The following is a 144179-nucleotide window of genomic DNA, read 5'->3' as shown; positions in this document are numbered from 1 at the left end:
AGGTCAAACTCAGGCTCGCTGTCAAGTATCAGCAGTCCATTTCCATGTTTACATTTGGTCAGCAGATGGCCTCAAGGCAGACCTAGAGAAAATAAAGACGGTAATGGACATGCCCACCACCATCAGATGCTAAAGCAGTGCAGTGGTCTGTGTGATTTGTTACATATCTCACTTGATTCTTGCCTGGACTGTCGGAGCTGTGTCAAAGCCATTGAGGAGACTGACAGACAAAGACCTTGTCTGGCAGTGGCTCCAAAAACATGACACAGTGCTACAAGAAATAAAGCACCTTGTCACATTGGTCCTGCAACACTATAACGTGTCCAAGCCAGTGACAATACAGAGCAAAGCTAGGCAACACGGTCTCAGGTGCAGCCTTAAAGCCGGATGGTTGGCAGTTGGGTATGCATCCAGGGCCAATTCTACATGGAGAACTACATACAAATTAGAAAAAATGTCTTACCATTATGTTTGCAGGCCAGCATTTGTACCATCACCTATATAGCAGTGCCAAAGTCACAGCAGAAACTGCCTATGGCCTGTTGATAGCCATTTTCAGTAAGCCTCTTCTACATGCACCAAAGTGCCTCTAGAACATGCTCTTAGCGCTACAGAATAACAGTCTTGAGGAGGTATTCAAGGCTGACCCAGAAACATACTCAAGTGACATGCTGAGCAGGGCTATGGTGCCTGATACACAAACAGTATCAGCACAGTGGACGCACACTGCCTGTGCACATCCTCCAGTACAACTCTCTCAATATGACTGCTTAGCATCAGAACCCACACAGAACAAGACATACAAATCCCACAGCATAAAACTGGCTTGAGTGCAAAGATGACAAGCTTGGACACCGAGCTTCTGTCATGCAAAGATGAGCTCAGTGTCCCGAATATCATACTGTTTAAGGGCCAGACGACCTTTATTCCAACGTTTCACCATCCAGAAATGTTCACCATTGCATTGCACCCAGTGTCATTGACCAGCTGTGCCACAGAAGACAAGTTTTGAAGTTTATATATGATCAGTGACCTTCCTTACCTCGTTACTGGAGATGCAGCGAGGACAAAACCACTGTCAGGAGATCACACAGGTGTGCGGAAATGTGGAACTTCTGTACAAAAAGTTGAGTCCCACCCGCACCTGGTCGAAGTGGATGGCTCCTTGTTCTGGAATTGCCGAATAGCTGAGCAATTAGCTTCCACCTCCACTGTGCAGCCATCTGTCTTATGCACCCAAAGTCCACTGCCCGCTGATGACTAAATTGAGTGCATGGACCAAAATTCATCAGAACTCCCAACTACCTCCAACTACCACCATCACACGCACACTTGAGTCTGCCCAGCCTTGCAAACCTCAGGGACACTGTGTCATCGCCAGAAGTGTGTCTATAATTCCCAGAACACTGGTGGAGTAACATTTCAGTCTAAAAAAAAAAAAAAGCAGCAAAACAAAACTCACAGATACGAGTTGATTGTTGGAGTTTTTGAGGAAGTGCGATTGAAGTTTAATCTTTGTATTTAGCCACATAACTTGTTTATACACAGAGAAAACAGTTCCACGGCACCAGCGACTGCTGAGGACTTTTACTATGACACAGGTAGATTCTGGCAGTTGCGGTGTAATTCATAGAGCCGCTGTGGTCCCCGTTTCACTCCTTCTCACGTTCTGCCTCTTTTCTCTGCTGTTGTGGTTTAGCTTTTGCTTCGTCAGGTCATACTAGCTCGATAACACAAGCTTGCAAAATGAGCAGATATTAACTGCAGAATTCCCTTTTAAAAAATGAAACCAAATAAAGTGTGAAATTTAATTAGACATAGGCCAATAACATAACCAGTGTCTGATTTAGTGGTCTTCGATGTGCTTTTGTGGGATACATGCAAGACTAGACGTGGTTAGCCTTAACATTTAGCTTTAGCATTATTCTGTCTTTATTAATGGCTGACTTGCTGTTAAACGCGTGTCCTTGTGCTCTGTATTAACAGCAGTTCTGTAACGTTACTGTCTGATTTCGTAGAAGCTGAACGCATTTAAAGGAACGATGCTGGGGCTTTATGTCCACACACTTTCTTTCAGAAACTACATTTCCTGTAATGTCTGTGTCTTTTAGCCCATCAATCAAGGTTAAAACAGGAAAATTCAAATCTTGTCTTTTCTCTGTAATTACAGTGGGGCACAGCAACATTTTACACTGTGCCTAGTGACAAACTGATATTTCTTATTTTGATTGTTGAAAAAAATTAACATTATTTAACTGATTTCTAGACAGTGTTTCAGGTCAAGGATGCACAAGTTTCCTGGCTCAAACACTTAAACTGGCAATTTAATGATAACTGTAATAATCTGCACCCCTGTTTTAACTCATTTTCCCTGGTGAAATGTTCTTGATCCTACTGGCAGATTACTGTACTTGTCAAGCATTATTTCTGTCAAGACCAGTTCTTTTTCACAAAGTATATTTGTATATTATATCCCTGCAACCCAGAAGGATAAGCAGCTTAGAAAATGTGTGTGTGTGAAGTATATATATATATATATATATATATACAGTTCACATTTTCCCACTATAGGGAACATTTAAATTACATTTTCCTGCTAATTTTTAGTAAACAGTTTCTATTTAATTTAGTTTCTATTTAATATGTTTAGTTTAATACATTGGAGGAATAAGCACAAAACATAAAATAACATTTTTGCCCAGGTCATAATTTATGTGTTTTTTTTTTCAATATGTTAAATTCAGAAAATAAATAGTAATTGTACATTAAGTGTACATTAAGAAGTGTGATATCTGCGGAGGATGTGTTAAATAATTTTCACTTAGAAAATCTACTGACTTGACAAGTTTTCACTTTTTGCTGTGCATATTTTGTTTATTTTTTTAATCTCTGAGAAGGAGAGGTAAAAAATGTCAAACATCTGTCTGCAAACATTCAACCAGGCAACTCAAGTGACTCTGTGATGCCAATTAATGTAACAGCCAGGTTTTTTTTTTAAAGGAAATAAAAAAAAAACAACGTGTAGAAATTAGATGTGGGAGTGTAAAACCAGTTTAAGCTCTTTTTTATTTTTTTTAGAAGTGCAAGTATAAACCAAGATCCACCTAGAGACCTTTAAAAGTGCATAACCGTACGCATTCAGTCTGCCACACATGTCGACAAGGTGGCAGACTTGTGAGAAAGAAGCACTGTTTTCCTTTTTTTTTAGGCCTAATTTTCCTCAGGAAACTTTAAAAACAAATTAAGGAAGGTAAAAAATTGTATTTGGTTTCCAACAGATTATTAGATACGCTTACACTAAGCAAATGTTACTGCTGCGGTCACAGCTCAACACACTGCACCCAGTATGCCTGCTGTGCCCAATAAGCTAATTTTATTATGAAAGTCAATGGTCCCATTTAAGGGAGTAAGCAAATTTTTCTTTTTACATGTTCCCATTTGTGAGTCATTAGCATACATTCATATTTTCTCATTCAGATAGTCACATTAAGGATGAATATCCAATATTTAAATGCATTTTTAACAGCTACTGATATTAGAAAAGAATACACAACTCAAAAGCCCTAACCCACTGCACCTGGAGCTAAATTATATTTTAATAAAAACATTATATTTCCCTTTTATTAGAATCAGAGACTTTGAGACAAGGGTTGATTACCATCTTTGCAATTCTCATAAATATTCCTTAGACATGTAAAGAAGATTTTTGTGAGATTGTGAGTGCTGAAACAAACTACAGCCCCCATGAAAGCTGTCAGATATGTTTAAGCATTAGCAGTCCTGGATAGGCAAAATGTACTAGTGCTAAATGTACTAGCAGAGTGTAAAAACACTGACTGTGAGAGAACTGCTAAGAAAACCACACCATGAAACCATAAAACAGGCACTGTCTTCATGTGCTTGTCGGATAGTCTACACTACACATCAGGAGAAAAAAAATAAAAATAAATATATATATATATATACACACATACACACACACTCACACACACACACACGTATACACACACAGGCAGGATCCTGTGTCATTGGGGTGTTACATCTCAGTACCTTTTGTCAGAGAAAATAACTGTACCATAATCCAATTAAAGTATATTTTCTAAGTCGTACTGATTCCACACACCCAGTCTCGTCTCCAGGCTTTTCATTTTACTGCTTCGTTTTAAAACATTAGGTTATGAGAAATATAGAAATATTTACACACACACATACATACACACATATATACAAAGAAGTTGTTCTTACCTGTGGAACTCAAACTCTATAAATCCTCCCTCAGTGTATGATACTACGGTTCATCTGTGCAGTCCTCAGTACCAAATTGTACTGTTCCACTGGACCACTGATTAACTGCAACTAACTCAGCACTGTCATGTATCATGGCTATAATATTGGCCAAATATTTCTATTCATAAATAGTCTCAATGTATGTTTTCAACTTGTGATTTTCACCAAGGTCTTTACATTGCAAATATTCACCAGCTGAAACATGAATGAAAATGAAACTGATCTCAACAGGGAAAGTGCCAGACTTAAATAAAAAGAGACGGTGAACTTGCTGGTAAAGTCACGAGTAGGAACTCCACCCAGTGCAGCAGCCAGAACAATCAGACAATCCAAAGGTTTTGTGCACAGTATTTGAGCCAAATGCTACTAATTATTCATGCAATGTTTGTCATTTTCATACCAGTGACTTCAAGTATGTTTTTGAAACATTAATTTGGCTTACAGTCTCAGGTTGTCATGTCTCTACCCAATCAGATAGACAGGAGCTGATCTGGTGTGAGCAGAAATAACTGCTGTCTGTTATAATGTCACTACTGCTCACTACATCTGTGAAGAACACCGAACCTTAGTCTAGCAAGGTAGCAGTAAGAAGCAAGTGACATTTTGTAAATTTCACATAGTGTGGCAACAGCAGCTGTAAACAAGTGCATTTGTTTGTATAATCCAGTATAAAAATAGTAGTTTATTGAGCTGCTCTCACCAATCAAGAAAACGCAAAAGTTTGTTGGATGTGAAATGTCCCACCTTTAATCTGAAATGGACATGGTTAGTGGTCTAGCCATTGGATTTGACTACCTGTCTGGTCATTTGTGTAGGTCAGCAGTCCGTGTAGTTTTTTCTAATGTAACTGTCCTGAACTCAGTCAAACTGATTGTTGGTCAATGTTCTGTAAACTGGGCATGTTAACTAAATGTATGAGTACCGTATCACTAGTACGTTCACCAATAGCCAGGAAATACAGCAGAGCAAGCTGACCCATCCAAACAGACATACATGTGCTTAGGCCATAAATTTATCTTGGTAATGGCTATCTGAACCCAAACAACTGATGGTTAGGATTTAGTGATATGACCATTTTATTGAACTGATGAAGACTAACTGAACTCTACTTGCAGAGATGTAATTAGGATGCCTTTGCGTTCAAGTGTAGTTGGAAACATAAAGCAGCCAATTTGTGAAATACAACCTGAACATCAGCAGGTTAACTGGTTTGATCTACTTGGGCATTTTTCTAAAATTTCCCTCATTTAAAAACACACAGAACCAAAGGTTAAAGAAAGCAAATGTGACTAATTTAAATGTACTTGAATATAGAAAAAATGAACAATTGTTGAAAGAACTGCTTACCCTGTCCTTAGGTCAGGGACGGATCATGGCCTTGCAAGGTCTCTGAGCACAAGAAGTTGTAAGACTCCCCAACCACTCATACAGTAGTACCTAAGCACAGAGGTAGCAGAAGTAAGTCCCTTACTTAAGTAAAGTACTACAGATAATGAAAAACTCAAGTAAAGCATAAAAGCTCATAAATGTACTTAAACCTGTGGGGCTTCACAGGTCTCTGAGGAAGCCTGTGCTAGTTTTCACCCTCCAAGTACTGGTGGTATGGTGTTATTGGGGGAGTCCTAACTAGCGGGTGAAATTGGATATGACCAAATTGGGGAGAAAATTGGTAAAAATCCAAAAGTAAAAAAGTATTTCTTTAAAAATCATTTCTAATGATAGATACTAGATTTTTTATTTCAAACAATTCCTTCAAGTAAGGCCAGGGCAGGAGTGGGACATGTTTTCAGACCAGGAGTTAGGCCTTATTCACACATACTGCGAGAGTCTTGCTTTTCATTTTGATGCCCATGTTAAGTGGTCAGCTTTCGCACACAGGTTCTCCGAGACACCACTGTTTATAGAATAGCCCCGGCGCCGTCATGCAGCAAGATACACTGAAATAAGCCAAGAAATCAGTGACAAACCGAAAACCGCGTTGAAACGTTGAAAATGCTATTTTTACCATTTTAAATTTTCTTTGTGATGCAATATTAGTTAAACATTCCGTGCTGCAGATTTGCTGGTTGGTCAACCGGGCTTGAACCTTTTGCCTAATCACAAGTCAGAACAAATATGCCGTACACTTTTGTAAATGATATCTTTGATGAACAGTGACTGATGTGATCATTTATCAGTCTGGAAGAAGGACTGACTATCATTTTCAAACGCTGTATGTGTGAAAGGCTGCGTCTACTGCGTTGCTCACACCACGCACAAGCAGTATGTGTGAAGGCCTTCCACACACACACACACACACACTCACACACACACGCACACACACACACACATACACACACACGCACACACACACACACACACTCACACACACACACACATACACACACACGCATGCACACACACACATACACACACACGCACACACACACACACACACACCCCAAATGCAGCACCTTCACTACGAAGCATGCTCGCTCAGCACAGATACAACTTCAGGAGACTAAACCAAGTTAAATTAAGAATAGAGACTTATACAACGTTAAACATACAAACTTAAAACCTCGATATTGCTGCGGCAGTTGTTTTGGGAGCACGTCATACGTATTAACATTTTACCATCACACACACAGAAACAAAAGGAAGGCTCAGCTCAAATGCTTACATCTCAAATGCAAAATGAACATTGTACTGTTGAAGATATGATGACAACAGTTGATCATTTATATCTTGAGACTCGTCCTTTACCAAATTTTGACTGAGTTCTTTTTAAATGCTCTTTCAATGAGCTCGCAATCATCAGATTCATCTACGTGGGGAAGGCCTCCGAAACGCAACTGATGTTAAAAAATATTTTTCCACATATTCCATACTATTACACTTTTCTACCAAAGAGGTCTAGAAAATCCCGCAAACGTATGTAGTGTAGCTTTAAGACAAGTAAAAGAGGTTTAGAAATAAGTTAAATCATCTTATCATATTCTCACAGTCTCATAACGAGAAAAATATAGGTATACTGAGATAGAGTTCCACTTGCCAAGATGTCATTTTCCAGAGTGAATAAGAAAATGCTAAGCTTTAGAGGCCTTTCTCACTGCCTCTTCAACACAGACATCTCCGTAAGTTTGCCACGAAGACGGAAGCCTATATCAGAAAGCCACAGTGAGTGGGTTGCCAACTAAAACTCACAATGTCTCACGAAGCTGGAAATGACATTCATCATGTCACCTCAGGCAGCTGTTTGGAGGTGTAACACTGCAAAGTCTTCAAATACTTTTTCACCTTCACCGAGACCCAATCAATTACATTCATGCACTTAAAATGATTTTGTATCTGAACTCACACACCAAGAAGTGACTTGTGCACTGATCTCCCCCCAAAGAAACTAAATTAAAAAGAGCGACAGGGGGTAGACAAAATAATACCAAACAATATATGGATATATAATAAAGGCTTGGTGTGCGTTTTGTCTTCAGAGCAGCCTCAGTCCTTCTTATGTTGATGTTTTGAACCATTTCTAGTGGGAAATTATTAGTGGGATGTTATTCAAGAGTAACAGACCCTCATGTATCATGTTGAACAATTGGGAGCAAGCAATGTGGGTTGAAGACTTTTTCTAAAGAAATTCAATCTGCATGTAGAAAAGGAAAGAACAAAGGGCAACACATCACAACACAGTTCTTCCTTCAGCTGCTCTAAGGTCCCAGTTTTGTGCTGATTACAGCAGGCACTGCACAGCACTAGTTGCAGCAGTTTCCAAATGGCAGGCCCATCATAAATATCATCGCAGTGAAACTAATGATGTGCAGTTTGGCGGAGGCCGAGTGAGGGACGCTTTCAGTTCAGTTCAGTGGACGTTTTTTAGGCAGTTGCTTCAGCATCAACCTAGAGGCCTGTCAGGCAGCTTTCAGCCCGTCTTCCTTCCCAGGGCAGCTTTTCCATGTTGTTATCATTTTGGACACTGTCTCTCTCGACACATTTTCATTTTTTTTTTTTTTTTTGCTGCTTCTTTGACTGGCTCACTGTTTGCTTCTGCTTCAATAGCATTATTTTCTCATTTAATAGCAATGATAGCCTCTTATCTCTAGCACTGAACTAAATTTGGACAGCAAACATGTCTTTGCTGATCAACTGTGTCTGGGGAAAGTTGAAAGTTTGCCTAACCATTCCTTTAATATGCTAGCTGTTTTTAGTTACAGTATGTCAAGCTGTGTGTGCTTGACATAAAGCTGTGAACAACTCAACAAGGTTTGAGGCCTGTGTGTGATCATTTAGGCATGAACATATATAAACCTCCATTATTTTTTAGTTGCATTAGCCCTGTAGCTCCAATGCAACAGTAAAGAAACAAACATCAGACACTAAACATGCATCATCTTTAGAGACACCCTTTTTTTCTTCAATGAATACAGCTAAGACAGCCGTCCTTACGTTCAGCACTGGCTAACTCTGTGGATCAAGTGTATCTGCAAGTCAATGGCCCATTTCAGTGACTTTGTGAAAACCTTCACGTCTCCATATGCCTCACTCTTCTCATCACTGCTTAGCCTGAACTCATGGCAGGCACCTGCTAGACTTCTCAAACTCAGCTCCTGAAGGCCCTCAGCACAGCACACTCCTCTGCCTTCCTAGTTCTGACATGCCCTGAACCTACTTTATATTTATGAGCCAAATCAGTTTTACTGAAACAGAGAACACACTAAATGCAGCGCTGTGACGTTTAAGAACCATGCATGTGTATGTGTGGTTTAATGTGCAATCCAGTGTCCACCAATCATCATTACAAGAACTGATCGTATTCAGGCGACGTCACAATTGCACTCCCACCATTTTGGTAGGCAACTTCAAGTTCATTTAGCTGTGCTGTGGCTGGGTGTAATGAGATAACAAAGCCATAAACAATCCAGCAAAGGCAGTAAAACAAGTTTTTTGAAGTTTATTAATCTCATTTTTACATCACATTAACCAGTGTGTTTGAGTGTATTGCCTTGATTTCATTTGATTTGTTCCTGTAGTGATAACAAATGAAAGCTAAAATAGAAATGCCTGAGCTTTCTCACTATATAATCATTTTTTCATTCCAAACCACATGCTAGCACACTATATAATATGCAAAAATAGTGCATGTATAATCAGAATTATAGTTATAATTATAATCAGAATGCTGATGCATTTGTTGAAGTAAATGAGTGCATTTATTAAGTTAAGCTGATGTTGGCTTTGTGTTTGCCAAGTTTCAAAATTTATTCTATGTTTAAGGCCTAAGTGTAACTGCAGCACCATTTAAGGTGGAACAGAAAATTCAACTGAAAAGCTGACAAATAGGAAGCTGACTTGAACTTGGCAGGGTTGCAGCTGCAGTAACAGTGATGAGACGAGCTCTATCAGACCACAATCAGAGTTACAGTTCGCCTACCAACATGGCCACGTGGTCTTCTTAGTGACATAATCGAATAATATGAATACACATGAACATAAAGCTAGAGTCTGTGCATATAAAGTCAGTGGGTTCAAGGCATAATATCATAAATGTATAACTTACATATACACTAAAATGACTCTTACATCATGACACCCAAGATAAATATCTATGCACAGTTATATTGATTAAACTGATGAATTGAGGACTGATGCTACAGCTACAACATAAATGTGTTACTCTTGCTCTCAAGGGCTGCAGTTGGCTTCTACTAGCAGCATTAGGCATAAACCTTCTGAGTGGCAGATGTCAATGCAAGGACCATAAATCAGTTTGTGTCTGTCCCTCCTGCACTAGCCACATGTGAAGCATTTTTGTCACATAGCCTTTGCTCACTCTTTTTCCCCCTCTCTCTCTGCTCACTGAGAGGGCATAAGTGCAAATCAAAACGATTAAGTGACAGAATAAATTTGCTTCTGGAAATACATCACCCACTTCCTCTCTACTTACTGCTAGGCAGGAGCATAGGCCCCTCAACGCACAAAAAAGAGGAAGAAAACCCTGGGACTAGGTGTTCCAATTGCATTGTACCTCATTTCAATTTATCTTTTGGAAGACATTCCAAACGGGACTCCTAAAGCTACTTCACACCAGACAAAACCATTGCTTTTAACAAAGATGTACACTTTCTATATGTGCCACCAGTCAGAGACTTAGTTGATTACATAGTGGATGACGTATGGCTTGAACTGTGCACACATTTACACACAGAAGGTTTAGGTTTAACAGACAATTGCCAACATTACAAGCCCAGTGGTATCACAACTTATTTCACCTTGCTGATTTTAGCTCATACACATTGAGTTTGTGAAAAGTTAATAAGCTGACATCAAACATAATGAACATTCTAATTCAGATGTCTCATAGTATTTAACATAAGAATGTATTACTTAAACGTATTGTATGCATTTTACCTCTGTCTCTCAGACAGCTAAAGCTAAAGTACTGTTTTTTCCTGAGCCTTCTTTTTTATATCTAATTTGGTTGTTTATTATTTATTTATGAGTGTTATATTTTGCAGTCTGCTGGCAGCAATTCTTCTCAACTCTTGAAACCAGGGATACTTGATTACCAGAATAGCTTAAAGCATCTCAAGAGCTATTCCAAATCTACTAACACTGCATGACTTCTATATAAGGCTGACGGGAGGTGAGATTAAAAGCAAAGGAGTTGCATTGTGGTGTTTTGTCAAAGTAAGCTCAGTGGAGCAGTGAAATGGACAGGTCAAGTGTTTATCAGGCAGCTGTCTCAGAGGATCTCTCTCTCTCTCTCTCTCTCTCTCTCTCTCTCTCTCTCTCTCTCTCTCTCTCATATGTGTAATGCTGGTCACAGGTTATGACCCTTGGCTTACTAACTGCCTCGTGCCAGTATGACATTTTTGTCCTGGACCACCGTGTCACACACATTAGGGTCTCTATGGGTCTTCTGAGGTCAGTATGTCATCTTTAAATCAATGAAATGTTGTCAGCTGGTGGAAGTGAATGCAGTGTCAGGGTTACAGTGAAAAGCTGGGTCAGACCACATCAGAACACACACAGACACACTCGTGTACAGGTAAACCTGTGAATGTACACACTGCCTTAACCCCTTTGTACAGGATTTTCTGTCCATTTTATTCACAGCATCGCCATGTTTGTGGAGAAGCGTGAATTGCTTTCACAGCAGGGAGTTACAATCCCTACAGCAAGGGTGGCAATACTTCTGTGCCTTGAGATTTACTTTTCCCAGTGGACAGGTCATTGTGATCTACCTTTAGAAAAAAGCTTTTTTAAGGCACCTTTGTGGCCTGTATTGATATTCAGCTTATTGTCAGCCAGGTTTGTGCAATCTGAACCACTTTTTTTCTTCTTGAGTTCACTTTGAGCTGGGAATTCATCATTGTAGTTTCTGTGTACAGTTTGGAAATGCCTCCGTACGTTCCCCTTCTTTGTAAGTGTGGTGGCTACAAATCGAGGAAATGCATGTGGAGTTTTACATTGTAAAAAATAATTTCTCCACCCGCTCTGCATGGAAGGGGTAAGTTGTCAGTTTCTGTCAGAGTCAGTGTAGGTTACAAAAAGAAAATGCAAAAACGGTGCTACACTAACTGGCAACCGATAAATCCAAAGTTACTAGATTAATAGAGAGGCAAACTCACAGCAGTGCTTTAGGTGGCTGTGGCATGGCCATGGTAATAAGTAGTACAAGCAGATAGTGATCACATTTAATGCTGGTCAGTCAAGTTTGTCTTACACGCAGGTGTTGAAATTTAGTAGCCTGTTTAAAAGAGGCGCAATATATCAACGTGCACTGTGCAATCTGCATATTGGGCACCCCTGCCCTACTGTTTCACCCCTCGTTGGTCATCAGCAGCTCAAATCTGAGTCACAATGTTTCACACAAGAGAGGCAACAAGGTCTTAGAGTTATGGAGAAAATGTAGTTATGTGAATCAGAAAAATCTGAATTTACATTCCGCTGATGAAATTCCACTAGCACTGCAGAAAGAGGCTACTGGAATATTCCAGTATCGACCAAATCTCTATCATCGCTGTCAAAAAAACCCCAAAACAAAACAGTATCTCCATTTTTTTGCAATTTTTACTCAGCAGCTGGTCTTTACATTGTTTTCTTTGGACTGATATGAGCACTGAGCGCTAATATGTTGCATCTGTTGTTAATTACCATGGGAAAGAAAATGAAAAACTCACTTATTATAGAAACCAATGAAGAGTTACCAGGCATATCTAATGCAAATTTGAAACTACAAGCATAATATTGTAACAGCTCTTAAGATAAAACAGACATGAGAGAATGTCTTACTGTTATAATGAAGTTTCATCTGACTTTTAAATATGAAGAAAATCAGTTGAAAATTTGATTACTTTCACTATTACTATGTAATTCTAGTATTGTTTGTGATCAGACAGGACCCTGTGGAAGCTCACAGCCACACCCATTTCAGCTCTGTTTCAGACAAACACTGCCAATAGAATGAGTTGTACTGAAGAGCTCGGTGACTTGCAACGCAGCACTGTCATTGGATGGCACATTTCAAACAATTCATTTAACCACATTTCTGCCCTGCTACAGCTGACGCAGTCATATGTAAGTGCAAGTGGCTGTGTCCTGGACAGAGGTAATACAATATACCTTGTTGCTACAAAACATAACTGTCTAAATATGAGTGTGCTGCTAAGGGCATGTTACTAAGGACTCGTCTGAGTAGGCAGAGATAGTTTGTCTGTAACTACTCTAGATGCCATTGGTTAGAACCACAAAGACGGTAACAACTACATATCAGTAGCCATTTTGGACGTTAGAGTCAGGTGCCCATATATTTTAGGCAAGTGTGAATGAGCCTTGTAGAGGGGTGTTCAAATGAATAAAACTTGTTTTGATATATTTATTTTAAATTGCATTTATTCTAATGTTTTATAATGTTTTTACAGGAAAACAAACTTGCAACAAAATTGCACACAGAGTATTCTATTCTATTTTCAGACCTGCTGTGTTCTTGTATTGTTTTGTTTTGTTTGTTATTGTTTTAAAAATGCAGTCCACAACAAAAACTAGCCTCTGAGCTAGTCATATTATTGACCAGATTCATAGAAAGAATATATAGTCAGTGGAACATAACAATGTCAGTAAGTATATTCATTCATTAATGGTAAGTGGAAAAAATTATTCCATATTCAGGTTGGTGATATTTGCAAAGATTGCTATGATCTATATGGGGCATCTATTAAGACAGTAAAGTATTTCATGTTTTTGAAGATCTTTTTGATTTCTTTTAAATTGCAGTTCCACATTTTCATGGCACTACTTATTTGCACTGGCTGTGTATGAAAAAACCACATACTGATTGTGCCCAAAATGATTAAGTAGTATGCAGCATGTGACCATCATTTTCCCTAGTATGCAAAGATACTCGGTGACCTCCTACCCCAGCAAAATGTTCCAGGACATGGGCGGAGCTATCTTAGTGATATTTTGCATCTCAAAATGCAACACGATCATTTCAGGAGGACATAACCACTGACGTAACTGCTTGGTTTGCTCTGAACAATTTAATATCCTGGGATTCAACCTTTTATAGATACATAAACAAAATGAAAAGAAATCATTTGTCCTGATGCTGCACTCAGTGTAACACTGAAGCCCCATCAGTTTCCTCTGCTAGTCTTGATTTAATAGCATTAACTTACTCTGACTCATGTGTGAGGTCACACTGCTATATTTTATTCTAAACTAGCTCATTTGACTACAACTGACAACTATGATTAATGAAAATTAAATGACTCACTTGTAGCAAAATGTAGGATCACATACGCATTTCTGAAAACGACACATATTTACCACTCTGATTCCAAAGCTGCCATTTTGTAAAGCTTATTTTTGGTTTTAGAGATAAGTAGGAAACAAAACCTTCCCCTCTGCCGTGGTCTCAGCAGCAAAACTCTTTATCTTTGCTAAAATATATACAAACGTGTTGCCAAAGACTTGACCTGAAAAAAAGCTGAAAGCTGGCTATCAAAGGGCTGAGAAAAGTGCTGTCAATGCAAATACTGGCAGGCTAGTCAGGCCCTTTTCCTGTGGTACTCTTCTACTTTGAGGAATTGTATACCATATACAGTATATACTAGTGCAGTATGCAGTATGGATTAGTAGTGTGCCATTTTGAATGTAGCCAGAGTTTTAGTCTAGCCTTATTTTGGCCACACCCCTGCATTTCAGAGCATGAAGTGAGACTGCATCTCCGTCCCTCATAGCCACATTGTGAGCAGGTAGATCCTATTGGTGTCCGAAAGTCTGTACATCAGGGTGTAACCTTAACAATTGTCGTGTTAATTAACAAGTTAATTAACTACTCTTTTATTTTTTAAATTCTTATTCTTATTTTGTTGTAAATAGTCTAGAGATTTAGCTTTCATTTTTATTATTTATAATGTTTATAATGTTTATACTGTTTCCTGTTTCTATTACTGAGTGCCTTACTTCTATTACTCTGCTGCTGTAATACTGTGGATTTCCCCACTGTGGGACTAATAAAGGATTATCTTATCTTATCTTATCTTCTCTTATCTTCTCTTGATAATGAATGCAGCCTTTGTTAAATGTAGATTAACTTTCAGTTACTACTGTTCTACTGACAATATACACTATATTACCAAAAGTATTCGCTTGTCTGCCTTCACACACATATGAAGAGTGACAACCCATTCTTAATCCATAGGGTTTAATATGATGTCGACCTACCCTTTGCAGCTATAACAGCTACAGCTCTACTGGGAAGGCTTTCCACAAGGTCTAGGAATGTATCTCTGGGAACATGGGAATATATTCTGACCATTCAGAAGTGCAATTGTGAGGTCAGACACTGATGTTGGTCGAGAAGGCCTGGATCTCAGTTTCCACTGTAATTCATCCCAAAGGTGCACTATTGGGTTGAGGTCAGGACATGCCCAAACTGTTCCCACAAAGTTGGGAGCATGAAATTGTCCAAAATCTCTTGGCTTCTGGAGTCCTTTTTACTGGAACTAAGGGGCCGAGCCCAACTCCTGAAAAACAACCCCACACCATAATCCCCCCTCCACCAAACTTGACACTTGGCACAATGCAGTCAGACAAGTACTGTTCTCCTGGCAACCATCAAGTCCAGACTCATCCATTGGCAGATGAGGAAGCGTGATTCGTCACTCCAGAGAACACATCTCCACTGCTTTAGAGTCCAGTGCTTTACACCACTGCATTCAACACTTTACTTTGCTCTTGGTGATGTAAGGCTTGGATGCAACTGCTTGGCCATTGAAATCCATTCCATAAAGCTCTCTACACACTGTTCCTGAGCTCATCTGAAGGCCACATGAAGTTAGGAGGTCTGTAGCGATTGACTCTGCAGAAAGCTGGTGACCTCTGCGCACTATGTGCCTCAGCATCCGCTGACCTCGCTCTGTCGTTTTACGTGGCCTATCACTTTGTGACTGAGTTGCTGTTGTTCCCATCTGGCTAACATTAAATTACAGCAAGCAAATGGACAAGTGTGTACATAATGAAACAGAAAGGCTTTTGAATGACTTTTTTTCATAGTTCAGACCACAATGGACTGCAGAATAAAGCCATCCCAAGCCATTCACAGTGTGCTAGCTAGTCGCAACCTAGGGTTACCACTCACTTGGTATTTTTCATCTTGGATTGTCTGGATTTTGATGGTCTGTTCAGAAAAATATGAATTCCATTCCTTAATGCAAAATCGTCCTGGAATCCAAGCCTTTCTCTGTGTTGGCTTTTTGTATGAAGTTTAAACCCTCTTCCTTTTATGCAATTTAACCATTTCTTTAAGATTTTGGACCACTCCCTATGCAGACACAACTCTTTGTGAAAAGTGAACCAGCGATGACATGTTTAGACACTAAGCAGCACTGAAATGCAATAAATGAGAATATTAGATTCTGTTGCTGAATTGACATCTATCTACCTTATACTGCATCAAGAGCATAGTTACAGGACTGAGGTGGCAACCTATTTGGGAAATGTTGAAGTTGAAGCTTACTAAGCTGACTATTTATAAAAATGGACAAATGCAGAAATTCAAGCTTCAAGCTGTAAGAGAGTGAGTGCTTATTTATGATAATGATAGTGATGCATTCCTCATTTCACACTCTGCATGTGTAATACAAGGAGTCATGATGTCTGCTTTATCTGTGTGTGCATGTGGATGCCAGAACTCAAACACATCTGATCAAACACTTGCTCTCCATTTAACTTTGATACCCCATAAATAACCATTCCATAATTTATCACATCTTACTGTACACTTCAGCTCCCACTCCATTTTCAAACATGAGGACTCGACAGCCACCTCATCAAGCGCTCCAAGTTTAGTCAGCACAAAGATTCACGTTTGAAGCCCAACCTCATTGCTTTTATTAGCGAGCTCATGAGCAGCCTTTTGTTCTGTTCCTGTTGTGCGATTGGGTTCAGCGCAGTGACAAATTCAGAACAGCTCAGCCACACTACCAGAAAGAGAGTGCTGGAAACGGAGAGAATGAGCAGGAAGTGCTGAAGGAAGACCAGTCAAGGCCAGGCTTTACTCAACACTGATGTGTTGCTCACTGGTCATGCTAGTTTGCTGAATTATTCTGTTGAATTTATTCTCTTTTTTCCCCAGGACCTTTCAACCTGTGGAGGTTCAGCACTGTGCCAAATAACTTTGCTTACCTCTTATTCTTAATTCTTGTCATTCCTTTTATCATTTGTTCAAAACAAACTCAGATTTGGCTTAAAGGGCCCATATTCTCTGATTTTCTTTTCCACTGAGGATTATTAAGTTATGAGGTTTGTGTGAGCTTATGTACCAAAAACAGTTTTTCAATATCTCTTCATCACTTAAAATTAAGGAAGGTTATTTTTGATCCTGTGACCTTGGCTGCCCTGTGTAGTGCCCAATTATAAAAGCAGACTAAAACACATCTCATAACACAAAAGGGAGGAGTTCATCATCTGTAGCCTGGATAAATGAATATATGTGAATGTGAAACAATTAATTCAAAAGGAGCTGCTTTTGCAGCTTAATTCAGATTCAGATTCAGACTCAGATTCCTTTATTGATCCCAGGGGGAAATTGCAGTTGTTACAGTTGCAGCCATTTATATAAAAAAAATAAACACTTTAATAATTTAAAACAATATAGAGAAATTTGCTGTCTGTACACGAGATTTAAGTACTTATGAATACAGTAAAGTGGCAGTGATTGTGATAATACATATAAAATAAATCTAGTATAAAGCAGTTCAACTATTTAAATGATTTAAATTAAGTTAGTATCCCTCTGAGTTATTGCACACACACTTGTTGTTATTGCACATATGAACAGTTTGGTATTGAGTTTTGTGAATCACACACTAAGGGAGGAGTTATGGAGTTTGATGGCCACAGGTAAGAATGACTTCCTGTGGCGATCTGTGGAGCATTTTGGTATGATGAGTCTTGCACTGAATGAGCTCCTGTGTCTCATCACCGTGTCATAGATTGGGTGGGAGCCATTGTCCATAATGGCCTGCAGCTTAAACAGCGTCCTCCTCTCCGACACTGCCGTCAGCAAGTCCAGCTACACACCCACAACATCACCGGCCTTGCGGATCAGTTTGTTGAGTCTGTTGGCATCTGCCACCCTCAGCCTGCTTCCCCAGCATGCAACAGCATAGAGGATAGCACTCGCCACCACAGACTCATAGAAGATCCTGAGCATAGTCCAGCAGATGTTGAAGGACCTCAGGCGCCTCAGAAAATAGAGACGACTTTGGCCCTTCCTGTAGAGGGTGTCAGTGTTCTTAGCCCAGTCCAGTTTATTGTCAATATACACACCCAGATATTTGTAATCATCCACAGTGTCCACACTGACTCCCCTGATGGACATAGGGGTCACCGGTGCCTTGTCCCTCCTCAGGTCCACCACCAGTTCCTTTGTCTTTGTCACACTGAGCTGCAGGTGGTTCCGCTTGCACCATGTGACAAAGTCCTTCACCGTTGCCCTGTACTCATCCTCAACTCCCTTGCTGATACATCCAACTATTGCAGAGTCATCAGAAAACTTCTGAAGGTGGCAAGTCTCTGTGCAGTAGTTGAAGTCCGTGGTGTAGAGGGTGAAGAGGAAGGGAGAGAGGACAGTTCCTTGTGGAACTTCAGTGCTGCTGACCACTCTGTCCAACACACAGTGCTGTGCTGCAGGCGTACATACTGTGGTCTGCCAGTCAAGTAGTCAACAATCCAGGACACAAGGGGGGCATCTACTTGCATCACTGTTAGCTTATCACCCAGAGGAGCAGGCCAGACGGTGTTAAATGCACTGGAGAAGTCAAAAAACATAATGTCCATAAATAGGCCATACAAGGCCAGGTCTTAGAGCATCCAGACCCTCACTGGTCCGGCAGGTTAGGCAGAGCCTACCAGAGACAACCAGAGAGGGATCCAACAATTTAATGTCTCATGAAAGTGGAACTCAAAGTAATAGGTGATTGTGCAAGCCTGCCATTAGCCCATTGATGTCACATAAGTTAGCATGGCCAAAAAGCTCCCCCAAATCTATTATACACCAACAATCAGGCACATAAAATAGAAACATGATTTCCACTTGAAAGGGTTGAAAAATAGTTCCAGTACTCAACAACAGCATTTCACTCGCTTGTTCATTTCGCTTGTGTTATTGATTACTCCAGATGTTAAAAGAGCATGCACTAGAAGGATTTAGGGGTGGGCTTTAGTGCCTCTTGTTATTGGCAGATTGTGTTGGAATCCAACACCAAAGGTTTAGCAAGTTGTTGATAAATGTGTATTCTCATTATCAGAACATGTCTCGGGACAAAAAAAAGATATGGATCCTCTAAAAATAATAAGCACCAGTGTAATTAATATTAAATAACTAAACTAAATATTAGATGCAGTTTGTTCTCTGGCTTGTGTGATGATGAATCTTATAGGGTAGGTACAGGGTAGAGTCACCAAGTATTGTACACATACAAGGACACATGTATGACCTGAACTGTTAACTGTTCAGGAACTAAAGATTCTTCATTCCTTCATTCATTCCCAAACTCTTCTCTTCTACACTTTCCCTGTGCTCCTTCTTCTCCAGTAAGAAATAAGAAATAAAAAATGTTGTCCGTGCTCTCCATGTGTGGATGGAACAAGTGTGCCATCTACTGAGAAAAAGAATGTTACAAACCAGAACAAACACACACACACACACACACACACACACACACACACACACACACACACACGCGCACACACACGCACGCACTGGCATGTATGGATAGTGAGGTGCCTGCACAGCAGCTTGAGTGAAGGATGAGAATCCTCTGATGTTGGAAGGCATATCGGCTACAGCATCTTCAAAGCAGAGACAAAGCACTCAGCGTACACTCACACACGCACACACATTCACTTTGTGGCATTGAGTGTCCTTGGTGGTCCGACTGACTGACAGACTACGGCGTAGGTCACCTAATGGAGCCCTGAGCTGAGCTGGAGCCAAGCACACACGGCAGAGTCATCTGTTCTGTCAAAAACAAGGGCTTCCCTCCTGGCCACATTAAGCAAATTAATGTGATAGACAGCTCTTTGTCTGTCTGTCTCTCTCTTGCTCTTTTACACTCACTCTCTCCATGGTAAGGGCTCCCTCTTCTCCCCCCAAGAGTTCGTTACGGAGGGTGGGCAGTAGAGAAACAGAGAACGGCGGGATGGAACGGAGGGTTTTAATAAGGAGGGGGAAGTTGAAGGAGAGTCACATGTTTTATTCATGCGTGCTCACATCCGCTGAGTTCGCACAAATCCAATAGAAACTCCTGTTGTTTGACAGATCAAGCCTAGCTCTTTGACACATATGGAAATGATTGAATTCCTCTTATAGAGTGGGGAGAAGGAAGAAAGGAAAGAGGAAAAGTGTGTGGAAAGGCAGAGTGGGAGCATGTGAGAAATAGAGAGAGAGAGAGAGAGAGAGAGAGAGATAGAACGAGAGAGAGAAAGAGAGAGAGAGAGAGAGAGAGAGTATTGACATACTGGGTGGAGGAGGAATCATGCAGAAATAAACAAAACAGGAAAAACTGTCTTGATCAACATCATTTTTCTGACTCACTTTCTTTTTTCTCCCTCTACTCACCTTTCCCCTGGCCTTCAAGCCCTTTCTCATCCCATTTATCTCTCTCTCTCAGTCCATCCATCTATCACCAATCCATATGAATCCTGAATATCAGAACATGTGGAATGTGACTTATTCAAACACACACAGTGCGAGAAACACAACAGCACACTGTTGTGTGTGGTAAATGAACCACACACCTATCAGAACATAGTTGCTTTACTGACAGATGTGCCCAGCTGTGGTTTTGAGCATGTATTCAATAAAGTAAACAATGGGTAATGTTCTATCCCCACATTTAGCATCAGTACTCTAAATAACATAGCATTATGCCAGCCTGGTGTTGGCCAGCTCAGTTGTCCTAACTTTTACCTGCTAAGCCTACTTACCTAAATAGCTAATACAGAACAAACTGTCCTCACCTCTAATGTCTAGCCCTCTGGCAGTTTCTCTCCAAATTTACTGAAAGGGTCGTAGAGATCTGCTTCTGCCTGATTGTCTGGGATGTAATAAATGCTGCCTACTCATACAGTATTCTGAGGACCTAAGGCAGCCAGTCATGTTCGAATTGAATGTTTATGTAATAGCTGGCTCTTGTTCCTCAGTTTGGTGGCTTTTTTGAAGGCAGCATAGATGTATCCTAGCCACATTAAAAGACTGTAAAAAAGATGCTAACACTAACAGCTAGCAATGAGGCGTCGTATCTTGGCAACAGCATGATGTATCTGCTTTCAAAGCGCGTCTTGGACGCAATTCGGTTGCAGGTACGTTCATCACAATGCTGACTTATGAGACAACAAGGCATTAAGGCAGTTGCCTTCAGCTTCGGACATAGTCTTAGGCAACACATCTGGACATACCTTTGCTGCACATTTGTGGTCCAAATCAGATTTCTGGTTCAAATCAAATAGTGACAAGTAAACAATGTATTTGATTATTTTTACAACCATGAGGTTAGTAAAGTGCCCACCACAAATCCAAACAGCTTTTTAGAGTTATTCATAATTGCTCACGAGGCCCCCAGTTGCTTGGGCCCTTGAGCACACACCCATAAAATCTATTAGAACCCAGCCCTGCTTCTGTCAGTTTCACTGAGCAGTCATATAGTTTAGTGTATATATTTAAAAATTTGAACATGTACACAAAAGCCTGCAGGAAAACTTCAAAACAAATAATAAGCAAAACACCATAAGTGAAACAGTGACATCTTTTTGGCCCCTTGACTGGTTGCCTGAGACACAGGCAGGAGTAACCTCCAACTACACTGAGTTAGAAAGACATACACCAAGTTCTTTTTAATAATTTAAATTTTAACATTTAATTTTTTAAATGTTCAAAGGTAGCTCGATTTTTAGCTGTTTCAGCGTTCTAAGTGTACAGCCAGCTTTAGGGTAGATTTTAGAGAACAGTTTTCAAGTACATTATTGTCCCACAGTCTAACACAAAGTACAAAAGGAGGAACCATTCAGCAATCATTGTGGATGCTGAGTTGAGTGGCTCTAAGTTGGCTCCAAGAATAAAGATCCATGACATAAAAAAGGCCATGAATAAGTCCAAGACAAAACATTTTTGGTTCAGTTCACTTGTAGTTCCAAAGTAACCTACAAGGCTGCAGCTATGACATTTACTAGCACAGGAACATCAGTTCATCATGTTCCATTTGTACAAAACTGTGCAGCAAGTTAATATTTTGTATTCAATCCTGCCAAAATCTGATTCTGTTAAGATTAAAACAAGGTATATAACTTTTAGTTAGGGTTGCCAACTGGCCTTGGGACTTAGCTGAAGCCGCCTGGAATTATTAAAAAAATGACATTTCTTTATACATTTAATTTCTCATGAAAATCTTGGGAACGCAATCAGAGTAAAATCAAGTTTGTGTTAAAAATTCATTGTGTTTGTGTTTGGCAAGGATACTTTATTTAAAAAAAGAAAAGAAAAGAAAATCCCACATGTAATAACCAATGATCACCCTCACCGCCATTCTAATGTGCTCATTATGTCAAATGGAGCTGGCAACCTCACTTATGGTATTGAGAAAATAATATTCTTTACATTTTGCCACATTTCTGTCAACGTTTGACATCAAAACAAATGGAACAAACGTCAGAAGTGCTTCTGTAAGTCCTTATATAACATAGAATTAATTACATAACTACTTTTAAATTGCATAGCAAAATGACAGTAATAACACTAGACCTCTAAATTAAACATGTCAGCTTTCCTCTGTGTTCATGCAGTATATTCGCTCTCAAAGGCCAAAGCAGCACAGGCAGCAGAGAGCCACTGGAGAGAGACTAAGCCAGTATGACATGGGGAAAGTAGAGCACTCACCTTCTATACTTTCACCTTTTCTGCTGCTGAAGGCGCATCAGAAAATGTGTGTGTGAGATTTGAGCATCAGCGGGCCTCTTCCTGAGGGTGCGTCTAAACAGGAAATGAGGAGGTAAGTAGGAAGAAAAGCCTCATTATTCTCATCAGCAGCACAGTCTGTCAGGAGCCAGTCCCCACACTCTTAACCTTAACACGCCTCAGCTGAACTGAGAAAACACACTCACACACACACACACACACACACACACACACACACACACACACACACACTAGTTAACTGGGTCTCTGGCTCTATTTTTTATTATCATTAGCCTCTCCATTTTTCATTCTCTTTGCAACTTTCATTATGTGTTTATCTCCAAGGGTTCTGAACTCTAGTGCTATGGAGCTACTGCTCTGATGGGCAAGAGCTCACAGTTCAACTAATCAGGGATTCAGCCGTTCACACAGTTAAAGCAGCTATTAAAGCAGGGAACCTATAAAACTGTATACACCAGTGAAAACCTAGAACAGATCCTCAACATGTAAACACATATCATGGAGAGTAATGGCTCCTTGTGGACTAGGTGTGAGCACAATTCATCATCTAATTGTTAGCAGCTAATTCACTAGTAAAGTACTCCTTAAAATATAGAGGAGAGTATCTTGCATTGCCTAGAACAAAACAAAACCCCCTATACATACCTGTATAACTGAATCCACGGCGTGGCAGTCTCACAAGGCTAACTTTTATATCGCCAGAGTCTTTTGTATGTTTTATCGCTACTTTAACATGAAGGCCAATTTGGCTGACATATAAACTGACCAGTCTTAGACTTTTTAGTTATTTAGCATAACATGTAAGTGAAGGCAATTTACGAACTGGTGCTACTACAAAAACAGACCCTGTAACAACAAAATCTGCTTGGAATGGCTTGTTATTGTAGACATAGCGCACTGCATGGTGTGTCAGTCATTTTGTTAAGCTGTTTGAATTTCCAATGATAAATGTTTCCAAACAAAAAAAAGAAGATAAATCTTTCCTTCTCTAGTCAATTCACTATGTCCCAAGTGTTATGCAGTGAATATTGAAGCTAACAAATGAGTGATTCTAAACCACGGTGTCAGCAAACACTTGTTTATTTGCCTATTACTTGGGAGACATGATGCTGTGAAATTCAAACTTTTTTCGGTCCTGAGGCTATAGACTTTAGTGCTCACCACTATTAAAAGAAGCACTGCTTTCGCACAAGTCATGGTGCATCATTTTCCAGCTGTTGTCGGCCACAGCCACGCCATACATAAGTAAGTCATTTCTCTCTCTAACACATTTTCTCACCCAACCCACATCTCTCACACTCCCCCTCCACACACACACACACACACACCCTGGGGTGGTTCCTAGCCCCACCTATCCAATCAGAGTCCATAAGAAAGTGAACCAAGTGCATTAAATGCTGGAGAACATATAACCTGAAATTAACATGCCAAAACATTTCTTGAACATGCTACATTATTACTTTGAAAGGCTGTTTGCTACTGGTGACTATCTAGCATTTAACACATTCTAAAGGAGCCAGCCAAAGTAGGTGAAAAAAAGAACATACTACAGTCTCAAAAATGGGATATGAACACATGAGCAAACACAGCACAGCATCACAGCAAGTTTTACAGCATACATTACTAGTAAGGATGTGGCTCTGAAATATCACATTCTGCGATCATTTTAGATCAGCTGAACAGAGAAACCAGTCACAGCTGGTATGAGAACTTCATGTCGAACAGTGTTCAGTCTCTGACTCACTTGCTTGCGTTAAATGGCCACGGTGTTCGGAACAGTGCTGCGTGTTTCTGTAGAACATCACTGCCATCTAGTGCTCCACCTGGAACTGCTTCATCACAGCCCTTTTCTATCTGTGTTACTCACTCTTTCTCTTTCAGCCTCTCAGCCTCTGCTTCCTGCTGTTATTAGGAACTGTCACTGTATTGAACTAATGAGGTATTAATGCAAGTTTCCTCACTTTTTCAAACTGTGAATAATTGAATAAAGGCAAAAAAACTGCTCACTTTAAGAGACTGTTAGAATGTGAAGACTTCTCAACTAATAGTGTTGGTCTGTGGATGTAGATTGGGCCTAGTTTTGGACTAAACTGCAGTGTCAATGTTACCATTAAAAACCAATTATGTCTAGTCTAGGCCTGTGAAACTGTTCCTTAGAGTACATTTGTAAGTGAGAAACATCAAGAATTAGGCTCAAGAATTAGTCCAGGATACACGCACACACACACACGCACACACACACACACACACACACACACACACACATATATATATATATATATATATATATATATATATATATGAAAAACATGTTACCCTTTACATTTTATTTAAATTTCATGATTAAAGGACTAAAAGAAATGACCTACAATGATGTGGAAAAAGTCAAGTTCCATTGACTTACATTAAAAGTATAGTAGGTTTTTTCCTTCTCCTGTAAAGATTTCTTTTTCCATGTTTATTTTATTGGATTTCATTTTATGTTGACTCCTGCAACAAAAGAAATACTTGCCAAAATATTAAAGATTCTAACAGTCCTTATGTCAACCTTATGCCAGCAAGACCTAAAAGAACTGAAAAGGACTGAAATTTGAAGCCAGTGTTACATCAGCCCCTCTGCACACAGCAAAGCCTGTGATCCTCAAAGAGCAGCACTTTGTTGGGTATCTTGTCTCTTTTCAGAACAAATACTTGAAGCACCGCAGTACAATGATAGAAACAAAATATCTCTTTATTGATGAGATTAGCATCCATTTTTATTAAGTTGTTGTACAGTATACAAAATCCACACTACAAATGTCCAAAAAAAAAAACTCTGATCTCTGACAACCATCATTTAATAAACATCATCGGTTAAGATATTTGGGGGTGAATGATGAAAATTCTATTCAATATTGGTCAGCTGAAGTGTTGCAGGTCATTTGGAAATACTGTGCATGGTTCAGGACTATTTCAAAGTGCTGAACTGTTGCACATCTGTGACTCTGAATTTACTTCAATTCAACTGAGATTTTTTTTTTACCTAACTTAAGGCTTCTGTAAAAGCTCTGTAATTCCAGTAACATTGCCGTTCACTGTAAAATGGGAAAATTACCATACAGTACATTGCTTGGTGTGTTGATTTCAGTTTGCATCATTATGCACTTAGACTGTTGTTTTCCTTCCACTCAGCATGGTTAAATCTGCTTCACAATTCTTTGTTTGATGTGTCTGAATACGGGATCTGCAAACACTAACAGCCCATGTACGGTGCTGTATGGAACTCCACATGTTGTCGGTTGTCTACTGGGCAACCTAGACGCTGCCCATTCCTGTTATAGTGCAGGCTTGTGCCTTTGCTGATGGAAAACTGCTTTTACCGCAAACAAAACACCGAGCCAGTTCCAGTCATTTCTCTCTGGCACTATGTTCCTGCCCAAAGCTTTATCATAGCTGGAGTGCAGTGAACCATTGTACTCTCTTCCACTGCCTTCCACTGCTTGTACAACCGGGATGATGAATAGATTTTTATCAAATGTGCAATATGCGTTCCAAAGGTTGAAGAAGATTTAGTTATGTCTTCTTCTTAATATAAATTTATCGGTCCTAATTACCACAAAGGTTTGAAACCATGTATATGCACTTCACTTTCAGTATGCTGTTTTATAACCCTTCACACTGCTGTCATCAAATCCTCCATTATCACTACTGACCCCATCAAATCAGTCATTATCAAACTCTTTTCTCTCCATTCCGCTCCTTATCAGATCACTGTGGCTCTCTTCTTAGCTAATCATATACACTCCTAAACAGCTGATGAAATCTGCCTAAATAATGACCCATTTAGCCAGAGGAATCTAAACTACAGTAAAAGTTTGTGTTATAATAAACACAATAAAAGTAGGTGAGATGGAAAAAATGCACTAAATTGATACAGATGTTCGTACCATAGAAGTAGATGATCAACGGTCATCCTGAAAATCTACTGGTACAAACAGTGTCTATCCTAATGTGACACACCCCATGTAGTCTCCCAAACCAGATGTCTAACTATCCTAAGACAGTCTGGTGTGTTTCATCACTCAGAATAGCCAAGAACTGCATACTTTTACAGGAAGGGGATATTTGACTGACATACATAACAATCAACCACAGACCACTGTCAGAATAGTCCTACAATAAAGACAGATCTGTGTGAAAAGTGCTAGCAAATCTGGATATCTCATTCACCTGCTTCAAATTAAACTTTCAAACATCTTTAAAAGACAGAAAGCTTATTTTTTAAAGGCAGCATCTGTATTTAGCTCTGAAAGGCACATTGCTTTCACAGTGTGCAGAGCAGGCAACTGTTTACTACTAGTGACTCTCCTCACCTTGTTCTTATTATGTGTTTTCCAGCGAGTGTCCAAGTCTATCTCATTTCTCAAGCTTGCAAAAGCACACTAGGTACACTCTAAGTGCAGCCATCCCCCAAGTCAACACGCTGGTGACATTCTAATAGTTCTAAAATATCAACAAAAACATTCAAACTGCAAGAACATCCGCAACCTGCTGATCCACAAAGACTAGATACAGAGTTTTCAAAGGCTTAATGAAGTTTGCTAAATTCGAACATCGCAGTGTGGACTTAGAATCCCACAGTTTGCAAAGTGTGGATCTTGGAAAAGGCTATTTGTGTCCCATCAGAAAAAATGACAGAAGTGCATAGACACTGAAGCCTGGATAGCCTTAGGGGCATTCAGACGACGCCATTCCAAAGTCTCTGAAGGCAAGCTTAACTTTTCTTTGTTGTCTTTGGAGCAGTGCACCGCTACCAGAAACGACTCCTCTAGACTGCACAACACGCTTCACAATTTAAATAATGTGTGTATGTTGGAAAACTGTCAGCTTTTCTGCTGAGTGCCAACATAATAATCATACGTCACCCATAGCTGATGGATTCCTTCTCTCTAGTTACTCCTGCAACATGGAGGACAAGCTAGTTTTGGCTGTTTTTCAACGCAAATACTACCACAATCTGAAGATAAAAAAGAACTTTCTGTTTATTATTATGTCAGTCCCAAAATGCAAATCAATCACCTCTGTCTTTTGCATTCTCTCAAATCAATGAGTGCATGTACCTGCACCTAATAATCTAAACGCTATAGGATTTCTGCAATTATCTGATTATTCAAGTAGAGATGTAAACAGCATACTCCAATTTCCTAGATCAGATCTAGGTCTGGCTTTTAGCCCAATAATAGGGCTTTTAGTACATGCACACCCTTACTCTGATTTCCTTCAGCTTTCCCAGTCTACACGTGCAAAAACAGACCTCTGTCTGTTCAGTGGCTGAGTTTTACGTCACATCATCTTTTTGTTCTCGTCTACTCGTTGACTGCAAAGCAGATCTGGAGTTTTCCATTATCTGAATACCCACGTGCATGTAAACATGATAAACAAATTACTGACAAAATCTGTTTTCCTGCAGTTATTGGATTATTAAGTGCATGCATGTCTCATGTTTTCCTACTTGCCAATCACATTTGTTAACCTGGTGCTGAACAAATGCAATCTGCTTCTTTTAAAGCACGAGACATGTTGCACCTCATGTTTAAAAAGTGTCACCTGGATGCCCCTTTAGCATACAATAAATATCAGATGGTCCACATGTGGACCGGCTCAGGCTGAGCTTACACCTGATTGTAGCTGACCAATTTCTTTGAAAGTTGGAAATGAACTCTGCAGGAAGATCTTTATAGGGAGGGTTGGTGATCACACCTACAGAGAAATATGTCCAAATCCTGTTCACTGAGTCTACTGAATATTTTAGTATTTTCTCTGCTCTCAACACACCTCACTCATCCTGAGCGAATTAAACGCTTACAAGCTCAAAATGGGGGCATTAGAGCCAGGAAAGGTAAAATGTGCAATGCAGAGTTACTGCAGGATCAGGATTGATTAACACTGCTCTAGAGCGTTAGGCTGAAACACTGTACAGTGTTGCTTCAGACAATGCTTTTCCTTCTTTCCACCGTTTCACTGTAAATGAGCGAAAGCTTGTTGAGTTATGCCTAATTCCCCGTGGAGTTTTTTTTAGACAGTAAGAACAGTTTAAAAGGCATAAACATGTGCAGACATTTTACTGTAGGCTACGGTGCCCACACACTGCTGTTATTTTTATATATGTTTAATACAGTTCAATTTTAGGATGAATCAGCCTCTCATGACACACAGTTTTAAAAAATCACAGTAAAATAAAACAAGTTTTGACAAAGTTTCATCAAAATGGCACACGTTTAGTGCCAAACTGTGTATTACAGTGAGTGAGGATGAGGATTGTGATCACAGTGATGGCCCTTGAAACAGAGCATTCAGTCCAACAAATAGGGTTTATAAAGGGGTTAAAATTTGCATATATATATATATATATACATATATACATATATATATATATATACACATATATACATATATATATATATATATATATATATATATATATATATATATATATATATATATATATATATATATATATAAAACCAGTCCTTCCACAGCTACACAATACAAATGCATGTCCTACAATTTAAAAAATTCTATCAGAACATTCTTATAATTAAAAAAACATACACAGAAAAATAAATATGCTAAGAAGCGTTCTAAATGCATCAAATCGTTTTGGCTCCATCGTCAACTTGTTGCTTTTCAACACATCTCAGCAACGTTCTAACTATCTTAACTTACTGTTATTCCGCAAGAAGCGGCCCTTCCCAAATAAGGAAAGCAGTAGTGCAACAATCTAGCAGAATTTCTTTTTTTTTTTTTGTTTTGGTAGCACTTTCATTTCAGCAGTCAGGATGTCCACAAAACACAGTCACTCTCAGGTAGTATAGATTCAGTTCTCCAAACATTTCTGTGATGCACTTTGCAGTAAAGCTGTAATCTCTTTATTAAAAAATATGACGGCCGCTCACAGTCGAAAGGATCTTTACTTTATTACTTCTTTAACCAGATAAATAGAAACAAAGTGCTCCGTCATGCTCATGACTGTGTTAATCAGATGTTATAACTCTGCTTGACAAAGTGCTACCTCAGTTTTTCCTTTTTTCTTTGTAACTTCAAGGAACTTAGTCAAGTACAGGAGTTCTGCGGTATCAGTAAACAGGAAGTGACAAAGCTGAAAGCCCACATTCAACCCTGTTTTCAGATTAAGAGGCTTGTTGGTTTCAACTCCAGAACACCAGAGCCAATCTGATCACTTCTTTACTACATGGTTTACACTGACACCAAACAGGGTGTAATGACTCATAGCTCATTATGACCTCAAAGACAAATGAAACAACTAAATGGGTGGGGTGCAGGTAAAGGCCACCAAACAGGGGAATCAGGTACAGTGGTGTCATTGGCAAATATTCACTTTCACCTGCTGGAACACTATGTAGGTTCACCTTACTAATGTTTAGTTTCTGAGTGCAAGACCACTACTGTCAGAGTTAACAGACCACTCTCAACCCAGCAGCAACACTGTTGTGGTCAGAAACAATGACGAATGGGGCAGACAGCAGCCAACATATTGTGCTTGAAAACAGCTGGGCTACAATCTGTAATAGTACACCTACACCTATACAGATCTAATAGTGTCCAGTCAAAAGAAAGTACAAAGTAAGGATTTCTAATAAAGTGGATGGTATGTGTACATTTTATAAACTGTGTTACTTTTATTTGTTTATTACTGACACAAACAGCTTTGCTCACACTACAGCACTGTAAACTTACACTGAACATTTTTCAAAGAAGGAAACTTTTAAAAGTTCCACAAACCACAAACAGTACTGTGCAAAAGGTTTAGACACCTCAGCAAAAAGTTTCAAATCATTATCTGGGTAGTAGGTAGGCCTGGGCGAAACCCTAACATAATTAGCAAGATATTTTCTAGTTTAAAAAAAAACTGATTACTGACTATATGGCCACCCCTGATGCAGCTTAGACCTACTTTCTATTCTCGGTTTATAAGGTAATACTGAGTAATCCAACATCTTTTGCACCTGATTTAATAGATCGCATTCATGTTTCATTATGGAGCCGTTATGTCTTTCCTTCTGGTGTAGATTCATTAGACTCTTTTTGGTGTACGTTAATGTTGATTTGCATGCTCATAGCGCCTCTCACTGGAGAAACTTCAGACGGCAACTTTTAAATGAGTAATGTTCAAAGCCATGCCATCGAGCGTTTTCCTTCATTATAGCTGGGACACTCAGGAATTCAGCTAAAGATGCCTTTGAAAAGCCATCTGGTCATTTATTTTCAGAATTTTCAGAATTTAACTGATCTAAACCACCAGGACACTTTAGCTGTACAGAGCATAGTGGAATTTCCTCAGATGACAAATCACATTCTGGGAAACTCACAGCTCAGACAATAAGGGATTTACTCTACTGCAGCCTAACAGCTTTATAAAGTCCAATAATAACAGTGTTTTAACAGTAAAAGTGAATAAAATATTGTGTACATATGTATTATTTAATATTATTTGATACTTTTTCTGATCTTGTTTTCTGGCGAGGAACTAGGATCAGAGGAACTTTCTCTATTTCTAAAAGTACCAGGTCTAGAGCTAGCTGCTACTGGGTAATAACCTGTCACCATATCCCCCTTTCGCCCAGGCCAAGGAGGTAGTCTGTATTTGCTTGTAAAAACACCATATAACATTACCATGAATTTGAAAAATAAATTAATGCAGGTTTTTTTTTCAGTTTTTAAAGAAGCCAGGTATTGGATGATGATTACGATTTACACTGGGACACCACAAGGAGAGATTTGGAAATAGTTAAGCAAGCAAACCGACATGCATAACATCTTTATTTATTATAATATTATTTGAACTTATTCTAATATTAATGCTTTCATCAGCAAATAAACACTCCCGGTCCAGACAAATAGCTTTTTGCATATCATTTTCAAAACTTTTGCACAGTACCGTATGTTTGGACAACTACTGTTTTACAGTAGATCTACAGTAGATTCAAGAAGATGAGTTTGACTGAAGTAGAATATTATATATCTGTTTGGGTGCTTCACTATGAGAGTCAACTTTGAAAGCACAACGTAGCAAGAAGTGAACAACCTTTTCTTCCCAGGTGAAGTGGGCATGTTTGTTAAAATGACAAATATGACTCTTAACCTTTGACCATTCTGGACTTTTGAATGATGATAACATGCCAGGCTTTGAGCGAACTAAAAAAAAGGCATCATATCCAACCCAGGATAGCACCTAGACGGAGCTACATTCCATTTTAATAAAAATTTAAAAAAGAAAAAGAAAAAGAAAAAAAAAAAACAGGACAGAACATTTTGGCTTCTGGTTGACAATCCGTTACACTGTTTAAATTCGTTTTAAGGCTTTTCATGTCTCCCTCTTCTTTTTCCCTTATTTTTTCTCTCTCCTTTTCCCTTCACAGCTTTTTGCTCTTCTTGAATATGTTCTTGATCTTGGTGCGCTTCTTCTCACCGTTGTCAGAGTCCGGAGAGGAGGGAGAGTGGAGGTGTTTGGCCTGCTTGCTGGCCTTCTCCTTCGTGTCTAGAGAGCTTATTGAGGGGTAACGTCCCTCTGGGGGTGTCCCGCCAGCAGGCAACTGGCCCAGGCTGTAAGACTTCTCCAGCATGCCGTTATAGGCTGCTGTCTTGGTGCCGGGATGAAAGGTCAAACTCTGGGATTCAGGGATAGCAGAGGAGCGAGTTAGGTCAGGGGAGCCCTTGCGGACAGAGATGGAGTCAGCGGAAGAGGAGCTGGGTGGAGGTGAGATGTCCGAGGTGACGGCCTGCGCCTCCTGGGCCAACAGGAGGAGCTCCTCACGAGAGATTTTGCGCGGTGGTGTATCTGCTCCCAGAGTGCCAGGGCTGGGGATCTGCTTCCTGCCTAGAGAAGAACTGAGCGAGTCCGAGTCTGAACACGTGTCCTGAGAGTCTCTGTGGGCCAGAATAAGAATAAACCATCTTTCATGTCAATAAATCCACATTAGATCCATCGTATGAGCTCTACTTTTATCTGCTCATGGTCTGTAATACAGGAATGGCTCTATTTGTTCAACAGCACACTGCACTTCAAACATTTTCTTCTCAGAGGATAAAATGCACAAGGCATGGCATCCTTCTCCAAAACTGTCACTCTGTCATACTGAGCTTTCCTCAAAATAAAGCTAGTCTACAATTTTGCAAAGCATGCTTATTTGTATTAAAACATTTTGAAAAGTCACAAGCTGTCTCTAAACTTTCAGCAGGTAGTGTCTTTATAGGGATGCCTACAGGATGATTATACAAATGGCTCTATATCCCCATTTGTTTATAACTAGTGGCAAAAGGAAAAACAACAAACAAGTGTGGGGAAAAAAGGTGAAATCATTCTGTACCCTTTTCTGTCCGCAGTAAAGAAGATGTGTTCATCGTCTGCCTCTGATCTATAGACACCTGGCGCAGAGGCCATGGAGAGCAGGTCGGGGTCGGGCGAGAGCAGTGAGGGCTGCTGGGACAGGAGGCTCCGTCTAGAGCGGCACAGACTGCTGCTGCGTGTCAGAGATGGACGGATCATTGGGGCTGCAAGGGAAAGAGAGAGACTTTGAAAATGCTGGAATAGTCAAGTTTAAATACTTTACATAATGCTTGTAATATAATGTTAAATCATGCTTGTTAAATCTGCAGAAGTCTTGATTTATCATTGTTTCACTATACTATTGTTGGGAATTATTTTATTTCCAAGATTTCTGGAAATAAATTTCTTCTTTTAGTTGTTATTCATTGGTAAGCATGTTAATTTAGTAATTAAGTTATAGCAAGTTGTTTTTTACGGCACCTCCTAGGGACAGGAACTGTTATGTATGACTGCCTTGGTGGTGGAGAGATTTAAATTATAAAGCTCTGGATCCAAAAACTGGTCTTTAGATTGCATGAAGATTGGCAGAGATGGACAGAACACTCTTTGAATGAATCAGATTTTCTGCAAACCCTGGTCTCACTATTTAAATAAAATTATGTACTCAGTTAACTACCTAATAAATTACATTTACATTTGATTTACATTTTGTATCAACAGACTCAGGTATATATATTTATATATATGCATGCTGCTTAAATCAATGAGCTAGGAGTTATAATAATGAACAATATAATAATTAATATAAAATCACATGCTTCACTGGCAATAACAGAAAGAAACTAACAGTAAAATTTGATTTTAACAACAATAACACTAAAAGTAACCACACTGAACAGTACATATAGAAACAGTATACATATTTAGTATTTCATATCCACAAGTAATATTTTCTAGGTTAGCTCCTAACATCAGCCTGGCCATAGCTACACAATGAAGTGCTCACAGTTGAACTGTGTGACAATGGGTGGTGTGTCCTCGTCCAGATCATCCACTCCTCCTGCGATGGGGTAGGGGGGAAGGGAGACGCGGGGCATCACCACCCAGCTGTGGTCTGAGTACAGAGAGGCGGTCAGGCTGGGAAGGCCTGAGTTCTGCACTACAGGGAAACCACACAGCTTCTCAATCTGCTGCCAGCGGTGTAGACGCTCGCGCAGACACGCCGTCACCTCCGACAAGGCCTTTCTGTACACGCACAGCAAAACGAGAGGAAGAGATGTCATAGAACAACCTTTTTTGGCTCTATAACAATTATTCAATGGAGAACTTTTAAGACCTGTTTTAGCAGATGAGAAGTGTGAGTGTGAAGAACCTTTTTAAAGTTTAAAGAAACTCCACATAACATAAAAGTTCTATTCACATTAAAGGTTTTTCAGAGAAAAATACAATCAAGCCAAGAAAAATGTAAGAACCTTTATTTGAAAGTGTTTGTGCATGCATGCTTACTTGGCTTCAAGTATTTTATGGTCAACCTCATCCAGCGATGAACTGTGAGCTACATGGAGCGTACCGAGGACAGAACCTCGCTTCTTTTTTATCTTTTCTGCCTGAAATACACACACAAAAACATATTCTTGACATTTATGCTTTAAATTATGTCAGACTTCCCAAGTGCTTCCCAACTGGCATCCAATTATTTCAAACTCAAATTGCATACACTATAGAAACAATGTCTTCAAAAGCATTACAATAAATCTTATCTCTGAATAATATGAAGATAACAGATATACTGGATAATGGAATGTAAGCAGATTTGTGGTATAGAAATTTTGAGAGTGTTCTATGTCTGCGTCTTATAACAGCACTTGCTAATTGCTGTGTATAATTGCTTGATGACTCAATCCAAATGCAAATTACAAAAGGCAAAAACAAACTATGTGATTAAAAAGTAATTTACTCGCATCATTAAAAGGCTAAATTAGTACAAGCAAAAAAAATAAATCTGCTTAGTTTTGTTGGTGCATGCATGTGTTAGATCTATATATTTCTTGATGAATAATGTCCTTGGACTAAACTGAAAAACGGCTAAATTCTGCACTAAAAATGTGTGTGACCCAGATAGATACCTATCAGCAGAGAGTTCTTGCTGAACTTTTATCCATTTACAACACAAACAAATCTAAATTACAGAGAAAAAATAATTTAACAGTATAAAATGGCCAAATATCTCAGCGCTAAGCTTTATTACTGCATTCATTTTGATTCTTCGCAAACAGCCCATTTAGTCTGGGCACTGTCTGAAGGGGAAAAAGAAAACCTTTAAAAGGGAAACTTTTGTGAGATTGCCTTGAGCTGCTCACCTCTTCTTTGGCGATGGTGAGCTGTAGCTCAGCGTTCTGCTTTTTAATGTTGTAGTACTGGACCTCCACCTCGTGCGTGAGCTGCAGCCACATCTGTAAAGCTTCGGGCACTGACCACTCCGACTGCAACTCCTTCTCTGCTCGCTTTAAAGCCATACGCACCTACCAATACACAAAAACACATAATTACAACTTCATTCCAAATAAAACCACATCAGCATCCAGCCCAATAGGTTAGTTAAGCCTCCTGTGTCCTTGATGGTATACCAGCCTATTCTTACATTTACTTTAATTATTTCTCACTTGTAGCTCTTTGAAATGGAAAAATTCAGATTCCAACTCCTCTCACTCGCAAGGGTTCTTATTATAGAGGAAGCTCTCGAGGGGAACTTGAGCTTTACTCTTTGGTATTGCTTTTGTTAGGCTGCTCTCACACCAGCTTGTTTGGGCCGAATATTGTGTTTTCAGTTTGGCCCAAACCAAAATAGCAAGTGTGAAACATGCCTTGGACACAGACCATGGATAAGTTTATTAGTGTCATTTTTGGATGGTTGGGACTTTCAGACCAATTACAGGAAGTTGGGACAGGCTACTGTCAGCCATTAAACAATAGAAGAAGAATTAGAACCAGGAAAGGAGTAAAAATCAGATGTAATTTGGTCTGGACAGGTCTTAAAAAAGTGCATAAAAATGCTAAAACATTTGCCTTATATTCTGAGAGGACGAGAGAGGAAGATATTTTTTTTTCTCCATTGAACGTAAAAGGCTTCCCACCAAACTGCTAACACACCAATGTCATACCATGCTCCTCTACAAACCAAACAAACTACAGCCCATGTAGGTGATCATGATAGGGTGTAGGTGTGTCATGCAAACTTCTTTAGTGTACAGTGAATTTAGTGCTCGCTTAATTGCAATATGAAACCAAAACTAACTCGGATCAAATGCACATAATGTAACAAAAACATGAACCTTGATTCAGATTTTTGTCCAGACTTTCAGGTGTGAAATCACCCTTAGTTTGTTATTTGTTGATTTATCCATAGTTCTTCTGTGTGCACTAGCCAGCGCTGTAGGTATTGCTTTAAAAGCCATTTCAAAGCTGCATTTGAATGAGAGGGCTACAAGTAGGGCTCGGCGATAAAACGATAACGATAATTATCACGATATAACTTTTCCTCGATAGAGAGATGAAACATAAAACAGCGATAAAAAGATTTCGATATAATACTTCACTCTCACACTTCCATGTTCAGCGAAAGCCCTGGTGGGGTTTTCTACTGCAAGGAAAGCGGCACTACTCTGCTGTTGCCAGGAGAGGGCGCACTTCTGAGTTTTTACATACATACGCTCACAGGCAAATGTCATCTTCACATCATCGTTATCACAACAAAAAGCAAGACAAGAGAAATTCATAATAGACCTCAGGAGTAATGCATTCTGAATGTACTAAAACTCTACATTCCGTATTGCAATATACAATATTCCTCGTGTCCACAAACAAGAGCAACTAGTTACACTGGCGCTGATATATTTAGAGAGTAACCTGTGCAGATCTGTGTAACACCAGAATAACAACTTTTGTACCTGCACCAGTTCCTCCTCAGCATATTTCAACCGACTGAGTTCACACTCCGCTCCCTCCCGCAGCTCTCGCAGTCTGTGAGCTTCTTTCTTTGCCCCATTAATCTCATCTCGCATCTTTTGCTCCAGGTTCTGCTTCTCAACTGCAACCGTGCGGTTCTCCTCTTGCGCCTTCTCCAGTCTATAACAAGCATACACAGAACAGAGCTAGAACCAACTCTGCAGTATTGCAACTAACAGAACTAACTGTGTTCATTATCAGTATCTCAGTAATCTCAGTATGTATTTGTGTTAACACAGTGTCATCAAGACTATACAGCTTACAATTTTCCAACATATTACTTCTATTAATTGTCACGATCGGCTCCTCCCAGTCCTGTCCATGTGCTTTTGTTTTGGTTTTGGTCTAGTCCATGTGCTTTTGTTTTCATTGAGTTCTTCCCAGTCCTGCCCGCGTGTTTTCAAACTCTGCCCTTGATTACTTTCACCTGTGTCTTGTTAACCTGTATTTAAGCCCTGTGTTTTCCCCTGTGAGTTTGCTGATCTTTGTATTATCTTGTAGTGTATTCTCATGTAGTGTATTTTCCTGTGATGTTCTGTTTGTTCCAGCCTCTGTGTTGTTTCCAGTCTGTGTTTAGTTATATTATGTCTGCTCTACGTTCACTCCATTTTGGTTCATTGACCCTGGACTGTCTTGACCCGGAGTATGGATTTGCCCATAATAAATCTCGCTTATCTCAGCATATGCGTCTGCCTCATCATCGCTTCAAGGCGTTACATTAATACCCTGTAAGTCTTTTGCTACAGCAAAATAAAGTCATTGTAATGGCCATTTCTCCTGCTGGCTCTCTCTGTACCTGCTCTGCAGCTCCATCAGGCTCTGTTCAGCACTCTGAAGACTCTCCAGGTCCTTCATCATTTGAGAGATGTGGACTTTGGAGGATTTATTCTGCACGTAGGCAAACCAGCATCCTCCCACACCAATGATGATAGACACCATCAGGACAAAGTCCTTCAGCCAGTTATGCTGCGGTCCTGCAGGCAGAGAAAGATACGCTTTATGTATTTCATTTTACAGTTCTTGTTAATGCATGAACTAAAACCACACTAAATCAATAAGCTAAACCGATACAGCACAACTAGACAATCACAGTCATGCAAAATAGCAATCAATAGATCAGAAATATTCATTTTAAGAGATTTTCTTTATCAGTAATTTTGGTAGGTCTTTCTTTTGAGAGTCCTCTATGGATGCGTTGTACATGCTCACCCTGTCTTCCACTAGCATTCAACTATATAACTATTACCTATTCTGATAACCCCTTTCTGTAGGCCTCAAAGTGGCCATATTGGCGGTGGAATGGAAATTGACTTTTTCTATATTTTTATGAATATAATCAAATTAAATAGTTCAATCCAAACTATAATTAAAACATAATTAAAATATTTTTGAATGTCTAATTATTACAAATATTAAAGTTCAAGACAGAACCGAGGGACTTCCAAAACAGGCTGAAATAGCACTTTATGGCTACTGGGAAAAGGAGCTCATTCTAATTTGTAAGAAACTGTGAAGTCTTATCATTTCAAAATTGAACGTGTACACCTGTGGCACACACCTCACACATACAGCGGTATGCAAAGGTTTGCGCGCCACTGGTCATCCTCTACAGAGAACACACTCCTACACATTTTAATGCACAATAACAAAATAGGAAATCATCAAAACATGTCATTTAACCAGGGGTGCACACTCACAACTAGGCCCACAAGCACTTACGTAGTGGCGGTCCAAAGAGCACAGCATCCAGCGCTTTTAGATTTAATTTCTGTTTATGTCGTTGATCTAATATCTTTAATTGCGACGACATAAACGACGGTTCATTAGCTGCAATTCTGTAGCAGAGAGTGAGTCAGAAAGAAAACATAAGTGAATGAGAGAGAGAGAGAGAGAGAGAGAGAGAGAGAGAGAGAGAGAGGACATTTTAAAATGAAATCACAGTCATGGATCCAAGCAAGTTTAAATAGAAAGTACAAAATGGCTGAAAGACTATATGTGCACTGCCCATACAGCATAACTGAGAGGGAAAGGTGATCTACAGTTGTGACATCATTTCATGAGTCAGCAAGTGGAGGCTGGAGTGAGGAAACCTGATCTTCTAAACTCAGCTTCACCTCTTTCTTCACAGGCACCACCTGTATCAACACAGGACTACCACAGGGGGGCAGTGCAGGTCTAACAATAACTTAGTCATTTACCCCATAATCAGTTCCCTTTGATTTGTAGTTCATGTAACAGCCTTTTGTTTAATTAGATACATTTTTCCATGATATTGGTTCACTGTAAAGTGATGTGCATGTTATGAACGTTTATAGGCCAAGCACTTGTGCTTACCGAGGTAGCGTATTGCCATCAACCCTGAACTCTCTGAAGTTTGTCTCATACTGCGGAAGCTCTACGGATTCCTTCAGCCACTGTACTGCATCATCCATTGTCCAGTTATGGACTGAGACAGAAAGAAAAAGAAAATCGAGGGAAAATGTGGAAAAGAAAAAGATGAAAAAAAATTTAAGGAAAATTTGGAAATCTCATCTAGTACAATAAATGTGTCAATGGATTTGGTATACATCAGGAACCTCAAACGAAGAATATATGTGTGTGTGTGTGTGTGTGTGTGTGTGTGTGTGTGTGTGTGTGTGTGTGTGTGTGAGAGAGAATTATAAAAAACACAGAAAATAACACTTAATTCCAAATGTTAAATAATTATTTGCAAAAGTGAGCATATATTATGGATATGTTAAATATAAGCCCTTACTCAGACTCTGACCTAGTGTCTTGTCAGGTTGTGTTACACAACGCAGGCCAAAGTTGTCATCCCTGATTAGCTATTCTGGAGTTTCACGAGAGACTTTGGCATACTGAACAATGATAATTGTTTATTCTCTCAGTCTGAAAACATAGGGAGTGTTTGTCCTTCTCACCTTCAGATGTTTTCCAGCCTTTCCACAGCTCCTCCACAGTGATGTGCTGGTCCTCTCGGTGTAGGTTGCTGTGTTTGTTTGTCTGCTGCTGCTTCATGTCCTCTATGATGAACTGAAAAAGCACAAGACACCATCTAATCAGACATATGTGCTATGGGTGTAAAAATGCATCGGTGCATTATGATGCATCGTTGAGTTTGTGATTTAGCTGCTAGTTATGTGCTCACTTTTTTGCCAAAATAAAATTTTCAGGTATTCTCAAAGTGTCAGAATGTCCTTAATGAAATCTATGCAGTATTCTCTCAATATTCTCCTAAATTCTCCTAAAATGCTGAATTTGTCCGAATCCTTTGTGGAGGTAAAAAATTCAATACGTTTTTATTGCCTATATTCAACATAGTATTTATTAGTGTACTTTTAAAGATAATTCTTAATTGTACCAACATAATTGAATCATATCATGGTGAAATTTAAGCTCCAATTATTTTCTAAGGAAATGGAGCAGAAACAAATCATTGTGAGACTTTTACTCATATTGCCAATGAAAGGGTAAAACCACACATAGATGTGCCATTGGGGAGCCCAGAATTTGATTGATTACAGTAGCGTGAAAAAATCAGGCACCTGCCTTAAAATGACATGTTGCGGATCTGGCAAAAAAAGTTAGCACGTCCTTCCCAGAGAACACACTTCTGTACATTTTAATGCACAATTATTGTATAATTGCTGAATTTAACATACTGAAAAAAAACTGGCTTGTGCAAAAGTTATGGCACATTTTACATTTTATGTCCTTCAGCAAAAACACAGGAAATCTGCACTAAAATTTGTGGACAAATGCAATATTTCAGTGTGATCTATGTAGAGAATGTGTTAACTTATCAATTAGAAAATCAACCCATAATTTGACTGAAGGGTGTTCAAAAGATGATTATGTGTAAACTGGCAAATCTCAACACAAATCATAGCATGAGAATAACAAAGCTATAGCAGGAAAAAGTAAGAAAAACATAAGAAAATTAAGAGTAAATAAACCAAAAAGAATTAGAGATAAGAAACCAAGACTGCAAAGAATAATGGGTGGCTCCACCTCCAGTGCTAAAGTACACATATTACACTGTGAGTTTCTGCTGTTTGAGTTTGAGAACTGGAACCATTGAGAACCAACAATCATAGCAGTAAAGCACTAAAACTATGGGAGATTAAAATAATATTAAATGAATTAATATGAATATGAAATCAATAATAATGGATATGATATAAAATCAATAATCATCATCAATTATCAGTTGTCACGATTTGTAGCTTCCTTTAATTGGTATCAGAAACAAAGCTTTCATACTAGCGAGGCCTTAGTTCCTACATGCTTGCCAGTGTCAGAATGTCCTTAATGAAATCTATACAGTATACTCTCAGATTCTGAAACTGCATCTAAAATGCTTAATTTGTGTGTATCCTGCATGCAGAAGAGCAAGTACTCTTGATAAGCCTGATTCTGTAATGTAATACAACAGCTATGATGTTTTTTAAATATATTAAAACAGAACAATATATAATGCTTCATCCACATCAGAAACTCAAACCTCTATTAGCATGCCCAACACTTTGCATTTCCACCCAAAAGCAATATAAAACCATAAAACTGTTCATGCAGGTCGGATAAGGAAGAAAGTAGCTGTCATATGACAGTCCACAGTGTTTGTCTACTGGGAAAGGATGTAAATTAGCACCACAAACTTTGCTGCACTCTGTGTGTGTTTTAGAGCATCAAACATGTACGGGTGATTAAATACATACATTCACAGTTTCTTGCGCACAAAACAGATGTGTTTAACCACCATCTCAGCATGCACTGAGACACACAAAAGCTCTGTGGATGAGCTGGCTTCACATGAACATCACTAACAAGCACACACACTCACATTCACAGAATCACACAAAGAGGTGCTTGTTCTACATGCATTGCAGATGTTTTTGAGATTCTGACTGTTTCCATTTTCTGGCAGAACAATGGGATTTTAACATGAGCCATGGCTTCGGATGGTTTGGTCTGCATGTGTGCATGGAGTTTACTCTGGCTGAAATTTGTTTGCTAGAAATCAACCTGCAGATGTGCCTGTTGTCTGTCTGCACACTGACATGTCTGTCTGTCTGCAAATGACAGTAAACATCATTTTATGTCCTCTTGTCTGCGCCTTTGCAGCTATAAACATGTTCTTGTATAGCTTAACCCTATGTTACCCAAAGTCTCAACTCAAAGTTTTGGCTTTGTCTCATTTCACTCGTTAACCTTATGGAACCAAACGTCTCACTGGCAACCCGCTCTGAGAATTTGGCAATGGCGCCCATTGACCGACATAGTAGACTTTGACACAGTAGAAATGGTTAAATTTTTGGGGTGACATCAAAGGGTTAAATTCTAAAAAGGGTTAACTGGACAGAAAGAATGTCCACATAAGGCAGAAAAATTCATCAGCTTGTGGAATGAGAGTTTTCTGTGTATATTCTTAAGTGTATTTCCATTTACACATGAATTTTCAGCTTTGTCAGATCATCTTCTTTACATACGAAACCAAATACCCCAACATGTTATTAAATGATAACAGTACATTTAAAAAGCAGAAATAGCCATTTTTCAACCTCAGGACTGAAGTGTTGGGCTCTGTAAAAATGACATAACTCAGTAACCTGGTTGCCTTAAAATTTTGAGTTCACTGAACTTGTAACAGTAATAGTTCTAATAGTTAACAGAACAGTTATTGTTCATTAACTATTATAAAGTATTTGTAATTATTCATTTTTCAGTACTTTTACTAAAGTAATATGTACGGTATGTAGTTACGCTGAGGAGGAACTCAAGTATGTACCCACATACAGGTCTTGAAGTTTAAAGGGTTTAAGCTTGATTTGCTTATGAAGGAAGAGATATTTTCAAAGATATGTAGGTTTACTTGGAACCCTGACACCCACACAGACACAGACACACACACACACACACACACACACTGAGGAATGTGCTGTGGTATGAAAGATGACACCAAGTAGGACTGGCAGTAGAAGAGCAAAATGCTTCTATGTCCTAGGAGGCCACTTCTTAAGAGTCAATTACAAAGGCAAGGAGTTATACACACACAGTGGACACACACACACACACACACACACACACACACACACACACACACACACACACACTCACAGACAAACACACACTGGTATGTGGGAGTGATGGTAGAATGTCTTGTAAAGTCACTTGCTGGCAAATTCAAATAGCCAAAGACTGCACCTGCTGTGCCCAGCAAGCATCCATAACAACTCACTTCAGAAAATAACACTAATCTCACCTCACACATGCACACAAAAGCACAACAGTGCACTACATGTACAGTTAGGCAGAAAAAAATACTCTGTCTGACATTAAAATTCTACAATACATACAAAACAGAAAGGAAGGCTCGGGACAGGTTTGGGTTATCTAACAAGAAAATTTGAATGTTTATTTTAAGGAATCCACCTACGTAATTTCACACACTCTCATAACGCTACGGTCTACAACTGCATTCAGAACAGCTCCGGATTTTGTGGCATGGGTGACTGCAGCCCTGAATAAACCAGGGATGATGAGAGAGCTGTATTGGTTGGTGAAAGTTCACAGTGGATCTTTGCTGTCGCTTGTTAGGTTCACCCAAAATGTGTAAAGCACATCTGCAGTAGCAGCATTAGCGAGAGGAACTAGTGCAGTGGGCCTAACAGTTGATCCGAAGAGGGTGGATTCTGTTCCTTGCTTGGTACAATCGGCAGTAACACAAAAATGTACCAATATTAAGTACTGTTAATGCATTACAGATGTGTAAATAAATATAATGTATAATAAACATTATACACACAGTGAGGAAAATAAGTATTTGAACACCCTGTTACTTTGCAAGCTCTCCCACTTAGAAATCATGGAGGGGTCTGAAATCTTCATCTGAGGTGCATGTCCTCTGTGAGAGACATAATCTAAAAAAAAAAAAAAAAATCCAGAAATCACAATGTACGATTTTTTAAATTATTTATTTGTGTGTTACTGCTGCAAATGAGTATTTGAACACCTGTCAATCAGCAAAAATTCTGTCCCTCAAAGACCTGTTAGTCCGCCTCTAAAAAGTCCACCTCCACTCCACTTATTATTCTAAATTAGAAGCACCTGTTTGAGGTCGTTAGCTGCATAAAGACACCTGTCCACCCCACACAATCAGTAAGACTCCAACTACTAACATGGCTAAGACCAAAGAGCTGTCCAAAGACACCAGAGTGTGAAGCATGGGGGTGGAAGCATCATGCTTTGGTGGTGTTTTTCTGCTCATGGGACAGGACAACTGCACTGTATTAAGGAGAGGATGACCGGGGCCATGTATTGCGAGATTTTGCGGATCAACCTCCTTCCCTCAGTTAGAGCATTGAAGATGGGTCGTGGCTGGGTCTTCCAACATGACAATGACCCAAAGCACACAGCCAGGATAACCAAGGAGTGGCTCCGTAAGAAGCATATCAAGGTTCTGTAGTGGCCTAGCCAGTCTCCAGACCTAAACCCTATAGAAAATCTTTGGAGGGAGCTCAAACTCCGTGTTTCTCAGTGACAGCCCAGAAACCTGGCTGATCTGGAGAAGATCTGTGTGGAGGAATGGGCCAAAATCCCTGCTGCAGTGTGTGCAAACCTGGTGAAAAACTACAGGAAAAATTTGACCTGTAATTGCAAACAAAGGCTACTGTACTAAATATTAACATTGATTTTCACAGGTGTTCAAATACTTATTTGCAGCAGCAACACACAAATAAATTATTTAAAAAATCATACATTGTGATTTCCGGATTTTTTTTTAGATTATGTCTCTCACAGTGGGCATGCACCTAAGATGAAGATTTCAGACCCCTCCATGATTTCTAAGTGGGAGAACTTGCAAAGTCGCAGTGTGTTCAACTTATTTTCCTCACTGTACACACACACACACACACACACACACACACACACACACACACACACACACACATAAAATACTGTGAGAAAGTTTTAGGCATCTAAGCAAAGTTAATAAAGTCATATTCATAATAAAGTCAGAATAAAGTCATATTCATAATTCAAATAAACATAAAAACAATAAAAAGTAACAAGAATTTCTTGGGTCCATGTTTTTCCTTGACACATTCACAGCCACCACAGAGACTTGTTAATATCATCACACACACATATGTATATATATATATATATATATGAGAGAGAGAGATAAAAAATAATTGTTATTAATTAATATTCTATCATTTTTTTTATTCTATAATGTTTATTCAAATATTAACACTTTTCTGAGCAAATAAACACATAGATTTTGAAAATGTGTCTAAGATTTTCACACAGCATTGTGTATATATATATATATAAAACGTATAATAAAGTATACGTGATAACACACTCCCCCTCGTGTTCTATTGCTTAAGTAAAGTGGCAGTTTATCCCAGCAAGACATTTTCTGTTAAACAATTCATGTGCTTTGTAACAAGTGCTGTAAAACTGTATTTCTGATAATCCATCTCAGTTACTTAGTAAATGAGCTCAGGGCAGGTCTGGGCATCAAATGTAGCAGTCAGGGCTAGTCGGGCCAGTTTAGACAGTTAAGCTGCACTTATGATGCTCTCTGATAATAAACTAGTTTCAGTGCTTTGCCTGCTTAAACCTTAAACAGTGCACTCTAAAATGAAAGCTAAGCTAAGCAGAGGGCAACCAGAGGGCAAGCAGAGGAGGGGTTCTCACAGTAGGAGTACCCTGTGTCACTTTTCAGAAAGGCCAGGAGGCTTCTCCCTTGCTGGTGTGTGTGTGTGTGTGTGTGTGTGTGTATGTGTATGTGTGTGTGTGTGTGTGTGTGTGTGTGTGTGTGTGTGTGTGTGTGTGTGTGTGTGTGTGTGTGTGTGTGTGGCTAAGCAAAGTGAGAATATTACAGCTCCATCATCAAACACACACATGCAGTTGTGGCGTCCAATAATTCATTAAGCTATGCTTACTAGCTGCCCCTCAATACATTTGAGAATGCATATTCAAGACCTGGAAAATATCAAAGCACCAGCCAAACACCATGTTCCCTAAGCCTCAGTATGATGATATCATTCTGTTTGCACATCATATCATGTCAACTGGCCATACGCGTCCTGTCAAAAGTTTAGGGACACCATGCCTTTTCTGAGTAATGCTCGCTTTTCACTGTTCCTTTTTAAAAACTGCCTGAAAATATTTGTTAATATAAAATTACTTACTAATACTTTGGGTTTATTAAAACTCAGCTTCATCTTCATCAAAGAGTCCTCCTAGGTATAAAGAGTAGATTTTGTGCATATATAGATTTGACAGTTTTCTTTAAATGGTATTAAAAAGGCTACCATACAGGCACATTTTTGTCTCCCAAGATATAAAAAATATAAATGTACATTCAAATGTGCAACAGTGGTCCTATGAAAGGGGCATAATAACTTTTTACACAACAATAAAATAAAAAGTCTGGAGTCCATAAAATGGAGTCAATACACCTTAAAAAGCAGTACGATCAGCAAACTATAAATGCGATACAATTACATTCTCTAGCTAAAGGTGCTAATTACATACACTTACGGGCACCACACTGGTGGCAAACTATTACTAAAAGCAAATACTGAACATTTTTTGCCCCAAAGGTCTTTCAAACAGCTGAACATTTTGGGTGCTGTCATCACAACAAGGAGATAAAATGTGGGGTATTGCATAATTTCCTAAAGTAGTCCTTCCTCCGTTGTTTCTTCAGTTTTGCTTGTTTTTGGAAAGACAAATGGGAAGATCTAAACAGTTTTCTATTTAATGTACAAAGAAACATGGTTATTTATCAAAAATAGAAAGCTCTAAGACTCAAATGCTCTTCTGTAATATATCCACACCTGCAGTAGTCACTGCTCTTTTAATGTTAAAAGATGTCTTCACACAGACTCAATCATCTACACTTGTGCATAGCAATGCCCTTCCTCCATTAGGTTTTCATGACCCTGTTAGTAGCGTTTTGTGTTTTAAAACTTATATTGTTTTTGTCTGTGTTATTATTGTCACCAATGACTGAGAGAAAGGCATAACTTAAATAAAACTAGACATCACCAAAAGTTTGATGGACAGAATTGGGCGACCCTGTGTAGTTAAAAGATTCCTTCCATTATGCAAGTTTGAACCAACATGTTTGGCATAAGGAGAAAAACACTTCCTGTGATCGTGTTAATGAAGATGTTTCAGGCTGCGTTCACCAGAACTTTGCTGTATCTATACAAAAACACACCTCTTGCCATTTGTTTTAATGAGAATGAGGCACTGCTTGACAGCAGATGCCAATACACAGCAATGCCTGAAAGTTATGCTTCATTGTCTGACGGATCCCTGTATCAGCCAGTTGGATGTGGTGTGGGGCAGGGCTTCAGCTATCGATTTTAAATGGAGGAAACACCAAACTAGCTGATTCACTCTAATATTCATTTCTACAGATATAGCAGGGAAGTAGCTGGTTTGATTAAAACTCATACGCGTCGTTTTTGCTTGCTTTTATGAAAAAGCAACTGCCAGTTTTTGCCTATGGCCATTTCAGAATTTTGAAAAATCTAAAACAAAGAAAAGTTATAACAAGGAAAAGGAAGAGGAAACGTTCACGGTTCTGCATTATTTCCAGATCACTACTCAAAAATTTAAGCAAATTTGCGACACAGACTACGCTGAGGCCTTTGTGCCAAAAGGTCATCTTTTTTGGTCTTATCTGCTCCAGTGAAGCTCACGTTCTCACAAATCTCAGGAGCATTTGATCTAATCAACAGAGGCTTTTGCACAAACATGTGGAGCCTGTGGCAGCTCGAGACTTGCTGTCATTAAAGCAAAAGAATCACATATTTAAATTCTGTAATTTACAAGAAATCCTAAAAGTCTCATTGAAAGATGTTCATGTTCAAATATTCTACTTTCTACTCAAATTGTTAGACTGATAACAGAATTTGTAATGAAAATCTTTCTATTTAATTCTACAAGAACGGAAACTAGAAGCACTTTCACTAGTAGTCTCTGACTTATGGACCCCACACACACCCAAAACAGACCAGCAATGCATGCTAATGCGTTTTTTTGACTGTACAAAAAGAGTCTTGTGAACATGGCCTTAACTTGCAAGCCTACAGGGAAAGTCCAAACTCATAACTCTTGTACTACATGGTTGGACTGTCCATGTCAAAACCTCTGGCATCTTCTACGCATTCCACCTCTCTACTCGTTTGCTCTTACAGGTGCCACTACAGCGTAATTACAGAGAAAGGTAGAGACAAAAGTGTGAGAACTTCCGTGTTCTGTGATAGAGGAGTGTTTTGATGCGCGAGTTTCAGAGAGACACCAAAACAAGCTTGTGGGTGTTAGCTGCTTGAAGCGGCTGTCTGACCTCCACACTCTCATTCACTTCGATGCCACCATCGTTGTCATCATCCAGCTGCTTGTGAATGTGCCGCAGTGCCTCGAGGCTGAAACGGTCCGCTTCGTTCATGCAGGGAGGAATCACCGTCAGACAAGGGTCTGAAATAATAAGAGAGAGAGAGAGAGAGAGAGAGAGAGAGAGAGAGAGAGAAGGGTACAGTTATAAAAAGCTTAGCTTCAAAGTCATGTATTAGGTACTGAGTACCTGTCTACACTTAAAGAACACTGAAAGTGCCTGTGTGTGTATGTATGTGTGTGTGTGTGTGTGTGTGTGTGTGTGTGTGTGTGTGTGTGTGAGAGAGAGAGAGAGAGAGAGAGAGAGAGAGAGAGAGAGAGAGAGTGTGTTTGAAGTTGGATCCTTTCACAGCCATGAGCTTTGACAGGTCTTGACACGCCTATTGAGTTGCAGACTGTTGATATGGCAAATGGCGCTGGAATTTGATTGGATGACAGCCTGGTCTTATTTAAGAGGAAAGGATGTGAAGGAACCTAACCACATTTAACGTGATATAACGTGATATAAGTGGAAAAGACACCTGACTGGGTGTAATTATCTATCAGATTGTGAAGATCCAAAAAAAAATACATTTTTCAACATAGAAATAAGTGCTTTCAGCTCTGACGATCTACAGTGACAATCAGTTGATTTTTTTTTGTACACAAATAACAAGGCAAATTGTTGTAAATGAAATGAAAATGAGACATAAATGCACTTATTCAAAAGAGCAGGCCTATGGAATAAGACAGTAGACTCAACATTAGAGGGTGATGACAAAGCTACATTTCAAACTGAGAAGCAAGGCAGCATGTAAAAAAGCAGATGTATGTTGTGTAAATAACTCCTTAATTTTGCATAGTGCCTTGCGTGTGATTCCCTCTTACATAACAAGTTTTGCATAGTAGAAGCCCTCCAAGCTCATTTCCATGGGACTCTATTTACATAACAATCACTTAGACTAAAACAAAGGTAGAGCACAACATGACACATTCGAAAAGCCAGGCTTGTGCAGTGAGCAGGTCAGAAGTTTGGAAGTGTTTAAATCTGAAGTGATAAGGTGCTACAATCAAAAAGGAAAGCGCATGAAGTTGAAGTAGTGAAATCTTAATATCACTCCCAACATCAAACACTAAATCTGAAGTTTGAAAGTGTCTGAACTTGAAGATGTAAAGTCAGCATAAATCTATAAATCTAAAGTGTTGAAATGTGAAATCATGAGATGTTTAAATGTGAAGTTATAAAGTTAAAGTAATAAGTATAACAGGCCAGCATTATATCTAAAGTGACATATGAAGGGAGCATGAATAATTCTGTAAACCTAAAGCATATAATGGTAGAAAAGAGCATTCAAAGTTTTATACAGCCTAATGAACTGTATAATTACTTCACTGGCTGAATGCTGTGCAAGACACCCGTGAATGTATACTCAGCCAGGCAGAACAGATGAACCTGCTATTTTGTCCAGTGTCTGTTATCTGAGCAAGTCAGCAGTAGAGAGAACCATGGAACAGGAAGTGACACACATGGGAAGAAATGTCAAACAAAACCAAGCACCAAAAACAGAGAGAGGAAAATAAAAGGGCTAAAATTAGAACAGAGGCTACTATAAATAGAAACACACTTCTGGCTGACAGGATGTGGTGGGCCTACGCTGAACAACGGAATGAATCTGTCACACAAATGAATCTGTGTGAAAACAATTCCTGGCCGTCCAATCCACCAGAGAAAGGGCTAATCTGAGCCTCCGACTACAACAGAAAATCATTATAACAAGGCACTGTTTTATCAATCCATCCATCCAACCATCCGTTCACCATAAAAATGTGAGTAAAAGTAGAGTTTTTGAAATATTTACATGAATTTTAGAATTTCTTAGTATGAGGTGCTGCTATACATCCCCCTTCGCTTTAAGCTGGCATGGATTCCACAAAAGCCTCTCATGAGTAGATCAAATTCACCTGTGAGTCATCTCAACACAAGCTTTAATTAAAAAGTAGGATCTTTTTGGCCTTACCTTGACCAATCACCAATTTGCTTACATTTGAATAATGACCTAAAATAGTACAGAAGAGAGAGAGAGAGAGAGAGAGAGAGAGACCCCAAGTCTGAGAAAGATGGATGGGTAGAGAAGACAAACTAAACATAAACAGAGAGATGTACTGCCCAAGAAATGATGGTAAGACAGGTAAGACAGGTTTCGAGGACTCTGTCCATCAACAGCCCTTAAGACACAAATCCATCTCAGCTGTGACATGGAGTCATGGCAGACTGGGGTAAAGATCAGCACTTCTGCTACACAGCACAGCAGACAGTTCTAAACACCATTAAGAGGCAGTCAGCATCCATTCAGTAACAAGTGTCATTTACACACGTTCTCAAAAAATGAAGAGGTGCTTCTTAACACTTGACCCTACCTACTCAATCTCACACTGATAAAGCTGCAGTGCTAAGGCTGGGAGCAGGAGAAGCAGACCACATCAGCAGACCGCACCTGAAGATCAGTACGGGGTAATGTGCTTCAAATGGGCTGGTGGAATGGGGAACTTGGGCACGTTATAATGTCAGAGGTAAACTGTTATTTAGAAAGTGTTTGTGGTGACATCTGCTTAGCGTAACTAAAATGCTGCAAGATAAAGTTGCTAGTGGTTATTTTAGACTCTTAAACTGCATGAGGCTTTGTATGGACACTTCAACTCATATAACTACATTAACATACATACTAGTTTCACAGTAGTTTACCATATCACTTCCAGTAGTTTAAGTGATTTAAGCACAAAAACCAGAGGCTATATAGCACCAGAGCTAATCATTTCAGTCCACATGGTTTACCTGTAATTGCCCCAAGCTCCTAAGAACATGTCAATCTCAAGTATGTTTAACCTCTCAAACTGCAGGCTTCCTATTTATTATTTTTAGTTATTATGCTTAATATTAGTAGTTACTATTCAGTAACTACTATGAAACTAATGTGCAGGCTATGAACAGTACTGTGCCAAAGTCAGATACCACTGTTTAATTTAATTTACAGGCAAAATGGCCATTAAGTAATTTTTTTTTAGTGTTGGATAAAACAAAACACATATTTAACAGAAAATTACAGAGAAGCCTCAACAACTAAATATAATATTTTTTCCACCCCTTGCCTTTATTACAGCTTTTATTCTTTTCAGAAGACTTGCTTTCAGTGTTTCAAAGAAATCTCCTACACCTCTACACTTCAGTCGTAGAAGCTGGTTGCATTTTTTGCGTCTCATGATTCAAGTAGTGCCAATCACAAATTAAGTCTCATCTCAAATATCAATGTTGTAGTGCAGTGGTTCCCAACCCTGGTCCTGGAGGACCCTCAGCCCTGCAAATTTTGTGATTTCCTGCAAAAACACACTGTCCACTTTACAACTGGAAGGACAGAAGGGCTTAATTGGCAGCAGAGAACACAAAAGCAAAGAGTGAATAAATTAAACACTGACAGAGTTGATACATTTTGTGTAATTCGCTCATTTTAAATGTTTTCATGACACTGAAAAATGACTAACTTGTACTTAATGGTCTTTTTTTGGTGGAAATTAAATTAAAAAAGGTGTGGTTTCAAACATGTTAACATTTGAGGTGTGGGCTTGCATACGGGCTTTTACAGTTTAAGGGGTAAGCTAGTTTCCAGTTTTTGTTATAGTAGGATTAGGCAAAAAAATCCTGATTAAGTATCATAATCTAGCCGCTCTGTTTTTCAGCATGACTGTACCTTATTATCTGAGTTAAAGCAGGATCATCACTCAGCAATGATTAGTGCAAAACACACACAAACACCCCCTCACTCACAGAGCAACATTCATAGCAACACCTCAAAGAGGCACAGTGCATTTGTAGGATGCCGGTCACACAGTTCTAAGAGCTCAGGTTTCAGCCTCTTATCTTCCTCAAGTTCACAGTCATGGGGCTCCAGAGATGCTACACCAAACCATTTAAGCTAAATTAAGCTCAATGTAGATAAAGTATTTACCGTATGGCATGTCTACTTCAGCTGCCCCGTAATATGACAGACCCAGGCCTGAGCTATCACACACACACACACACACAGCAGACTTTATTAATTTGTAATGATATAAGTTTTATATAAGTTATTCATCTGAGAGCATATTGTTCAGTAACTAGTATAAAAAATAAAGCTCAAAAAAATAAAGGGAACACTTAAACAACACAATATAACTCCAAGTAAATCAAACTTCTGTGAAATCAAACTGTCCACTTAGGAAGCAACACTGATTGACAATCAATTTCACAGCTGTTGTGCAAATGGAATAGACAACAGGTGGAAATTATTGGCAATTAGCAAGACACACTCAGTAAAGGAGTGGTTCTGCAGGTGGGGACCACAGACCACTTCAGTACCTTTCTGCTTTCTGGCTGATGTTTTGGTCACTTTTGAATGCTGGTGGTTCTTTCACACTCGTGGTAGCATGAGACGGACTCTACAACCCACACAAGTGGCTCAGGTAGTGCAGCTCATCCAGGATGGCACATCAATGCAAGCTGTGGAAAGAAGGTTTGCTGTGTCTGTCAGCGTAGTGTCCAGAGGCTGGAGGCGCTACCAGGAGACAGGCCAGTACACCAGGAGACATGGAGGAGGCCGTAGGAGGGCAACAACCCAGCAGCAGGACCGCTACCTCCACCTTTGTGCAAGGAGGAACAGGAGGAGCACTGCCAGAGCCCTGCAAAATGACCTCCAGCAGGCCACAAATGTGCATGTGTCTGCACAAACGGTTAGAAACCGACTCCATGAGAATGGTATGAGGGCCTGACGTCCACAGATGGGGGTTGTGCTCACAGCCCAACACCGTGCAGGACGCTTGGCATTTGCCAGAGAACACCAGGACTGGCAAATTCGCCACTGGTGCCCTGTGCTCTTCACAGATGAAAGCAGGTTCACACTGAGCACATGTGACAGACTTGACAGAGTCTGGAGACGCTGTGGAGAGCGATCTGCTGCCTGCAACATCCTTCAGCATGACCGGTTTGGCAGTGGGTCAGTAATGGTGTGGGGTGGCATTTCTTTGGAGGGTCGCACAGCCCTCCATGTGCTCGCCAGAGGTAGCCTGACTGCCATTAGGTACCGAGATGAGATCCTCAGACCCCTTGTGAGACCATATGCTGGTGTGGTTGGCCCTGGATTCCTCCTCATGCAGGACAATGCTAGACCTCATGTGGCTGGAGTGTGTCAGCAGTTCCTGCAAGATGAAGGCATTGAAGCTATGGACTGGCCCGCCCGTTCCCCAGACCTGAATCCGATTGAACGCATTTGGGACATCATGTCTCGCTCCATCCACCAACACCACGTTGCACCACAGACTGTCCAGGAGTTGGCGGATGCTTTAGTCCAGGTCTGGGAGGAGATCCCTCAGGAGACCATCCGCCACCTCATCAGGAGCATGCCCAGGCATTGTAGGGAGGTCATACAGGCACGTGGAGGCCACACACAATACTGAGCCTCATTTTGACTTTTATTAAGGACATTACATCAAAGTTGGATCAGCCTGTCGTGTGTTTTTCCACTTTAATTTTGTGTGTGACTTCAAATCCAGGCCTCCATTGGTTAATAAATTTGATTTCCATTGATGATTTTTGTGTGATTTTGTTGTCAGCACATTCAACTTTGTACAGAACAAAGTATTCAATGAGAATATTTCATTAATTCGAGAATATTTCATTCATTTGAGTGTTCCCTTTATTTTTTTGAGCAGTGTATAAGGTTTGTAATTAGGAAAGTGAGCAACCGGTAGGTCTTTAGTAGCAATATTCCCCCATCTGATTCAAGCCCTTTAATACTGAGTATAAGCTGATACAAGTTCTCAGATAATAAAGCAATACAGTCCACATTGCACATCAAAGTTAATAAAACCAATTAGGTTTACATGAGATACTCCGAACAGCCTATTAATGCTCCAGTAAATGACTTCATTGGGCCTCGTTTACCAGTTGATTTTAAGAAAAAGACATTCTTAAAACCCACTTACACAATTTTCACAAAGATTTTGAAGTTCACCAGTGTTTTCTTCTCTGGGATTTGTTCTTAGGTAAGAACAGATTCTATATACACTCAACCACACAAAGCTGTGAACAATTCTGCGGTTTAAGATCATGTCTTGAATCTGATGTAGACATTTTCTTAGGACTTTTTCACAAGAACAAATTCAAGAAATAAAATTAGTAAGATATTGGTGAATGAGCCCTGTTGTTGCATTGAGTTTAATATGAGACAATTTGACAAATCTGATGCCTTGAGTACCATTTAAGTTTTTTATGTTTTGATATAATGTATTTTTTATGTTTTGACTTTAAATTGCTCAAAATCTGCAAAATAGCCCGCATTATACTCTCAGCTTTGAAAGCACGGTTAATGCTTTACTGCTAGTGCTGGTCTATTAAACACAGCTGGTAAAGCAGAATGTTACTGCTACGATTTCGTTTTTACACCAGTCACAACTAGCGGCACAACAACCGGCAAATACACACTCAAACATAATAAATGCATGTTAACATGCAATGAGACAAAGTAGGCTTGACACAACTGCATTAAAACATGCCTGTATCAGATCAGGACATCCCTATTGCTTAGAGTTTAAGGGGTTAATCTGATCTAGTCACTTACATTTATTATAAGCCCTTTTAGTCCAACACATCACAAAGTTAAGAAGGAATAGGAAAAAGTGTGATTGCGTCTGTGGAATTTCTACTACTTGCATAATAGCTGTTAAACTCTCTTCACCTCCTTTTCTCTCTGCCTCCAAAAAAGGCGCACTGTTGGACTCTGTCAGCGGGGCACCTCTAATCCATTGCTTATAATACAGCATAACTAAATGAAAAAAATTGACCAAAACTGATTTTAAAACCTGACAGGAACCATGAAGCAGAAGCCCAAACTTCCAGAAAAGGAGAAGGAGCTAGCTTAGCGAGGACAGAAAGAATGTGGGGATCAGAGATGAACATGAGCTGCCTGCCACTGACTGCCAAAGAACTGAGACAGAAAAACACAAAGCAAAAAGGGAAACCATGTCCTAATTAGACAGGAGACAGTAAAGGTGCTCTACAGCTCAAAGGAAGGAGAGAGAGAGAGAGAAAGAGAAAGAGAGAGAGAAAACATGTAACTAAAAATGTAAAACGGGGAATGAAAACTGTCCATCATTAAAAAGGTGCGCTGGCATACCCTACATTTCATAGATTTCCTGTTTACTACTTCCTCCTGCTTATAATGCTTGAAACATGAAGGTGAAGCATGCAAAATCACCATACTTCCTCTACCACAGAGGTCCTCTGTTTCAAGTTCAACAGTGTTTTCATTCCCTCATCAACTTGCTCCTGCCACTTTCCCATTGGGGGAATCCTCAAGGCCATTTTAGAGACCATTCCAGTACTTTATTAGCTTAAGTGAAATTCATTAGCTGAACCTTTAGAGGGCCGGAGTGAATAAGTGTAGACTTCAGGAGTGGAACTTGCCCAGAAATCATTTATGTAGCAAACTACTACCATCAATTACACAAGACTGATGATATAACTTTGTAACTCTACTCAGCTAGTTTGCTAGTTAACAAGTAAAGAACTACTAAGCTAGTAGAAGTAAAAAGAAGGGCCAAGCAGCACAAAGTTATTTGCAGGTACTCTTCAAAAATATTGACCTAGACAGTGGGGAGAGTGCATTTCTATGAAACTCATAATGCCCTCCTCCTCCTGTCCTGAAATGGCCAGAAGGCATGGGCTAAGTGCTTCTGAATCGTGAGGCAAGAGGGAACATTTAAAACACTACTGAAATGGTAGCAAAGATTAAAGTGAGAGATGCACCCAGTATTAACCCAGCTTAAACTTTTTCTCTACAGTAACTTGAACTTTCTTTTCCGGAAATGGCTAATACGTCCTCCTCCTTCTTCTTCCTTCTTCACTAACGCAGCATCAGCTCAAACTTTAACCTTAACCACTAAAAGTGAAAGAACGAAACTGGTCTCAGATCAGAAAAAAACATCCAGCCCCAACGACACCAGAGAAAGGATGATCGTGCATAACTGCTTCCTCAGTCTGGTTGAGCTTGAGGATATTCTCCACATGGTCTAAATAAACAAGGTCATTCCTCTCAGAGTGTTGCTTATGAGAGACAAATCACCCTGCAGCCATGTCAGACCTCTCATAATTCTAATATTAATAATAATAATCTCTTAATTACAGCATGCTGGGCCGGATCTCTCAGAGAGTTACTCCTGCAAAGCACTCATTTCTTTTGACCAAAACAGAATTTTCAGCCTACTTTTTACAGTAAACATCTTCCCCCAAAAACTACATTGCTTTTACTGTTTTTATTCCAATACTAAGTAAACAGTTCTACCACATTAAAAAGCAGGCAACATTATGAATGGCACCAAAACAAATCTTATCAAACTGAATTATGGTTAAATTTCATACATTTCATGACTGTCACCTAAAGAATAAAAGCCAAATTGTTGTGAGGTTAGAGATGAACACCCCACTGGAAGTACACTCAGTGTGCCTGCTATGAGTAGATTCCATCTAACAAGCCTTAAAGAACTTGTCTTACTCGTCTTGCTGAAATTAAAGCAAAACAAAAATCTCAAACATGCAATCCTTCCCAGTAACCACTGTAGCTGTTTTGTTTAAAGCCCTGGTGGGACCTTTCACAACCTATTAAAAACACTTCCCATTAGTCACATCACCTACTGACCCAAACTGTGTGACCCATTTAGCCCTACTAGCCCCCTCGTCTCCCCAGTCCACCAGCAGGAACAATGCGCAGAGGTCAATAACATTAACAAAGTCACTGTAATGATAAATGACTTTTCATTTCTGCTTTTTTCACGTTTCTTTTAAAAGTCAGCTTAGTAAGTGCATTTCTACAGACTGATGGAATTGTATGGAGCCGTTTCTGACACTGCCTAGACTTTAGCTCTGATTAGCAAGATAATACATATCAGTTTTCAGTCTGTGCACTAAAGTACACCATAGGCCTGAGAGGTCTTTATGCTTCGTATCTGAATCTACTCCATGTGTAACTATTCTCTGACATCCCCACCATCCTCAAAGAAATAACCAACTGTAAAATAATACTCCATGGACTAGGCCTGCACAACATGGACAACGTGCAATTATAACGTATTCTTTAATGATCAGGAAGTCTCTAAAGTTGTTTGTAGAACATTTTGAACCAGTCCTGTGAGGGCATGAGGGCAACATATTGGACATCAAAGATGCTAATGTGTGATTACAGAAGCACCGATGTTGATCAACAAGATGGTGTTGGCATGTTTAGAGATGTTGTACTACATATGAAAAGAGAAACAGGCCAGGCCATCAAAACAACACTCAACAAGAATGCTATAGACTGCTGAAGCCTTACAGTAACACCTCACACTGGCTTGAAAGATGTGCCATTAACACCCACTGTGTGCCAAACCATAAAAAGTAAGTGTGAACATTAGCATAAATACTGGCACATTATTGAAAAGAGATGCCAATACCTGAGCACAGTATAAGCATTTCTTCATATGGCTGAACTTAAAGGACTCAAATCCTCCACTTGTAATTGACATGAAAAATTAACTTGTAAAAATGACTATATAATATATATATATATATATATATATATATATATATATATATATATTTCCCTGAAGTCACTTTTACACAACCATTTTCAAACTTCTCTTTATCACTTAGAATTCAACGAGTTGTTTTTGCTATAGTGCCTTTGAGGTTGATTTGTAAATAACCTCTGTTTTGATTGGCTGGCATTTTCACAAGTAAAAAAAATCACATAAAAAAATCTGAGCTGAAACGTTTGCAGCACTTCAATATTCTGAGATGTAGAAATAAAAGTGGACTTCATCCCATCCTCTTGGATGAACATTTTCAATGGTTGCAATGATGCATTTGCTTCCAAAAAGCCAGAAACAGCACAGCATTTTTCCTCTGCATCCTCTAGTCCAACACAGTCTACTCTACTGCATCAACACTCCTTATCACTTCAATGTTAATGAGCAGGCTAATCAGCTGTCAGCAGAATGGGAAGTCATCTGTAAAGGTGATCAATAGTGCAATATCACAACCACAATGAACTCAAAATAAGCTGTAAATAAGGAAAATTTAATTGTCCATAATACGGGCCTTTAAAAGGGCAGGAGGCCTGATGTTACCATAGGCAGACAAAGCAAGTCAGATAAACCCATCCCGGAGCATTGGATCTTCGCAGTAGAACATCTAATGGCCTGCTTAATGACGTGTGTATCTCCTCCACAGACTGGCTGAATTTCCTGTTAGAACTCTTGACTTCCTGGCACTCAGGAAACCTCCTGTGTGGTCTGCCACCACATCTACAGCAGGACTGCCTCAGGCAATTACTTTGGCCTACGGGCCAACCATATCACAGACTGCTTTAGAATACATGCAGGAATATTTAGTTGATATATTTTTACAATACAAGGAGGTTCTTTACCCATTAAAATGATTCTTCCACTTAAATATCTCATTTGCAAAAATGGTTCTTCAAAGAACCTTTCACTGAACGGTTCTTGGGGGGAACTAGAAATGGTTATTCCATGGTACCTTCATTTTAAGTTAAGGTAGCATTAGAATTGTATGTTATCTGGGACGTCCCTTCCTAAATCTCCTGCCCCTCCCCCACTAAACTGTCCTAAACGATAGAGGAAGTAGATAAGTGAACAGATCTCAATAGACCTACACAAACTTGGACTAGATAGTTACTTTAGCTCTTCTGAGCTTTATCCTTCATCAGTCATGCAGCATATCAGAACCCCCTCTTCTGCCCAGAGAAAAACAAGGTTAGCTAAGATTACCAGTTCACGGTTACTGCTGTGCTGCTGTCGCCTTTCTAATTAATGACAAGCATCTGCACACTTGTCATCAATGAAAATGGCATGTGAGTGCTATTGTCCTTGTCCTTTGACCTTCTGTAATCAGTGACAATGGACCAGTAAAATTAAGCGATACACCAAACAGTAATTAGTTTGACAGAGCCAGATAGCAGGAAGCACACAGAGGTCATCTTTTAAAAGCTACAGACAGGAGACAGAAGTAAGTCCACTGAGAGCACACCTGTCTCTCCGGACATACAGAAATATTAGCAGCATACCAGTGGATTAGCCTTGTGTCACAGCTTACAGTAAAGACACCCACTTCATCTAGACTTATTACCAGTAAAAATGACTTCAGTGGGGCTCCTATTTATTAATAGCTAAGACGATCATACTGCCTGTTTGTGATTCATAAACTGGGTAACATTTCAGTGTAGTGCAGTGTTCATAAGGCTATGTGACACCTACACGAGTCATTCATGGCTACTGACACAGTGTAGGCTACAGACCCACATAAACATTTATTAACACTAATTCCAGTAGGCGTCAGCCATCATAAAAGATGCACTGACACATCATCTAAGCCAGATTTCTGTCTATTGGGTTGTGTCATTACACGTTCGGGGATACATAGACCTTTTTTACAACCTCAAGGTATGAGTGCCAAGTCAGGTTGGTTGAACAAAAGTGAACATGCTCAGTGGACCTCAGGTACAGTGAGTTTTACTGTATCATTAAGATACGCCACATCACCAGCATTATGTCACTGTAAGCTATGCTAGGCTATAAAGTCTGCTGTTATAATATGCTGTGTAGTTTCACCCAAAACGTGTCCCAACACACCTCCATGTAAGACAAAAACAATGTCACTCAACATGGGTGTTTCACCAACTAGATGCGTTACATCAGTGTTTCCCCACCCGGTTCTCAGAGCCCCACCACAGACGGTTCACAATTTTACTTCATTCTTATATGTTGTGAGTGAAGTTGGATGGGGGTAACTTGACATAAAAGTCGACAAAGCAGCTTTTATGATAGACACCGCCTATTAGAATAAGCCTTTATAAATATTTCTGTAGATTTATGTTGTTGTAATAAGCTTATTTGAGTGTCGTGTAGCCTAATGAACACTGGCCGATGGTAAAGCGTTAACAAAAATGGTGCAATACCAACACCAAACTCTGAATACTGAAGCTTTGACCACAATGTGGATCTGATATTTTTTTGAAGCTACCAAGCCTTGAAATAAGCTATTTTTAACTTAAACATATTTAAAAGGCTCAAATAGCTCAAACAAATACTTTACTACCCCACAGGAAGACATGCATTATTATTATTAACACTATGACCTCAAACAAATACCTTACTACCCCACAATTTTATTGTTGCTACTACTTTACAACTTATATAGATTTCAACTAAATAGCAGAAAGTTGTTAAAAAAGGAGAAATGTTAGATGTGTCCAGACTCACCATCAGAGCTCTAGATGATTCCATAATGATTCAAGGTGCTGTATTACATGAGAATTAAGTGATAAAATTAATAGGCCTTATATCTGAAACATGGTGATCAAATCTCACACAAGATGCTATGAATAAGTGCCACTTAACTGATTCCAGCTGCCAAAAGTAACCAGCTATACATCAGTTCTGAGGCGCATTTAAGGATTTTAACATTAACATTCTATCATCCAAAACGTCTTGCAAGCAAAGTATGTGTAAAGGATCCACAGACCGCAGTTGTAAAGCTGGCAAACAGCAGTCCATGCTCACTTGGGGAAGAACTTAACTTCTAAGACACGTTTTCCAGTGGTATGTCTCCTGCACCCAACTGAGGACGTGGCTCCGCAAGACTAGTGTGACCTCTCACTGAGACAAGAGCATTGACACTTTGCATTCAGTGTTGACATTTTTCTGTCTGAATCATTTTCAAATAGGCAGTACAGAAAAAGCAAAAAGGATGCCTGATGCAGAATGGGGCCTCAGGCAACCCCAACAGAGCTGCGGGAAAATCTGTTTTGATTCCTCACCCTTTTTAAGAGAGACGTAGCACACGAAAAGACCACGATTGGCCTGACTTCAATAATACATTTCTTTTCCTAACCGATAGGTTCAATGGGTTTCACAGTGACAGAAGCGATTATTCCATCTCTCTCTTGTGCTCTCTCTCTCTCTTTAGTTATGCAAGGCCTCAAAGAGTGGGGTGCTTAGCCTTGCTATGTGAGACACCCAGAGCAAGAAAGAGAAATTCACACCCGTCGGCCTTCCTCAGCTTTTGCACTCTCTCTCCCTCTCTCTCTCTCTATGAGGGAAAGTCCCTGAAATAAGATGTTACAGCTATTCCCCTCATCTAAAATATCCCCTCCGTCAGTCTCACATGTGAATGGTATCCAAGCCCCCTTCAGCTTTTCACTTGAAAGACTGAAGTCATAAGCATAGAAGTCAAAATGGTGGCCCATGACAGAGCAATGCAGAGTTTAGATGACTTAACTCAGACATGCGGTTTCCCACACCAGGGTCACTGGAAAAGTCCAGAGGTTTTTCCTGAATTGCTGAATAATTAAATGGTTACGATGTAAACAAAGTTATTCAGAGTGGTCTGATATGAAATGCACATTCTAGTAAAACTGCTCAGTCAGAAAAGTTCACAGTGATGATAACTCATTCATGGTGGAGAGGTACATGTAGGGTTTTAAGGTAAATACAACCCAACTTCACCACCATTTTGTCTTTATCAACATTACATATAAAAAATCAGAAGACATCTGTAGGTTCACTGCTTATTTTGGATTGCACATAAAATGGCGGCATTTGAGTCACAGCTTTTGTGACCTCTGGTTTCCATCTGGCATTCCCCATTAAGTCTATGCCTAGACAGGAATTTTTATTAAATTTCTAAACAGCATTTTAGTCCAAGACTTCTTATGTGTCAATGAAACTGGCCTTTAGGGTCCTAAAAATTCAGACTATTGTACTATCTTGTACTAAATCAACGCATAAATTTCATCTTATGTAATTTTCTGGAAGCTGATGTTATTACTAGGACACCATTACCCAGTTTCCAGTACGCAGTTCAAGCACAGTCATCAGAGATGCAAATTAGAGAGACAAAGAGCAACACATCCATATGCAGAGTTTTTACATATGTCAAGAGATTAACATAGCTAGACTTGTTATGACAAACTATTGTAAGAAGACCTTAAGGTTTGATCTAAACAGTGCTGGAAATGTAACCCAGTATAAATCACAAACCACATAACTTAAAAAAACAATATTGTTGTTACCAAGATTAGTTAAAAGGTGTAACTGAATTACTTTTGGACTACTTTCAATTTAATTGCCTTACTTCAATTCATAATCAGCCAGTTGAAGTCACTGAGACCCAATAATCACATTCCCTCTTCTCACATCTAAAAATCTAATTATGTATGTTTTTAAAATCCCTGCTCTAATTATAAACACTTGTTTGTTTTTTTAGATTATGTAATCTACATTACGTGTAGTCAGTATCATGACTGCAGCTATGAAAAAGCTGTGAAAAGCTGTACTGGTGCATCACCAACAAACAGCACAGCAAACAAGATGGGTTAATGGGTTAAATGCATTTAAGGTTGCAATGTAGAAAGTCATCCCTGGATAAGTGATACTACAGTGGAAATGAGGAATATAGAGAAACCTTTTAAGCTTTGTGTTTCTCCCTCTTAGAAAAACACTTCTTACAAGAATCAATGTGAGACAATAGGTAAGCAGAAAGATACAACAAGCACCAGAAAGCAGTCTTCTGACACCCTCAACATGAGCACCTTCACTTCTGCTTCCTGTGTTTAGAAAACTCACCGCTTGTCTACCTTCATATGCACAATCTGCTAAAGATTACCACACATTTACTGCCTACATTTCAAGCTCTTGTCCAAAAAACGGACAGAATGTTGTGTGCATATGCGTCCCACTGAAGGGCATGTGCACCCAGGCCCACAGCTGGATAAATGCAGAGTGTGATTTCCTCTGTGGTGGGTCTTAGCACCCTAAATCCTCTCCCTCTTTTAGCCTCGTCACCTTCCCATCCCTGTGAAGGAAGTCAAAGCTGTGGCATCTCAAAACAAGGCCAGGAGCAAATGATCATATACTGCTCTGCTACAGTCTTTGGAGTTCAGCACTGTCAAGCTCCTGTCCACAACGACCACTCATACACACGCTAATTCCTCTCATTTTCATGCTTCGTTTTCATTTTCACAACCTGACTTTTCACTGCCTTTTACACAAATGGTAATATTTTGTTCCTTGGCAAGATGAGTTAAGCAAGTAGCTCGAGTACCAAAGCAGCATAGTGATTCTACGACTGGATCAACACCTTACAGCAAGGCCACATGTAACAGACCACAAAGGAGTCCTTCAGTTCTTCTAATAAGCCAAAATCCACAATAGAAAGTACAGTACAGCTGAGGGCAGTGACCTAAATTTCCATGGGGAGCAATTTTCTGCGTGACTGGAGCAACCAGTTGGACAAAGTCTTTCAGCGGATGGATTTCAGATTACAGAGCGGAGGGATTACCCTCTATCCTCTAGAGATGTTCTCATGGAGGAAAAAAAATGTGTATTAGAGAGACAAGCAAGAGAGAATCAATATTTAGGATTCATGTTGTTGAAGACTGTGGGTTTATACGAACTCAGCCAATTTGGCTTAATAGGTCTTATTTAGCTATCAGATAAAGTCCTAGGAAGACTACATTCCATATACTTCCAAATAATTCCCTAACAAAGCTTTGAACAGATTTATTCTACTACATCGGAATGAGGTCTGTTTGACAGATGTAACTGGATGACTGACAAGTAACCCAATGAAGATGTTTCAAAAGCAATATTCGCTGTGTTGGAAAGGCAAATTGACAGAGAACTAGAGAGGAATAAATCAATTTTAAACAGTTTCCTAAATGATTTTAAATAATAGGTACACACTGTACTTCATTTACTGTTAAAACACAGTATTATTTCAAAGGGTGAGTTTTTCACTGTCTCTGCTGCAGGATTCCCACAGCATTCTCAGCATTATATGTACAGCTGAAGTTTTCCAATGGATGAGTTGTAAAAAGAAAATAAAGACTTCATGGTTTCCCACTGGCATCTATAGCAGAATTCCAGAGCACCCCCATTATTATGACAGTAAACAATATGTCAATATGTAAAGCTTGTGAACGTGCCTGTGGAACTCACTTATGTAGTTTAGCAGTATCCTTTAAAAAGAAGAAATACCCGCAAACCCATGCATGTTTACTTAATCCCAACATTCAAATCAGACGTGAGTACTATTTATTACTAAAAGGTGTTGAGTAGGGATGTGCAGGGGCTCTAGATTTACCGTTTGAGCTGCCAGTATTCAAATACTGAAATCACTGTTCAGGTACTCGTTCTATTTCATCACAGGAAGGCAGAGAAAATATACAGACCAACAACTCGACAAAACATTTTTATCTTTTAACAGAATTTTACAGCTTTGCTTGAGTGCCTAAATGTGAGTGCGCTGTTAAGGACACAACTAAGGAGGAAGATGTAATGTGGCTTTATTGCTAACTAGTCTAGCTACTCTAGCTGATGTTAGCTAGGCCCAAAAACATTGCACATCGTCCACCGAGGGGAAAAGACCTTGTGTAAGACGACAAGTCCCCATCAGCATCCAGTGTTGTACCAGCTAACTGTAGTTTTAGCTCATTTCTGAAGAGGCCTCGGTTACTAATCCAACAAGAAAACTATCAACTATCCTTTGTTTTTACATTTTACTTTTTTTTTTTTTGCTTCTTACCAGAAGTGACATCACATAAAAGATTAAGCCTTCAGATCTGGTTTAATTAAGCCTCCAGGTCTATTTTAATTTTGGCTGAGTTATCCTTTTTTAGGATGCTGCTGTTCCTGGAACTAGGAGCTTTGTTGATTTCTATTATTTAATATTTTACATGTTTCTTTTTTACTTTTTTAACCACAATGCTCATTTAGGTCTGAATTTACCAGTTCAGTGTGCACCACTGTAATAAAAGTAACCCATTGTTTTAGGTATTCCTAGCAATCACTACAAAGACTGACATTCATATCAAACCACTAAATCTTCTTGTACATCAGAGGTGTCTGTTAATAGATTTTTATGGATACCAGTAAGTTAGTTATTGTTAATGTTGGCTGATCTTATTGGCCAACCGTTATACTGGCTGATCTCTAATTGGTATCATTTACTAGATCTGAAATAATCCATTCATCACGTTAAAATGTCTAATCATTTTGTAAGCAGCGGAAAAATTAAGTGTCAAGTTGCTTGAATGGATTCTAAAACAACTTTCCCAAACTAAAAGAGAGCCGCACTGTTATGAGAACTTAATCTAAACAGATGTAATTATCAGATTAGAAAGTTATCATTGGCTCCTGTCTAACTGCCTATTCTCAGCCCTCTGGAGCGCCTCTGAGGATTCCATCCATAACAGTCAGTCTGGGTCACCACAGAGAAGTCTAGCAGACGTGTGTGTGCATGTGTGTCTGTTCTGAACCTCAGGGGTAAAACTGATTACCCGAAGGCAAAATATTATCTGAAAGCCAAGTTGCAGTCTTGCTGTGACGGAACTACTTTGCTATGAGGAACATTCTGGAGCCAGTGACCACGTCACCCGCAGAATGGACACCGTACGTGATTCCGCTGACCCTGATCCCAATACGGGCAGACAAACACACCGCTGTACACGGTCACATCTTACTGGAAAACATTACTGCTGTCTATAAAAATACCCCCACTCTGCCCAGGATCCTAAAGGGCTCTGTACCATCACAAACCCCCTAACATGAGCAGTCATCCCTCAACTGTCCCTACCAAACACACAATGCATGAGCTGACATCAGACAGGGATTGACAGAGAGCTCTAGCTCACTGCTCCAGTTATGCAACACTGAAATCTAATTACATTACGGAAACTGTGCCTAATGCAGAGTATAGAGAACAGGCTGAACAGATTCAGAGTTAATCAAAGTAAAATAATGAAAAGAGACAAAAAACATTGGAAATGGACAGAAATCATTGTTTCAAACTACTGGATTAAATATCAGCAGATTTCAAAGGGTAGAAAAGCCAAGTGTGGCAGTGGTGAGGTGTGTATTACAGCTGGGATTCTGGAGTCTCATCTATGCTTTTTACTGTTTCAATTACTGCAACATATATACAGTGCTGTGTAAACCATTCATTTAATTTCCAGTCAAAATGACCTTTAAGCACACCAGAAAATTACACAGAAGCCTCAACAACCACATATAATATCATATTTTTCAGTATTAGGTGTGTCCACATTTTGCCTTTATTACAGCTTCCATTCTTTTCAGTAGACTTGTTTGAAGTTTCCACACCTCCAAAGTTCAGTCACATCATACGTTCACACCAGCAGGCGACAAAGCCACAGGCGTCCAGTCAGTCATTTCCTATGGGAGCACGCGATTTGTAGCCGCGATTTAGCGAAATCCTTCCTAGCGAGGAGAGCGAAAAATGACAAATCAAGTTGAAATTTTTGCTAATTTTTAAAAACTTTCGCAAATGAACTAGGATGCACCTAAACGACAGTCTAACATAGACCTGCTCTCTGAATGTGTTTTTATTCTTAATAGTATCACTCAAAATATAGTATATATATGTACACACACAGTTTGTTTCTTTTTTCAGTAACAGCTACTTGACAGCTACACATCCATTCAGACTCATAGTGTTGAATCTCTCACAGCAGAGGAATGGACAGAAACACCTTAGGTTTTTTATAGATCTGAAGTAAGAGTGGAGCTAGATTTTCTCCTTTCTCTCAAAGATAAAGGCTTTAAGTGCTGTTTATCTGATGACAACTGTTTTGGTGGGATTCCAGGTCTTGCACAGCTGTTCTATTTTCTCCATTTCTTTTAATCATTTTGTGAACTCCACTTTTGGAGACTCACACTTTTGAAAGTGAAACTACTTATTTTATTTAGACTTTTTTCTTCTTTATGCAAGTGTATTATATTATACATTGTAAGCATCACTGTAAGTACTAATTATTCCATCTTTAATTCTGAATGTGGGGTTAATACAGAAACAACAAAAAGTTGAATGATTGTGTCTAATTAATTTTGCCACTTTCCCCCATTTTGGCAAAAGCAATTAAGAAAACAATATATCGATTTTTTGCTCCTCTTTGTTGGCTGCTTTTTAGGAGATTCTGGTGTCTACACAATTTGAAATCTACTTTTTATCGAGATTTTTCTCACTGCTAACTGCCAGTACATTAGCTCCAGACCAGCATTAACAACACAAGCTCATACAGATGAAACTAAGAATTTAAAATATCATCATGTCTACATCTTGTCGATAACACCATGCGTTTATCATGAATGTGTTCCAGAATCCCTTCAACATTAACCATATATTCTTCAGCTATGTTTTAATAGATTTCTCAGGTTACAGATGACATGAATATAATGATTCATTTAAATATACAGTAATTAAAAGAATGCTAAATAACCTGTTCTTAAAAGAGCAGGAGAACACTGCCTTCGCTTAACTTCTATACACTTCATGAAACCATTTCGAGTCATCGTGTTTGTCAAACACTACACTAGTGTCAGGCACATGATACTGGTCTCTTGGCCAAAGCAATGAAACTGCCAGCATGCAAATGGGTGCTCCAGTCTCCCTAACTTTAGTGAAGAGTCAACAAACACCATGGACAGACCAAATGTTTACTTTCCTGTTTAAATAGCCTCTCTTGTTTCTGCAAAGGCTCCTTCGACCAGGAAACTCATATCTCCAGTCTGCATGTCTCTTCAATAAACAGATCAAACATCATTACCAACAATAATGTTTTATAGACGTTCAGTAACGTAAAAGATATTAGAACCACATGCAGTGTAAAGTGCTGCAAATGGATCATCTAATGTTTCATTACCGTATGAACCTCATGATTGTATTTTACATAATGTGCCACACATTTTCAATGGCAGACAGTCCTGGACTGCAGGCAGGCCAGTCTAGCACCTGTGCTGGAAACGTGCAGGTTCCGGCTTGGCGCTGTCATGTAGAAATAAACATGGGTGTCCCTAAAAAAGACGTTGTCTGAAAGGCGGAATTTGTTGCGTCAAATTCTTTCATTGTTAGTGATGCTTTCACAGATGTGAGGGTTACCAATGCCATGAGCACTAAAACAGCCCCATACCATGAAAAACTCTGGCCTTTGCACATTACACTGATCAGTGTCTGGTTGGTCCTTGTCTTCATTGGCTTCCCCAACATGACATCCATTATTTCCACAGTCTGAAAGGTTGACTCATCAGACCACAATACCAATATGTCTCCACTGTACATCAATCCATTTCCAATAAGCTTGAGCCCAAAGTCGGCTATGCTTCTGGACTTTGTTGGCCTATTTCTGCTGCATATAGTGCAATCTTAAGTTGTATTTTGTCAAAGTATTGCAGAACCCATGTGGTCAGATCCATCACGTAAGTGACGATTTTTTTCAAAATGCAGTGTCGGCCCGAGAAACCAAAGGTGTTTTGTGGTTTTTAGCCTTGGCCTTCACACACAGAGATTTCTGCTGATGCCCTGAATCTTATGATGATATTCATGGAAGCTCCTTTTATATCCAAGCAGGATTGTATTACCTATTTAAGATGTTTTCTGCACATTTTACACCATTGCTAGTCTTAAATTGCCCAGTGAAGCTGATAAGGTAAACTGAAATATCATGTATTTGTACTGTTTTCACTTAAAAACAGGTCAAAGTGAATTTACAAATCACTGCCCTCTATTTTTATTTGCATTTCACATACTGTATAGCCCAGTGCCCAGTATCTAGATGTAGATACCACTGCTGTGAGATTTGCAATTTTGTCATGCAAACTAGCTTCTTGGGAAGAGAAAACATTTGCTCCCAGAGCACTGAGCTTCCATTACTTGGAGATGTTTGGAAAGATTTTCTGTGCTCCCTGCTAGTTTTAGAGGTAGACTGGCCTAAGACATGCATAGTTAGCAGAAGATTTTAAATACACTGAATCTACACAATCAACTCAAAAGTGATAAACAGCGTAAATCTCTGCAATTAAAAAATAGCATTAAAAGACTGTCTAGACTAATGAACCTTAAGTTCAACTTAATTATTTCCTAATTAATATTAGTATGAATGTAAAAGGTGCTGTAACATAGTCAGACAAGCTATGTCCTCTCAAAACATTAGTTGTAATTAAGTTAAGAAATGCAACCCTGTCTTAACAGTCCTCTCACCCAACAATCTGGCGTAAGAAATGATCATGTATCCAGACGCTTTGTGGACATCATAAGACAGAGGAATACTTACACACCACTGTCATTGGTGAGCTCAGTAAGCAAGAAAGCAACTTAGTGATTAATTCATTAAACTGCAGCTGCAGAATTAATGGGGACAATTAGCCAGTTAGAACTGTCATACATGCAGTGCTGAGCGTCATCATCCAACTAGAACTACATGAGTTTCAGACTGCAGACCAATCAGATGGCCTGCTGAAATTAGGTCTGTGATTACATAACCTGGTCAAGGAGCTCCACTGTCTATCTGAATTGATTCAAGAAATGCACAAAACCCGACCTCCGCTGCATCCATGCGTTAACTTATCAATGAGACGCTGTTGCTTCTTAAACTGCAGAGCTCTGCTTAAAAGGACATAGCTGAAATGCCCTGCAGGCTAAATATACAAAGTAATTAAAACATGAAAGTGATCACGTTCACAGGGTCACTGAGAAACGCCTGGGCCACTCTTAAGTACAGCACTTCTTGGAATCGCCAATTATAACCAGGGTCCAGCAGATATGAAAATTGTCATATCAGTGATGCAAAAATACACAAATGTATGATCGTATTCAAAGTGGAAAGAAAACTGCAAAAATACAATTTTAGTTTAATTTTAAACATAAAGAAAGAAGCTTGATGTATTGCCTTTCTTGTCTATATTCCTCTGCAATTTAAGTCGGGATAGCAAAGTGTTTGAGTAGATTGAACATGATAGCCTACTTTTAGAAGTTCACTGGAGCCACTTTCTGCAGGGAATATTTCCCTGTATCTCTGTACTCAGGTTAATTAGGATACTTTTGGTTGTCTGTGCGTGAAATGTTGTGACTGTGTTGAGATGCAAGGGGTGAAAAGAGAGAAATACTGGTATGGGGGGGGTGTAAATATTGTCATATTTGAATTTTAAAGATAATTCTGAATTGTACCAAAACAAATAGAGGTAGCACCAATCCAATATCAGATATTGATGTGCTGGATATTGGTGGAAAAAAAAGAATGAATCTGATCCAGTCCTGTAACAAATCTAGCCTGAGAGGAAATGCTGAATCTGTTTCGGTAGCAGTCAAGGTTCAAATAACAGTATGGAAGAGAAAAAGTGCTATCATGCCATCTCTAAAATGAATCTAATCAGTGTGAACCCAAGTGAAATTTGAGACTTCATGGAGCACTGAATGGTTTCATAAAGAACTGCAACTGAACTGGTGAAGGCAGAGATTTACACTCCTGGTTAAGTGAGAATGTGTCTGGACTGGGGAGTAAACAGTGCATTTTGAAAAACATGTTAAACGTGAAGTTCTACAAAGTGAGAAAAATGTAGTTTTCCATGCTATGGGCCCTATAACACGGTGCAGTTTAACTAAAAAATCATAATAAAGGGCAGTAGACAGGAGTGATATATTTACTCCTAATTGACAGACATGCTAGAAATATACTGGCCTTCCTCCAAGTGTGAAGGCCACACACAATCAACCTTTCACTCCAAACAGTCACTATGATAGTCATCAGCACAGGAAATTCCTCCATTATTGAGTTTGAAATAGGGAGCCCTTTAATGACCAAGACCCCTCATACATACAGACATACAAACACACACAAGAATTTCTCTTCTGGTTCTCACACACTCCAAATATGCCTCCAATATGACTCCAAAAAGCACAAGCAAACACTCTCAGTTGTTTACAATCAGTAAGTCTGAGTTTTCTCTCTCTCCATCTCTTTGTCAATTGTGTACTCACACACAGTGGCACTCTGCATAGCGGACGGTGACCTTTGCAAAGGGCTGGATGGGAAGTAGGTCATTTGGTCAGCTCCAGCCGCCCAACAGAGAAAAAACAACACATTCTCCCTCTCTCTCTCTCTCTCTAATATACTGACCCAGAGCATACTGAAATTTTACTATATCACACTAACAAAAGTACTCTCCCTATAAAAGTCCATCACTCCTGGAGGAAGTGTAAAAAATGCATCACTCCATCATGATTTGTCAACTCTAAAGCATCAATCAATATTCTAATCAATAATAATGATTGTATAAAAAGTGACTGCTCATTTGTGGCCAAAATAAAATTCTCAGGCTATTTTCAATTGTACAAATGCAAACAGAAAGCACTGTGTATTGGTTTCCATTGTCCATATGTGCACTAGACTTTCACAGTACTTCATTTATTTAATTTCCAGCCTGTAAGTACAAGTTATTCATTTACCAGGCGATACTTTTGAATAGATTAGACATAAAAGAGTCCACGTGCATAAGGAAGGGAAAAGTCAAAGGAAAATAAGTGTAGAAACAGGAGTTTTCAAAATGGAAAAGATACTGAGAAAATGGGACTCCCAACAATCATGTATGACCTGGTAGACCACCAAAACTGTCTCCATCATATAAACAGTAGTTAGAGTTTTAGAGAGAGAGGAGAAAATCAAGCTCCACTCTTGCTTCAGATCTGGAAAAAATCCAAAGGTGTTTCTGCCCATCCTTCCGCTGTGAGAAGACATGGCAACACTATAAGTCTGAATGGATGGGTCACCGTCAAGAAGCTGTTACTGAGAAAAAAGCTGAAAAAAGAGGAAAATTAACTAAATAAATAAAGAAACTGATGGAGTTCTCAGAACAATAGACTGACCGCTTTTAGTATTTCCATGGAGAGAGTCCAGATCTCAACATCACTTTGGTGTAATCAAAGCAAATCAAATAATCTGAAATTAAATGATGCATCTTATCAATTTCTAATGAATCGTAATTAAAACAAATCATGAGATCAGAGATTTATCCCTGTATCTCCCTGACTTTCTCTCAAAGCCATAAAAGTGCTGCGTGCCACCATCTTAAGCCTGAGGTATTTGCATAACTAAAGACACATATCTCTCCATTATCCTTTCTAACGTACTGAGCTCATACTGGAGCCTTAAGCACACAGACAGTGTAAACGACTGAGTAAATACATGGTTAATAGCACAGGGCAGCCTGCTAAGCACAGGATTATGCAACAACCCTGCCATTTAGAGGCACCCACTTCTAACCAAAACCCTTGCGGCCAGATTTGAACTGAGCCGTAATGCTGAGACATCAGCATTGTTGTTCTGGAGGCACCTCCTTAGAAAGAAATCACCCAGGGACTTTAATCAGACACACTGTGCTTTCTTTTAGCAATAAAGGCTTGACTCTACTTGACTCTACATGTTCATGACAATAAAGCCAGAATGAGTGCCAACTCAGCAGTCACACCTCAATACTTCTGCTTCATCTGGGCCTCTAACGCGGAGAAAGAGGTGGCAATGGTAGCCCAGCAAATATTTACCTAGACTTTCTAGACAGCGTGCCAACCAGCTCTGAAAAACGTTCCTTGCACGTTCTCACATTCATTTCTTGAATACATTCATTCTCCTTTTCTCCTAAATCTGCATGGGCGGTTTAGTTCTCGAACAGATTACCAACACTGAAGATTAGTCTTTTATTTTTAATTGGCCAAGTGTGGTATACATGGTGCCTTCCAGAATGATTGGCACCTTTGATAAGCCAAGTAAATAAAGTCTTTAACACAATGGCTTAAAATATAAGCAAAAAGTAACCTTTATGTAGTACTCTAACCTTTATGTAGAACGCTGTGTGCCCTCCCTTTGCCTAATTTAGTTCAGCAATTTCTGTCTCAAAATTAAATGACGGTGAGTAGCCTGCATGTCAGCTTTTATTTACGTTTCTAATGAAACAGGAAGTGTTCGCCACTTATGAGCTCAGACTAGAGATAAGCAATTATCATAATAAGCAACAAGCTATTCTGAGCATACTGTGGATATCTTCAGTACTTAAAGAACACTGACAAACTGCATGCTTCATTCCACAGAGAGCATAACTAGTCCTGTTTAACTGGAGGCAGTGCAGGGTGTGAGTTTTTGCCAGTTTTGAATGTGGCACTTCTAATGCATTGTGTGTGTGGGTCAAAATATATTTTGCACTGTGAAAATCTCCTTAATTATCGTGATATAATACGCTTGAGACATTTTCAGTGTAAGATCAAGGTAAACAACAAAAACATATATTAGAGACTTTTTGCTCAACTTTATCAAGAGTGCCAATGTACTTGTAAGGCAATGTAAGTTTTCTGCCACAGGCTGCCAAAAGACATGCCTAAAGATGATACATAAAGTTCCCTTAAACCTCAAGCTTGTTTTTAATCTAATTACACAGTAACTACTGTGTATTATTCAGTTACTACTATGAAACCAATATGCAGGTTATGTCTTTAGCACTGTCAAAGTTAATGTATCAATAACACGGTAAGACTTACAACAGTAAATTATTAACACCACTAATGTTTACAATTTGTAACATTTTTTGAGTTATTACCTTTTAAAGCTTTTAAACTACATATAAAGCAATACTTTCAGCACTTTCAACAGACTGTAAAAGGTTACAGTTAACCTTGAGAGCAACCAGTGTAACAACAATCCACAGCACTGTGTGAAGAAGAGCCAAAGTGAAAGAGTTACAATCTTCTTCAGGATTTGGAACCATTAACATGAACTAAACATATAGAATTCACACTTATTAGTGGGAACATGCAGCCACAAGCTCTCTTAGTCGGTCAAGAATCACTTTCACATGAAACAATAGAGAATCCCTTTGGACAGAAGTATATTCAGCCTGTATGGCAAGTGTTAAAGCGTCGCTAGCATTGGTGGCTAATGTTACAGTACCACCAAAGTTTAGACTTTTTCATCATTTCCTATTAAAACACACCTCGCGCTCAAAAGCCCCTCTTGACAACTGACACAGCGTTTAATTGATAGGAGTGCCACGCTGACAGTGAAAATGCACTTGCAAACAGGATTGCAAATACAATCACTTGACATTTAATATATCAAAGTAATACTAATGAGACAATGAATATGAAATGCAAAAAAATACTTTTTCATATGAACTTTGCAGTTGAATTAGCATTTTCAAATTGCATTTGAAAAGTCTTAAATATGCTGTTATATATAGCGCTTTTAAACAGAATTAATTCCGTTCCCTATTAATTCCATTTCATTACTTATGTGGTAAGGATTTAACCTTTTAAACTCCTTGAGACCACCAGTGGTTCCAAAACACACTCCGTCATATTCTTTATATATTACATATTTCATAAGCTACAACCAAAAGGTGGGTGTCATATGAGAGCCGTAACTGTAAATTCAGACGGACAAACCAAAATATACCCTGGAGAATAAGGGCTTAAAGTGTGGACCCACATACAGCCACCTGCAGAGCAAAATCCACTGTTCATCAGCCATGCAGATGTTTACTCTGACTTATGTTTCCCCTCATATTAACACAAAATCAAACGGCTGTGACTGGCTCTTTCCAAGACAGCATTTATGGTGGACTTTCTCTAGAACATTTCTGGCTGACGTTAATAGATTGCTGCACCTCAATCATGGTACATAAATCATACAGAACCACTTTTACTAGTGTGTATGTAAGACTGAGAGGAATGACGAGTCATATATAAAGTCAGTACATATCATTTCACGAGTCACCGATAAGCATTTATCATCATAGCTTGTTCTGTTTTCTATCCAAAAGCAGCTTTGGCAGTAGATTGGTCAAGTGCACTCTATTGTAGTCTTATGGACAGTGATGAATAATCTTGTGCTTGAAGTCCATTAGCATCCACATGTGTGCTTATGTCTAACAATCTGGATAGTTTGGATTCATATTTGACCACTGATGGGGACTGTGCATTTGGCAGGCTAGAAGGGTTTACAGCTGGAGAGACACCAATCTGTCATGTCAGCCTGATCCAGGCCAGACGCCTGTGCACCAGAAATTATACACCGTCATTAAATCCTGGCCTGCGATTGAGAAAACAGCTGTTGGGGGCTTGATCTTGCCATGGCGGACTAGCAGAATCTGTGCCACATACGTTCCGCCACATATAAGTTGAATCTCAATTACCCGTAAAGCTTATTCACACCCTTACAGCATGTAATAATAGTCTTATGATACAGTGAGTCTAACTATTATTCTGTAGGCTGTCTATGTGCTTCGAAGTTAACTACAAATGCTTTGTTTAGAAGTGTCATTATTCAGGAGTCTATCCATTTTTTAACAATTAATCAAGTCATCAGGTTTAAAGAAAAGCCAGAGAGTAAATATGGACTTAAATGAAGGACAATTATACAAATGCCTTTAAAAGATTCCGATCAATGCAGCTAATAAAAAACTGATTTAAAATATCCAAATAAATGGGTGTGTTAATCAGGCTCTACTTCTGCCTATATATAAGATCATTTAACATACCACGTAAACCACCAACAACCTTGCTTTCATTTCGGAACTCAAAAGGATGAGATTTTCTTTTTTGCCTTTTATTTTTTTAAATATGCATTGACAACATATTCTATATTACAGGTTCCTTCTGGGCTTTGGTGACAGGAGTGTCAGGTTGCAGCGCCTCCAGAGAAATTTGGGGTTAAGTGTTTTGCACAAGCATAAACGCAGTGCTCAGAGCCGACACAGAACTTGCAGCCCTTGAGCATCAAGTTTACCCCCCCCATGTGACCTGACTGGACATAACAAATTCCATAACTGAATCAGCTGGAACAGGTTTCAGATACCAATCAGCAGATTTCTGGCGAATAAAACAACAACAGAGACACACCAAGGGGTGAAGTCTTCCTTTCCCACCCATGGAGTGCTACCAGTCACTTATACCAATATTTACTCAACTCCACGGTGAAGCCGTATCAGATCCAGCTGTCAGAGGAGAACTCCTGCAAGCTGGGACTGAAACTATGGAGAGCCCCTATCTCCCCACTGTGGCAGGCAGACATAAGGTATAATGATCTTGTACTTGTCCAGCTGAGGAATGTGGCAGCAAGTGTTCTCTATAGTGGTGATACAACAGATTCCCCCTACTTTCTTGTTTAGTTGAGGCTAAAGACTGAAGGTTGGAGCTTCTCTCCTCAACCTCTTGCCTCTTTAGGGTGTAACTAGGGCATCGTCAAGCACTGGGAGACGAAAAGTGATGATAAAAGCAACAGTTGACCACTTGGTGAGGGTGGAAAGTGCTAGACAAAGCAGCAAAACATATGAAAAAACATGACCAGCAATGGAGTAATTCTTGCCTAACATTGGTGCCCAGTGTTAGTGTTACAGCTACTCTACATGTCAAAGTGTAGACACCTGTAAATACAATGTCACGCCACAAATCAATGGCATGAATAAGGAGTCTGTTCATTCTTTTGCTGCAGTAATAGTCTCTACTGTTCTGAGAAGGCTTTACACTAGATGTCTGAACATTGCTGTAAGGATCTGGTTGCATTACGCCACGACAGCATTAGTGACATCATATACTGATGTTGGACAACCACTCAAAGTCATCCTAAAGACATTTGATGGTGCTTCATTCACTCCAGAGAACAAAACGCCACTGCTCCGCATCCCAGTGCTGGGTCTTCATAGTCTTCTAGCACTGGACAGCAGGTCTGGTGACCTTAGACTCACTGAAGTCTTCTGCAGAGGTTCCCATCCTATGTGCTTTTCTATGAACATTACTCAAGCTTGTGTCAGGCCTGCTCCTGTCAGCATTGTATGCACCTTAAAGTAGAAAAGATTAACAATGTTGTGTTTCAGAGAAGACAGGGGCCTTACCTGTGGCTGGTGAGACAGCGGCAGAGTCCAAAGCCCCAGAGGTGGTCAGCTCCAGTCCCAGCAGGACAGCCAGGAGAAGGCCGCGCAGCAGCACAGCCAGCCCAGAGTAACTCATTGTGGGCCAAAGCTTTCAGTTCCTCCCACGGCAGGGGAGGAGGAGGAGGACAAACAGAGGGAAAAATATGAGTGGCGCTGAATTTCTGGTGCAAATGCTAACGTGGCCGCACAGAAACGCCGGCGTGAACGTGTCGAATCACCAGAAAGCAACGCCACACAGAAGAGTTAGAAAACGCACCGTGTTCAGAAAACCACTCGATATGTTCGCGTAAAAAGAGGGAGACAGCAGGCCGACGGGAATTTGTTCTGACTACAAAAATATATCTGATCTGAGTTTTCGGACACCTGTCTCCAATGTCCGGGACATCAGAAGACCATTTAAAACCTAAACTCCGTCCCAAATCGTAGTACACACGACTCGAGCTGCACGGAGCCGGGTGGCTTGAGAGCCGCTGCTCACCAAGTTAACTTCCAAAGACGACGAAAAAAAGTGCCAACTGTCGAGGAGGAATCCCCAACATCACTCCCAGCCGAGGAGGGACACACACACACCAGCCCCTTCCTGATATGTAGGAAAAGAGACGTAGGCAGGTTCCGTACCCACAGCAGCGCCTCTCTAAAGTGCCATAGTCCTAGTCCGGTCCGTCGGAGTGAGAGAGGGGCTACGAGACAAAACAGCGTCTGTACTTCTTCCACACGGAGCGGCCAAACATCAGCTGTAGTCCCTTCAGCATAGCGAGCACAGCACGGAGGGATGAGGAGGAACGAAGATCCGCCTCCAGGAATCACCCTGTCAGAGCCCGTCCTTCGATCCCAGCCGCGTCCGAGACACAGAGAGAGAGAGAGAGAGAGAGAGAGAGAGAGAGAGAGAGAGAGAGAGAGAGAGAGAGAGAGAGAGAGTCCAGATCAGAAAAGGAGGCTTATTTTCGGTCACACCAACTCGTTGATCCAGCAGGGGGTCAGCGGCGTCTGAGAGCTCCTCTGTGTGCGTGCCGGGCTCTTCTTCTCCCGGACAGCCTCCTCACCGCCACTCGGTCGAGGCAGAAGTGAAACCGAGGGGGCGGAAGTCCGTATCTAAATCGTTCAGCATGAGCGCTGCAAAACACATGATTCAGTCAGGCTCACCCATGCAGGCTCACACGGGCAGATGATGGTGACTCTCGCGTGTCATTCACTTTATTATTGATATTTTCTCTCTCCGGCACCGCGAGCCTGTCTGTGCAGTCCTCTGACTCAAACCCGAAAACTGGATCAGCTGCAGGCTGCGATGGAGCGGAGGGAGAGAGAGAGAGAGAGAGAGAGAGAGAGAGAGAGAGAGCAACACTGTCGGTATGTGGAAGACACGACACAGGTTGTGGTGGGGCGGGAATCCTCCCGGCTCACGGTGACGTATACAACCGCCAGTCTCTCTCTCTCTCTCTGTGTGTCTCTCTCTCTGTGTGTGTGTCTGTCTCTTTGTCTCTCTCTCTCTCTCTCTCTCTCTCTCTCTCTCTCTCTGTGTCTCTCTCTGTCTCTCTCTCTCTCTCTGTGTGTGTGTCTCTCTCTCTCTCTGTGTGTCTCTCTCTCTCTCTCTCTCTCTCTCTCTCTCTATTGTCCCACACTTCCTCGTTCTGTCGCCTCTCTCTCCACTGCGCTGCTGCTCTCTCGCCCTGCACGCGGAGGTAGACCCGGCGGAGCTTAACTAAACGCTGCTCTCTCCGTCATGGTGAGAGACAGAAAGACCATCGGGGGACACGAGAAGGTAAAAGGGGGAAACCTCCATCGTGTCCTCCTCAACACAGCGCCGCTCTCGAGCTTTCCTCCTCTGTGCTGATTGGCCACGCTGTCCCAACATGGCAGGATCTGATTGGCTGCTGTGTCCGCCGTGTGCGCGTTTAAAAGGCAGAGCGCGGGAGCGTCCTGGAGCCGGCAAATGGCTCCCTACTCCCTACACAGGCCACTGCTTTGGGGATGGTGCAGTCGAGTAACATTTCATATTTTGACTAGACTGTAAATGTTGGTGTGCTCATATTTCACCAGAACTGATTCCTATCGCTAACGAGGCTAACTGCTTTAGCTTAGCTAGTGAACTCAGATGGCCATATATGACTTTGTCCTGTTTTAGCTGACCGAATATACAGCACAATGGAAATAGGTCATGATCCCGTAGTGTAACGAGTTCGTTCCTACCTCTTCGTGCTGCTGCTGCTTTCGTGCTTTCTCTTTCTGCACTCCTTGGTGCCTTTAGAAAATGTCTAACTCAATGTCTATATAAAAAAACAGCAATAACTAAGGAATACAAGAGTACGATACTTGGCTGGCCTATCTTAGTAATCCCAAAACAAAGTGAAGCCGAAGACGGAAGATTTTTTGCTGGCTTCTTAGTTCATTTTTCCATTCCAACCTAAATGGTGCAGTGTTGAAGGTCAGGCCCCTGCTTCATTTCATTTGTAGCTGCTAGTATCTAACAAGTGTTACCTGAGGTCACAGCACAGTTTGAAATGAGTCACAGTTTGGTTAATATCTATACCATTAACTAGTCTAAAGTGTTGTTAAACCACATAAATAAAACTGTCTTTGCCTTCTTGGGGCCAGTGATGCTCCCAGATGTTGATGTAGAGTCGATTAGAAAATCTTGATTCTTTGACACTAAAATTTCTGGGAATTGGGATTTAAGGAGTCGATGTATATTTCATTCCTATTTTCCTTCGAAAAATCATTCAAGGTACTGCCCAATAGCTCGGACATCATCATGCAACCATAGTGTTGTAGTAGTTAGCTGTAGATTCGGCTGACATCTTAAGAAGCTTCCTTTGTTACTCATCCAACACAAAAACTCTGATCTTCCTTGGCTTTTTTTAAAATTAGAAAATATGTTCAAATGTATTCCTCAGCTTGCTGCTAAATTTTTATACTGATTTTTAGCCTCTTAAAAACAGCAATATCACCTAAAAAGAGTAATCCTCTGGCCATATGTTAATTTTGGCTGAATTTCAAAATTAGTCGGAATGCATATTAAACTCTTAATCCATGCAAATTGTTCAACCCCACTTTAAAAGACATTTTTAAAAATGTCAAAAACATTAAAAATCCAAAAAAAACATTTAAGCATTATTTTCATAGGTTCAAATTTAGAGGTCAGGGTTTGAGACAGCCACCTCCCAACAGAAAGTACCCTATCAATTATGAATTTGTATATATTTAACTTATTATTCTCTCAATTAATGACATGGGTTGTAAATATCATAACATAATCACTGTAAATATCTACAGTCTGAATACTGTCTTTAAAAACAATAATGTAGCTAGCAGTTGCAAAATAATAGAGTGTAACTGGCAAATGGTACTCAGACAAGAATAGATTTGGGGACCACCAGTGAGAAAAATATCTTTTCACAGATTTTTTAAAGGAATGTAATAAAGAAACTATTATTACAGTATTTAAAGAATACGTTTCACTACATGCACTGACAACATCCTAAAAAACAAATTCAACAAGTAGCTAGATTTTGGCCCTCCACCCACCAAAAGCATTACACTTTACCCAAACAAGGCAAAACATTTGGGCAATTGGGGGGGGCAACCAAACTACCAGCACCCAAACTTTAGCCTACTGGTCAGTGTGCTTTACGCTTCAAGGCCCTGTCTAGAGGGAGAATGATGCCGAACTTTTCTGTTTAAAGTTTTTTTTCTTCTGTTTGATTTAAGGTGGGTGGGACTAAAATTGGTATTGGTGATGTTAAATCTGCCAGTCAGCGTTACTCGCATTCCTCTCCCTCAGTGAAAGACATATAGTGAGCTGCTTGGTTGAAGCCATAGTTTCATGACGTAGGCCGTGCACTATATAGAAATCAGGGAGCTACGTAGGATTCAGTCTTCACATTACTTGTCTAATGCCACTTCAGTTTTTGTGATTTGGTATATATTCCGTTTTTCAATTATTGTAATAAAGTCACAGTGTTTAGAAACATAGGCCACTGTGATAAATCTGTGGTCAGCCAATGCGGCTACTGGAAAATCTGTCAAGGCCCTTTCTAATGACCTGATTAAGATGGCTCACACCATCATACTCAGCTGGATGAGCTGGAGCATGCCGCAGATGTTAGGCAAATACACAAAAGCGCTATGCAGGAAACATGATAGTGTCATCTACATGAAATCTTTCATCGAGGAACAGTGCTGGAGTGATGAGTGGTGGCACTGTGATCCTGAAGTACACCCTTTTGGCCAGCAGGGGCACCTCCCTTTGGTAAGAGTCCCAAAGCCCTGGTGAAAAGGATGAGGGGGTGGTGATCACCATTTCCCCTGCGATAAGCAGGACAGGCTGTGGGAAGCTGGGTAAACAGGTGGCAGATGGAGTGAGACTGAGTCTCAGGGTGAGGCACAGGGAGTGAGAAGCAGGGCGGAAAACTGGCGAGTCGCATAATTTGATATGAGCTAGCAGGAGCGGCAGGCGGCCAGCCAAGCAGCAGGGGGTGCATAGACGGGCTTAGCATATGTCAAAGGAGAGGAGGGGGCAGTTTGCTGCGAACTACCTGTGAGTTAATGATGGTGATAGTGAAAGAGTTCCAGTGTGCAGTCACACAGTGCAGTAGCCCCTGTCTACAGAGAACCTAAAAACAGTTTATACAGTCATCTCATTAACATGCAAGAGATTAGGGCTGCAACAAAATCCAGCCAATCTAGAAAAGTGGGCACCAGCACCTGTTAAGACCCAACCAATATAAAAATGTAATGACCTGTACCAAGTTAAAAATTCAGAAAACCAATAATACAGGCTGATGTATTTTAACATGAAGAAAAATGAAGAAAAACAGATAAAGTAAAAACAGCATAGACCAGCGTAGCCAATTACCAGCAAAACCAGCCTATGTTGTGTCGTGGATGCTGGTAACCATCACCAGACCACTGTAAACCAATGCACTTTATTACTGACCAATATGTCACCTCTTAACCGTGAATCATTAAATTTGATTTAAATGGCCAGGGTGCCCATAAATGGCCAGGGCCCACCACTGGGCCCAACGTTTTACTATACACTTCTATAACCTAAGAATAACTCAGCTTGCTGGCATTGTAGTATGTGTAGTTACTGAATAATAAACATGAGCATGTCATAAGCTTTAGATTTTTGGGGGCTAGTTTATATGAAATGTTTTGCCCCATAATGCTTTACAGACCACTTTCAAGAATTTTCTTTCATGAGATATGCAGGGAGGAGTGGGCTTACAAGGAATATCAAAGCTATGTTATAATTAATACCTCCTTTATTAGAGAAGTAAAATGCATTTTCCACCTGTCAACTGTTGTTCTTTTCAAAACTCATATAGTAAGGCATATGCAGCATTTAGAATAAAACTCTTCATATGTTCATATCTCAGCTGATATTTAATGATGCATCAGTCAGCCCTGTTAGCTGTATTATCAGGCAGCAACAAAGACAAACCAATCAGTGAGCTTTTACATTTCTTTTTAATGAATAAACTCCTGTGCATCTAATTCAAATCTCAAATCTGCAGAAGAAATGCCATAAATAATACTAGAGGAACATCGTATATGAATGGCATGTTAATGAACATATTTATATGGCAAAAAACATGGTGTAAAAAATAAATAATAAATGGGACACATTAGGGTATTTCCTGTAATGTGAAAATCTGTGATGTGTGGGGGAATAAGCTCTTTTCAAGGGAGCTGACATGGAATGACCTATTATTATGTCCATTTGTGCCCTACACCTCAAGGTGACACACACCTTACATAATAACATCATATAAAGTTGAGTTTGTTAGAATTTACATAACATTTTTTACATAGAGACTTGTGGTCTTTTTCCTTACATAATCTACATCACAAATCCTCAAATCAATCAAAAACAAAATGATTGCATGTAAAACTACAATAATGGATATTAAAAGAGTGGAAAGGTTGTTTGCGCTGAGGCACATATAATCTTTTTAAGCCCTAAAATGTCACATGATCAGTCACAAAGTGACACAGTTCAGCTTTTAACTGTACTTAATTACTGCAACTAAGGGATGTTAAAGTACATGCATTTCACTCCCAAATGCTTTAAGACTGCACTGTGTATTATAGCATTCGTTTTCCATTTAGCTTTGGATATTAATACTACATTGCTGGATAAGGCATAACTTTGTAGGGTATATTTAAAAAGAAAACAATATTTAAGCATATCAGTTATAAATACTGAATTGGCAAAAGTAGCATTTTCGTCATATACATGTATCTGAGTTCAAGTAGTTTTCTACTGTACTTATTACTAATACTTATGTGTGCAATTTGATACAATCCACATATCTAAAGAATCTTATTAAATGCAGTAAAAGCGCCTAATATGGTACTTGTTGGCCTATCAACATGAATCCTGATTTAAAAATAAAGTCAGCTTCTGTGTTAGTAGAGTGCAGATTGTTGTTTCTGTTCTGTTATGTTTTCAGTAAATTTATCCTGTTACATTTGAAAGGTTCACTGCAAATGACTCTGTTGGCATGGGTATAGCTTGGCAGACCACACTGAGGCAGCACCCACATGCACATGACTTAGGCAAATAGGAAAATCTGCAGGAGAGGCATGACCTTTAGGGTTGAGAGGTCAGCAAGGACGGCCTGTGAGAAAAAAAGAATCACAACAGAACACATTTTTTTAGAAGAATTTTGAAAGGCATTGAAGGCATTTTCTCAATATACAAAAGGGATTATGATTAAAGATGGTACAATAGCACATTTTCTTTTCCAGTACTAATACTGAAACCTTGAGTATTGGCTAATACTGATACCTGTTCAATGTACTGTTCTTTAAACACCATTAACCTTTAGAAAGTGCTATTTTTAACTAAAGTGCTTCTAAGAATTTATTTGTAAATAATGGTGGAAAATAAGTATTTGGTCACCTACAAACAAGCAAAATTTCTGGCTGTCACAGACCTGTAACAACTTCTTTGAGGTGCTTCTGTCCTCCACTCATTACCTGTATTAATGGCACCTGTTTGACCTCGTTATCTGTATAAAAGACACCTGCCCACAACCTCAAACAGTCACACTCCAAACTCCACTATGGTGAAGATCAAACAGCTGTCGAAGGACACCAGAAACAAGATTGTAGACCTGCACCAGGCTGGGAAGACTGAATCTGCAATAGGCAAGCAGCTTGGTGTGAAGAAATCTACTGTGGGAGCACTAATCAGAAAATGGAAGACATACAAGACCACTGCTAATCTCCCTCGATCAGGGGCTCCACGCAAGATCTCAGCCGTGGGGTCAAAATGATCACAAGAACGGTGAGCAGAAATCCGAGAAACACACGGGGGGACCTAGTGAATGACCTGCAGAAAGCTGGGACCAACGTTACAAAGGCTACTGTCAGTAACACACTACGCCGCCAGGGACTCAGATCTTGCAGTGCCAGACGTGTCCCCCTGCTTAAGCCAGTACATGTCTGAGCGCGTCTGACGTTTGCTAGAGAGCATTTGGGAGTGTTGGGAGAATGTCATATGGTCAGATGAAACCAAAGTAGAACTGTTTGGTACAAACTCAACTCGTCGTGTTTGGAGGAGAGTGAATGCTGAGTTGCATCCAAAGAACACCATACCAACTGTGAAGCATGGGGGTGGCAACATCATGCTTTGGGGCTGTTTCTCTGCAAAGGGACCAGGACGACTGGTCCGTGTACATGAAAGAATGAATGGGGCCATGTACTGTGAGATTTTGAGTGCAAACCTCCTTCCTTTGGCAAGGACATTGAAGATGAAACGTGGCTGGGTCTTTCAGCATGACAATGATCCCAAGCACACTGCCAGGGCAACAAAGGAGTGGCTTCGTAAGAAGCATTTCAAGGTCCTGGAGGGGCCTAGCCAGTCTCCAGATCTCAACCCTATAAAAAACCTTTGGAGGGAGTTGAACGTCCGTGTTGCCCGCTGACAGCCCCAAAACATCACTGCTCTAGAGGAGATCTGCATGGAGGAATGGGCCAACATACCAGCAACGATGTGTGCAAACCTTGTAAAGACTTACAGAAAACGTTTGACCTCTGTCATTGCCAACAAAGGATATATAACAAAGTATTGAGATGAACTTTTGTTATTGACCAAATACTTATTTTCCACCATTATTTGCAAATAAATTCTTTAAAAATCAGACAATGTGATTTTCTGAATTTTCTTCCTCATTTTGTCTCTCATAGTTGAGGTCTACCTATGATGTCAATTACAGGCCTCTCTCATCTTTTTAAGTGGGAGAACTTGCACAATTGGTGACTGACTAAATACTTTTTTCCCCCACTATGTGTGTGTGTGTGTGTGTGTGTGTGTGTGTGTGTATATATATATATATATATATATATATATATATATAATATATAAAACTCTATATTTAATTGAAAATAGTATAAACACAATTTTATTGTTTTTTGAAAAATCTATGGCCATTTGTAATTGGGCAACATGTTTCAAAAAAAGTTGGGATGGGGGGATGTTTACCACTGTGTTTCAACACCACTTATATGGAGTTTTCCTCAAATTCCCTGAATCTTTTAATGACATTATGTACTGTAGATGATGAAATCTGTAGATTATGTATGTAGATGAAATCCCCAATGTAGTTGCTATTTTACATTGAGAAACGTTATTCTTGAATTGCTGCACTACTTGCCTGCGAAGAAGAGGTAAACTTCTCTGGGTGCTCTTTTTATACTCAGTCATGTTACAGACTTGATGCCACTGAACCTAAGATGTAAGATGTTACACCAGGTGTTTTTTTTTTTAGTTTTAAATATTGTTGTTGTGACAGCAGCCATTACTGCCTAGCATGCATAAAACACAATATTTGAGAATGAAAACAATCCTAATGTTTGATGTGTTTTTAAAGGGTTGTGGTTTAGGATAGAGCAGTTTTCAAACTGTGCATATGTGTGGCACTGTGTGTATCACATAATTTGATCTGGTCTGTCACTGCAGATCTTAATGATGTGTTTATTGTGGAAGCCAATATTATGATAATGATAAAAACAAGATTTATTGTGCAGCCTTAATTAGTGATGTTGCTAAGCACATATCATAGAAAAAGTGTAAAACAAAAACTCTAAGTCCCTACAAGAAGAATCTTCACACTTCTTCTATAGGTGCTCTTCATAAAATGGGGTCTGGCAGACACTCTGCTGCAACACCTATCTTCAGCGAGAGGCCAAGAGTTTGGTTGGCACTCTGACTGGAGCCAGATGCCCTGCAGATGCAGCAGTCAAAGGAGTTGGAAAGGTGGTCTGGAATCAAGCGTTCTCAAGCTTTGGCCTTTTGGGACTGGAGGCAAGTAAATTTAGGGGCTCCTATCATGTTTGCAAGCCTCTAAAGTTTCAGGCCTGGGCCCTGGGTGCTAAAAATACATTGTGTTATGATATGTTCTCCAGTAGGACCATGTGGTATATGAGCAAGCAGATACTGTCCAACAGCATCTTCCCTTCGCCCCAGGGCCCAGGCCCGTGCGTCACTGCGGATTACGGCCCGGGGCCACTGCCAGTAGCTCAGATTAACTTTTACTACAGCTGTCAATCAGACCATTGCAACCAATGATGCAGCCCTTAAAATGCTTTTAGATATTTAGGTGACATGCTTGTAAGTTAAAAATGATAATACATTATTTGATAATATTTTATAGTCATTGATTTATATTATGAAATAATTTACTATAGCTATTGCAGGGTTATTAACATCGGAAATATATGTCTTCTAAATAAGTATTCTTGATAAAATATTCAACCAAAGGCTGTAATATACATGTTCATGCAGAGAAACAAGTTCTTGCTCTTACATATCAACACTGTCAGAACAAAATCTCAGATCTCCAAAAACTATGCAGAAGAAAGGAGAATGTTCCTCATTTTTAATGTAAGTCGATGAAGTAAGATTTTATGGACTGTTTATATTGGTCTATTAATCATAAACAGCAAAGGGCAGCCAGCAGTTACACATGAAATAATAAAAAAACAGAAATAAACAAACAGAAAAAGAAAAGAGGTTTTAGTCTGACAGTGATGATATGCACACTGACCTCATCAAATTTGGTTTTGAACGTGCAGTGGCCAAGGGGAGGGAGGTCTGCTTTTAAAAGTGGCCAAGCCAGCGATTCTGAAACATGTGCCTTGGGAAGACTAGGTTACTGGCGCTGGCAGTGAGTCAATGTGCTATTTCAGTTACCTATAGTCCTATCTCTCTCTCTCTCTCTCTCTCTCTCTCTCTCTCTCTCTCACACACACACACACACACACACACACACACACACACACACACACTCTCACGCTCACATGTAACACACCTCAGCTGAAGCCAGTGATGTCACCTCCATCAGATTTTCAGCTCGGAAGGCGAAGACGGCGGCCGCCAGGACTAAGAGAAGGAGGAAGAGAGACAAACAGCCTATCAAATAATAGGGTCCAAACATCAGCATGTCACACATTTTAGATTCCCTTCAGTGTAAAGCATGGAATGTTGAGAAAAAGCCCCATTCAACCTAATGAATTCTTCTTCTTCTTTCGGCTGCTCCCTTTAGGGGTCGCCACAGCTGATCATCTGCCTCCATCCTGCCCTATCCACTGCCTCCTCTACTTTCACACCAACCATCTCCATGTCCACCTTCACTACATCCATAAACCTTCTCTGAGGTCTACCTCTTCTCCTTCTCCTTCCAGCTCCATCTCCAACATTCTTTGCCCAATATATCCACTATTCCTCCTCAACACATGTCAAAACCATCTCAACCTGGCCTCTCTGGCTTTATCTCCAAACTGCTCCACCTTCACTGTCCCTCTGATCTGCTCATTTCTAATCTTGTCCATCCTTGTCACTCCCAACGAAAATCTCAGCATCTTCATCTACGCCACCTCCAACTCAGCCTCCTGTCTTTTAGACAGAGCCACAGTCTCCAAACCATACATCATAGCAGGACACACTACTGTCTTGTAAACCTTCCCTTTCACTCTTGCTGCTATCCTTCTGTCACACATCAGCCCTGACACCCGTCTCCACCCACTCCATCCTGCCTGCACCCTTTTCTTCACCTCTTTTCTACACTGTCCATTGCTCTGGATGGTTGACCCAAGATATCTGAAGTCATCCACCTTTACGACCTCTACTCCTTGCATCTTCACCTTTCCACCTGCCTCACTCTCATTCACACACATGTATTCCATCTTGTCTCTACTGACCTTCATTCCTCTCCTCTCCAGTGCAAACCTCCACCTCTCCAGATTCTCTTCCACCTGCTCTCTACTCTCACCACAGATTACAATGTCATTCAACCTAATGAATTACTGATCATTATTTAATTGATAATGAAACCCAGTCTAAGATGCGTGCTACAAATTCTTATTCAGTTGAATGGAATTTTTGACAACTTTCTGAAAGCTTGTCCAAAATTACAGTCACTATAAGAATTTTTTTTTTCAATAACAAAGACATCAAATCTATAAAACAGTCCATATGGAAATAATCCAGTCAGAAATATTGGTTTCCTACATCTTTAGACCTCACCTCTTGTCACAAGTCTTTAAAGTGTCTTAGAAAAAAAAACATTCAAATATTTGTGCCCAAACATATGACTGGTAATGTGCTTCAACTGAAACTTTCAAATGAAAACTATTAATTCTTTTCAGAAAATGCACAGAACATGCCCACTATAAACTGACAAAAGTTCTTTGCGTACAACTGGACAGATGAACCCACCTGCAACTATTTCTAAGGAATCGTAACCGAGGACACGGTCCCATAGCAACAACAGCTGATCAGTGGAAAGGTACCCTGAGAAAGCCCGAACCATCCACTTGAAGGCGATCCGCAATCTGAGTCACACACAAACACACAAAGGCAGTTTTTAAAGTTCTCTTTAAAAATGATCAAAATCCTATTTAAAGACAGACTCATTTCCACTAAAAAGGGATCTACAAGGCAGTTTAATAAGCTGTGAGATTTGTAAGTGCATAGCATGAACGCTAGGTGGAGCCATCTGAGTACTGCATGGTTGCATGCAGTGTATTTTAAGGGCCTAATATAAATCTCAAGTAGAACACTAAGGCAGACACCCAGTTCCATATTTGTCTTTGACGTATGAAAATATATTATAATATAATACACAATAATATACAATATATAAATATCGAAGGTATGGGACATGCTAAGTCAGGGGTGCCCAAATGTTTTGACTTGGGTAGCAAAAGTGCAATGTCTGTAGTGGGCTGATATCTCAAATGCTATATATGTGTTTGTAACAATTTTGGATAATAGACAACATATTTTATTTCACTAATGTGAAGGTGGTATCAATCATAATATAGTACTGATATTTCTTGTATGTATAAAGCCCACTCTCAACAGTCATAATCACAATAAAATAATATTGCTACAAATGAATAAGGTAGTTAGATTTTAAATTAAGTTTGTTTTTATAATACATCACATTACTAAAACACTTCAAAAATACACATTTAAAAGCAATAAGTTATGAATAGTACAAAATGCTTTCAAATTTCAAAGTGGGTTTTTTTTTTTGGGTCAATCAAAACAATGGGTCGACATTTGCCTGCTAGCAACTCTTTGAGCAGCCCTGTGTTAAGTGAATGACTGGCATAACACATTATATCAGTAGCACAATGATTCAGACTTACGGTTGAGCTCCGATCTTTTGTAAATGATAAAAGAGCTGAGGAAGATGGCTTTGCAGTAACCTCTCAAACTGCAAACAAAGAGAAACTATACCCTGCAAAACACACACACACAAACTCAGTAAGATCTTAAAGCCCACACTTGCCACCCACATACACAGACATATTGTTATATGTACTTACTGAGGGTGAGGAGGATATGGAGTGCAATCTGAAGAAGTAGCGCACATACATCTCCCTGAATACACTATACAGCTTAGATGGCTCATTGTACAAGAAACACAGAGGAGCCACTGCAGGAAGAAAGACAAACATAGGTTAGTTTAATGCTCATTAACTCAACTCTACATCCACAACAATCAAATCACAAACGCACACTCACCATACATTGAGAAGCCATGGAAGGGGACAACACCTAACAAAAGACAAGAAGACATTTATTGTAAAAGAACTGTCATTTTTGAAACATTTGCTACACTAAATACAGTTATATATTTCAATTACATTCAAATGACAGGAAGATAGCAAAAACAACAATAATAAGTAATAAATAAGTAAAACTTATTTGATATTTCATGTTTTTTGGGAACAGCAAAAAGTTATCAAATGAGATAAGTTTTGATAAGTTTTGTACCTCAAGATTTGGTCAGCCCTTTTCACATTTGAGGCATTATTAATTATACAGTATTATCGCTTTACAGTTTTCTTAGACACTTAAAATCAATCACATTCATCATTCTGGACACATTTAAACTTGCAAATCTTTTACAGCTTCCTAAAAATAAATTGATATTTGTAGTAGCTGTACAGTAGTAGAAACACTTTATACATGTACCTGCAATAAAACTGGTTTCATATTATTGAAAAACAGTGATCACAAATGTCTGAAAAGTAATGTATACAGAGCAGTAACATCTTATCAAATATAAATCTGCAATATTTCTTTAGAAATTCTCAGCTTGACTGAATGAGCTATGAGTGAGAATAAATCATAATTAATACATAATTATAAAACTGATATCCATGGCAATAATAGAGATTTCAATAGCATCGAATAGTATTACAGCAGTCAAAGAGATCTACACAGGTGACTGGATGTTTGAAGTAACTGATTAACTGACCATACCGTTTGGAGGGTAGACTACAGCAAACTCCTCTGTACCAGTCTTGCCTAAAATAAAGAGAATATTTGACCTACTCAATGAGTAAATGACACACAAAAAACACCACCCTTTAGTTACTTCATTTCCAGTCTAAGTACAGGGATAAGTTATTCATTTCACAGTGTCAGAAAAAAGCAGAAAATACATATTTAACAGAACAGACGCCTGAACAACTAAATATTACATTAGAATTTTCAGTATTTAGCCAGTCTCTCCTTGTTCTTTTTAAGAGACCTGCTTTCAGTTTTGCAAAGAAATCTGCATGGATATTTTCCACACTTCTCACAACCCAAATAATATAAACAACATCACTGATGTTGAGTTCCGGACTCTGGAGTGGGGTGGTCAGTCTACTGTTCTGAGAACAGCAGTGTTTTTTTTTTTTGTTTGTTTGATTTGTACATTTTCTTCTTTTCCAGGAGCTCCTTAATCTTGTATTCATTTTTTGTGCATATCAGCTTTGATGCTGATGAACCATTACAACCTAGGGTTGTAAACGTGGTTTAAAATGTCTTTTCTGGACTAATAAACTTATAAAACATTAATCCAAGTCAAATGTCGAGTTCTGGTGTTTTAGTGCAAATGTTATTTTTTTTGACAATTTACTTTTCTCTGAAGCTACACATCCTTTCAGACCCATAGTGAAAGGATGGACAGAAACCCTTAACAGAAAACAGTTCTGGTGGTCTGTTGCATGGTTGTTACGAGTTCCATTTTCCCCTTTTTTATTCAAGTGGATTATTTTATATCTAATCTCTTCACAAATATCTCCTAAAAAGGAATAACTTGTATTTAATCACCTAATCTCACATTTTTGAACAGTACTGTACACACACACACACACATACACTCATGAATGTTTTACCCTGAATGTAGGATTTAGGAGGGGTGGCACTATTGTAGCTGAAATGCTCCAAAACAGCAGTGTCTCGAGAGAAGCACAGCAGGACCTGTTATGAAACAAAATCAGCACACACAAACACATAAACACACACACAGCAAATCCTTCCTGACTACAGAATTCTATTTTTAATCATTTTCATTACATCAATGGCAAATTGCTATGGTGCAATTACCTTTGAAGAGTGCAGCCCTTAAGATCACATACCCACCCTGCAGTAACAGCTGCCATTCTATCACTTAGCGAAAATTCTACTAATAGTATTTGCAGACAGAATTAATGTAGGGGGAACAGAAATCCTCATTTGACATATTAGAGGGCTTTTCTTTTTGATCACTGTTAGTACAAAAAAGAAAAACAAATTTTATATATAGATATTAAAATTTCTTTTTTTACATAATTTGAAAAACCCAGTTTTTATGACCAAAACTGAACGGCCAACAGAAAACAAAATGATTCAAAATAAATAAAACCTTATTACATTAACTTGCAATGAAACTTGAAATTTAAACATACAAAACAAAGTGTTTTGGTTTTATTTTGCTCTGTTTCTTTTGGCAATACAAAGGTTTGATCCGACAGTTATGATGCCTCCTCTATTTTTCATGCTTTCCATGTTTTTATAAAACACTGATTAAATCCATGATTTAAAACAGGTTTACTGTTACACAACACATCAACAAAATTCTTTATCTGCTCAGCAACTTTGTACAAAACCAATATTTATGTTCAGCCTGCTGCAGTTAATCATTTCACACCTGTGGTCTGTGATAAGTCTCCATAGAGATGACATAATTAGCTCCTGTGAACTCTGCTAACTTTCAGTTCTGTTCACTTCTTAACTTTTTTTTTTAAGTTAACAAAAGCATGCTGTGAATTTTATTATTTCTTACTCGTTGCTCACTAATACAAAAGCCAGAAGTGCAGATTCTAACTGATACCACAAATGATATCACATTGCGTTTGTAAGAAGAGGAGATATTTTATGATGATTTGAATTGGATGAAAAGCTGTTGTGCATACAGTCTTATTTTGTAGAATGTAAGTGTAATTCTTTACATAACTATATTTGTGCAATCACATTTGAATAGAACAGAAAAACAGCACAGCTTTCGACTTCTAAGGGTTAAAGTTCACAAAAACATAAAAACAAACATGGGCTTAGAGAATGAATAAGATAAAGCTGGGCTGAGATGGCACCTGTCCCAGCCATAGCAGCTGATGCAAGGTGAGACCAGATACTACAAACCACAACTGGTACTACATTAAGCTACCAGATATATCTTTCAGTTTGGCCATGTAACAAAATGCAGTAAGCATTTTAGCACTGCTGTCTGTGCTTTGTCCTTTGAGACAGTATGACTGAATTAAATATATGTAGCTAAATATGGGTCAGACATTGTAGCCCACAAAAACATGCATCTAACTGTAAACACAGAATGTCTGAAAATGGTAATATTTGGATTATTCATTATTTATACCTGAAAGAATACTATCATTAAGGTCATCATATCTTATGCTGGCTAGCCTAACATGTTTAGGTTTGTATGGATCCTGTCAAAAGTTTAGCTTGCAATGCTGTGTGAACAAAGATCTATAAGTGTTGTATCTCCAAGATACTCTATGTAAATTCCAACCACAGAGAAAAAAATAAATGGCGTGTGTGAGTTAATGCCATAGAATCACCGTGAGTGCCAAGTAAAATTTTGTAAACCTTATAAAAGGCACACACAGTCATCAGGTGTGAACTGATGAAACTTGATGAAGAAAAGGACTAAATAAGACACATAGTGTGCATCCAGTCAGCACTCACCTGATACAGAAAGTCTTCAAACACAAAGTAATAGTCGTCATTACTCGCAGTCAACTTCACATCCTGAAGCAAATGAAAAAGAAGCATAAATGTCTCTTATAAGAACTGCAATTATCAATCATCCAACATGACTGCCAAATCCAATCAAAATCTAATCTAACTAAGCCACACATGCTATCCACAGACAAGCAAACACATACACTGGTATTCAAGGCATATCACAGACAGAAAACTCATGCAGTCTGGGCCAGTGGAAATGATCCCGCAGATTTCATTCAACTGAGCTGGTTTCACTAACAGTTTATATTTCTTTCGCCCAGATATAATCTGCGTTCATATGCTAAATGAACCAAGAAAACATGACCTTGGAACAAGATGACTTTAGGATTTGGATGGAACACTAAACCTAATTAAGTAAACATTAAGATATCAATCAAATAGCCACAAAATCTATTTTTATTGAATAAACTGCACTTCTTAAACAATAGCATTCTCAAATGTGTGTGTGTGTGTCTCTCTCTGTCCACCTTATAAATTAGATTGTCCACCAGCAGGTCATGGTGTATAACTGCAGCCTTCAGTTGCTCATAATGCATGATGTCCTGCAAAAAAAGGAAAAATCTTGTAAGTGGATCTAACTCGAATGATGTAATAGCAAATCTTCATTCCCAAACTACAGTTAAAGCTAGGAGTTTAGATTCCTAGTGTTCAAAAAACAATGAAAGCTCAAAAACAAGAGGAGCTAAAATAATTACATATGCGTTACTGACCAACACCTTAGCTTTTTAAAAGACTCCCTCCTTGTCAAATTTAATTATCAGCCAGATTGCAACTCCTATCTATTATTTGCAAACCTTAAATACTCTAATATTTTTAAGCCACCTAAATATATAGTAGTGTGCAAAATTCAGAGACCACTCTTTCGTATTTTAATTTCTAGTCCAAACTGCAATTAGGTAATTTATTGTCAGTATTTCAGTGTTAGGAAAAAAGCAGAAAACATTACAAAATTACACAGAAAATTACACAGAAGCCTAAACAACATATTATATTTCACAGCATTCAGTGTGTCCATTCCTTGCATTTATAATAGCTTTAGTTTTTTTTAGAGACTTGTCAAAGAAATCTGCAGGCATATTTTCCCACATCTCTAAAGTTCAGTCTTAGAAGTTGGTTGCATTTTCTGATTCTCAGAGTCCGAGTAATCCCAACTGCAAATTAAGACGTCAGTCTCGATGCTCTAGTGCAAATGTTCTTCTTTTGTGTCTATTTCCTTTTCTCAGTAACAGCTTCTTGACAGCTATACATACTAATGATCATTAAGTAGAAGTTATGTTTCAGAATCAGTAAAAAAAATCAGGGAATATATTTAACATATTTAAAATTATGCAAAAGCCTCCAACACTATGTAAAATAGCAAATCTATCAGTATTTCATTTGTCCTCTCTGTATGATTGCACACTCTACTGCCACTTTAACTCTTTCATCCTTCCAGTCTTAAAACCATTGAGTTACAGCTGCTTCCTGGCCTGCAAATTTTCTTCTCACGTGTATCTAAAAAGGCTAAAAAAGATATTTCTGAGGAGATTAGATATTTCACATGCATTAGAAAGGAGAAATCACGAAAAACACAAGTGTCCAAGACTAGAAAAAGATAAACAGAATTTAAAGATTTCATCTTTAAAAAAGGAGAAAATTAAGCTCCACTCTTACTTCAGATCTGAAAAAAAGTGTTTCTGTCCATTCTTCCACTGTGAGAAGACAGCTCAACACAGATTGAGTCTGAAAGTATGTGTAGAACACTGAAACAGGACATCTGAAATGTGGAGTTAGGTTTTATAGACAGATGAATCAAAATTTGTAATTAGGATTAACTGGATCATTAGTACAAAGTGAAACCAACTTCTAAGACTGAACTTTGGAGGTATGGAAAAATATCCCTGAGGATTTTTTTGAAAAAAGAAAAGCAAGTCTCCTGAAATTATTAATTTTTTTTTTGTTAAGCATGTATGTTTTTCTTCTGAAGCTGAAAAACAAATAAATGTTGACAAGAAAATAAATAAATGAAAGAGTGGTCTCTAACTTTTGCACAACCTGAATAGGTAGATATATTATCCTGGGTAAAGCATAAAAATAAAGACAAGCAGAGAGATGGAAGTAAATTGAACCTTTCTTGACCTACTTTGGCAGGAAGTGAAGGAGAAAGGTGAAGGTGAAAAAAAATGCAGGAAAGATGTGGAAAACGTCAGGACAATTCATCCATATCCAGACCTTTAGCGTAAAGACATTTTTTTTTACAAAATGATGAAGTGCCTGTTTTATGTCAGAACAGAAAGATTCACCTGAAAAGTCTTAAAAGAAACCACTGAGCTGGAAAGCATTTAATGGTTCTAAGGGTTTGTCAAATATAGGACTTGTCACCTGTGACATGAAACACACTGACAGGAAACTAAGCTACAGCAGGTCAGGCAAGGGTAACAGTCACCATCATTAACAGGAAATCTGTCAGATCACTGCACACTTGAATATCAGAACTGATATGCCTGAATTTTAACAGCAACACTCAAGATCCAAAGCTATTAGAATTATCTCACTAGAGTTTGCAATGAATCCAACCTAACGTAGAGTCAAGCTTACATGGTTTGCCCGAAAGCTCAAACCTATGAATAGAAAATGGCATGAAAAACATTGCATCACTGGTGGAAAGGGTAAGACAGTTTGCATTGACATGTTTAAAAGGCATTACTTTTAATCATTTTTAAGACTGGTCCTCTGCTGGTCACCTCCTGAAGTAGTACTGCAGAGATTACTGTATCCTCTGGACTTCCTGACATTGCAGGAATCACTGCCACTTTTTTTCAGTTGGTCTGGTCACTGTCTTCAAGACAGCAGCTCTATGTGTGGTTACATAATTGTTCCATCTAAAACATTAACAAAACCACTGATTTCTCGTCATTGTTTTCGCCATGCCATCTGTTCCTGATCTAAGGCAGTGTCACACATGAGAAGGATTAGCCAACTCAATGAAAACATGATGGCTTTTAACATGCATTTACCCTTCTGTCACTGCAGCTCAAAAGTACACTCTCAAGATGCCATTCCACTGCTGAAGATCAATTTTAAAGATGACTAGCAATCTTTCTGGTGGCAGCAAGCTGGCTAAGGGTGGCCTGATTTACACAAACGCAAGGGGAGGTTGTGTCAGCATCCCGCCACACAAGCAGTTCATAACTAACCTGGTATTTATGTTGGCACCTGCAGTACTGACGGTAAATTTAGCGAGCCAGAATAAACATTACATCTAGTTAAAAAGTTATGCAGCATATGCTTGCTTCTGAAATCAAGACATCGATACAAAACATATGGGAGTGTTCAAGCGATGCTCCTGTGTACAGATACAGTATACTGAAAAAGTGTCCTGATTTTTTCTATTTTATGTGTGTCCCACTTAACTGACAGAGACAACCTGAGTAAACAAAACACGCAGTTTTTCACACACAGGAGGTAAAAATGTATCCAACACCAACTGGCCATGTGTGAATCAGTGATTGCCCACTTAGTTAATAAATCAACCAATTAATCAAATTTAGTTGATAACTGGGATCAATTCAACTAGACACATCCTTGCTTGATTACTGCCAGTCTATACTTGACTTATACTTGACCTATAATTTTGACTCTATATTTGACTTAAATAGAACCTTTCCAGTCATCTGAAGTAGGCTAAAAGGTCTCGAGAAGCAGCACATTATACTGCAATCAAAATAAACTTGGTAAGAGATGAGCACAACTGAGTTATACAGCAAGACAATGATTCGAAGCACAAGAGCAAGTCCACCTCTGAATGGCTCCTGACTTGAACCCCATTGAAATGGCAGAACCTTAAATGGGCAGTTCATGCTTGAAGGCCCTCCAGTGTGGCTGAATTGAAGCAATTCTGAAAAGAAGTCTGGGCCAAAATTCCTCTACAGGGATGTGAAAGACTGATCAACTAAATGCCACAACAGCACTGAGATATCACATGATTAATGGAGAAGAGCACATTGAACGGCAGAAGTAGCCACTATTTGCCTCAGCCACGAGGGGTTAAAAAAAGTATCCAAGTGGATCCAACATCCTCATGAAACTGGTTGAGAGAATGCAAAAAGTGTGCAAAGCTGCACTGAGGCAGATTACAAGAACTACAAGAATTCATTTTTTTAATTCATTATATAACTTTAACGTTTAAAATGTAGAAAAAAAACCTTTATAATTAATGTGTTTTGAATGGCACTGTTTCTCCATCTCATTACATTTGCAAAGATACACAACCTCTACCTCTAAGTACAAATGGACACCAGTAGAATGAAGTATGCTTGTATGCACACGTTACCTCAGGTTCATTAGTAGCGTTGAGGATTAGAGCCCATAGCTGAGCTCTTAGGCCAGTGGGACACCCCTGCCTGCTGTACTGCTGAGCTGCCGCACTGTCCTGCTCGCTCACCACTAACACACACACACACACACACACACACACAGAAAAAGATTCACTGTATACACTTTCAAGAGGTGCTCTAGACCTACAAAGCTAATCCATACACTTCAGTTTCATAGACTACAAACTCCAGGTGCAGAAAAGAGGGTTAAAAAGCATTAAAGCGTAAACACTGAGCCCCTCTCTCCATCTAGGCTGTTAATATGATGTGCATGTGTGGCAGCACTACTCTCTGAAGCATTTGATGAGAGGCCCAAAGGTTTGTTCATATTTCTCTTGTGCATTTAATGAATGAGTGTATAAAAAGAGAGACAGAGAGAGAGCTATCTGGGTGTATGTGTGAGTGCCTGTGTGTGTGCATGCATGTATCTTACAAAGAGGATCATGAAAAAGGAGGATTGTGTTCCCTCTTAACTAAATTCCAACTGTGTTATGTACAGTTAAAATGGAATGATTAAACAAATATTCTCAGAATGATACAGTGATCTAGCAGTTAAACAGTCATTCTGCAATAAAGAGAGGGGTTTACATTAAGCTGTTTCTTTTTTACCTTTGTTCCCGATACGAATGTGTTCGCTTTCAAACAAATCTGTGTGAAGATGCAAAAAGGGCAAAGACAGAGTGAGAGAGAGCACATGAGAGAGAGGGAGAGAGAGAGAGAGAGAGAGAGCACATGAGAGAGAGGGAGAGAGAGAGAGAGAGAGAGAGCACATGAGAGAGAGGGAGAGAGAGAGAGAGAGAGAGAGAGAGAGAGCACATGAGAGAGAGAGAGAGAGAGAGAGAGAGAGAGAGAGCACATGAGAGAGAGAGAGAGGGGGAAAAACACATTTTGCCAATTTAATCCAGAAGAATCCAGACGGCTTGCTCACTTGGCACAGCACATAGACTGGACACTAAAAGGGGCTGTAGCAGACCTTATTTTGATGTTTAAAAATGCATGTCTTGATTTACTAAACGCAGCAGTGCTAATAGGTCCAAATATGCAACTGCTGCTCTTTCATGTGTTTGCCTTATTGCATATGGTTCCTGTCCAAAGAAAACCGTGTATCTGCATTTTTTTAATTTTAATTTTTCTACATCATTTAAACACATCAGCAGTTCTTTACATTGTGGGAAAATGTCTTGATGAAAAATCATCTAAAATCATTTAGAATAAAACCTCTTTCACATTAACTTTAAGGTAAGAGTGTTTTTGCCTTCTCCTGAAAAGCTGCTAGTTTGGAGATACATGTTTTTCTTCAGACAGCAACCAAAAGCATTTATGGAAGTTTCCCCCTCAAAGTGCAAAATAGAAAGAAAAAAGCAGAGTGATATTCAAACATTTATTTATTTTATATAAATATAAAAAAATTAAATGTGAATTATTATTATTAAACTTATGGTAAAACGATAAAAATCAATCCAGAAAAACAGTGTTTTAAACTGTTATTTTACGAATGCTTTGGGTACATTTTAAGAGCAGGTTTTATTTAGGTTCCCTAAATAATGATTTTGCACATACAGGTTTAAAGCACATATAGAAACTCTTTAGACTGTTCATTGTTAATTTTCTGCATTACTAAAGCTACCTTGTCCCCATTGTGTAAGCAACCTTTGATACACTTCACATAGCTAAGAAGACATGCTCACGTCAAGTTCAAAATCATACAGTTCCTAAATAATGAGGAAGTGATATTAAACAGGGATTGTACAATTTTACACAATTTCCAAATGCACTCGGCACAGAACCTGAGTTCAGCTCTTTCTACTAGCCGAAAATGAACATGTTTTAAAACAGGTTCTAGTTTATTAATAAGTTAAGAGTTTAATAAATAAATAAATCAATTGATTAATAGTTAATTATATTCCTTAATAGCTAACTTTTTATGCTGACATAACGATGAACTTTCCTCTCAAAGTAATGTTCAGAGAACTATTTGGAGGGGATTCGTTTTACATGGAGAGATGGGGAAATGCAGTTTTTACTGGTGTTTTGTAGTGGTTTTAGTCCTGTCCAAATGCACCATGTTTGTTATTTTTATATATTGTGCACTCTCATGTCAGGAAAGATAACTGCACCTTTTGCCTTCTATAAAACGAACCCTAAAATAAACTCAGGTTATATTAATACTGTGCAAATCCACATGTCAGTAAAACACTGAAGAAAAGGAATTTCTTAAGTGTAAAGGCAATCAAAAAAGTATTTACCTCTGTGGCTTAAATCAAGCCGATCTGCCCTGTCCTACATCAAGTGTCTGACTCTGAACATTAAAATATGTAAAAATACAGTGATGTGGTGATGTTAACTGTTGGTTGTGGATTCCCAAGCTACTGACAATACCACTGACACAGTGGATTCACTTAAGACAGCAAGACAGATGGGCAGGTTAAACAGAATACCTTTCTACTCTTTCCTGAGGAAAAGCCTGTGTATAAATCAAGCAGCCTCTCCCATCACTGTCATTTAATTTCTTATTCCACACAAATATTTGGTAACAAATATTGTAGATTTTACAGATACAAAACAAATATCACAGATGGCACACTGACATGACCAAGACCTCTGAATAAAAAATAATCCTGTCTGAATAGTATTATTAGTCAACAGTTTGCACTCATTATACAGAATCTTGAAAAGTAAGTGATTATTTTTACCTAATGTGTCACAATTTCAGCAAAAAGTCAGGTGTAGATAAAAACACTTTTTGTCAAATACATATTCATGTATGTATTTCAATTATTACTTGTTCAGTAAAACTATTTGGTAATAGGTCTATGTTAATGTTTATTTCTGTTTCTAGAAATCTTTAGCCAACTAGCCTATTCGAATTTCAATTTTTCTGGATCTCTCTTTTAACTACAGACAGCACAGAAACATTTCAAACATCTTATTTGGTTACATAATAACAACTTCCACAGCCAAACTGGCCATTCTGTGCATAAGTCTATTAAAGGCAATGGCTTGAATGTAGATGTCCATGCAAAATACAATACAAAATCTAAAACAAACTGCGTTGGACTTTCGTCAAGTTTTCAATACTCTGTAAAAACATAACATGCTTTTCCAAAGATAGGTTTTAGAGACCTGCAGTATTTTTGATCCACAGTTGAGGCATAAAACTCAAGGATGTTTTCAGGTCAAAAGAATGCAATTTTTTCACAGCTGGATGGACTGAATTAAGGCATACCTGGGGGAATGTGTGCGTGATCATCTATGCCAAGCTGGCAGCATGTCAGACTGAGTTCTGGATAAGCCTCTCTCTGAAAAGATAAGGAGGAGATGTTTCCTACATCTGTAACTGTAAAGCTGTTCTTTGTTGTTATCTATTGCAATTGCACATCATTGTGAGCCCTCATTACACATAAAATGACAATTAAAATGGTACTACGGTTTGTTTTTGGCTTTGGCTCTTTTATCTCATTAAAACCTGCCCCAAGGGTATTTACAATGTGTGCATGTCCATGTTGGACAGAGTAAAATGGAGCTTTCTTTGCGCTGCCATGTTTACTATCATTATATAAAAGAATCACACATGGAGAGATGGGGTAAAGCAATTTTTAATGGTGTTTTGTAGTAATCTTAGTCCCATCCAAATGCACCGTGTTTGTTATTTTTTTGGACTGCACACTCTCGTGTCAGTAAAGATAACAGCACCTTTTGCCTTCTATAAAATGAACCATAAAATAACCTCAGGTTATATTAATACTGCGCAAATCAACATGTCAGTAAAAACACTGTGGAAAAGTAATTTCAAGTGTGAAGGCACTCAAAAAAGTATTTACCTCTGTGGAGATTTCTTTGTGCTGCCATGTCTACTGTCATTATATAAAAGAACCATACAATGTTGGAGGCACTGCAGTAGCTTCTGAGCAGGCGCGAACATTCAGAACAGAATGCAGATCACTGAGGGCTTACTATTGATTTATTTCATAAGAGCAGCAATAAAAAGGGATCTGAGCATGAAGTATATTCCTATTCCTATTCAAAAAATCTTTGGCTTCATTAGATTTACATTTTTGACAGATCAAAATTAAATCAGCAGTACTGAGAAATCATGTTATTAAAGGAGAAAAGTAGATTAATAGGCAGAAATATACACTTTTTAATGAACATTCAAGGATTAAAGAAAGAAGCTTCACTGAGATCATCACTTTAAAGAGGGGTTATAGAACATGGCACTGAAAAGGAAAAGAGGCAGAGAAAGGAGGAGATGGAGGTCCTCACCATCTGTGGAATAGCACGGACATTGAGGGAGATCTGAATAAGTCCCCAGTGGCTCCTGGCAGTGAGCCCCTCTCTGCAGTCATGATTGGGGTTCTTCAGACTGATCAACACCTTTAAAAAAATAGGGAAGAGGGAGGGCAATATTATATTTATTACATGTGATAAGGCACATGCAAAACACACAACGGTCATCAAAGGTTTGTGGACACCTAGGTTTATGGATTTACACCAATTATTAGTCAAATGGTTCACTATAGAGAAAGTTACAGACTCAGATCCCAGTGGTGGTGATACCTACAACGCAAATATAACCATTTTGAGCAGTGAACCTACACATCAGTTTTTACATGTAATGTTGATGTTAAGATAGTAGTACATTCAAAAATATGAGCTTTCTTTGGGGACTATTTTGCCATAGAATGTCCTGCACATACCTCTTCACCGGGTTTAAAAAATGTTTTAGACCAAAGCCTTATCTTAGAACTCTCAGTAAACAATGTCTGAGACTTCAGGCAGCAAATTAGTTTCATATTTAGTTTCACATGGTAACTTTCTACGAGGTAGCTTTAGAGATATTAACACTTTGACTATCCAGTTCCTATCACCACCTATAAAAATGATTTTTACTCTGTATGTTTCTCTAGACACATTTCACATCAAAACCTTCTGAACAAACTTGTTTCCATCGTAACTATAGAATTATTCTGATTTTTAGTTTTTTTTTGTTGAAGGGGCTAAACTGACGAAAGTACTATTTTGGGATTAATTCCAAAGCCCACCCATTTTATTCCCTTGTTGTGTGCCCTTAAACTTTTCATCTGTTTGCTGCTTTACAGCAAAAGATTTTCAGTTTGTGCTTTTAATAATAGTTTATAATAGTATACTGTATTTTAAACCTGTTCTACATACAGAGGAAGACACTTTGGTGAACATGAAGCTGAGTGTCCCTAAGTATGCGCAAACAGGTATTCTTGCAGATATTTTTCAACTTAACTGAAAAGTGAGAACGAAAATTTACGTTGCTCTTGACATTTCAAAAAGCAAGCAATCCTTAAACATTTGATGGGAACTGTATGTCATTTCATAACTTCTGTGATGTATTTATTCCTTTGGTTCGGAGTTAAAATTGCACCGACTTAAATGTTCCATAAAATGTTCCCTCATTTCCTCATTTATAATTGCACTGACCTAAATGTTCCCAACTACAGTACACTGAGACCTCACTTTAGAAACGGTGTGCAGGCAGCTCTACTACATGTATCATTCATGAACAGAAGGAAAATGAGTTTGCTTCTGACAGACCTCATGAAATCAGGAAGCATGTATTTGTGCCTGTCAGTCACTGTTAATTCTCACCATCCAATTCAGAGTCATTTAGAGGACCATTTCCCACTGGAATCCAATCAGCTATTTTATACCCCAGCGCTGCATTCACTTCATTAGCACCGGATGTTTTCAGTCAAAACTCACCTCTAGGAAATCTTTGGGTGCGTAGACAGGCCTAAACTTGCTTAGATCTGCAAAAGAAAGACAGTGATGGCTTATCATGTGTATTGTAAAGATTTTCTATGCAATAAGTCAAAGAAATAATATGCATTGCATGTTACAGACACAGAGACAATAACTTGAGGGTTGCTTTAAATCAGACACAGGAATGACACTTCAGATGCCCATCAAATGTTTGGGGACACTTTGCCTTCTTTGAAAATTTTCTTATAAACATAAAGCTGCTGTCCAAGTTCATCAGTGTCTTCTTCTGCATGAAGAACAGGTTTTCTTTTACAAACTTCTGTTACAAGCACATTTTGGCCCAAATGTAGTTTAAACAGGAGAAAAGTTTGAGTACTGACATCACAACAAGGGGATGAAATGTGTGTGGGATGACATTAGTCCCATGGTAGTAGAGGAAAGTGTTAGACATGACAATGAGTGAAAACATAAACTTTATTTTTTGACGTTTATGAACAATTTTGTTTAGAAAATAGCAGAAGTGCTACCTTTACCAGTAAGAACATACACTGTTAGAAATAAAGGTACTCTTCAGGTACATTGTTCGTTCATCAAGGTACAAACAATGTAAATGTTCCCTCAAAGGTACAACATTGGTTTTAAGGTCCAGTTGTTCACTTTAAATTTTTCCCAGGTGAAAACTATGTATTTGTACCTTTTCAAAAGTCAGTACAACTTAGAAAATATAATTTCAATGGATACATTGAATTATGGTACATTTATGTTCCCTAACTAAAGGTACTGAGATGTACCCTTGAGGGTACCACCCCAGGGCAGAAAGGTTACTTGCCCAGTGACAGTTTTGTACCTTAATTTCTGAGAGTGCAAGCAGGTTTTATTGTGATAGACTAGTTTGAACCAGCTGAGTTTTCTAAACTACACACACACACACACACACACACACACACACACACACACACACACACACACACACACACACACACATATCTTCTAAGCTGCTTCTCCTTCTGGGTCGCAATTTTCCACTCTAAATACATAAAAATACATTGATAAAAACAAATATGATTCGATATTTTTACCACCAAGTTGAAAAGCAAATAGCAGCATAATAAAAATGTCATATATCAATTTATATTTACATCTGTATGTTTTTGATTAATCTGTATATAAGATATTTTGAAAAATGAATTTATATGGGGGGAGTACGGACAGCTCCCACTGAATACGTTGGACAGTTTAACAAAACTGCATTGAAACTAACCCTGTCTTGTGTACTGCAGCCTGACTGGCTCTTAATTAGAGCTGTAAGTATGCTTAAAAACTGCATTCTGTGATTTAAAAAAAAATCTGTCCAATTAATGTCAAAATTTGCAAATAGGGTCGCAATGGGGATGTGACAGCATGACTGAAAGTACATTATGCTTGAAACTATTAAGTTACATAAAGTATCCATGTTACATTTTGGGCATTGTTCATTTGTACCCTGCTCTCATTACCTTTGACATTATGTTTTAAGACTAAATATGCCTTTTATTTAAAAGAAAAAAAATGCCAGGTGTTTCCAAACTTTTGACAGGCAGAGTATTCTCCAAAGACACTGTTGCACATTCTACACAGTTTAGAAATAAGAGAGGCAGAAGAAGAGGCAGAAAGTAAGGCAGGCAGTAGTTTAGGGAGGGTAATTGTGGTTATCAGGACTGATTCCAGTGGTCTGGACATGCTCTGGTTTCACAGGCTAAGCTGTTTATGCCAGCATCCAGCAGACAGTTGTAAATGTTATCATACACACTGCAAACTGATAGCATTGTTATGGAACTGTTATATTCCACAGGAGGACTGTATACAAGCAGAGGCTGAAAAATAAACACAGTGAGATACACTCATACACAGAGAGGTAATAATGCTAACACATGAGAGTAGTGTAAAGGCTTCTGGAGGCACAGTGTTACAAGGAATGTCCCTCCTGATACTTCACACATTTGCCACCTCGATGTTAAGATGTTGGCAGTATGCGGCAGCCTGAAACTGACTGTGCCTTAAAGAGACTCACAGAGAGGGATACGGAGCGACCTCTGGACTGTAAAACACACTCTCCTTCTCACATAATATTCAGGTAGTAATTCTGACCAAATGGGAACTGGGAAGTTTCCAACTTCAAAGTGGGAAAAACCTACTTGAATGTCCCTCCATCTCGTAATTCAGGAGTTACGAGTCAGAATTTCTCAAGAAATCTAAGACTGCTCAGAGGTGCTATTTCAGCATCTCATTTTCAACTCTCAAAATAAATAAAATACTAACCAAACAACAAAAGTTTTTAGAGAGATTTGTTACATGCACACAGTAGCCAGAAAGCTCCAGGCTACTATGAACCTCTATAACGGACATCAAGGCACATTTTGCACTGCCTCTGCGCTCATATGTACATTTAGCCTGGAATGTAATATACAACTGGGATGCCTCTCCTTCCCGGAAAAGACAGATCAGTGAAATCTAAGTGAACAGTACGATGCATAATTGCTTAATTTGCAGGCTTATTATTCAGTTACTAATAAGCCTTATTCTTCAGTGACTACTGTAAGTTATTTCAGAACTGAAGTGTGAACCCACATAGGCACCCTTGCACTTTTTTTACCCTTTATTAATTAAATGTCCTATTTGTGTAGATGAAATCCAGGCACTGAGTAACACAAGGCTCGTAAGACCTAAGACAACTCAAACATGGTCTGTGTATGTGAGTACAATAATAGACACCAAGCACACTCATTTAAATGTGTCATCATATGCAATACTTACATATATGTCAACATTTGCACTACTGGCACTTTCACTTTCAAGGCCTGTTCTCATTGTTCATAACTGAGACAAATCTTCAGCAGAAAAACTTCAAATATTGCTATTAAATTAAAACCATTTCTTGAACAATTCCTTAGAAAATCTGTTTAATCATAAGAAAATATATACAAACAGTACATGTGATTACCCAGACTCAGGGACTGTGTCTTTTTCCATGTTGTCTTTCATTTCTTAGACATTACTTATAAGATCCAAGCTCCAGACACAAGGTTTAAACATACTGAAGTCATTGTAATGTTTATAGGGACAAGTGAAGACAGAGCAACATTTGTGGATGACTGCAGGCTCTACCTCCTTAAAATTTAATTCATTCTTTATTTATTCAAGTGAAACTTCACTGATGTGTCTAACCTCTTTTATAACTGTGTCCCCTGGAAAATGAACTCCTTAAATTCCACAAGGAATCCCACTCTGCTATCCACTCACGCTAACATGACAAAAATGGTATGATACTTAAGTCACAGTATTGCTAAATTATGTATATAAAATGCAAGACAGAGTAAGTGTAATTTGTAATAAAAAAACTGTGCAATCTAAAAAAAACATGACCAGTTGTGGGAAAATCTCAAAATATATTATGATAAATGTGCTTTGTTTGGACACTTTGGCTGTGTTTCACAGTGGATTTACCAACATTCATTTACTGTCAATAAATTTTATAGACCATGGAAGCCTGGGTTTCCACAGTCAAATATAGAAACAGGCTGGAAGCCGAGTTTGTGCTTGGTGTCCAAACATGCTTTCATGTGCCTGGAAGCCTTTGGTGAACTGCTGAAAACAAATGCAGGACAGCAAAGTTGAGGTAATGTTACAGCTTTTGAGAAAGTCTGAGGGTTGCCTGGATGTGCTAACATGTGAAGGTTTCACTTGTGTTTTTAACCCTCATTTCATTTTGCAATTTTAACAAGATGAAAACTTTGTTTTGCAGGACATAATAAATATCCTTAATATTTTTGCCATGTTTTTGTATTTATACAGGGTGTGTCAAAAGTCACAGTACACCATTTTATTTTATTTTATTTTTTATGCTGTCACAAGCCTCCACAATGTGGTGCTGAAGGTGGTGTTTGCTGCAGATTTTCTCAGCATACACAATTTGTTTGAGGTGACCCCAGAGATAAAAGTCAATAATAAAACAAAAATAAAATAAAATAAAATAAAACAGTGTCCTGTGACTTAACCTGTATATTTAATTACACAGTGAATTACATGAGTTACATTTACCTTGGATTTACATTCTGTTATGATATGTTGAAGTTTTCAAATCAAGACTGTATGCACAACAATACCCTCAAATAAAAAAAAGTATTCTGTGAAAGATCCAAATCCACACTTCTGAGTTACAAATGAGAAATAATTAATACTGAATAAGTCAATACTTTACAGCAGGGTATTGTTCATAAGGCTACATGGCACTTACATAAAGTTCTCATGGCAACTGACATAGCCCTACATAAACGTTTAGAAATTCTTATTCCATTAGGTATCATCCGCTATAAAGCTTACACTTGCCAATTTTGATCAAAGTTAGCTAATGCAGTGTTTATGACAGGTGACACCATTTGGGTTAAATTCATGATGCCTTATGACACACTACAGTAAAGTTTCACCTTGAATAACACCGAACTATAGTTATTATTGGCAAGTGCCTTCTGTGTCTTACTTTACATGGTGAAACTTTCAAGCAGTTAAGTATCATGTAAGTTTCCTGTTATATAATTTGTGTGCAACCTGATAGATACACAAAGCAATTCAAAAACATAGTTACACGCAACATATTCAATTACTTCATTAGACAAATTAGTAGCTCATATTTTAATGAATCGTATTCTTCTCACTATAGTCATCTGCAAAGTGAAGTTGTAATGGTTACACCCTACTTGATGTTTCACTTATCCTATCTTAGAAGCCCAGCAAGTTCATCACAGCCCATGCCTCTGTCTCCTCTTCTATAATAATTTTCATCCTTTAGACCTCAAATAAATCTACACAAAATTAGGGAACATCAAAAGCGGAGAAAATTAATTTAGTTACATAGCGAGATTCATTAGCTGGATGGATAGCACAGCTGGCTGCAGAAATATAAGCTTCCCGTTTGTTGTCATGGCTCAGATTATTTATTAAAAATTAAAAATGACTGACCTTGAGATAGTTACGGTGGGTGTTGCCCCCTTTTCAACCACCCAATAAAAATTTCTTATCCATTCATCTGGTGAAATAAATGGTGTGAAAGTATGTTGTTCAATGTGACACACATGATCATGTGACATAACACCATTTTGATTGGCTGTTTGATGTAACTTCACAAAGTTGAGATGATTGCAACCGTTTTGAATTTCAAATGAGTTGCAGGACGCTTTACATTATGCAACCCACTGCAATTTAGTTTCTTAAAGATTTCAAGCATCTAAAGTTGAATGAAAGTTTCACCATTTAAAACCAGCCCATTGTTTGAGGTGTGAAAAATTTGAGATTGCATTTGTCACCTGGTTCATCAGTGCCCATCTCATTCCATTTGTTCGTCAGCTCCTTCTGCTCTGGAATGGGCCTCTGTAGAACAAATGCCATATTTAGTTAAGAGAGCTGGGTGACAAAAAGTTTTGGTTCTAGCCGGTAAACATTGTTTCCATTGTGTGGTGTGAGTGCTGATTTGAGAGGACATTACCTTCCGGGCCAGTGGAACACCCAACTCAGTGCACATACTGTTCAAACTCTTCAGAATCCGCTTCTCCCAGCTTGCCTGCAAGAAAGCCACACACAACAGTACACTCAGTGGTACACATATACTATATTGCCAACAGTTTTCACTGGTCTTCCTTCACACGCATATGAACTTCAGTGAGATCCCAATCTTAATCCATAGGGTTTAATATGATGTCGGCCCACTCTTTGCAGCTATAACAGCTTCAACTCTTCTGGGAAGGCTTTCCATGAGGTTTAGGAGTGTATTTATGGGAATTTTTGACCATTCTTCCAGAAGTGCATTTGTGAGGTCAGACACTGGTGTTGTCTCCACTCTAATTCATCCCAAAGGTGTTCTGTTGGGTTCAGGTCAGGACTCTGTGGAGACCAGGCAAGTTCTTCCACATCAAACTCGCTCATCCATGTCTTTATGGACCTTGCTTTGCACACTTGTGCAGAGTTATGTTAGAACAGGAAGGGGCCGTCCCCAAACTGTTCCCACAAAGTTGGGAGCATGAAATTGTCCAAAATCTCTTGGTGCTGAAGCATTAAGAGTTGCTTTCACTGGAATTAAGGGGCTGAGCCCAACTGCTGAAAAACAATCCCACACCATGATCCCCCCTCCACCAAACTTTACACTTGGCACAATGTAGTCAGACAAGTACCGTTCTCCTGGCAACCACCAAACCCAGACTCATCAATCGGATTGCCAGATGGAGAAGCATGATTCATCACTCCACAGAACATGTCTCCCACGAGTCCAGTGGCGGCGCTTTACACCACTGCATTCGAAACTTTGCATTGCGCTTGGTGATGTAAGACTTGGATGCAGCTGCTCAGCCTTGGAAACCCATTCCAGGAAACTCTCTATGCACTGTTCCTGAGCTCATCTGAAGGCCACATGAAGTGTGGAGGTCTGTAGCGACTGACTCTGCAGAAAGTTGGCAACCTATGCCTATGCACTATGCGCCTTAGCATCCGCTGACCCCGCGCTGTCATTTTACGTGGCCTACCACTTCAGGGCTGAGTTGCTGCCATTCCCAATCACTTCCACTTTGTTATAATACCACTGACAGCTGACTGTGGAATATTTATTAACGAGGAAATTTCACGACTGGACACATGTGACGTCCTATCATGGTACCACGCTGGAATTCACTGAGCTCCTGAGAGCGACCCATTCTTTCACTAATGTTTGTAGAAGCAGTCTGCATGCCTAGGTGCTTGGTTTTATGAACCTGCGGCCACAGAAGTGATTGGAACACCTGAATTCAATGATTTGGATGGGTGAGTGAATACTTTTGGCAATATAGTGTAGGGTATGTGAAAGAAGTGAAGGATTTAGAGAAAGTGGGGAGGGAATTCAAAGAGTGAGAGAGAAAGGTCATACCTGGGCCTTGCGCATGTATGCCAGGGGCTCCTTAGTGTGCTCAGGGGGAGCTGCAGGGTGCCCAGGAGGAGGCAAACTGCAAACCACACATACACACATAAAAGCTGAACTTGTATTGCATTTTCAAATAATCACCTGTTTACAGAAGGCTGCAGAACGAATGGTCTTTTGTAATGCTGATACTGCATAAGTCTGCAATATGCAAATGAAACTCTACCAAATCACAAACACTCTTATTGTGTGTTATAAGCTGACCAAACCTCAGATGATCAAGATGTGTTTCTGTGGGTGTTGTGAAGAATCTACATTCACATAGGCCTGTGTCAGTAATAAAATTCTTAATTACAACTGTAAGTGTGCAGAAGAATACAGCTACATCACTGTTATTTTGATGTCCAGGTGGCTGTAAAGGCCCAGTATGAAAGTTGCTATTTCACTGCTATTAACTGTTAACATGATACAGTTGAATTACTGTGAAAGCCACACCTAGGTAAAGATCCTCTGATGCCCTTGGCCATTAGAGCTAACAAAGCAATCTCTTAATCTCACACTGCATTTCCACTGACCTAATCACTACAGCAACATGAGGCCAGAATGTACATGAATTACATCAACCAATGTTTACGCCTTTACTGTTTTTTTTGGTCACAGGGAGCTCACCAGATCTTTTTGAATTCTTTTAGTTTAAGAAAAGACCCTTTATTTCATAATATGTCAAAAGTAATGTAGAAAAATCCTTGGTGCCATAAAATAAAGTAAAAGCCACATGAAGCCATGCATGATTTTATTACTGGTAAGTCTGTTATTAGGTACAACCTAAAGAACAGCCCCTTATTGGTGACAAAATCACTGTAATGCATAACCTTAAATGGCTTATTTCTTATATAAAACAGCAGACAACATAAAACATGATACATAAAAAATGGTATGTTTTTTTTTTCAGTAAATAAAATTACTATTAAACAATTAGAAACAATTCTTCCACCAAGAAATGTAGTTCCTTCAGAGTATGTTGTGGCCAAGCAACCATGCACTGCTTAAAGAGAACAAGAACATTCAGTCACTCATTATTGTACTGCAGTCATTTCATGAACTTTTGAAACCACATGTGCAAAATTCCATACTGGACAAACAATGAATGACTTGGGTGTAGAAGCCAGAATTTCAGAGCATAACATGTCAATGACTCTCATGTGTATGAATACTAGTGGCTTGCTATAGTTTGCAAATAAACAAATCAATAAACAAATCAGCAATAAACAAGTTTTTACTGTCACTGGGTCAAAATAATGCATGTTACGTCAAGGTTTCTCCAATGTGTTTTAATGTACACTGCAATTTCAAAAGTATGTGGGCACCTGAACATCACCTCCATATGTGCTTGCTGTACATCTATTTCCAAAATCACAAGCATAAATATGGAGTTGGTCACCCATTTGCTGCAGTAACAGCTATTCACTCTTCTGGAAAGTCTTTTCACTTCATTTTGTGATATGGCTGCAGAAATTCCCTTCCATTTAGGCGCTAAAATGATATAGAATGTAAAGGCTCACAATAGCTATTCCAATTCACTCCAAAGGTGTTGGATGTGGTTGAGGTCAGGACTCTGTGCAAGACCAGTAATGTTCTTTACATCAACCTCAGCAAACCATTTCTTTATTCATCTGGTATTTGTGTACTTTGTGATCTGTTACACTGAAACAAAAAAGTATCTTTCTCAATAGGGTTACCACAAAGTCCACCAGAACGTTGTTGTATGCTGTAGCATTCAGATTTCCCTTTACTGAAACTAAAGGATCCAGCTTAAACCCTTAAAAAGTTAGCCCAACACTATTATTTCTCCTCCACCAAGCTTTAGTTTTGGCACTCTGCATTTGAGCAGGCTGCATTCATTTGGCATTCACAAAACCCAGATTTGTCCATCACACTGCCAGGTGGTGAAGCATGACTCCTCAATCTAAGGCAGACGTTTTCCCGTTCAATAGCAGTGTGCTTTACACCATTCCTGCCAACACATGGCAGTAGGCATGTTCATCTTGTGCGCAGCTGCTCGAATATGTAAACTCATTCCATTAAGCTCTTGATAAACAGCTGGCCGTTTGCAACTTGACAGTGAGTGAATATTTGCACATATTATGCATGTCTGTTCTGTAAGATTGTGTGCTTCACAGCTGAACTGCTGTTGCTCCTAGACATTTCCACTACATGATAATAGCACTTGCAGTTGACTGGGGTAGCTCTAGCAGTGGAGAAATTTGACAAACCGACTTGATGGGAAAGCGTCAACAGTCACTGAGCTCTTCAATACATTTCCACTGTACTGCCAGCATTTATCTACGCAGACTGCATGGCTGTATGCCTGAATTTATGTGCTTGCCACATAAATAGATGGGGCATTCATATATTGTCCATATAGCGTTTCTTAAAGTATATCACAATAGCAACAAAATCACAATATTCAGACCTTCTGCTGAATATTATTAAGTAATTAATTAATTATTATTAATATTATTATTATGCAGGCCTGCAGTTAAATTACGAACATTACTCTGTAAACGCTAACTCTGTATGTGCACTTAAAATGTAATGCTTCACTCTTATAATTAAATAGCTTATATAATAGAACCTTAGTCTTAATAACTTAATAATAAACCTGTAGATTAACACTTTAACCTGAACTTTAAAACCACCATCAGACTTTACATATGTTGGAAGTGTCACAGTGTCCACCACCCATCAAACTTAAAAGCTGTGGATAACAACGGCAACAGCACCAGGTCTCTTCTGGTTCACCCTACAGCTCCATTACCATCTTAAAACATGTCATCTTAAAGATGACATGCAGTTTTTTTTACATGTAGAGTCATCTGTCTAACAGTTAGCCTCATAAGACAAAACCCACTTAAGAGAAGGATTAGAGGGCTCATATAATGTACATATAATTTCCACAGAAAGAAATGCACGTTCAAAGTTCAAGCTTTTTCATCTTCTTGGCCAAAATAACAGGCCTACACACTTAATAAAGATGATGGTGCAAGGGTTCTTTAGTAAAGAAAATGGTTTAAAAGGTTCGTTGCATCATGAAAGCATTGTTCAGATTGATGAAGAATGTGTTTCATATGGTTCTGTATAGAACCTTTTTGAAAAGGGTTTCTTCTATTGTTACAGGCTTGACATCGTAACAATAAAAGAAAGCCTTTTAGGTGCTATATATAACCCTTTTTAAAAATCTGCATCACATTCTCCATCAATCTGAAGGATTCCCCATTTCTGTTTTGACTGGAAATGTAATGAATGAAGGGTAATCTCTGACATTTACACAGTGCTATATGATTAAATATATATATATATATGTATGGAAAGTATGTACAAATTTGTATCAGATAAACTGAATGCAGAATGTCTCCAGCAGACTGTCTCCAGGTAAATCCTCGCTTGCAGACATTAAATTTGTCATTTTAATACCTGACAACTTGCATGAACAGCACCCATAAAACTTTGCTTTAAAAGATGCTTCAAATGTAAAATACTGTTGTTAAAATACAGTGTTTCTTGTGTTACAGTGTCCAGGTCAACTCAACCTGTAAGTCTGAAATCACACGGTCCTGTATAACAACTTGCATGCTGTTGCCAATGTTTGTGTCTGGTTTGTACTAGGCTGTATGCCATGAAGGAAATCACTGCATCTCTTCTCATTCTTAAACACTTTCTGACAGCGCAGGAGATTCCCTCCAATAAATTATTATAAACAGCCATAAACTAGCTACAGAAAGGGAATAGTTACAGAGTGTGCACATAAGCTGATACAGCTTTGTTGTATAATACATCATTTACATAGAGGTGAGTAGAATAGCCTGAACACAACTCAAGTAAAAGTGTTCTTCTGTGAAACAAAGACTGAAGTAAAAATACCTTTCCAAAAATAATCTGAGCATATCTGAAAACTACTTAAGTACTGAGTAACTTATAGAACCACTGTGGAACTTCTTAGTACATCCAGCATCGATTAGAACTGAAACAGAAGTTTGTTAAACACTATTCTTCTCTTTTTGATGCCCTTTTTAGTTTAAAATAAAGTAATATCTTTTAGGTGAGAGGTGTGGCCAACCACCGAGCAGCACAGATACTGTCACCCATGTAACACAATGAATCTAAACCAAAAAAAAGGAATTACTAAATCAATGATATGTTTTAATATTGGTAAATAGAAACAAATAAATTGATCCAGAGAAACTAATAAATATTGGTAATGAGATATGTGGGCATTGTAGTACTGAAAATCAGGGCCACAAATGCCAAAAAAATCCTTGACATTTGCTGTACATACAGAGCACCCCGCAATCTACTTTACAGACATGGAGTAAGTTTTGTGAGAATGACCCTAATGACTAAACTGATGAATAAATGAATAAAAGTTTGATTACCTTTTTTAATGTCAAAAAGACTGATGAAACTACAAATCCATTAGAATGTAAAAGGATTTTGAGTATAGTATTTGAGTAGACAGTCACTGGCCACCTCTGCATTTAGATAAACTGCACAGCATCACTGGGTCATGTAGTTACTAACCTATAACAGTAAACACTGAACACTTACATGTGCAGCTCTCTGTAGACTGCGTTCTGCAACTTTCTCTCCCAACCTAAAAAAAACAGAGGGAACTTCTAAAATAATTCTGAAGACGAACCACAGAGAAAAAACAACGCAGACCTCCTTTTATCACCATGTCACAGCGCCTGCATGATAAACACAATAAACCCAGTCCTGCGTACCTGAGACCCTGAGGAAATTCCGCACATCTTCTTTCAGGGATTCTAGTTTGATCTCCGGTCTGTGTAAACACTCCTACAGAGAAATAAAACTCTTTGAGTTAACAGCTGTACAAGGTGACTTCGGTCAAAGAGCTGCGAGGAGAAGTGGAGTAAAGGCAGTTTATCGCGATGCTGAGGCTGCGCTAACCTTAGCTAGCTCAGCTAGTCTACTCACTCTGGCTTGTTTCTCCAGCTGTGAGTGTAAATGAGCTCCTTTCAGCCGCTGGACAATCTGGGCGATTGTGACAGAAAGCTCTGTTCCCTCGTCCATCATTATAAATGTTTAGTGTGGTCAAACTTACTCCTACGGGTTATTTCTTAGCATCATTTGGCAGCTTAGCATCTAGTGATGAAGCACCGTATCTTAGCAACTACGGAGCGCACGCTGAAGGAAACAATGCCACTGAACACATGGTTCCGACCTGCTTTATCCAAAGAGTCTGGTACTGACTGGTTTAGCTTCTCTGTTGCTGCCACTGAAAAATCAGCAGTAACTAAACTGATGCACAACTAGCTGTATTTTTAAATGGTTTATGGGCCAGGCTTTGTTCAGGTGCTTAGTTTCAGTTGTCTGGTGAAACTGTTGGTCAGCAACAACAACAACAACAACAACAACAACAATAATAATAATAATAATGTGTGTGTGTGTGTGTGTGTGTGTGTGTGTGTGTGTGTTTGTGTGTGTGTGTGTGTGTGTGTGTGTGTGTGTGTGTGTGTGTGCGTGCGTGTGAGGGAGACGTGAGCTGGGTCATGGATGAGCTATAGAGAAGAGAGAACTCTGCATATGTGTGGCCGCTCGGGTTTAGTTAAAATGTTTTGATGTTTTCTTGATTTTCTAAGTAAAGATAAGCTACACATCATCCACAGAGATCACACTTCTAATGCAGTTACTATCTACTATATGCTGACCATGACATCATTTTGTGTTTCCTAGTAAGTTAAATTCTTCAAACAGAAAAATTAATAAATTTAAATCTATTTATTAAAATGTGCAAAAGTAGTCTATTCTCTTTCTTCTCTTCTCAAAAATAGATATTGTGCACTGAACTGTACAAATAAATTCGCTATTTAAGGCTGCTCTCTGTAGAAGATGGGCTAACTTATTTTCACTTTGAAAATCAACAGAATACATCATTTAACTGGTTGCATCAGAATATTTGCTTACAACCATGTAGAGATATGTCTGCTCTTCAAACTATGCACTTTTTTCACTCATTACTCATTATACAAAAATATAGATCAAATATACACAAAATAATACTTTATGCTATTGTCACAGGCTGTATCTGTGTAATTGTGCTCAATTACACTTTATGTGTATTTTGCTTTACTTCAGCCTTTATTCATCAGCCATTCCCACCTAAATGAATTCAAATGAGTTCTTCTGCAGCTTCTCTGGTACACAAAGACATGAGAGCGCATGTACCAGTAGGATCATAAACACATATAATAAGTTTGTATTCTTTAAATTTAAGAGGTTGTACAGTTAAAAGTAAAACAAACCTTTTTTTCAATTAGAAAAGCAAAAACTGATATATTTTATATTGGTAAAGAGAAAATAATAAATGTCAGTAATGAGGACACTGTAATATGTGGACACTTTTGTACTGTAAATCTGAGCCAAAAATGCCAAAAACTTTGTTGTCTGTACCAAAAAACAATAAAAAGACACAAAACTGCACTGGTGCATAGACAGTGTGTGTATATGCAAAACGTGCTAAACCTATGCAGCGTTCTCAGAGGTAGGTCTAGCGTATAAATTCTACTTAAGTGTTCAGTAAATAGTGCTATGAATGTTTGTTCAAGTGTTGAGTCCATGTATATAACACATTGATCAACAGTAACATGGATATATGTGCATATGGGTCAAGTACTGTTTGTATTTATGACCTGGTGGGTGCTATGGGTGTGACCAGTTTAACACCTAGAGGGCAGAAAATGTTCTTGAACCTGGTGTTTCGGCTCACGGCTCGGCAATGTTCTGATATCTCCTCCCAGATGGCAGCAGGTGGAACAGCAGCTGGCTGGGGTGTGTGGGGTCAGAGCTGATACATCTGGCTTTACTCAGACACTTCTAACTGTAATAGCCCTGTATGGGTGGGAGCACAGCTGCAGCGATGGACTGGGCAGTGTTCACTACCCTTAGCAGGGCCTTCCGTTTTATATCAGTGAAGCTGCCATACCAGACTGCGATACAGGTTGCTCTTCACTGTGGTCCTGCAGAAGTTGCAGAGGAGCTGATGCAGCAGGTCTGACTCTCCTCAGCCTCCAGGTGAAGGTGTTGTTGGGCCTTTCTGATGAACTATGGTGTGGTGTGGAGTGACCATCTCAGAGGAATTTAGAACAGCTCACTCTTTCCACCATGGATCCCTTAGTAATCAGGGGTGTGTGCACTCTGCTCTCCTTCCTGAAATCAACAATCATCTCTTTGGTTCTGTTAACACTAAAGGAGAGACTGTTGCCTGTGAGCAGTTTTACCTCTCTGTTAGGTTCCTTATTGTTAGTGATCGATGCCCACTATTGTGGTACTGTCAGTGATTGTGATGGTAGTGCTGGTGATGTTGTTGTGCTTGGCAATGCAGTCATGAATGTACCGGATGTAGAGCACGGGTGATACGATACAGTCTTGTGGACAGCCTGTGCTGAGAGTGAGGGTGGAAGACATGTGGTCGCCCACCCTAACAGACTGAGGCCTGCTTTTGAGGAAATCCAGAATCCAGCTGCAGACTGTATGACCGATTCCTAGGATCTTGAACTTGGCGACTAGTCAGAATAGTTTTGACTTATGAAGACTTTTCAATCTGAGATACTGTGTATCCAAAATAAGTTTAACAAAACATGTTATATGCTGTAGCAAATTTTATTGACTCCAGTTAAAACAACAGGATGCTTTTCTTTGGCATAACACACATTATGATCTATATGATGCTTTTTATATACTGTCAAACTGCCATGTGTGATTTCTTAAATTATCAGCACTGTCTATCAGAACACGAGTAGAGAAAACGGCAGGTGTTTTTGTTCTGATAAACGTTTTTTTGACATGATTTCAGTGTGTGGTTTAAGTGAACATAATACAAGCAAGAGTAATGGCAAGTTCTTGTACATAGTTTTGCCATACATCTTTATCAAAAATGCCTTTAATGAATACATTCAACATAAAACTGTTTAGGGTCTTAAAAAATGAGACAAAGTAAAGAACCTCATTGCTGCTGCATATTTATTTAGGTTTCTTTCCATTGAAAGTGTACTTACCTCTAAAAGCAGTATCAGTACTGCATGATATTTAAAACAAAAGAAGTTTTTATATGTAAACTTTTGGAATAAGCAAATGGTCAGATTAGCAGTCACAATGCTGTCTGAGTCATTACTGTCACAGTATGCCCACTGCATTTATAACACAAGCCATTTGATTCAAATATGTAACACATGCACACACAGTTTCATGTCTTCTCATTAGGAGGGAGCAGATGCTCTCTGTCTCTTTATCTTCAAGAATGCTCTTGGCGATCATAAAAACAGGAACTCTAGTTTCTTCACTGCCCATCAACTGTTTCATTACATCAGTGTATTTCCACTGCCGTAACAGAGTTACTTTGGCACTGGAAGCCTGAAGAGCAGAGATGGCCGGTTATTATGACTGAGTGATTTAGTTCAGATACTGTAGAATAGCTTGCTAAAATTTTAAGCACCTCTTAATACATGGAGGAAATGGCATATGGTTTTGTTCTAACATCTAAGTGTAAGTCATCTAAATTTAGTATGACAAGATAAATGTCATAGTTGTTTGGATTGTATGGATTGGTCTAAAATCATGAGTTGTTGGAAGTTTATATAGTTTATAGATAAATGTTAAAATCTTGTTATTTTTTGATCTATCAAGTGTTTTCAACATCATCAAGCCCACTCTATTAGGGAGCAAGATGGAGAGAGCAGTGGTGGAACACCATCTCATCACATGGACTATGGACTACCTCACAAACAGACCGCAGCATGTGCGACTTAAGGACTGTGTATAAGAAACACTGCTCTGCAGCACAGGGGCCCGACAGGGAACAGTCCTGGCCCCATTCCTCTTCACTCTCTACACTGCGGAGTTCACCCACAACACCTCAACCTGTCACCTCCAGAAATTCTCTGATGACTCTGCCATCGTTGGCTACATCTCAGACGACGATGAAAGGGAATACAGAGAAGTTACAAGGAATTTTGTGGACTGGTGTCAGCAGAACTGCCTCCAGATCAAAACAGCTAAAACCAAAGAGCTGGTGGTGGATTTCCACAGGACTAAGTTTTCCTCACCCACTTCAGTGAGCATCCAGGGAAGAGACAATGAGATTGTCAAAACCTACAATTACCTGGGTGTTCATCTAAACAGCAAACTGGACTGGTCTGACAACATACACACCCTGTATAAGAAAGGCCAGAGCAGATTCCACCTGCTGAGGAGGCTCTGGTCCTTTCGAATACAGGGTGGACTTCTCCACTCTTTTTGTAACTCTGTGGTGGCATCAGCCATCTTCTGTGGCATTGTCTGCTGGGGAGATGACATTACAGGAGCAGACAGGAAGAAACTGGACAAGCTTATCGGGATGGCTAGTTCTGTCCTGGGCTGTGTGCTGGACCCAGTGGGGAAGGTGGCGGAGAGGAGGATGTTGGCCAAGCTTGCATCCATAATGGACAACCCCTCTCACCCACTACAGGAGGCAGTTGCAGCACTGGGCAGCTCCTTCAGTGACAGGCTCCTCCACCTGCGATGTGGCAAAGAGAGATACCGCAGCTCCTTTCTCCCCACTGCTGTACAATCGGCTCGACAATCAAAACCTCCCCAAGCAGAGACTCAGACACTCTCCGTCATAAACACACTGTAGATTCACACCTCACTCTATCATAGTGCACTCTATCACAAACACATCACATAGACCTACATCTTATCCTACCTCTAATTAATGTGCAATATCTGCTGCTGACAGAATGGTACAAGTGCAATACATACACAAGTTCTGTGCAATATCTGTAATTATTGCTGTGCAATATCTACAATTTCTGTGCAATATCTAGATTATATTAAGTGAATGGAGGAACAGCAAAGTAAGAATTTCATTGTACAGTGCAACTGCCTGTTCTGCTGTGCACATGACAATAAAACTCTTGAATCTTGAATCTAGTCAGTACCTGCTCAGAAATGTGCAATATCCATACAACTGCATGTGTAAACTGTAAATTTGTATTGTATCTTAATTCTATTTTTATTTTTTATATTTTTCTGCTAACAGATGCCTTGTTTATTTATTTCTATAGTATATCTTATATTTTGTATTTTGTATGATGCACATCTTTGTCTACTTACTGCTCTCTATCTGCTTGCTGTGTATTCTGCTGTAACAATGCAAAGTTCCCCCAGTGGGATAATAAAAGTCCATCTTATCTTATCTTATCAAATTAGTATAATGTAGTCCCTAAATAGTAGCACAGCCTTATCAAAGTAGTGTAGACCTTTATTTTAGGACTAGACTAGTATCAGGAGGCTATACTACTATTATAAGATTATAATACTTTTATAAGGCTACACTTCTATTGTAAGGCTATAATAATAGTAAGACAGTAACATAGCTTTTAATGTATGTCATTGAAACCAGATGTCTCTCCAAGCCATTTTGGGTCATTTGTTTTGTCCATTCTTCATGAAATTGACACAAAATATAAAGGACAACAGGTATTTTCAAATTATGTTAAAAACTGAAAATGACAAAAATGACACACCACACACACACACACACACACACACACATGTGTATATATATATATATATATATATATATATATATATATATATATGAATGTATGTATGTATGTAGTCGGCTGACAGCAAGAAGGGCCTGGGTTTGATTCCCCGGCCGAGTGACCAGGGTCCTTTCTGTGTGGAGTTTGCATGTTTTCCCCATGTCTGCGTGGGTTTCCTCTGGGTACTCTGGTTTCCTCCCACAGTCCAAAGACATGCAGTCAGGCTGATTAGACATGCTAAATTGCCCCTGGGTGTGAGTGACTGTTTATGTCTGTCTGTCAGTCCTGCGATGGACTGGCGACCTGTCCAGGATGTATCCTGCCTTCTGCCCGATGACAGCTGGGATAATCTCCAGCGCCCCCCATGACCCTGAGGGAGAAGCGGCTTAGAAAATGTGTGTGTGTGTGTGTGTGTGTATACATATATAAACAAGTTGGAAGACGTAATGGTATTCATGTCATTATGATCTCAGTATGCCTTACCTGTTGGCCAAAGTGTTTTCACATGTTTAAAAACAGTTTTGAAAGCAATGCCATTCATCATAATATATGATTGGAAATATACCCACAGCAAAGGTCTGAACATCCCTAGTCAAATTCACGCTTTGTCAGTTTGCTATGTGAAAATGAGTTAATACGTCCTGTACAGGGAACACTTTAAACTGTGAACATTTTCAGCACAATTCATAGTAACATATTGAAAAACATAAAACAGGATATATTAAATGTGCCATAACTTTTGCACAGACTATATTTTATGCTTTTCTTTGGCTTAAATTCAGCAAATAAACAGTAATTGTGCATCAGAAGGCAACAATAAAATGTCATCGTTATTGTCCACCACTAGTTCCTATGCTGATAGATACTGGACGCATTAAGAGGCTGTGGGTTTGTAAGTTCCTAAGCACTTCGGCAGTTTTTTACCTGCTACTTTGAAAAGATATTTATCCCTTTCCGTGAGCCATTAGGTCCTCAGTAGCGTCCACAGGTGTACATGAACCTGTGTGAGAGTGGGAGTGTGTGTGCGGAGTAAAGGCGGAGTCTGCAGTTCCGCCCATGAGCTTCAACCCTTCTCCATGTGCGCGAACTCCTCACTGCTCCAGCACTTCAGCGCGCAGACACGCACTCAGTGAGCCCGAACCCTTTCTCCTGTATCAGTCTCCATCCTTCAACCGCACGTCACTGGCTCCTGACCGCTCGGACAGTCTCACCATGCCATGGCCAGGCGCCCTCTGATGAAACCACGGCGCGCCACCAGCCGTCCGAAGTGTCTGTTCTTCTCTCGATGAAGAAGGGAGGTATTTCTGTAGCACTTCTCGATTTGGGGGACGAAGGAGAGCCCGAGACAACATGGAGCCCTTCCCCATCCACGACATGCTGCTCAACAGCACGGACATTTACAGACTGCTGTGCGGAATCGCCTTCGGGAACTTCTCAGACTGTGAGAGCCCCAGTCCCACCGCGCCCACCGGCCTGACCCGAGAGCCTAAAGGTAACCAGCAGCTCTTCACTCTTTAAAGCCACTTTAGCACCAACCAAATCGACTTCAGTCCAGCGGAGCGAGTTGTGCGCCTCCGCGCTCCAGCTGCGCCAGTGTTACGCAGCGCGCTCGCAGTGGCGCACTGGGGAGTCTCGGTGAAGGAGGACGGTCGATTACACACTTCAGCAAATGATCTCAATAGAAAATTAGGCAAAATACGGCTGACGCAAAAAATCTCACCGAAAGGTCACACATTTCACATGTGAAGTGCACAGAAACCAGGTGTTTACAAGTAATCGCACCTTTTTTTACTGGTAAACATGTTTTCCCATGTGAATGTGGTGTTTTCTTCGCATGTGAAATTCATGTGTACTTCTGTTGTAAGGACAGGCGCTGGTTTGAGTCCAAGATGCATTAAAATTAAACGATGCTTTGAAGTGACAAAAACGCAGAGCGACAGAATTCAGCTGAAAGACATGTGTTCTTGCTACGTTAGTGTACACACACACACACACACACACCCCTATACACAGACACACACACATACCTATACACAGACACACACACATACCTATACACAGACACACACGCCACCACACGCACACATGTAATTGTGTGTGTGTATATATATATATATATATATATATATATATATATATATTGTGTGTGTGTGTGTGTGTGTCTGTGTATAGGGGTGTGTGTGTGTGTGTGTGTGTGTGTAAATATCCTTTATGTATTCAGTGACGTTCCATTGTACATAGATGAAAAGTGAATACCTGTCGATTATATCTTGCACATCTATAAAAACTCTTTTATTTTTACCTTGCACTATTCCTCACCGTCACTGCCAGACAGCCTTCTTTTTGTAATTCCTCTGTTGATTTATTAAGTGTGTGATACACAGAAAGTTCTAAAGTTCTCAGCTTTAAATGTTGTAGATCCTGGAACACAGTTGGGCACTGTTTCTCACTTCTTATTATGATTAATAATTCTGCTTCTCTTTATTCTAACTTTAAATCCCTCCATTCACTCATGTCCCAGTAACACAATTTTAAAGTGGTTAGTGGTGTGATTTTCTGTCAGGGATGTTTCGACGCATGTTCATGAGACCAATACTAAGTGAAGCAAAGCTTATCACTCGTGTACAAGTTCACCGCTGAGAAAACTGTTCGGTTCTGTCCATAACACTGAGATAAGCAACGGGTTTGTATCTTTCATAACAGGTTTATCAGTCTATTCAAACTTTAGCAACTGCAGTCCATTACTTTCCAACTCTGTACAACTCTACAGTGCTGTGCAAAGGTTTTACACACCTGTGAAAGTCAGTTAAAAAAGCTATTTATCTTTACAGTAAGCGTTTATTTGGTATTTGGTTCAACAAACACTAATGGCAGAACAAATACAAGCAACATTATTACAAAAAAGTACTTATTTTATGTATGTCTGTTCTTTTGTTTAAGCATTTCCAAACCTCTTCTTATAGCAGTCCTTTATTATTTCTAGTTGTCATCCAATACACCTTCTGACAACAAGACAGTCTTGTTACATTTACCACATTAACATTACATTCATTCTAATGTTACATATGGCATTCTTACACCAAGTCATTTACCATGCAGTAAAATACTTAGGTGCCTATACTTTTGCACAGTATTATATATGTATGTTAATGTAAAGATGTTTCATGCCAAGTATGTAGAAAAATAAAAATTGAATGTACATATATTGGTTAATAATTGAAAGTATATAACATTGGATATTTTTTCCATCCAACGGCTGCATTCACAGATATAAACCAGACGGTCCGCATCATCCTCTACAGCCTCATCTTCCTCCTGGGTGTCCTGGGCAACAGCCTCATCATCACAGTGCTAGTACGAAACCGTCGCATGCGTACAGTCACCAACCTCTTCCTGCTGTCTCTGGCGGTCAGTGACCTGATGCTGTGTGTCTTCTGCATGCCCTTCACTCTAATCCCCAACCTGATGGAGAACTTTGTCTTTGGCAGTGGCATCTGTAAGACAGCCACATACTTCATGGGTGAGTAGTTGTGTTCATATATATGGGTATATATATATATATATATATATATATAGGGCTGTCAAACGATTCAAATTTTTAATCGTGATTAATCTCAGAATTTCATATAGGTAATCGCGATTAATAGCTATTTTTAAGAAATCTGTGTAAATGTTATAGAAAATAAGGATTTTTAAGTGAAATGTTATAATTAAAATGGTGAACACATTTTATGCTAAATGTACTCATGTTAAAAACTGCTGGGACAAGAGAAAACTGTAAGGGAGTTTGATTCACTCACATACTAGGCAGTAATACTGAACCTACAAAACACACCACTGGATTTGTAGTAGATTAGGGAGCTGTAGTCTCAAATATAAGACATGTAGTCACACACTACTGTGTCTCAGCTCAGATATGTGTAACAAAAGAAAATTAAAACTAAATTAAACTTCAATTGTGCTGAAGTTGTACTCAGTCACAGCCTACAGGACTTCACAGTACTGCGCAAACAAATAAATGACACAGTTGGACTTCATTAAAGACGTGTAGTGTCCACAGAGCTACAGCAGGTAAACAGCATGTAAACATGGCTCACTAGCCTCGTTAACATGCAGCCCAATAATCCGTTAATAATCCGACTAACAGCTCAATCGGAATTGGCCGATTGACTGGAATACAGTTTTTATCCGATTGAAGGAGGTGGGTAAACCTCTAAATACGCCGTTAAACAGAGAATAATATCCGTGTAAACGCCTGAATCCGATCACACTCCAGTCGGAGCGTGTGAGTACGGTCTGCGCATGCGCGGCGCGTCACAGCGAAAGGTATACGCCATTCAACACGGCTGGACCTCACGCGATGCCCGCTGTCATGGTAACGTTCACTGTCAGCGCCACTCCACGCATGCGCGTCACTTTGCATCGGATTACTTGTAGCGAGCGGGTAAACGCAGATTTTCATCAGACGGTTGAGCAGAGTGAGATTAAACCCCTCAGTCTGAGTCTGTAATCCGACTGTTTTCAAAGTCTTTGAATGTAAACACAGAAACTCTCTCCTCTACTCTTAATGAGAGACGCCGCGCACGGCCACGTCTCCACATGAACTACGGATGACTCGCAGGGCCAAATAGAATTTGCGTTAACGGCACTATTTTTTTTTATCGCGTTAAATTGAGTTAATGAGTTATTATCGCGTTAACTTCGACATATGCGATATTATATATATGTATATACACATATGTGTGTGTGTGTGTTAAATTTTCATAATGAAACAGCTGAATTGTGCCCCTTGGCAAATTCATTACACCGATTTTAATCCAGGTCATTCCTGAACATTGCTATTCACCCATTCTTCATGAAATAGTGTAAAAATATATAACACTTAAAAAATGACATAATTAGGCACATAATTGAATTGACATCATTGAATAAACATTGAAGGTCAAGACAGAAGGCCACCACCTTTATTTCACAAAGGCTTTTCAGAAAAACAGAAAAATAGGCATTTAACAGTGAAGATAAGAATGTGCCCATTAGAGCCTCTTTTGTATTCTGCGCCACTCCTGATGTAATTCCACTTACAAAATTGAAGTTTTTTTATTAGTGCAATCTTTTGAACTCGCATAGTTATAGGACTGAAGGTCTGATGTAGGTAAGAACAGAGGGCTGTTACTTAGGACTGTCCAAATAAAGTGGGATCAAAGTTGTCCTATTAAAGTAATGCTGGCTTGCGATGCGGCTGTGTTGGTTCTGTTAGCAAACTAACCAAGAGCTAATCCTGTGCTTGAGCCTATGTGCCCAAGTCTCTTAAAGAGACTGTAAAGAAGGCAGTGGTGTTTGTTTTAAAGGACACAGGAAAGCCTAAACATTCTGTTCTCTCATTTTATTATTGATCAGCAATTTGGCTGCCTGAATCAGACTGTTACAAAGAAGCTAATGTTTAGAAAGGGCAACCTTGATTGTCTTCTGAATTAGTTTGGAGGTATGAAGCTGGATATGGTGTCTGATAAAGACTAATGTATTGATCTCTTATAGTGAATGAGGAAGGCATCGTACTACTTTTTTATGATACTGATACTTATACTGAAGTCAGTTGTATCAGCTGGCACAGATACTGAGTATCATACTGAAACTACTTAAACAATCAATCTGTTGCTTTACAAGAAGAAATACATTATTAACAACATTAACAACAGAAATATATTATTAACAACATTACCTGTACAAAACCTCAGCATCTTTGACTCAGTTAAGACTTTTTACAACAAAAAAGGAATGCAAATATGCATCATAATGTAGAATTATAAAGCATAATTAGATCAAATAAAGGAATTGTTATTTTATTATAAAACTTAGCTGGAAACATGTTGTTCTTCTGAGAGACGACACCAGTCACATACCAGATATCACTTTCAGGGAAAAAACAGTCCTGTGACAAATTCTCACATTGTCTGATGTGATGTTAGCTCTGTGGTAGTAGTGTTTTAGTATATTTAGCATAATAGTCTAACTGTAGATTATTGTACTGCCTCTTTCTGCTGACCCTTTAGAGCCATTCCACTGGTAGAACAGAAACTGACTCAAATAATAATTATAATAATTGATCATATTTCATATAATCTAATGCACTATTTTTTTTCTTGATACTGTGTTTTCAGATTAATTGGAACTCTGTACAGCTGTATTTAAAGACGTATCAGCTGATACTGAAACTTGAGATCAGAAAATAAAAATGAGTATTGTACAATCAGTGTTAGGATATCTTTGATCAGATGAATTCCTTTTTTCTTCCCCTCTCATGTCCAGTTTGTGCTGATCAGTATGACATCTATGCCATCGGTTACAGTGAGAAATATCTACTCTCATTTTGTACTAGTTATGATGCTATAAAGCCAGTGAGACTGGACCATAAGACAATGGCGCTGTCATATGTCCTCATATCCAAATCTGTCTGCATGTTGTACGTGTTTACATTACTCCATTCTGTGTCGCTAGCTTATGGCTGGATTTATGAGCTCCGTTGTTATTGCTGTGTGGGTCTGCTAGCATGGATAGGTAAGAGATCATACTGGTTATCATTCATAATAACAGTCAGATCTTGGATCAGCTTCCAGACAAGTCATAAAGTGTGTCAAATCATTAAAGTGCAAGCAGCTACTAACATAACTAATGGAGTATACTTACAACATCAGGTGACGTGTTCATTGTTCAACCTTGAAAACAGAGGTTCATAAATAGTTATTGGCTTGAATGTATGGTTTTAGGAAAATGCCCAGATTTAATTGCTATGCATTATATGGATTTTCTTTAGTGTGAAAGGTTCTTCACATTCATGTCTCAGTTACAGTAAAAGTTTTTAAAAGAACCTTCCAATGAAAGGGTTCTCAAAGGAAGCAAAAGTGGTTCTTCTATGAAATCACTCTAAAGACCCTTTTTTGACACCTTTACAGTGCTTTACTGTGATTACCGTACTTTACAGTATTTACAGTGTTTTACAGTACTGTTGTAAAGTCAGAGACCAGCCTTCATTTGTTTAATTTCCAGTAGAAACAGCTATTAAGTACAGCTTACTTATTTATATGTACATTTACATTTATGTTATGTTTCCTGGAGATATTTCTGAGGTTAGATATAAGATAATCCACTGTCAGATGAAACGTAAAAGGAAAATAGATAAAAAGGAGCTTCCAAAATTCAATGAAATTTCCAACGTCTATGAAACTTTTGATAATTTCACACACTATGAGTGGAACTCCTAACAACTATGCAAGACCTGGGAGACCACCTAACCAAATCTCCATCAGAAAAAACGTTCTTAAAGCTTTTATCTTTGAGAGAGAGGAAAAAATAGTGTTTGTAAGAAAATTAAGCTTTAAATTAAATTAAGCGTTACTTAATACTTTTCTTTGTATAATAACAAATGAAGTATCACAGCACTGTCTTTCTTTCAGTCTCAGTGGTTCACTGAGTGCATGACCAATGTTTACATGTCATATCATTTTTTATGTCTGTGTTGATATTCAGTTCTTTTAGCGGGCTGATAACAACCCTAATAATATGCCTTAGTATTGCAGTACAACAGCTCATGATAAAGCAGGATGAACTCACCAGCTCTGTTTCTTTGTTTTAAACACACACACAGGTATCTCAGTAAGCGTATCTACCTTCAACCTGGTGGCCATCTCTCTGGAGCGTTACAGTGCTATCTGCAATCCGTTAACATCCCGTACGTGGCAGACCAAGTCCCACGCTGCCAAGGTCATCACCGCCACCTGGCTCTTCTCCTTCCTCCTCATGCTGCCCTACCCCATCTCCAGTAACCTGGTACCTTACCGCCGCAACAACAACACCACTGGCAACATGTGCCGTCCAGTCTGGCCCAGTGACATCATACAGCAGTCATGGTAAGAAGAAGCATGGTAAGAAGTTAAGCACCAACAACTGCAGCTACAGTGGATCATCAGCCATAATAACTACTCCATATCTTGATGTGAGCTTATGCTTCAAGATATGGATCAGCATCCAGAAGTATCTGGTGCTGAGGCTTCAGAATTAACATTACTGTCTATAGTGTTGGAAATTGTTGATCTTTCTAGCTATGAAACATCTCTTTTCTTGCCAGGTATGTGTTCCTTTTATTGATCCTCTTTTTGGTGCCGGGAATTGTGATGATGACAGCTTATGGTCTCATCTCTGTCGAGCTCTACAGAGGAATCAAATTTGAAATGGCTAACAGGAGGTCAAATCGAGGTACATGTTCTCTATATTATCCTAATTTTTAAATAAGATTTATAAAGCAATGTTTATTTTTTAATCTTTTAAAATCTATTGTTTAAACATGCTTTTAATGTCCATTCTCCTTTACATTTGTTACTTTATCATTTTAAATTTGAATCGTCTGAAATCATTTGCATTTTCTTATTTGTAAAGTACTTTGAATGACCACAGTGTATGAAAGGTAAGTAAACTTGCCTTGCCAATGTAGCTTTTTGCTACCTTTTAACTTTTTATTTCCTTCCACAATATACAAGTACTATACCTAGACCCCTAAACACATTGTCTAAAACCATGTGCCTGGGCAGTAAGTGTGTTAGTGCCTGTAAAAGCATCAAATTCTTTAGAATAAAGAAAAAATAACATGAATGTCTTACTTAAAAAAAACTGTTGGCACATTGTGAGCTAGATTAAAGAACAGTTTAAAGAAATATTTGGTTCTTGATTTCTCTTCTTTGCCCCAGCTATTGTATTTGTTACATTTCAGCACTAGATATTAGATGATTACTACAATTAATACTGGGGGTTCACAAGGAGAGGTATGGAAATGGTTAAACAAACATTGATGGACATAAAATCAGTACTATACACTAAAGAAATATGTACTATAAAATCTACTATGTACTAATAATATATACTATCATTTGTATTTATTGTAATACTAGAAATCAGTAATGTCCAAAAGACCAAGTCACCAAAATGACAACTTTACAAGAGCAGGCAAAAAACATTGTAAAACTTAAAATAACTTTTTTTATTTAAGTTAAAAGTAAAGAGAGTTTATTTTGGAGCATTTACACTGGTCCTATCATCATGAAATTCTTACATAATGTTAAGTGCTGTGTCCAAAAACAGAGTTACTTAGTACTGTTGCTCATATTACAAATACTGTACCTGCAAAAAATACAGTTTGTCCACACTCTCCCTCTCAAACACAATACAGTGAGATAGGAAGACAATAAGATTGGTCAGAAAATGGATAGTATACACTACACTCTTACAAATAAAAGTTTCTAAATATTTTAACTTTGACTTAAGGTTCTAAAAATGCTATTTTTACATCAAACCCTTTTTGGCACATTTATTTTTAGGAATGTATTCAAGCAACTTCAGCAAGTTCAATTGTGCCAATTTAAGCTATAGTGATTACAATTGAGCTACTCCACTGAATTGAGTGCTCCACTTTTTTCAAACAAAACAAACAACACATTAATTTTGCATTTTAAAAGCAGGTGTTTTGATATATGTTTTGAGCTAAAATTCTCATTAGGTTGAATGGGTTTTTGGATAGGTCACTTGACAGAGAACCTTTGCATGGTATAGATGTTGTTTTAACTTTTAAAAGGTTCATCACACTTACACAGCCTTATTTATTTTAAAATGCATATGAATATTTTGGTCAAACTTTTTATGAATCCTGTATTCATAATGCATTACAAGTGCATTAATACGGAATAATATATCATACATAATACCTTATAATATCAAGCATAAGCCTGTATCATTGTTTATAAGTAGTTATAGTTACCTGCACAACACATTTTAAAGAAGAATGTATGACTGCATGAAGTCAGATCCTGTGATGTATTATAAAATCTGTTCAGAAAAACATTATAGACAATAATAGCTGTTTTTAAACAGCTTGTAAATGTTATTTCAGTTCATCTCATACAGCAATATTAGAGCTCTTTACAAGCTTTAAGTGAGATAATCATGTGTAAAATGTGTGTGGCACAAAAGTCACTCCACAGTTCATGCCAACGTACAGGGGGTCCTGGGGCTCTTTGAATGTCTCAAAATCAAAACTCTGCCAGGTGCCTTAAAAAATTGACTTATTATGAGATTATAGTGTCATTGTTTAGTTGCTTCTTCCAAAACCAGCTGTAGCACTAGGCTGCATCAGGGTGGCTCTGTAGCAAACTGGTTCACCTAGTTGGTCCTTCATAGCCTACGAACTGTAACTATGCCAGAGATACCTCTGAAAAACTTTACAATATGCCGTAACATATTTATAAATCTGAAAAGTTTTCCCAAGTGATTGGTGGAAAGAGTGAATTGAAGCTAGCCTCAGCGCCGCTGTGGTGTGTCAGCAGCCAGCCAATGCCAGATTAGCAAGTCAATATGGGACCCCACAAATACCAGGGGGTATTTTGCACACTGCAGATGTGAATATGTGTTGCTTTTCTCCATCTGTCAATGCAGGAACTGTTTAAGGCTTGAATTAGCAAAGCTACCTTAAAATGAGCTACAAGGTAGCTACTGTTTACTGTCGTTGTCCACACAGATATTATAATGTACAGAGCCCTGCTGGTGACATCCTATATAAAAAATAACGTGTGGGCATGACTTAGTAAAGTATGGGAAAGAGATAATTAAGTCATGGCCATGACTTAGTAAGGTGTGGGAACGAGATAATTAAGTCGTGACCACAACTTAGTAAGCAGTTATACAAGTCAGACATTGCAATGCTTAATATAATGCATAATAAATACAGGATTCGTAGGACATTTTACCAAAATTTCTTTACAGAACCAAAAGTGGTTCCTTGGCATTCCTCCAGTAAACCCTTGATTTTTAAAAGAGTAATCAAGCTTAAAATATATCTTAAAATATATTTTCCAAACTATAGTGATTATTATTGTTTGGACATTTCCTAAATGTTCTTTCTCTCAGACCGAGAGAGCAGCACTGGAAGCCTGAAGCCTACTGACGGTGATGGCTGCTATATTCAGCCCTCCAAAAAGAAGCGCTCTGAAACCCTGGAACAGCACCAAGCCCTGACGGTCACTTCCAGCAACCCCAAAACCAAGCTGAGCCGCGTCTGCAGCAACAGCCCCACAGCCAACCTGATGGCCAAGAAGAGAGTCATCCGCATGCTGCTGGTCATCGTGGTTCTCTTCTTCCTCTGCTGGATGCCGGTCTTTGCGGTCAATGCCTGGCGGGCCTTCGACAAGCGCATGGCTGACCGGCTTTTGTCAGGGGCACCCATTTCTTTCATCCACCTGCTGTCCTACACCTCAGCCTGTGTCAACCCCATCATCTACTGCTTCATGAACAAAAGTTTCCGCCAGGGCATGCTGGCCACCTTCACCTGGTGCACGTGTGAGCCAGACAGCGAGGGCAGAGGCAGCAGCCGCCTCAGCGGAGGAGGAGGAGGGGGGCTTGGCACTCTAGCGTGTGGAGGAGGCTTCAGGCAGGAGAGTGGAAATGCACACTCCAGCGGAACACTGACCAGACTGACGTACACCAGCGTTCGCGGGTCTGCACAGGCATAGGGCAATGGAAGAGAGCGGACGAAGAACATACTGACTGTCGGTTCCTGAAGTGGTCAGCTTAGAGGAACCTCTTTCCGGTACAGCATATGGTACAGTGCAAAAGTCTTAGGACACCTGAATAAATATATTTATCTGGGCAGCAAGCGCTTATTTGCTCGCAAAAACATTAACCTTAGAATAAATAGAAATACACAGTATGTCGTGCATTTGTATGTGTCAGTGTGTTAGCCTAACCATATCAAAATATCTCCTGGAGGCAACCCAGTATTTACATTATGTGCTGTACTGTTTAGCCATGTCTGGACTACACAGTACAGTGCTGTATTCAAATCAGGTGTGCTGATAGTATAAACACATGCAATGACCGGGAGTAGAGCGGAATAATATGGCCAAAATATAATGTTTTGATTAATTTAGCCATTTATTGTAATTGCAGTCTGCTTTGCCGTATGTTTAAACTTTGTTGGTCCAATGGTTAACCAGTTGGTGAGTAGTAATTTTAGCCAAAATGATTTTATTTTCTGGGCCTTTATTCATCAAGACACCCAATTCATCTGTAATATCTAATATTAGTCATAATGCTCAAAGCACTTAGATTTTTTAGAGCCTCAAATGCATATTAAACTGTACTGTGCAAAAGTCAAAGACCAAAGATCTTAGAAGTTGGTTGCATTTGCTGCTTTTCATGATCCATGTAAGCCAAACCCATTCAGTGTTGCTGAGGTCTTGACCTGGGATGGCCAGCCCATTATTCTGACAACACGAGAAGATTAGAATAGATTAAAGTTTTCTTCTTTTTTCGTCCATTTACCTCTCTCTGTAATGTTTTCTTGACAGCTACACATCCTATGAGAGCCATAGCATTGAGTATTCGTCTCACAGTAGAAGGATGGACAGATACAACTGGGGATTTTTTTAGATATGATAAAACAAGTGAACAATTTTCTCCTTTCTCTAAAAGATGAAAGCTTTAAGTATTGTTTCTGATTGGGATCATTTTGGTCCACCAAATCTTGCGGTATCTCTTTTAATGACTTTTTTAACTTCAGTTTTGGAGACTCCTGCTTTTTAGCCTAAGTTTCCTTTGACTTTTCCCTTTCCTCATGCAAGTAGGTTATCTTATATCTAATCTCCTCAGTAATATTGCCAGGAAAATGAATAACGTTATGGAAATTAAATAAATTTAGGTTGGTCTCAGGCATTTGCACTGTGGATTTCTGTGATATCGGCAGTAGCTGAGGTGAATCCAGCAGACGAGCCACCAAACCTTTGTTCTTCTGCTCTCTGCATCTCAAAAGGTACAAACAATATTTCTGACAACAACACATTCTTGCTATCTACCTGTTAATGCTTTATTTATTTTAATCCTAATGTAATATAGTTCTCTTCCAAGGGAAACACACTGGCTTCACAGATAAATACTTCTAAACAATTTTCTTGGTTCATCTTAGACTTTTACACAGTACTGCATATCCAAAGACTATGACGTTCAATCCAGGCAGCTCTAGTGTTTGAAGACTTTCATTAAGTTTGGACATTGAACACGGATGTGAATCTTCCTTCGAAACAGAGACCAGGCTGTTGACTGACGGCTGAATAGCTAACATGGTTGTACAGCTCATGATAAGCGAGACAGGCGTAAATGCACATGCACCGGTTGGCAGGGACCTTGAAAGATCGATGCTAGACAGAGTCCAGTGTTTAACTTCGGGTGCAAATCATGGTCCAATAAACACGCGCATCAAATGGAGCATGACTGTGGACAGCTTGAGAGGGTCTCGAGTCCGCATTAGGGCACTGACTCATATGGGACGCTTACATAAGACAAAGTTTATGAACTGTCTGTGCCCCGTTGGTGTCTTTCCAGTTGTGTGGCCCACCTCCAGTTCTCTGGATAGAAACAAATGCTCATAAAATATACACTTAAACACATTTTCTGTGTACTATAATCAATATACAGAATGCGAGTATATAGAAAGTGACTGTAGCTGATGAGTCAAGCTATACTGAGACATGATTTAGAAGGCTGCTTCTTTAGTTTGACAATTTTTCAATATTTTTCATTTGAAAACGTTTTTGTGCCCTGGTCACATTACATGCTTTGATGATATTTTAAAATGAAAATAAATTAATACATCCTCTGCAGAGAACTCACTTCTGCATATTTTAATGCACAAGTTAAAGTTAAGGCACATTTTATATTGCATGCCCCCCACCCAAAGTATGTTAAACTTTCTCCATCTGGGATGCATGCTTTGATGTAAAATGCTCTTTCAAAAGAAACACAGAGAGAGGTGATGTCAATAACTGGAAGACCGAAGCATATAATGCCTTTAAAAGCTAAACCACAAGTAACTACGGCATGAAATGGTTATAAATATGTTGCCTTATACCTGAGACAGTGTTTTATGATGGGCTGTAAGGCATTAAATAAAACATATTTTTCAGATTTACTACTATTTTCCCATTGGCAACATTACATATATAAACTCAAAGACCCTTGACATCCACAGGTCATTTTGGATAGTAAATAAAATGGTTATAATTAACCCTGATTCCTATAACCACCACAAGACGTCTGAGTCAGTACGTTTCTCTAAAATGCACCATTTCATATCAAACCATGCTGAATGACTTTGTTTACATCTCAACCTTGGAATTATGCAGTAAGATGATGAAGTTCCTCTTTAACAGTGCTGGTTAGTGATGTCTTTGTGAGGTACATTAAACTCGTGGCTATAGAGCAAAACTAAAGAAGCAAACCTCAGACATCAAACATGTTTAAGGTGATTTGCTACATTTGGGCTATGGGTTAAACTTTGTATTTTTTTTGTATATTTTCAGACAGTCAAAATATGTGATATCTATCTTGAGGCAGGCTGATATAATCAACTTTGTGTCATGAATTTGGGTTAAAAGTCAAAGGTACCATCTCTCCACCGGCTCTTTCCGTGGAACACGCAGACTGAAGGTGGCTGAGGCTGTCCAGATGTTTTGAGAAAACGCACAGCTTGCGCTTTCAGAGACTTTGCAGACCTCCAGCATAGTGGAACCATGCGCAGGGCTTCAGAACACTGCCAAAGTAACACCGCAGAACTCAGCTTGAGGATCTGTGTACATAATCTCAGCCATGTATCATTGACTTATCCATGGGGCAGTTTTTCAGATGACAAAAACAACACACTGAAGTGCGACTGTCTTGTTTGTGCCGGTATACGATACAGGAATATACTGAAAGACTACATTTGCAGAGCACATCCATCAGCCAATTTATTGTCATTGCCACAGAAATATGTGGATTATGTGTAAATAAATTTTGCTGTACGTCATTCCTGACCAGCAGCGCTCGTATGTTGATGTGGTATGTTTGCTTCTTTATCCAAACACTGTGCGTTCCTCAAACTGCACCTTGTACCCTTTATTTGACATGCAGTCTTTCTTTATCTTCACATGAGACTTTTCACACCTGCCAGCAACATCAAAGCACCTGTGGAATGGCCATCACCCACACCTGCGCCCTTTCCCTCACAAATGGGACATTGGAAAATGTAGCATTTTGTATGACTTCAGGTTCTTTTGAATTTTTTTAAATGTTTTTTAAGTTTGATTATAACAGCAATAATAAACTGCATCTACTGTAAATAGTGAATAAAGTGCATATAATGCTGTTATCATATATATTCAGATAGTGTAATTGCTTATGTATCCCTGCTTGCTTGTGATGAAATGTTAAACATAATAAAGGCTAAATTAAAGTACTGCATGTTCTGCGGTTTGTTCATCTAAGCCAAATACTCCTGCCCAAAAACACAAACACCTACTGAAGGCCATATTACACCATTCCAACACATGAGTCACATGTTTTCATTTTAAGTGAAGGCATTTAGGAGCAGTACTACATCTGTATTATTTCACTCTTTACAAGACATAAAAACATCACATATTCATAATACATTTCGAATGCATTCAGACTGCATCCTCTTAAGGCAGACTGAAAAACTCTGCTGTTGTCATTTTTACTTAGCTCACACTGCTCCTTGCCCTTACTATTTCATGCACACTCTCGTAGAAAAAGAATGTGGGACAAGCCCAGAATGGCAAAACATTAAGCTTTTAATGGTCTTAACAACAAACCTGTTGCAAAAAGTTGACATAATACGGAATAGCTTTTCCCTTTGATTTCTTAAAATGTTGTGGGTAAATATGCAGACAGGCTTTAGCAGAAAGAAGAGTCATTCCACTCAGCATCAAACTTGGCTTCAAACAGTTGAAAAACATTGCCAAACTAGTTTGTATTTTTAAGACCAAATATTGTCTATGGAGTTTAGATCTGGACTCAATCTGGAGCCCAAAATCATCAGTAAAAAACATCTCGTGTTGGGCTTGGCCCATCTTTCTCCATGTCTTCTGTTAAAATGTTCCATCATTTTTTTTTTCTTGAATTTTATAAAGTTCCTCCCTCCACTTGCTCTGCTAGTCCACTGCTACTCCCACAATCCCTTGAGCAGAACTACAATGCTGCAGACTCAGGAACTGAATTCGGGAACAACTTTTTGTTTTTACTATTTTTTAAAAGACACATTGTCCCACCTTTAACTTTCCTTACTAGAAAACTAATTAAATAAACTAAAACATTTTCTATAAACAATTTGCCATATCCCAATTACACATAGTTATAAATGGGACTGTAAGTTGCGTAAGTGTGCATGCTTCAGTAAATGACAGGTGTGTAACATCCTGTCCAGAACAACACTAAAGCTAGGCTTGTGAACATGTCCACTACTGAGGAGACTGTTCAGTTCAGTCACTCCTTAATTGAGCTGATAAACTCCGAGATAAACAACTGGCTCGTCACGTTGATTGATCAGTCTGCTCAGGCTTTAGCATGGCTTTTAACTGTTTTTGTAAAGAAGCCATTCGAGTCCTTTTTTTAGAAAATGTAGGAGCATGTGTGCTACACAACTATTTCAAATAGTTAATAAACCAGCATTAATAGAGTTTCTTTAAAAGAGTGTTATGTATTTTTAATTTATTTTTGAAAAATGAGTAAACAGTTTTGTATTCTAAAAATGTATAAACAATACCCCAAAGGATCTCCCAGCCTTGGTTTCCCCGTAGACATTAGGGGTCTTACAATACATACATTTCACAAAGTAACTTCTACATCATGGTATGATGATTTGAGATCATTTTACAGCTTCATTGCCTTGCAACCCCCGTGTCAGGAAAAAAGAACAATGGCCCTCCTTCACCAGTATCACAAGTTTTTTTTCTTAAATTTGATCTTGAGAAAGGTCCCACGAAAAAGTCTGTCAGATTCGTGACGCGTTCTGAAACGGCAGAATGTTCACACCTTTGTGCTCTTGAGTGTGTGTAGATTCTATTCTTACCTAAGAACAATCACAAAAAAGAAAACATTAGCGAAGGTCAGAATCTTCGTGGGAACTGGTGAGAAGGGAGGTTTTAGGAAGAGAGTTTTTTCTAAGAACAGTTGAATGAGACCCATTTAATTTAACACCAGGCAGTTCAAATGTGCCGTGATTTTATTCGTACAGTTGTTTATGCAGCCCCTGCGATGGACTGGCGGCCTGTCCAGGGTGTATCCTTCCTCCGCCCGATGACCGCTGGGATAGGCTCCAGCACCCTCCCCCCCGCGACCCTGAGGGAGAAGCGGCTTAGAAAACGGATGGATGGATGTATTTTAATGTATTCTTTGGGGTCCACTTATCACATTTGTGTAACAGGCATAGCTCATTTTTAAATGACCATTTTCTGACCTCTCTCTATCTCTTGGATTTAAATAGGCTGTTTTGGTTATTGTGTCTTTGAGATTGTTATTTGTAAACGACCTCTGTTCTGATAGGTGGCATATATTGTGCCTCATTTAAAAAGCAGTCGGGGTAAAACAAACTCCTTGTAACTTCACCATGAATGGGTGGGGCTCAAACAATGTTAATGTTCGTTAATGTGGTGGTTTTTTTTTTTTTTTGTGACATTACAAATTCATTCAAAGTGGGCTGTTTTTGTGGATCAGGGTCCATATATAGGCTGGGAACTGAATTTTATGGTTTGAAACGGATTCTTCAACCAAAGAAGTGAAGGAAAATTCCATGACATCGCCGCTTTAATAAGTAATTCTTTGCATGCGTAATATCAGACAGTGCGGAAACAAGTATCATATTCAGTTCATTCCCAGCATGATATAAAACCCACTGTGATCTGTCAGGCTGATATTTTCTCATATCTATCAACAGTCTGCGCTGGCAGGTGAAATGTCTAGCTTCACAAGTACAAAGGATTAAACAAAGCTTTTAAGCGCCTGAACTGGGTGCTTTCATATATACAAACAGCAACCCAATAAAATGTTTGGGCAGCTAAATGGAAACGTCTCTGGGTGCGTGTGGAGCGCTTAGCGTGCTCCTGTGTAATTCTTTCCCTCACAGTACAGTAATCAAAGGCAGTGAAATAAGGCTTTTAACAGGCTCGGTGGAGAGGACACAGAGAGTTAAAGGATTTAGAATGGCAGCAGCCCTGACAAGGCACCAGTGACATTACCCACGAGTCAGTGCTCTGGCGGGGATAACAGCTTTTCTCCTGTCTATCCTATCAGCGTTGAGTGACTAGCAAGCTGAAAAAATCTAAACACAGGTTAGCCTTAAGCCCACCGTGTCTTTTCACTACGACAAGCAGCAAACCTACTAGACCTAAACACAAAGATGTTTAAAACTAAAGACCTAAAATCTGGTTTTGAGCAGCTAAGAAGGGAAGGGAAGAAGAACTGAGGTAATATTAAAGCCATGTATCTTTATGCTGAATGTACTAAAAAAGACTTCAGTTTGAGGAACGTTATAAAGAAAATCACATCGGATAATTAAGAATTAATGCAAAAGTTTGGGCACCCATGGCCAATTTACATATTTGGCCGAATTTAGAAAATTATGTAAAGCAATCTCTGTAAAAAAAACAGTTTTCTGCTAATGTTAATGCACAGTTACTTATTTGATTACCTAAAAAAAAAGAATAAAATAAAATAGCATGTACAAATGTTTGGACACACTTTCCGTTGCATAGTCTCAGAATGACATAATCGTCAGGCCTTAATTAAGTAATTAAGACTGGTTAGATGAACAATTCCAGGGAGTAATGAATTCTCTGACTCTTGAGCCAACAACCATAAAGTCAAGCCAAGAGCTAAAAGACAAAGAGAGCTCTCAGGTAGAACTGCTTATATGCTGACTGGAAAGGAACATCAAACCAGCCAGCGCACATCTTTGCGTGAACTGTATCGAAGGGTTACTAGATGGAAACCCTACCTATGTAACACCATCACAAACCTCAGGGCCTGAAGTAGGCCAAACAACACATAGGTCATGACGGTCATCAACATTATGCTTGGAAAAAAAAAGGGGGAGGAGCATTTGATGAAAAGAACACCTTGTAACTGTTAAGCACTGACCTGGATCTATTATGCTTTGAGGTTTTGTACCAGTCAGTGGCATAGCACATACTGTGTGGATAAATGATAAATGGAAGAGTGAATTCCATTAAATACCAACAAATTATGGAAGCAAATGTGAGACAGTGGGACAAAAGAAACTGAAGCTTAAAAAAGTCCGGCTTCTACAAATGACAATGATCCAAAACATCTCAAAATTCCCCTAAAATTCCCCCAAAATGCCCCTAAAAGTCTCTTGAATTGAATATCATTAAAAAAAATATGTGGGTAAATCTTGAGCATGCTGTGCATGCAAGACAGCCCAAGAGTATTGCAGAAGTAGACGAGCTCTGCAAGAAGAGTGGGTAAAAATTCAGAGAATAAGAACAGAAATCTGTCTAGTTACTAAAAGCGTTTGCAAGCTATAATATTTACCAAAAAGGATGTGATTAAATATTCCCTTTGTGAGGTGTCCAAACTTTTGCACATGCCACAACTGTGCTTTGACATTTGCGGAAACTGTTCAATTAATAAAACCTGCTTGCTGCAGACACTGTTTACTTCTTTTCACTTTATGTTTACTGTAAATTGGCCAGGGGTGGCAAACCAGAAAGAGCCAGTCGAATCACGACAATTTTATCAGTATTGATATAGAACTATTACATCAGTTCATTTTAAGCAGTTTGTTTTTAGTGCACTTCAATCACGATGTCCAGTCCCTGAATGGTAACTGCACTGTATGCCAATTGCTGAGCACTTCAGATTGTTTTAAAAGTTTAAACAATTTTTTTTTCTGGAAACATGCTTTTTTTGTCTCTTAACATCTACAACAATGTTTAAGCCTCCATTTGGTGTAATTCTAACAGAAGACAACAGAACAAACAAGAACAATTACAAGTTACTGTATGACCAGTAGATAAAGCATAAAAGAAAGGGTTCTCTCCCTTTTTTGACATCAGTTCTCAGAAGTGCAACAGCACAGAAAAACCTAAACACATTATCTTGTCATAGCTACATTTACCACAAGCGAAAGCTCCACCTAGCAAGGAAGACCATGTAAACTATATTCATACATATTAAAACACTTTTCAGCTTCATGAGAATAAAATAATTGAGCATTTGAATATTTCTCACTTTTTTATTTCTGAATTTTTATGCCAATATTGCAAGTTTTTTTTTCCTTTAATGACATGGAACTGAGCAGGTGCAATATGTACAAAACAGACAACTGAAACAAACTAATGTTTATGTTTTATATATGTATGAAAACAAAACGTCCTCTTGTTTCACGTTATTGCTAAAATATCACAGACGGCACAGGATCCTACTGTAAGGACTGATACCACTACCATACCAACACCTCTGCTTGTTACCACTACAACAGTACATTGAGAGACACAGAGAGAGAGAGAGAGAGAGAGAGAGAGAGAGAGAGAGAGAGAGAGAGAGAGAGAGAGAGAGAGAGAGAGAGAGAGAGAGAGAGAGAGAGAGAGAGAGAGAGAGAGAGAGAGAGAGAGAGAGAGAGAGAGCCAGAGCAACAGTGATAGATAGATAGAAAAAAAGAAAGGAATTTGGATGTAAAAAAGAAAATGTGAGTTTTACACAAATGTAAGAAAGAGCTGGTTTACAATGACAAAGTTCATCTGAAAAGCATAAGACAAACAAGATTCTCTCTAGATCCACATGGCAATAAGAACAATGAATAAGTGCAAAAGTATCACAGAGAGAAACCATCCATCAATGATGTAATAAAACAATCAAGCCAGTCAGTCTGTCTGTTTCCATTTTAACTGAGGGCAGCCAATAGAGAGAGAGAGAGAGAGAGAGAGAGAATAGAAAAAGAAAGAGAGGTGGTATAGCTAGAGAAAGAGAAACAGAGAAAGAGACAAAAAAGGAAGAGTCTGTAGAAAGAGAGAGAATGCAAGACAGCAAGAAAAAAAAAAGTGTGTGACTGACCGAGAGAGAGAGAGAGAGAGAGAGAGAGAGAGAGAGACAGAGACAGAGACAGAGAGAGAGAGAGAGAGAGAGAGAGAGAGAGAGAGAGAGAGAGAGAGAGAGAGAGAGAGAGAGAGAGAGAGAGAGACAGAGAGAGAGAGAGAGAGAGAGAGAGAAAGAAAGAGAGAGAGAGAGAGAGAGAGAGAGAGAGAGAGAGAGAGAGAGAGAGAGACAGAGAGAGAGAGAGAGAGAGAGAGAGAGAGAGAGAGAGAGAGACAGAGAGAGAGAGAGAGAGAGAGAGAGAGAGAGAGAGAGAGAGAGAGAGAGAGAGAGAGAGAGAGACAGAGAGAGAGAGAGAGAGAGAGAGAGAGAGAGAGAGAGAGAGAGAGAGAGAGAGAGAGAGAGAGAGAGGGCATTGCAGTTTGAGTTTAACACACTGTGCCGCAAAGAAGAAGCTCTTGCTTTTCCAACATCTTTTCTAACAAAAGGAAAGAAACCTTTTTCGAAGCTGCCTCTGGTGCCAAGTTTTTTTTGTTTGTTTGTTTGTTTTTTTTAAGCAGTGCATGAAAATCTAAGTTAAAAAGTCATTTGGCATATTAGAGGACATACAGACACACATACACATTGATCAGAGATCATAAAAAACAGCTGCTTTTGGAAGAGCCGGTAAAACATGAACAATGAAACCAGTGGACACGTGAAAACCGTAACCATCGCACTCTGAAAGCTGTTGAGAAATAAGAAAGTAGACGGCGATTCTGTGCACAGTTCTTACTGTGTTTATATAATGAAGACTAGGAAATGCCTGTAACATTGGACTGCTGCTACGATATGTGCCTCCAGCTACAAAGACACTATTGTTTATTATCACAAGAACACGTGAACATCCCTAAACACTTGAACTCTGAGATACATCAAGACGTTAATGACTGGACATTACTGAAATATATGCGTTCTGCCAAATCTCGTTAATCAGTTCTGGAAGTAATGTAAAACACAGCTGATCAGGATCAGTTTAAAGTTGTAGTCTCTCTAGACAAGTCCTTCATTCTAAAGCTCCACACCAAAAACATGAAAAAAAAGAAAAAAGGTCAATGTAAACAGAAAAAAATAAACAGCTAGGATTGTCTTATAGGCTTGTTCAGAGAGCAATTAAGTGAAACGTGCCACTGCAGCTTCAAGCCAGCCAAGGCAGAAACTAAGCCAACTCATCACATCCTCATAACAGACTGAATGGGTCTCAAAGGGAATAAAACAAACAGCATCAACAGACAAAAAGAATAAATCAAACATTTAGGGGACTTTTTCTTGAAGGCAATCTGGCCGTAAAGCACTTTTTTTCATCAGTATTGACACCACATTAAATGGGGAGATCATTTCAACAATAATTTAAAATATTGCAATATTACACTTTAAAGCTAGTTTTTATATCAGTACAAAAAACAAAATGCAACAGGGGAAGAAGAGAACACCCCTCTTCTGAAGTTCCGGTCAGGAATGGCGCAGATTGGCTTAGCTCTGAATCTATAAGTTGATGTGCAGAGACTGTATTGCAAAATGTCAAACACAGGCATTTTCTGTGTTGTAGTTTGCACATCATCACTGTCCAAAAATAATAATAATTAAACACAGTAACTGACCTTTTTTTGGGGGGTGAACAGTTCATGATGAATGGACCAAGAGAAAGGCTCCAAAATCCCAAATTACTTGGAATTAAGTCCT

General features: G+C 39.0%; 3 protein-coding genes across 4 annotated transcripts; 1 reads left to right on the top strand and 2 right to left on the bottom strand.

Moving 5' to 3' along the window:
- Nucleotides 1-29493: 29493 nt before the first annotated feature.
- On the bottom strand, nucleotides 29494-78792 carry stim2b (stromal interaction molecule 2b). The gene is made up of 12 exons (XM_017699626.2): nucleotides 77295-78792; nucleotides 48460-48590; nucleotides 40007-40118; nucleotides 39420-39531; nucleotides 38805-38920; nucleotides 37882-38059; nucleotides 37028-37205; nucleotides 35441-35602; nucleotides 34587-34687; nucleotides 34087-34325; nucleotides 33121-33304; nucleotides 29494-32680 (listed from the first exon to the last, which is right to left on the bottom strand). The coding sequence occupies exons 1-12, from the start codon at nucleotides 77407-77409 to the stop codon at nucleotides 32167-32169; spliced, it is 2142 nt and encodes a 713-aa protein (XP_017555115.1). The 5' UTR covers nucleotides 77410-78792; the 3' UTR covers nucleotides 29494-32166.
- Nucleotides 78793-82783: 3991 nt separating this feature from the next.
- Nucleotides 82784-116125, bottom strand: tbc1d19 (TBC1 domain family, member 19). 2 transcript variants are annotated; one of them, XM_017699625.2, is made up of 21 exons: nucleotides 115930-116125; nucleotides 115716-115788; nucleotides 115540-115585; nucleotides 110944-111019; nucleotides 109537-109611; nucleotides 109358-109421; nucleotides 104019-104065; nucleotides 102549-102659; nucleotides 101512-101584; nucleotides 98895-98933; nucleotides 98243-98355; nucleotides 94398-94472; nucleotides 93871-93933; nucleotides 92022-92106; nucleotides 91120-91164; nucleotides 90376-90408; nucleotides 90177-90286; nucleotides 89997-90088; nucleotides 89059-89174; nucleotides 87653-87723; nucleotides 82784-83956 (listed from the first exon to the last, which is right to left on the bottom strand). In XM_017699625.2, exons 1-21 carry the CDS (start codon nucleotides 116026-116028, stop codon nucleotides 83891-83893), a joined length of 1572 nt encoding a protein of 523 aa, XP_017555114.1. In that variant the 5' UTR covers nucleotides 116029-116125; the 3' UTR covers nucleotides 82784-83890. The 2 variants fall into 2 exon arrangements, with proteins under 2 accessions (XP_017555114.1, XP_037390769.1); XM_037534872.1 differs by lacking the exon at nucleotides 98895-98933.
- Nucleotides 116126-122618: 6493 nt separating this feature from the next.
- Nucleotides 122619-136845, top strand: cckar (cholecystokinin A receptor). The gene is made up of 5 exons (XM_017699624.2): nucleotides 122619-123030; nucleotides 124807-125058; nucleotides 129181-129442; nucleotides 129661-129788; nucleotides 132486-136845. Exons 1-5 carry the CDS (start codon nucleotides 122889-122891, stop codon nucleotides 133085-133087), a joined length of 1386 nt encoding a protein of 461 aa, XP_017555113.1. The 5' UTR covers nucleotides 122619-122888; the 3' UTR covers nucleotides 133088-136845.
- Nucleotides 136846-144179: the final 7334 nt, after the last annotated feature.

The sequence above is a fragment of the Pygocentrus nattereri genome, chromosome 2 (assembly GCF_015220715.1).
Source record: "Pygocentrus nattereri isolate fPygNat1 chromosome 2, fPygNat1.pri, whole genome shotgun sequence".
Lineage (NCBI taxonomy): Eukaryota > Metazoa > Chordata > Actinopteri > Characiformes > Serrasalmidae > Pygocentrus > Pygocentrus nattereri.
Note: the sequence above shows the minus strand (reverse complement) of the source record. Positions and strands in the feature narration are given on the sequence as shown.

Excerpts from the sequence above, each read along its gene's own strand:
- tbc1d19 (XM_017699625.2), bottom strand. The coding sequence starts at position 116,028 with ATGATGGACGAGGGAACAGAGCTTTCTGTCACAATCGCCCAGATTGTC. Across the intron at positions 111,020-115,539 it reads GTCTACAGAGAGCTGCACAT|TTTGCCTCCTCCTGGGCACC; the intron begins GTAAGTGTTCAG and ends TGTGGTTTGCAG. Across the intron at positions 109,612-110,943 it reads CATACATGCGCAAGGCCCAG|GCAAGCTGGGAGAAGCGGAT; the intron begins GTATGACCTTTC and ends GCTTTCTTGCAG.
- stim2b (XM_017699626.2), bottom strand. The coding sequence starts at position 77,409 with ATGAGTTACTCTGGGCTGGCTGTGCTGCTGCGCGGCCTTCTCCTGGCT. Across the intron at positions 39,532-40,006 it reads AGGCTGGAAAACATCTGAAG|TCCATAACTGGACAATGGAT; the intron begins GTGAGAAGGACA and ends TTTCTGTCTCAG. Across the intron at positions 34,326-34,586 it reads CATAAAATACTTGAAGCCAA|AAAGGCCTTGTCGGAGGTGA; the intron begins GTAAGCATGCAT and ends GTGCGTGTACAG.
- cckar (XM_017699624.2), top strand. The coding sequence starts at position 122,889 with ATGGAGCCCTTCCCCATCCACGACATGCTGCTCAACAGCACGGACATT. Across the intron at positions 123,031-124,806 it reads CCTGACCCGAGAGCCTAAAG|ATATAAACCAGACGGTCCGC; the intron begins GTAACCAGCAGC and ends CTGCATTCACAG. Across the intron at positions 129,789-132,485 it reads TAACAGGAGGTCAAATCGAG|ACCGAGAGAGCAGCACTGGA; the intron begins GTACATGTTCTC and ends TCTTTCTCTCAG.